Source organism: Saccostrea echinata, unplaced genomic scaffold, assembly GCF_033153115.1.
Source record: "Saccostrea echinata isolate AGI-Se365-2 ecotype Australia unplaced genomic scaffold, CSIRO_AGI_Sech_v1 ptg000010l, whole genome shotgun sequence".
Lineage (NCBI taxonomy): Eukaryota > Metazoa > Mollusca > Bivalvia > Ostreida > Ostreidae > Saccostrea > Saccostrea echinata.
In genome coordinates, this window is record NW_026889759.1 from 8,572,501 (window position 1) to 8,711,212 (window position 138,712).

The 138,712-nt window shown below is 34.1% G+C and overlaps 7 protein-coding genes and 6 long non-coding RNA genes across 18 annotated transcripts in view; 5 read left to right on the forward strand and 8 right to left on the reverse strand.

Moving 5' to 3' along the window:
• The first annotated feature begins 4,844 nt into the window (after nucleotides 1–4,844).
• Nucleotides 4,845–14,144, forward strand: LOC133184307 (cytosolic endo-beta-N-acetylglucosaminidase-like). The gene is made up of 11 exons (XM_061319323.1): nucleotides 4,845–5,051; nucleotides 5,337–5,485; nucleotides 6,241–6,395; nucleotides 6,552–6,700; nucleotides 7,056–7,227; nucleotides 7,509–7,612; nucleotides 11,336–11,444; nucleotides 11,725–11,918; nucleotides 12,482–12,745; nucleotides 12,835–12,943; nucleotides 13,792–14,144. Exons 1-11 carry the CDS (start codon nucleotides 4,882–4,884, stop codon nucleotides 14,068–14,070), a joined length of 1,854 nt encoding a protein of 617 aa, XP_061175307.1. The 5' UTR covers nucleotides 4,845–4,881; the 3' UTR covers nucleotides 14,071–14,144.
• A 695-nt stretch (nucleotides 14,145–14,839) lies between these two features.
• On the reverse strand, nucleotides 14,840–35,357 carry LOC133184309 (arf-GAP with dual PH domain-containing protein 1-like). 2 transcript variants are annotated; one of them, XM_061319329.1, is made up of 10 exons: nucleotides 35,219–35,357; nucleotides 31,602–31,735; nucleotides 28,792–28,883; nucleotides 28,310–28,505; nucleotides 23,466–23,621; nucleotides 23,069–23,152; nucleotides 22,279–22,410; nucleotides 21,514–21,736; nucleotides 20,445–20,469; nucleotides 14,840–16,701 (listed from the first exon to the last, which is right to left on the reverse strand). In XM_061319329.1, the coding sequence occupies exons 1-9, from the start codon at nucleotides 35,295–35,297 to the stop codon at nucleotides 20,447–20,449; spliced, it is 1,119 nt and encodes a 372-aa protein (XP_061175313.1). In that variant the 5' UTR covers nucleotides 35,298–35,357; the 3' UTR covers nucleotides 14,840–16,701; nucleotides 20,445–20,446. The 2 variants fall into 2 exon arrangements, with proteins under 2 accessions (XP_061175313.1, XP_061175312.1); XM_061319328.1 differs by lacking the exon at nucleotides 20,445–20,469.
• Nucleotides 35,358–55,027: 19,670 nt separating this feature from the next.
• LOC133184687 (uncharacterized) lies at nucleotides 55,028–58,455 on the forward strand. The gene is made up of 3 exons (XM_061319764.1): nucleotides 55,028–55,200; nucleotides 56,777–56,984; nucleotides 57,120–58,455. The coding sequence occupies exons 1-3, from the start codon at nucleotides 55,117–55,119 to the stop codon at nucleotides 58,193–58,195; spliced, it is 1,368 nt and encodes a 455-aa protein (XP_061175748.1). The 5' UTR covers nucleotides 55,028–55,116; the 3' UTR covers nucleotides 58,196–58,455.
• A 3,413-nt stretch (nucleotides 58,456–61,868) lies between these two features.
• LOC133184312 (putative RNA-binding protein Luc7-like 1) lies at nucleotides 61,869–68,610 on the reverse strand. Of its 3 annotated transcripts, none has more exons than XM_061319333.1 (11): nucleotides 68,481–68,608; nucleotides 65,023–65,079; nucleotides 64,426–64,520; nucleotides 63,910–64,008; nucleotides 63,694–63,804; nucleotides 63,312–63,455; nucleotides 63,047–63,223; nucleotides 62,773–62,960; nucleotides 62,576–62,680; nucleotides 62,204–62,397; nucleotides 61,869–62,025 (listed from the first exon to the last, which is right to left on the reverse strand). In XM_061319333.1, the coding sequence occupies exons 4-10, from the start codon at nucleotides 64,003–64,005 to the stop codon at nucleotides 62,208–62,210; spliced, it is 1,011 nt and encodes a 336-aa protein (XP_061175317.1). In that variant the 5' UTR covers nucleotides 64,006–64,008; nucleotides 64,426–64,520; nucleotides 65,023–65,079; nucleotides 68,481–68,608; the 3' UTR covers nucleotides 61,869–62,025; nucleotides 62,204–62,207. The 3 variants fall into 3 exon arrangements, with proteins under 3 accessions (XP_061175317.1, XP_061175315.1, XP_061175316.1); XM_061319331.1 differs by having other exon boundaries at nucleotides 65,040–65,079; nucleotides 68,481–68,606; XM_061319332.1 differs by lacking the exon at nucleotides 65,023–65,079 and having other exon boundaries at nucleotides 68,481–68,610.
• A 1,581-nt stretch (nucleotides 68,611–70,191) lies between these two features.
• LOC133184310 (fatty acid synthase-like) lies at nucleotides 70,192–87,322 on the forward strand. The gene is made up of 28 exons (XM_061319330.1): nucleotides 70,192–70,213; nucleotides 70,690–70,918; nucleotides 72,869–73,021; nucleotides 73,870–74,043; nucleotides 74,920–75,120; nucleotides 75,244–75,597; nucleotides 76,540–76,979; nucleotides 77,074–77,304; nucleotides 77,445–77,634; nucleotides 77,818–78,047; nucleotides 78,333–78,634; nucleotides 78,714–79,099; nucleotides 79,205–79,444; nucleotides 79,827–80,006; nucleotides 80,099–81,290; nucleotides 81,570–81,712; nucleotides 81,828–82,117; nucleotides 82,313–82,670; nucleotides 83,005–83,127; nucleotides 83,458–83,681; nucleotides 83,815–84,153; nucleotides 84,275–84,521; nucleotides 84,627–84,869; nucleotides 85,123–85,437; nucleotides 85,565–85,683; nucleotides 85,835–86,098; nucleotides 86,199–86,444; nucleotides 86,969–87,322. The coding sequence occupies exons 2-28, from the start codon at nucleotides 70,693–70,695 to the stop codon at nucleotides 87,068–87,070; spliced, it is 7,512 nt and encodes a 2,503-aa protein (XP_061175314.1). The 5' UTR covers nucleotides 70,192–70,213; nucleotides 70,690–70,692; the 3' UTR covers nucleotides 87,071–87,322.
• An 8,366-nt stretch (nucleotides 87,323–95,688) lies between these two features.
• LOC133184529 (probable cytochrome P450 49a1) lies at nucleotides 95,689–107,495 on the forward strand. Its single transcript, XM_061319618.1, has 10 exons — nucleotides 95,689–95,753; nucleotides 98,229–98,294; nucleotides 99,038–99,195; nucleotides 100,152–100,377; nucleotides 100,684–100,862; nucleotides 102,771–102,960; nucleotides 103,084–103,264; nucleotides 103,925–104,088; nucleotides 105,107–105,185; nucleotides 107,454–107,495. Exons 2-10 carry the CDS (start codon nucleotides 98,257–98,259, stop codon nucleotides 107,493–107,495), a joined length of 1,257 nt encoding a protein of 418 aa, XP_061175602.1. The 5' UTR covers nucleotides 95,689–95,753; nucleotides 98,229–98,256.
• Nucleotides 107,496–109,908: 2,413 nt separating this feature from the next.
• LOC133184688 (sterol 26-hydroxylase, mitochondrial-like) lies at nucleotides 109,909–110,889 on the forward strand. Its single transcript, XM_061319765.1, has 2 exons — nucleotides 109,909–110,219; nucleotides 110,540–110,889. Exons 1-2 carry the CDS (start codon nucleotides 110,028–110,030, stop codon nucleotides 110,657–110,659), a joined length of 312 nt encoding a protein of 103 aa, XP_061175749.1. The 5' UTR covers nucleotides 109,909–110,027; the 3' UTR covers nucleotides 110,660–110,889.
• A 12,546-nt stretch (nucleotides 110,890–123,435) lies between these two features.
• Nucleotides 123,436–128,034, reverse strand: LOC133184689 (uncharacterized). Its single transcript, XR_009720842.1, has 5 exons — nucleotides 127,943–128,034; nucleotides 127,315–127,834; nucleotides 127,076–127,174; nucleotides 126,882–126,959; nucleotides 123,436–124,835 (listed from the first exon to the last, which is right to left on the reverse strand). It is a non-coding gene; the product is annotated as an uncharacterized LOC133184689 (long non-coding RNA).
• Nucleotides 128,035–128,151: 117 nt separating this feature from the next.
• Nucleotides 128,152–130,682, reverse strand: LOC133184690 (uncharacterized). Of its 2 annotated transcripts, none has more exons than XR_009720844.1 (9): nucleotides 130,568–130,682; nucleotides 130,310–130,390; nucleotides 129,785–130,215; nucleotides 129,526–129,609; nucleotides 128,985–129,431; nucleotides 128,791–128,894; nucleotides 128,571–128,674; nucleotides 128,358–128,468; nucleotides 128,152–128,213 (listed from the first exon to the last, which is right to left on the reverse strand). It is a non-coding gene; the product is annotated as an uncharacterized LOC133184690 (long non-coding RNA). The 2 variants fall into 2 exon arrangements; XR_009720843.1 differs by having other exon boundaries at nucleotides 130,310–130,393.
• A 67-nt stretch (nucleotides 130,683–130,749) lies between these two features.
• Nucleotides 130,750–131,560, reverse strand: LOC133184691 (uncharacterized). The gene is made up of 3 exons (XR_009720845.1): nucleotides 131,351–131,560; nucleotides 131,093–131,176; nucleotides 130,750–130,998 (listed from the first exon to the last, which is right to left on the reverse strand). It is a non-coding gene; the product is annotated as an uncharacterized LOC133184691 (long non-coding RNA).
• A 59-nt stretch (nucleotides 131,561–131,619) lies between these two features.
• On the reverse strand, nucleotides 131,620–132,363 carry LOC133184692 (uncharacterized). Its single transcript, XR_009720846.1, has 3 exons — nucleotides 132,124–132,363; nucleotides 131,866–131,949; nucleotides 131,620–131,771 (listed from the first exon to the last, which is right to left on the reverse strand). It is a non-coding gene; the product is annotated as an uncharacterized LOC133184692 (long non-coding RNA).
• A 32-nt stretch (nucleotides 132,364–132,395) lies between these two features.
• Nucleotides 132,396–133,142, reverse strand: LOC133184694 (uncharacterized). Its single transcript, XR_009720847.1, has 3 exons — nucleotides 132,901–133,142; nucleotides 132,642–132,725; nucleotides 132,396–132,547 (listed from the first exon to the last, which is right to left on the reverse strand). It is a non-coding gene; the product is annotated as an uncharacterized LOC133184694 (long non-coding RNA).
• Nucleotides 133,143–136,226: 3,084 nt separating this feature from the next.
• LOC133184314 (uncharacterized) overlaps nucleotides 136,227–138,712 on the reverse strand; it is an 11,091-nt gene continuing 8,605 nt past the window's right edge. The window contains exons 2-4 of one of the 2 annotated variants that reach the window (XR_009720810.1): nucleotides 136,786–136,937; nucleotides 136,527–136,607; nucleotides 136,227–136,432 (exon numbers count right to left, since the gene is read on the reverse strand). This is a non-coding gene — a long non-coding RNA (uncharacterized LOC133184314). Of the gene's footprint in view, nucleotides 136,433–136,526; nucleotides 136,611–136,785; nucleotides 136,938–138,712 lie in introns of both variants that reach the window. The other variant, XR_009720809.1, reaches the window with a different exon arrangement.

The following is a 138,712-nucleotide window of genomic DNA, read 5'->3' on the forward strand; positions in this document are numbered from 1 at the left end:
TCATGGCTGTGACATCTCGCTTCAGCTTTGTCCAGTATCTCTACTAAATTCCATTGTTCCTGCTTTTAGTGGTTTTTTTCAATGACCCAGTAAATAAGAGAAAGGGCTACACTAGATAATCTTGTCGCAATTTAGACAAAACCTTAAAATTGTCTGTCAGCTGTCCTGCATGGGCTATTTTACATGCCATATCTTTGCAGATGCACTGCATGGATATGATCCTCTTGGGTAATCCCTAATGAGCCAGCATTTTCCAAAGTGTCTCTATATAAGTTGATGCAGAGAGGTGAGTTCCATTCTATTATTGATTGTTCTACTACAAGATGCACAAGGTGGTAAATTTAATATGTTCAGCACTTTTAGCTCTGGAAGCCTATCTAATGGTTCCAAAACTTAATATCAACTTCTTCGCTTATTCTCTCCATCCAATGAAGGACCTTGCTTGGTACTGATAGGAGCATGATTTCCCCGGTGGCTACTACGTTCACTGATGTCATCTTTTCTTTGGTACTTTTATAAGGACACCACATTCCATTCACTTGGGTCCTGTTCCTCTTCCTTTATCTTGTTTAAGAGGCTGTATAACATGTCATTTTCTATCCCTGTGTCAACCTTAAAAAGTGTATCTCGTATCTCATCAGACTCTGATGCTTTCCCATTCTAGGACTAACTCAGTAACACATTGGTTTCTCTGCTTTTGATGGTTTATCAGAGATGTTTGGCATATCTGCCTCTGCTTTATGGATATTTGGTTTGCTTCATGACCTGGAATATTCAGAACTTTCGTAAAATGTTCTTGCCATCTCTCCAGATATTCCTCAGTTGTTGTGAGTAGGTTTTCATCTTCATCCTTTTACAAGTGTCTCAGTCACATGGAACTTGCCTGGCAGGTTTTTAGTCCCTCATATCCTTTTCGATGCTGATCTCCACTTCTTGTGCAGTGTATTCCTCCTGTGAATTTGCCTTCTCTGCTCTTGCTTGGCAAATGTTATGCTTGGCTTTTTTGATTCTCACTTCCAGCTTTTGCAGGTCGGCAGTGGAGATACATTCCTTTACTCCTGCTCAGAACTTCCGAACAAGTGTCCAGCCAGATCTTCTTGGTTTGCTGACACTATGTTCTATGTCCAAATTTCCCTTCTGCAGCTCTCGCAGTGGCTGTAACTTATTTGACAGGCTGAGATTAAAGAAAGTCCGTATACCCCTGTACTTAAGCAGACCTATATTGAACCGTGTGAGAGCATTAGTAGTGATAGAGAACTCTTGCTGAAATCACTACAAGATGGTGACTGAATGCCACGTCAGCACCACTCATCACACGTACATCAAGACGTGATCACCTTTACTTTTGACATGCAGATATGGTCGATCTGGTTCTCTGTGAGATGTTCTGGGGATATCCATATGGCTTTCTGTATCCTCTTATGGGAGAAAATGTTGTTTCCTATTATTATCAGGTTCAGGGTGCACAAGTCTACAAAACACTTATGCATTCATCTCTCCCAGACCTGTGTTCTCATTACCCCCTTGATGCCGGTTGTCTCGGAACCTATCTTGGCGTCAAAATCACCCATGAATATCGTGATGTTCTTTGTTTCTCTTTTTTTTTTAGCACCATTTGGAGTTGGCTGTACAAAGTCTTACCTTTTTTCTTTGTCTGCTTCGTTTGAGGCATAGCAGTGCGTGGCATTCAGCTTGATATTCTGTCCCTGGTGGCAACTTGGTTGTGATGATACATGCGTGACAGATTCCAAGCTTCTGATGACATGGTTTGTCTCTGGGGAAATTATAAAGGCACTCTGTCCATATGGTCGGCACCCTCTTTAATATGACCAGAGTACAATAGTGTTTCCTCTTATGGTAAATTCCAGTGGTTTCTCTGCAGTTTCTCTGCAGCCATTTTGTTTCGATTAGTCGAAGCATAGAGATATTATAACTTTGAACTCGTCTGCTAGTTGCGGCTTGGGTTGTTTCCCCATTTTCGTATATTGTTCTGATATTCCAATCACTGGTTTTCCTGGGTGTCTAAGGGAGCTCGACCTTTCACAGTTACTAGTACCTTTTCGACTTTCACCTTACGCCGTCATTTGCCTCCTGTATGAAGGCCGTTTAATTCCCAAAACAGGTTGTTTTCTGTAACTTGTCTGTTTTACAGGCAAGGGGGTTAAACCCTACACAAATTGTTCTTCTATACCCCGGCTTGGGACAGACTTTGGGCTGAAAGCCACTAGCCACTTATAGACAAACTCAGAGGCAGTGTTAGTGCTTAGCTCTAACACATGAAATTGATTTTGATTATCTAGCATACATGTACGGTTGGCCATTGAAAGTTGATAGAACATTTCCGAATAACTTATAAAGATATACATGTAGTTATTTTTCATCAAATTTTATTTAACAAATCCGAGCCCAAGTAATTTGCTTGACACTGTATAAAATACAGTAACAGATAGACTAAAAAGAAAAATAAAGACGTTCATATAGCTATTCATCTGCATTTCTTTGGAACAAACTATCACAAAAATGTTCGAAACTCTAGTTCAGTGGGTATTTTTAAATCTGTGTATCTTACTGAGTATTTTAACAGAGTCAATACTTAAACTAGTTTTCCTTTCCAATTCATTGAGTGTGTCAATTTATGTGTGTATTGTTACAAATTTGATTCTACATGTATATATCAGTCATGTGATTGTACTTTTATATCTTATGTTTAGATTTAATTAATAGCTAATTTTATATGCCTATATATGATTGTAAATATGTGTTGATGCGGGACCACAATGAAAACTAGTTTTATACTAATTGTGTAATCCTGGATAAATAAAGGTTATTATTATTACTGTATTATCATTATTATTACCAACGTGTGCAATTAAAAGTGATACTAAGCGTCAATTGAATATTTTTATTCATTGTATAATGTTAAAACAATCGTTAAAATGCAAATAGTACGTGCTACTACAATAGCAAAGTGATTTTCACTGAAGAAAATACATTTCTATCGTACGATGGTAATTCTTGCTTACCAGACGGTAATGCAAATGATAATTATGCATAGACCTTGGATGTAAACTCTTTTAGAAAAAAAATACGCATACATATGCATGTACGTATATCGCAATTTGGGATGTCTAATAAAAAATGTGTTTTTTTTTTTAATTTTAAAAATGCTTCAAATATTGAACAAGTTTGTGACCTTCCAGTTTGGTGTCACATTACATTAATTATCTTTTTGAAACAAGCATAAATACAGGTGTAACCCCTCTTCCAAGAAAGAGGCCTTCACATGCTTTGACCTTTAAACTAGTTAGTAAAATTTCCTGCATTACTTAAATCATACTCTACAAGCGCGGATCCAGGAATTTTTTCCAGGGGGTGGAGGGGAGGGAGGGGGTCCACTTCAGTCAAAAAAAAAATTCCAATCCAAAAATTTCTTGACAAACAAATAAAAAAATTCCCAAAAGTGAAAAAGACCTATTTTGTGGTGACGATGATGGGGTCCACATTTTCCGGGGGGGGGGGGGGGTCAAAGTCATTTTTTATTTGCTTCAGTACATACTTTTGATAACTCTGCAAATTCCGGGGGGGGAGGGGGGGTCCGGACCCCCGACCCCCCTCTAGATCCGTGCATGCTCTCTTAAGGTCAAGATCTGGTAAATGAAAGGTGCCTACAGATTTCTTAAACTTGAGAAATAAATTCCTTTAATAATGCTTTATTACTTTAGCTTAGTCAAATAAGGTGTTTCGGGGCATAATTTGTAGGTAAACAAGACTAAAAATTGTATTTTAAACTGTTATTTTCAATGAGATATTGAGAAAATCAGTTATGAATATGGGAGTATTTTCCATATCAGACAAAGGAAATGTATCCAGATTGCCTACAGTCTGTCAGAAAACGGTAATGTATATGTTCTTAGCCTCTTCTTTGAAATAATGTTAAATTAAATATAGGTATCGGGATTACTTTTTACATAATTTCAAATTGAATTCCATGAAAATACTTCATTTTCTACACAATTCTATTGGAGACGTAAAATACGGGAAAAAGAGAGTTTAAAATGATTATGACGTCATAATGGACCTAGCACCAAAAAGACAGTCTAAAGTCATTTACTAGATCTTGACCTTAACAATTATTTTATACTTAAATTAACTGAAAGTAAAAATCTGTCTGGACCAATTCCCCCCTTGGGAAAAGAAATTTTGTTATCTCTTAAAAGTTAAATTACATTATATTTAATCATTTAATTGAAATAGGGAAGAATATATTCCCAGTACCCTATTTAATATTTAGGCCCCATAAACATTGCTTTGTAAATTCTCATTCAAAAATTGAAAGGGAAAAAACAAAATAAAACAAACAAACAAAAAAAAAACCCCAAAAACATTAGAATTCTTAAAAATATCTAGATCACATTCATTTTATACAATGGAGATGAAAATCTAAAAGTACTTTGTGTGGCCTAAAGGGCATTCATTATTTTAAAGGATGCCGGAAAAAAACCATATCATTTTTTTTTTATTTCTGTCGCAAGCTTTTGTATTTTATAAAAACTGCACACCACTTGTAAACTTTTATATCTTGCCTGAACCTACATAAATAAAAAAAATCCTTCATTTTTTATTAATTGATAAAATTTTAAATAATTAAAATGATTTTCCTCTCAAATTAGTCTGGTTTCAGGTCTCACGAATAATAGATATACAAATTGTCTAAAGTAACCACGTTAACAAAATAATCCTGAGTCTCAAGTGCGCTTTGTAAAACGACACTGCAAGTACTGTTTCGGAAGAGGTAAATATACATTGATTAGAAAATAAACAAAGTATTTGCAGATTTTCACATTGCAAAATTCATGCAAGGTGCTATCTTCATAGGTGAATATGGAGTGCTTGCCAATAAAAACAATCGAAGAGCTGGACGCATGGACACCAGGTGACCAGATAGACTGTAAAGTTTGCAGCGTTCCATTAGCAGAGAGGAGAGAGAGGTCTAGAACTACTCCCAAAACTTTACTCTGTCATGACATGTGTGGAGGGTACCTCACGGATAGGTTGTCAATACATGCTTTAATAACACATGATCTTATCTGTTATTTGCATTTATCATCATCGAGCGAAATTTGATGTTGCTTTTTTCTTTCTGAATTCACACACATAAGTTTACACTAATTTACTCAATTTATTTAATTGTGAAATAAAGGATTAAATCAATAAGTCATTAATCTCTGTTTATGCTAACCTGAAAAGCTACAATGTATTCATTTTCAGGATGTGATTTAACATTAGTTGAACTTCTCATTACAGTTATTTTGTGTTCTCTTATTATCAATTTTCAGATTTGTGCAAGGGACTGAAGATCCACAACCATACCGCTTTTATCACTGGCAATACATTGACACTTTTATATACTTTAGTCATCACTTTGTCACTGTTCCACCTGTAACATGGATTAATGCAGCTCACAAGCATGGGGTTAAAGTTCTTGGTACATGACTCTTATTAATTATTTTAATTAAACATACTGTCTACATTTTAATTAAACATACATTAACATTCGTACATGTACAGTAACTCTATTATGAAGAACTCACTTATAAGGAAATCTCGGTTATCAGGAACTTTTTATGAATCCCATAAAATACATTTCACTATGTTTCTTACATGGATATAAAGAATCTCAGTTAAAAGAAAGTTATTTTAAGACCCAAGTGACTTCCTTATATCTGAGTTTTACTGTATATGCAAATACATGCATTTTTTGTTAAGGTCTGTCCACTTAAAAATGAAAAGACATTCTGGCTATTTGAGAAAAAAATAACTCACTTTATTGAAAGTTCAGTGCTTTAATGAATATCACATCAGCTGTTTCTGCCAACAATTTGGACATATAAAAACACTCTGTATACAGTCTTGTATAAATGTCATAGGACCTTGTATTGATTGGCAACACCCCCCCCCCCCCCCACACACACACACACACACAAAACAAATAAACAAAACAAAAACAAAAATTCCTTAATTTCAGATTATAAAACTTTTTTTCTCCATAAATAAAATACACAATGGGTGTACAACATTGAAAATCCTAGATATTGTTAGTAAAAATGTTATGAATATTTAAAAAACAAATTGTGAATATGCCAGTTTAAATGTCAGGGTAAAATAGGCTATGCCTGCTGCCCAATCTCTTTCACTTTATGTGAATAAAATTATGTATGCCAGTTTATATGTTCATTTTAGGAACATTCATAACTGAGTGGGATGAGGGTAAGCTCAGAACTCAAAAGCTGTTAGAATCTGAAGATTCCTTTAGAAGGGTTGCCAACAAATTAGTTGAGATTACAAAATACTACAAATTTGATGGATGGCTTATCAACATAGAAAATCCTATTGAGGTATGTACATTATATGATTCTTACATGCAATAAAAGTCTCTGCTTTGTCTGTCTTTTTCCCTGAAACTCTCTCTCTCTCAAAACCTCTCTCTCTCTCTCTCTCTCTCTCTCTCTCTCTCTCTCTCAATGTTTTATACATGTTTAATCTTGTTACAGTCAGACAAGACAGAGAATCTCTGTAATTTTGTGGGCTATTTGACCAGCCAGCTCCACAAAGCAGTGCCATGGTCCCAGGTCATCTGGTATGACAGTGTACTAAATACAGGAAAACTTCTGTGGCAGAATGAACTCAACTGCCAAAACTGGTATTTATATACATGGTTACAAGTAAAATAGTTATATTCCATATTCTTGGACAAATACATCAGAATGTTAATTATTTTATCATCAGCAACAATACTTAACATTTCTCTTTTTAGTTTTTGTTTGAACTTTTTTTGGTAAACCTTTATAAAATAATACCTGGTACACATTTAGTCTCAGCTTCTACATGAGAAACCAGCAACTGTAGATTTCAATTCATGTTAATTACTATTTGAAATTTGTTATTATGAGAAAGAAAATGTAAAAATGAAGACAACAAATTCATTAATATCTAAAAAAGTTTGGGTTTTTTTAATAAATATGCATCACAGTTACTATGGAACTTCATATTTTCAGTATGTATTTTGATGCATGTGATGGAATATTCCTGAACTACAACTGGAAAGATGAGACTCTCCATAACTCTCTGACAATGGCCAGGGGCAAGGGGAGGGATATGGATGTGTATGTGGGGATCGACGTCTTTGGTAGAGGGTGTTTAGGGGGAGGAGGATACAACACTGTGGAGGTAAAACTCATGTTTACTATACCGGATGAATTTGTTTTCAATAAAGGGTGCAACTTTATTTATTTAAAAAAATTGATGAGCAAAAATGTATTTTTGTCCTTTGAATTTGAATTTTATATTCTCCTAATTTAGTGAAAGTTTTCAAAATACAAATGAAATATACACGTGTAAACTGAGCAACTATCAATTTGTATAAAAACTCAATAACATATTCATTTGAAATTCAAGATTTTATGATACAGCTATTTTTGTGTGTGATAATGATTTTTCATATTTTGTAGGCCCTGGCTGCCATTAGGAGATTCAACATGTCTGCTGCAATATTTGCTCAAGGATGGGTTATGGAAACGCAGGAAAAAGAGAAGTTCACAGAAAATGAAAATAGGTTAGTTGTTTAGTGGTTGAATATTTTAATAGAATTCTAGTTTTTCACACATTCCCAAGGCTCGACATTACGCAGCTCTGTTAAGGCTGCATAAAGTGGGCGGAGCCTAATTTATACGGGAAATGTCTACAGTGACATCACACAAATATAGCAATTCCTCAAAACAACAGAAAATGAAATAATTTGCAGTTTTAAACTGCATAAGAGTGATGAACTACATCAAAACTTACCACTGCATTCATTTTTGTCGCTAGTTAAATCCCACACAGCAAGATATAAACAAGTTACTGATCGCAATGCACTTGTCGACATGACGTCATCATGGTAAAATTTGACGCATTATATGTGCAGTGAGAGGCGGATCAAGCTATTTTTCCACAGTGAAAAACGCATTTTATTATTAAACAGAATATAATTTGCAAATCTTAGGTAGACCATTTTTACAAACCTGAAACCTTTGTTTAATGCCATTATTTAAAAACTATCGAGAGAATGTATTGAATTAATTCTACCGTGTTTTTATACAGGGTGTGCATATTTCACTCCGAGGTGCCTCATTAAATCGCCTTTTCGCAAGGGCATACACTTAATAGATCTTGACCATTTTTTGAATATGCATAACGGAAACATTCCTTAACTTGAAAAGTGCTGCTGCTTTCCTGAAATCGAGAGCATTACTAAATAAATAAATAAAATACATGGTAAAGGTCACACATATTTCAACTATAGCCAAATAACTTGAAATTTAAACTAATAAAATGCGGATTCTATTTAAAGCAGCAGCACTTTTCATAAAGTCAAGTTATGTATATACAATTTATTACTGAAATTTTTAATCATAACTAGGGTATGCCCTTGCGATATTGAAATTTGTTTATGACCTACAAACAGTACACATTACATGCATTTATCACGTGACTGTCAAATAACGTGACCAAACCAAATTCCGTACCGAGCGGGGTATACATGTACAATGTTATTTCAATTAAAATTAAAGTCATGTGATAATATAGTAGCTTTACAAAAATTAATTCAGTTTAAAATGGTATGTATTCATGCACGTTTATATTCCGTTGATTTATTCGTAGTACGCCTTAACAGTACTGCGTAACGTTTGTCCACTTGTCCGGTACCAGTGAAAAAAAAAATACGGACAAGTGAATATTACTGGGCACTTGTCCGATTGGACAAGTGCATTTTTATGTAAAGAAGTCTCTAAATATTTAAAAGAACAACTGTTGAAAGTTTACCGGTACTTTAAGACGGAAACAGTACATAAAAACAGAACTTCGATCCCGATATAGATTGCAATGGAGTACACTCGATCGGGATCGAAGTTCACTAATTGCATACTACTGCAAAGGCATGGAACTGACAAAGTCTGAATTCTGTATTATGTGGACAGCATTTATGTAGTCAGGACAGAAAGTCTAGATAAAATTTTGTTTTATGTGTTTGTTGTATTTATAAATAACATCATGCACATGTAATGGACTTTATTTTTAGTTTTCCAGTTGACAGTATTAGATCTTTAATGAAAATTTTTCGGACAAGTGAAGTTGAAGTTCGGACAAGTAAATGTCTTGGTCACTAGTAGGGAAACAAGAGGTCCAAGGGCCTTAACGGTCACCTGAGTATAATACAACAATTTAGAGGATCCATAGAGTATAAAATGAACTGAAAGGTGAAGCTTTGTTGCCCAAGTGTGATCAGGATCAACAAAATAATTAGTCTAGTGTTCATTAACAGTACATAGATTTGGTTCTAATCTGTTCCCCATTTATCACTCTCACCAGACAGTATATAAACAAACTTATAATCAGTGCTTCTCTGCTCTTTTAATTTCTTGTTGAAATCTCTTACATTGGCCTCTCTTGGTCTTTGATGAACATTTAGTAAGACAAGTTATTTTTGTCTCATTTTTATTTATCTGTTACTTACAAGTCTACCTGATCATTAAAACTATATGAAAGTACTTTTTGTATTATACAATAAAAATTCTTGCATAATTTTCTTATTCTATTAACCTTTCAAGTACATTATTTACAGTGATTAATTATCACAAGTAAGTGGCAAAGGGGAATAACTCCTCTCAGTAGAATACAAATTAATAGAGCCCTGACCTGGACCAGAACACTTGATCAAATGGTTCTGATGTTCAAAAATCTGGTAAAAATACCCTTCCTTATTAAAACTTTTACTCTTTTGCCTCAGATATGCCCAGGTGCAGAGAAGATTTTTAAAGCATTAATGCATTTTCACTATATAATAAATAGAGCCCTGCCCTAATATCAGAACCTCTGATCCAGGGGTCATGAAATTCACAATTTTGGAAGAGGCATCCTTGCTTATCATAACCATGTATTTGTTTCAATAATACCCAGGAGTAGAAAAGAAGATTTTCAAAGAAATAAAGCACTTTCACTATATGATCTATATAGCCCCACCCTAGCATCAGAACCCCTGACCCTGGGGCCATGATTTTCACAATTTTGGTAGAGTCACTCTTGCTTATCATAGCTATGTATTTAATTTGTTTCAATAATACCCAGGAGTAGAGAAGAAGATTTTCAAAGAAATAATGCACTTTCACTATATGATCTATATAGCCCCGTCCTAGCATCAGAACCCCGACCCTGGGGCCATGAATTTCACAATTTTGGTAGAGTCACTCTTGCTTATCATAACTTTGTATTCAATTTGTTTCAATAATACTCAGGAGTAGAGAAGAAGATTTTCAAAGAAATAATGCAATTTCACTATATGATCTATATAGTCCCACCATAGCACCAGAACCCCTGACCCTGGGGTCATGAATTTCACAATTTTGGTAGAGTCACCCTTGCTTATCATAACTATGTATTCAATTTGTTTCAATAATACCCAGGAGTAGAGAAGATTTTTTAAGAAATAATGCACTTTCACTATATGATCTATATAGCCCCATCCTAGCACCAGAACCCCTGACCCTGGGGCCATGAATTTCACAATTTTGGTAGAGTCACCCTTGCTTATCATAACTATGTATTCAATTTGTTTCAATAATACCCAGGAGTAGAAAAGAAGATTTTCAAAGAAATAATGCACTTTCACTATATGATCTATATAGCCCCGCCCTAGCACCAGAACCCCTGACCCTGGGGCCATGAATTTCACAATTTTGGTAGAGGGCTCAATGCTTATTACAATCATGCCAACAGTTTGACTGCTTGATGTCCAGGAGTAAAGAAGAAGATTTTTAAAGATTGCATTAATTTTGATGGTTTTGGCCCCACCCCTCAGGCCCCAGGGGGGCAAGGGCCACGAATTTCACAATTTTTGTTCCCCTTCACCCATAGATGCTATATGCCAATATTGGTTGAAATTGGTTTGCTGGTTCCAGAGAAGAAGCTGAAAATGTTCAAAAGTTACGAACAACGAACAACGTACGACGTACGATGACGGACAAAAACGGATAGCAATAGGCCACCTGAGTTTACTCAGGTGACCTAAAAAGTTAATGTGGAGCCCTGATTCCTATCCATGCAAACAATGGATCTGTTACTTTTTTAAGCATTTAAGTAGAAACAAGTTCATAATTCTCCCAATTTTTGTGACACATAAAAAAAAGAAATAAGTGAACTGACTTTGATCTGAATTAACATCCCCTTGATGATGCTTTGGTATATTTAAAGATATTTTATATGAATGATAAAGTTTACAATAACTTCATATCTAATGCAGATTTTGGAGTATGCTGGATTGTCTGCTGCCCGCTAATGAATTTACTAATTTCCCTTTCACTACCTCATTTTGCCAAGGGTTTGGAAAGAAGTACAGTTTACTTGGTGAGGTAAGAAAATATATACGGTATCACATAGTGGAACAGGACATTAGAATGTAAAACACATACTTATTAACTTGCAGACTCAAAGAGTATTTTTTGTAGCAAGTTCATCTGCAAATTAGCTTGAAACCTATGTTTTAAGCTTATTTAATAAGCTTAGATATATTACGGAAAACTTGTATGATGCTGATTTCACTTGTCTGAAGAATTTGTTGCTTTTGTATAAAAAGTTCATAGACAACATATACCTGAAAGAAAATATTTATGGTTGATTTTGAATTGACAGGTCATTCATGAGAAACCTTGGTATAACCTGTCTCTCCAGGAAATTCAGCCTACTTGTACAAACTCCCAGTTTCTCAGGCATCATCTGCAATACCAGCCAGCTATAGACATCTGTACAGATGACCCATTGACAGGGGGAGCCTGTCTAAATCTCAGTGGAAAATTGTCCATTGATGGGCAGCCACTTTTGTTCAGGTATAGATAAAGCTGTAGAGGCATTTAGGGACATACAATTGTAATATGCTTTGACTCTCAAATAGTCAACCCTTTGTGATTAAGAAGCGACTAATTGTCACATTATTTTTAGTAGTAGTATTTTGTTATTTGTTTTATTTTTCGAAAGAAAGTGTAATCTTGAAAATATTTTTTTTTTCCAAAAAACATTCTTATCAGAATGAAAAGTCATTTATTTTCCAGTTTTGGCAAGTAACTTCCTATAATCATCACCAGAACAAATCACCTTAATATCAAATTTTCAAATAAATATGGATCAGTCTTGTAGATTATGTTGCAGTTTTGGCAAGTAACTTCCTATAATCATCACCAGAACAAATCACCTTAATATCAAATTTTCAAATAAACATGGATCAGTCTTGTAGATTATGTTGCAAAGGGAGATAAATGTTGATATTAAAAAAAGGGATAAAGAAATTTTTTAGAAATATATTCATGCATAATTTCTTCCAAGTCATTCTAATGACAGATTGAGACCAGCTTCTTTATGAAATTGTATATATTACCTTCCACTGGATTTTCAGATTATTTGATACATCTATCACTCTGCCTCAAGAAGATGTCATTGTGTCTTACACCTACAAAATGAGTAGCACCACAACCTGTGATTTGTTCCTACAACTGGAGGTCCAGGAAAATAATGGATCTAGTCAGCTGTGGATATTGCGAGAAGAGAAAACATCTCAGGTCCCACAGAATATGACAGTATATAATTGCCTGTCTGATGCTGAAGTTTTGGAATTGCTCCCTAATATAAAAGCATCACCAAGCAATGGCTGGATTACAAGGTATTTGAAATTTTCAAGATAAAATTCAATGCATCAAAATTCCAGTTCATAAATAACATAGCTTAAGAGTAGATATTATTTGATTTTAGGTATTATAGTATCAAATCAAAGGGGGGTTCAGCAATCAAATCCATCAGCTTTGGGTTGCAGTCCACAGGATCCCTTGACAAACAGTCAGTTCAAATAGGCCATTTACAGGTAAAACTTTTGCTTATCTACATACTGGTACATGTATATTAAAATGAGAGCAATGCTTATATAATCTTATTACATCCCCATAACAAAACTGGAGGGGGAAGGGATTTGAATAAAAGTTTCTGTCCATCAGACTAGCTGTCTAATATGTATAAGCAAGATTAAGCTCCAGGTTTAGGTCACTTTCAGACTACTCTCAAGAGGTATCCAAATCAAACTTGCAGACTGGTACAGCTGTCATGGTTACCCAAAATAACCGAAAAATGGCTGTCCAAGTTGTTTGGTTTGGTTTAGGTTCTAATTTTCCAGATTTCGGTTCGGGCCTGGTTTATTCTAATAAGAATCTGTTCAATACAAAAAATGGCATTGAAATCAAAGGAATGATGACGATAACAATGATATTAAACATCACAAATAAAATCTACTTCATTCTATGACAAAACACTTGTCATGAAAGGATTAGATACATGTAATTATCAAAACGAGCAGGAATTGTCAGGTTGTGGCTAATAGTAGGCCAAGTAGTTCTACACACCGATATCTAAACGTTAACATGGTTAAAACTTGTTTTCAATGTAAATTTAATGTAACAAAAAATTTTCAAGTCAAATTCATGAAATTCAGGTTTAAAATAGATGTAAATAACCTAACCAAAAAACCTGAAACAACCAAAAATTTACAGAACTGCCCGACCCGAAAAATGTTGGAACCATGACAGCCCTACAGACAGGTGTATCTGTGGATACTTAATGAGCTGCATACATTACTTGTATCATTGCATGGGTTTCATTTCATTTTGACATCTCTAAGTTAACACTGCTTTTCAAGTTGACATGTACTTCTTTCCACAGATTGTTGCACTGAAAGATCTTCAGTCACTTCCAACAAATAAGGACATAGAGCAAGTTCAATGGGAGACCTTGGAGGAAGGAAAATGTCAGATTTCCTGGCAATTTCCACAAGACAATGCTGTTACTTATTATGATGTGTACTCAACTTCAGAGGGCAGCAAAAGTTTACTAGGACAGAGCAAAGTGAAATGTTTTTATACTGACTTGAAGAACAAAGGACATTTGTCTCTACAGCCAATTTTCTTTTCTTCAATCCCAGGAAAGACAACATCCTGTTAGCTGGCTAGCCCAGTTACATTGTCATGACTAGCTAAATTAGCTACATTTTTGTGTGATCCTTATTACAATATATCTGATTTTCCACTAAAACTGACTGAATAAAAAAAAAATAAAAAGTATTGAAAATAATTTATTTTCTTTTTGTACATAAAATGAAAATTATGTACACAATTAAAATATGTTTTCATGTAAAATTTACATAGTTTTCACATGTCTATTATTAACATGATTCTTGTTTCTGCAACTTCCAAATTAATGAAGTCAAAATTAAAAATGCAGAGATTATTCATCTTGAATTTCTGTATTTGCATTCTGTATGAGTCATTCCCTTTGAATTTCATTGATGAAAATGTGTATCAATCAGCAAAAATTCAGCAATTTTGAAAATTTCTCATTTCAAATATTGACTTAAATTAATAAAATGCAACAGAAGTAAAAAAGCACTATAACTTTCAAGTTTTCACTCAAGGCAATAACATGTACATAGCAGTACATTCAATTATGGAATGAATATATGATTTGATACATGTAATTAAAATAACATATACCTGTACTTCTTTTTAAAAATGATAAAGCTTCTCTCATGATACAATCAATATAATACCGAAGACTGATAAAAAAAAAACCCTGAACTCTGCATGCTTCCTCTATGCCTTGAATAAGATGTTCCCAGTAAAAGTTTTTGTTTTGCAGGTAACACAAAAATAAAGCTACATATACATGTATAATGTATAAAAACTTTTTCTTAATTTTTTTTGGGGGGGGGGGGGGGCAATAGTGGTGTGTTTTATGGACCAACTGTAAGCTAAATATGCAATAATTTTTGCAGAGTGTGTACACATATAATTTTTGCAAATTGTGTACACTAAGTTTGCGTACATGTGTGCTTGGGGGGGGGGGGGTTGCTTAATACATCTTTATAGGTTTACTAGAGTTAGAATATTTCAAGTCTAAATAATGCTTTCAATATATTATATATACAATACACGAATGAATTCAAACAGGGCTAGCAATGTTACCAAATAACCATTATTGCAATCTGATTCAGCATTATAAATAAGCAATACTAGGCATAAAATACATATACACTGTACTACATGATAACAAAATATGGAATGCACAACAATGGAATACTTAGTAACATGAACAATAACGTATATTGGTCTAAAAATAGATATTAGCATTTGCAACAAGTGTGGAAAGGGCTGAAAATTGGGGGAAGGAAGGATGAAACATATGCACTGTTTTGCACAGCTTTGATTCATTTATTTTTACACTAGAATACACATATATTTGTTTAAGAAGTTCAGTGATTTTTTTAGTTTAATCTACATAAATATTCCAGAAAAAAAAATCAAAATCCAGAATATTTGGTGATTTTTCCTAAAAATAAATTGTGAAGCTTTCAGCTTTGACAGATACTTGAAATATAGCAAGGACTCTGATCCAGGAAGTCCCTATATCATGTAAATTGTCAGTTTTTACTGCATGCACAGAGTACTTAAAATCTGCACTTAAACACTTCTGCATCTTCAAAAATCATCTCAGACATTTTACAAATACATGCATCTTTAACAACATAAGATCAAATGCATCATTATGCCATTTTTTTTAACTTATTTTTTTCTTCATTGTTTAATATATGCTGCCTGTGTATATATACAATTAATACCTGCAGACCAAGCAGAGGTTAATTTTCTTTCCATACTGGAGTCCATTTTCACTGTCTTAATTGTACATAAAAAATAAATGAAGTAAAGCTCAAATACAGTCAGAAAAATCAATATAGGCTTTACACCTGTACAGTGTTCAATAGTTACTAGGAAATCATTAATCTTTGTAGGGGTTTCATTTTTGCTGTTTTCATGGTATAAAGAGAACCCGAATTCATGTGCCCCATGAAATGTTAAATTTCAAATAAGCCTACACACTACCTCAGCATTTCCTCAACCATGAAATCAAATCTCCATAACCAATATTTTTTCCTCAAGCCACAAAAATTTGACCCCTCGAAAACATGTCATTTTACAGTATAAACATTAATGGTCAACCCTTAAGAATTGTAACAAAACATTAGTTTACTCATTTCTGAAACCCTGTTCCCATGATGGCATATTTATATTTGACCATAGAATTTGAGTTTTATCATTAAAGATGCATTTTTAGTAAAAAAAAAAAAAATGTAATTTCTAAAAAAATCTTTATATACCTGTTTCTCTCATACTTGTTCAAAAGGTTGTGTACAGAAAAACAGAAAGACCAAAAAAAAAAAAAACAGGCATAAAGAACTTTGAATGTTTCAGATATTCTAAATATGCAACACTTTTCTTCTTTCATTGAACAACCCTTATGTCATTGCACTAACATACATTCTCTGAATTAGTACATGTAATGTGTATTAATAACAAAAAAAATCATAACATTATCCTTGCGTCATTCCAAACAAAGTTGAAAAAAAAAATCCGGAGAAATATTACAACGGTCACTACACACACACACACCAACCAGAATTGCACCATTGGTTATCACTCAATGTCACATAGACAAATCATCCCAGCATCAAGAGCTGTCACGTCCTTAGTACAGACAATCTAAAGGACTCTGACCTCTTTGGCACCAAAAGACTGGCCACTGAAAAATAAAATTGAATTGATTATCAGCATCGTTTCCATATTTGGAGAGATGCAAAACGTGGAGAATCAGACTGCAGTAATAGATTTTATTGAAATGAAAGCAAAAAAAATTTAATATATTCAATCAATGCAAAAAACATAAGGGAAGTATTTTTTCTGTCAAGCTATATTATTTACTTTTTCTTTATTTCCGTTACTCCTGTTCCAGGTTTTCACTAATTAAAAGCTTAAATTTACACAAATCCCGTAAGATGCATGTGTATATACCCATGAATAAGGGAGAGGAGCTCGTATGTCAAAACAACTTTTTCAACAATCCATTGTATAATATGTGTAAAATTTACTTTTAAGTAAAACACTTATAATGAACTGTCACGGACTAAAGATTTTGATTTGTTTATAATTCTTTATATCCAGTAACTTCATAATATGCTTATTAACTACAGTGAAAGAAAGACACTTTGCTGGCGTGAATTTATTATAAGCATTTTTCTTGTAACAAAGTCTCCAACTAAATGAATGTTCCGGTAATGTGTATCCCTAGGTGCACATCCATGCAAGTTTGGTTTGGTTGGACTTTATTTCTTGGGAATGGATCGTATAAAAACTTTGTTTCTTTCACCTGGAAAATGTAGGTCAGATCACACAGGTTGGTAAGATGCTGTGTACAAAGAATGGCTGGTAAATGTGAATCTCTAGATGCATCATCAAAGCAAGTTTGGTCCACATAGGATTTATAGTTACTTCTGAATAGACCTGATCTGAAAACTTTAATTTGGTCACTCATCTGGAAATGTAGTCAGACACAACACCTATTAAATGCAATTTAAGCAAATCTGGTAGGATGCATCCCTAGGGGCATCACTGCAAGTTGGTCAGCATAGGGCTTATTGTTACTAGGAAATGAACGTGCTCCAAATACATGTACTTTAACCTGGTCACTCATCCAGAAAATGGAGGTCAGATCAAGCATCCAAAGAAAGTCAAGTAGATGCATCATTCATGCAAGTTTAGATCACAAAAGGGCTTTAGTTACTTGAAGGATGTTTGTTACTATGCATCAAGAGATGCATTATCCATGCAAGTTTGGTCTCCAAAGGAATTACAGTTACTTGAGAATGGACCTACTCCAAAAACTTGAACACAGTCAATCATCTAGAAAATGGAGGGCAGATACAGATCAGAAGCATGACTAATAATTTGTGAGTGTATCCCTAGATACTTCATCCATACTAGTTTGGTCCAGATAGGGCTTATAGTTATTAAGGAATGGACCTGCTCAGATCCAGCATCCAAAGGAAGTCTGGATAAGCTCATCTCAGCCTTGTTGAGCTGAACTAAAAATGAATTCTACCGCAGATGCAGTTTGCATACCTACATGCTTGTTTGCTGCAAGACTAAGATAACATTAGTTTTTTTAGAACTGCATGAAATATGGAGATAATGAACAGTATTCAGGCTCAAAGTCCATTTAAACAATACAATTCGGGAGCAGAGCAAATTATGGACCTCCAAAAACATCAGAGGTGGGATCAGGTGCCATGGAGCAGTGAGTATCCCCTGCCCACCGGTCACACCTGCTGTGTGCTCCATGTCATGATCGGGAAAAAGAGAAAAACATGTTGACAATTCAGTATGTAAATAATGGCCTAACAATTAGTATGAAAATTGTAATTCAGTATTTGAGTTAATGATAGGTTGTATTTGCTAACAAGGTTATTGTATTCACCATAAAACTTGCGAAATGATGACTTCAAACAAGACTGTTTATATCCTTGTTTCATCAACTTGTTTGTCAATAGCTTGCCTCATTCTAGAAATTGTACATACATAGAGCATGCTCTTGTGTATCAAATCAACTGAGAGAAAAAAAACCCATATGCAGGTGATAAGGGTATATTGCAAGATAAGGGAAGCTGACGACTGAAAAATTGAAGTCATCATGTTTATCATAAAGCCTTGTTGTTAGGCTACCATTAAAGTCTTTTTCTGGTAAAATATTCAAAAATGAAACATATGTGTTAGATTCTGTGGTATTTTTTATTTCAAGCTCACTGGGATATATCAAGTTGACATATGAATGGAAGTAACTATTGTTAATTGATAAGATGTCGTTGATATATCTAAATGTCGAGTTGAAGACCACTGCAAGTGTTTTCTTCTTCTCATGTTGAAGTTTTTGAATTAATTCTGCTTCATATAAATACAAAAATAGGTCTGCTAATAAGGGGGGGGGGGTGCAATTGGTATCCATGGGAATTCAAACAGATTGTTGGATGACCTGATCTCCAAAAACTACACAGATATTGTCAATCAGAAACTCAAGCATCTTTTTAATATCAACTTCAGAGTACTTGTGTGTACAATAAAAAAGTTTTTTGAAAAATAGTTTTGCAAATGACCAATAACAAGGTAAATATATTTACGAGTTCCATTTTTATTGAAAAAGCAGCTGTCTATGATGTCAAAAAAGCATTAAGTTTTAATGGTTTTGGACCCATCTAGATACCCAAGTGACTCAGGTGACCTAAAAATGAATGAAATTCTGCCAAATAAATGAAGGGCTGGATAAACAGTATACTAATTCACTATCAAAATTCCCTTGTTCATAAAAACTAGTGACATAACCCTGATAATGATAAAGATCATTATACATAATTTGATTTGCCTCGATCTAGTTCCCCTATATCTGAAATATAGCAGACATTCAGTACAAATTTCATGTACATTCTGGGTCAATATATATGTATAAAAATACTTCATGCATAATTTCATGGTAAAAATGTAATTTTTGATCATAATTGTCTTTAATACCAGTATAAGATGAACTCACTTCAATAATGCATTGATACTTCTCAGAAGTTTAGTGTAACTTAATAAACAAAGTACATTAACCTCATAATGGTGAGAATATATATATGCAAGTACACAAATAAGCTTTATATGTGATTGCGGTGGTGTAAGAGACAGAAGCAAGAATTAGCAACATACTACAAATGGTATATGTATTACCACATATATTTTAACTTTGTTCAAAATGATAAGTGCGCATAGAGGCATACCGTTGTGTAAAATTACCTCACAATACTGGCACTGTTACATTTTTTATGCATTTAAAACAATAGTATTCAAATAAAGAGGTTATAGAAACAGTGGTTGCTTTGCACAGAGAAAAACAAGGATAAATATGATGAATCTATTGGAGTGACTGTGGAATATTGTTATTCATTGTTTTCAAAAACTGGTGCATTTGAATGTTTTAAAACGTTATTTCCATCCATTGAAACAAACTTTTAGTCATACTTTGCATAAACTAAGATACGAAATTTCCATGTTAGTTTTTCTTTTCAGTCTGTGCTTTGTGATTTGAAAGCTAGCTAAAACTAAAAAACAACTTGCCATATGATTGACTTAAGGATGTCCATGCATGAGGTTACATCATGGCACATGGGAAATTATTATTCTTTATTTAACATATACTCAACAAAGTATAGTTTATGACAAGAAGTATGATGCAAAATGATTTTGCCTTTTTGAAGTTCCTTAGAATATTTTCAAGATGTGACAGAAAAATATGTTAAAGTAACAATGTATTGTCAGTACTGAAACTTTGGTTATTTACCCATACAATTTCACAGCGAGAATGAATGATATTGCATATGCTGCATTAAGCAATTACGACTTATTGTGATTTAGTTATATAGTAACATAAGGGAGATGTTATTATACAAGAGGTCATACCTTTATTTACGATAGATCTGAGTGTCTGAAAAATTAGGTCTTGTTCTATTACTTTGTTGATAGTCCGTAACACTAAGCCATGCTTCTGTACATTAGAGTATGTACCAAGGAAATAAAATTAATATTTTGGATAATCTAAATATTTACAATAATATTGCTCTATGTAATAATAAAACAAATAAGTATGTAAATATAAGTCTGAAAGACAGGTTAAATTCTGATTGAATGTACTATATTAAAAATAAATGTAACACATATGAAATTGATATATTTAGATATTATAATAATATGTCTGCATATACATATAAAATTGTGTCTCTCACAATTTTTTCCTGAAATGAACTAAAAATCCTAACCATCACAGAGAATAAAACTTTAAATCAAGGTATATTCTTCATTTTAATCTTAAAAGTTTTAGACTTCAGATTTACTGAATGGCACTAAATCGTTGTTTTGATAATTTATAACATATTTATTTATCTCAACCAATCTGAATAAAATCAGATCCTCGTTGCTCCTTTTTAACGATATGTTGAAAGCAACATATTGTTAAAAAAGGAGCAATAAGATTCTCATTTTAATCACACTGTTATCTTATTAACATGTTTTAAAGAAAAACACTGTATACTTTTCAAGTGATAATTCATACACTAGCATGACTTGGAGTCCCAAAAATCCATGTAATGTGTACGCAATGTAAGGCGCAGCAAATTACGGCAATTCATGTAAGTACATGTAATTGTGCTTTAAAATAGAGCTAAATGGAAGAAAAACATGTAAATAAAAAAAAAAATTAGTAAATGATCAGCAATTCATTGAAAATATTACTGATTAATGTAGAGTCATTAGTAGTCCCGGCAAAATGGAATAATGCATTTTTTTTTAAATTAAGCATTTTCTTATCTGTCAGATAGCAAAAAAGAGTCTCAATTAAGCTTCGGGAACTAAACTTGCTTGAAATCATACAATACTACTAAATACTATAAAATCTGAAAAACTACCACACACTGAAAAAAAAAAAACTTTTCTACACTAAAGCCTTACATCTGCAGTAATTAAATATACATACATCGATTGTCCTGTGGTGTCATGGGCAGCTCTGTAACTCGTTGTAATGCACAAATCCATTGATTCATATCCTCGCGAGTCTCAGCACTGAGAATAAAGTCTCGTTCTGGAGTGTGGAGGGTAAACACGTAGCCCTGGGTATTACAGTTATCACTGCAGCCCATGCTCACTGAAAAATCCCCATCTCGATGCCCAATAAACACTTCTCCTTTTGGATAAGGATGCTGGAAAGAAATGTATTGAATAATAGATTTGTTCCTTATAGTGCCACTACTCGCAAAATTTAAGCTCTTTCTCTTTTTAAGTTAGGATTGTTATCAAGAAAAAATGCAAAATTAAGGAACTGCACCTTTTTAAGTGATCCTATTTTACTTATAGCATACATGCAATACTAGATATTTATACATATGGTCCATAACTTCATGATCAGATACTTCATTGTTTTCTTTCTTCCCTGCATTCATTTAATGTACATAGACATACTTTTTTCCCCATGGAACTAGTTTATGCTATGTAGACGGTCACAATTTTTTGCGGAAATTTGTCACTGTGTACTTAAAATGCATTAAGGACATGTAATAACAATCCAAGAAATCGGCATAATTTTCTACCCATGGATTGTACAGAAATTGTGATTCTGCAGAAATATGACTCTGTGGAAAAAAGTAAGTGTACAATATGTACTTCAGATTTAACTGCAGTTTGACTAATGATCAATTTCTAAAAAAAATAATTCCTTCTGCTTCTTTGTTGATGAATATATTACCAGAGGTTCTTCTAGATACATCAGTTTCCTTTTATCCAGTGTAAAAAATCTTTTTTTGAAAGGTTCATTTCTGGGACCCATTTTCTTTAACCAGCCCTCTAGAATAAAATCTCTAGTGAGTTCTTCTGCTAACTGAAAAATAAAGTAAGATATTAAATCTATTTTCAAAAGCCAATACACCGTTATGTAAGAGTGATATTCAAAGTCATGTAGATGGATGCATTAACTTTAAACTGTGTAAGAAAGAAATTAAAATCTACAATATATTTTTTCTGTCTAGAAATGTAAATATTTGTTTGGCAAGCAGGGTTTCATATACATGTACATGTACATGTACATGTAACTTTGGAACCATGCAGCTGGTTACTGCATCCATGGTTAACACTTTTGTAGGGTATTTACCCCTCGATCAGAAAACAACTCAACATTTTCAAAATGTAATAGTTCAGTGTAACAATTAAAACACATTTAATGCGACATTTTTCATCTGTTAATACTTGTATAAAAAATCCATAAAAATGAACCAATTTTAAAAATCTTCATTCGAATCTCACTCATGTCAGTTCCATATGCATAAGTTTTAGTTATCTATTCTTGAGTTTTTACACATGCAGTATTATTTTTATTTTTGTACAAACTGTATACCTGAAATTATAAAATTTCCAAAAATGTTAATTGCTTAAATGCATTCCTGTGCTAGAAACCCACTTTTCATGAAATATTCTAAGAGTTCTTTACCCCTCAGGAGCCCCTTCTCTCAAAATAAGTAGTTATTTATAAAGATACTTACATCTGCCTCCTCCCTGTCAGGGAAAGCCACTTTCTTCCTCTCTAGTTTGGCGGATCGGATAGCATTATACCAATCAACAGCATCCTGTTAACATATGGTAATATTATAAAAGGTACCAACAACATTCAAAAATACCTTTCCTATAAAAAAAACTAAATCTTTAATCCTTATACAGTCAAGAGAAAGTGGATTTTTTGGAGGGCTATCCCCCCCCCCCCCCCCCCCCCCCCGGTTTTGAAACCATTGCTCAAAGATAGTGACATTTTCAGCAACATCCTAAACAAGATAAGTCATCCAGATTCTTATTCTATCAAATACCAGTAACAAAGTTCAAATGCATAGACCTACAAAAATCTGGAATAACAAAGATTTCTTGTACAAAGTCAAAATCAGTTACCTTAGGGTCATCTGTATATACAAACAAGTTCCTTGTAGACCCTTTGGCAAAATAAGTGATCTGCATGCCATTAGGGTTACCAATTTTATCTGGGACAAAAACTATATTAATGTCATCTAGATTGATCTCTGCTTTTGGTTTCTCATCCTTTTTACTCTGAAAAAAAAAAGATCGAATAAAAATTTGTAAATTAATTAAATTCTTATCTCATATCAACTCATGTTAAGAATTTCAAATTACTGTGTACAATGAATAATTATACATATCTTGGAACTGAAAAGCAAGGTAACGTCATCGATAATGACTCACCCTTAATTTTTTGTTTTTTTATTTCTCCTTACTTTTTTTTTTTTTTGAACAATTTCTGGTTAGTAAAGTAATACATGTAAATTTTACTACTGTAACATTACTCCAACAATCTTAGGAAGCTGTCAGGAAGATATTATTTTAATTTAATCTACATGGGAAAATGAAACCCTCAAGAAGGATGTCCTTGATTGTTATGATAATTTTAGTATCAAAGCCATGTGCCTGACATGAATAATGTGATGTAATCTTTTAATTATTTAATAAGGAAGCTATTGGTCTTTTTCAACAGTGTACTTAATGTCTTAAAAAAAAAACAGTATTATATCATTGCAAAATCAGTAGTAACTTGAAGACTGCAATTTCCTTGGACAAAAATGAACAGAATAAAAAAGATAAATTACATGTCTATTTAAAATGCACAGTGTTATTTCTTTACTAGAAAAGAAAATAATACATGAGAAAAGTCAACTTTCTTGAAACTTTTTTTCATAAATGAAATGAAATGACAATGTATAAATGTACTAGACTGCTGCGTTTTTCTTATCCCTGATCCGCTGCATTCTGAGAAAGTTTCACTTCCTTATGATCAAATTTATAATATTTCCTTATATTCTGCGCTAAGAGCGCTAGAAATCAGTCTATAATGTGACAACCAAGTAAATGTCAAAAGTAACATCAAGATTTCTTTCTGTGTTTTTGGACTGGATGCAGGGTCTTTAAGATTAGGGAAATGACCACCAAAACTAAAAAACTGACCAGTCAGCGAGGGCCCTTCTACGGGATGTGCATCTATGATGGTGAAAATGGAGGAATATATAACTTATCAATAAAGAAGAATTAAAAAGAAAATTTAAAAATATATAAGAATTAAAACAAGTACTGTACTATGAAAATGTAAAGAGTAAAGATATCTGCTGTATAACAGAATAATTTTATTATCCAACTAATGTTAAAAAAAATTTAATAGTCCATAAATGATGTATTTACATAAGGCAATTATGAAAAGATAGTTTTGATTAAATGTGTATTTGAACCAGAATAAAGAATGCATTATATTAAATGCCACCTTCATCAAAACCAAAAATTACTTGCAGACAGAGGTGTTCATTCATAATCTTAATGTAACAGATAAAGATTAGGCTCTAGATCTTCTGCAGCAGACATTATTTTTAATCCTCAGGTACTCAAAGGTAAAATGTATGAGAAAGTGTAACTTGATACAGGTAAAATTAAAAATATTGATGAAGAGTGTGAAACAACTACTGTAATTATGAAATTTAAAGACATTTCCTAAAAAAACAGAATGATATTTTTATCCAACTGCCTGTAATAAATAAACAGTATCCCCGCAGTGCATTCGCAAAAAGCAGTCAAAATCATCACTTTAGTTATACATATTTTTTACAATTCCTTAAAAATAACATTTATAAAAATGTATTTGAACCAGAATGAAGTGAGCATTTTATAAAATGCCAGCCTTTCATGAATGCAAACATTGTCCAGGTCTGACCTTTCAAACCAAAAATCACTAGCAGAGAGATGCTTCTTAATGTGACAGATAAAAATTAGGCTTTTGATTTTCCACAGCAGGCAAAATAAATAATTTATCCCTGCATGGGGATTTACTGCAGCTTTTGAAAGTTGATGGTAGGAAAAATTATTTCTCTTTACCAATTCATTCTTACATAAAGAATGGCATTTATCCCTCTACTCCAGCTCTTAATTGGATGACATACAGAAATCAAACTTGATATCAAAATATGCCATGCCCATAGTAAAAACATACCAAATCTGAACTGAATAATCTTTAAAAAAGTTATTAGGAAAAAGCAGAAAAATTGAGGATGAACAGAATGAAAAAGGGACAGACAGACAGAGTGATCACTATAAGGCACCTGCAATTTCTTGCAAGGCACAACTAGAAATACATTGTATGTCCATAGGACATGAATGCCCTGTCTAGGATTCAATAGTAATGCAACATGAAGATTCGTATTAGTGTTAAAGTTGAATGAAAATATCTTGAATTTTCTTTAAAACTGAGATTTGTCACAATAAATCGCATCTATCTTTCAATAATTTTGAAGTAAAGAGGTGAATTTATCCATTTGAAGAGCCTGCTTAGAATTATTTCCAATAGTTAATTTGCCAATTATAAAATTTGAAGAGGCAATTTCTGATCATTGAAATGAGAGTAAATCACCTCCTTATTGAAAACACTGAATAATAAAGTCAAAGGTCACTCAGAAGGTCAAGTTGAAAAATTTGGACACAGATGATAAATTCTCATCATATTATATCATTCTCATCATATCATCCATATGTATCAGTATATGTGTTTAGATAAAGTTATCCTGAATAGTTTCTTTGAAACTGAGCTAAATGCAAATTTAGGAAAGGTAAGGTCAAGGTCAAAGGGAAGGTTAAGATAAAAAAAATCTTGATGCAGTTCAGTAGCACTCACCAAAATTTATCACCATATGAAGTTTGATAAAAAAAAAAACTCTATTTGTTTCTTCAAATGAGCTAAACACGAATTAGAAAAAAGTGAGGTAATGGTCAAAAGGAAAGTCAAATTCAATTTTTTCAAGCAGTTGAATAGCTCTCACTAATATATATCAGCATATGAAGTTTGATAAAAATATCTTGAATAGTTTCTTTGAAACTGGGCTAAACACAAATTTAAGAGAGTGATGTCAAGGTCAAGGGAAAGGTCAAAGTCAATAAATGTTGATGCAGTTGAATAGCTCTCATCAATTTGTATCAGCGTATGAAGTTTGATAAAAAAAAATCTCTGTTTGTTAATTTCTTCAAAAGTGAGCTAAAAACAAACTAAAGAAAAGTGAGGTCAAGGTCAAAAGGAAAGTCAAATTCAATTTTTCTCAAGCAGTTGAAAAGCTCTCACTAATATGTATCAGCATATGAAGTTTGATAAAAATATCTTGAGTAGCTTCTTTGAAATTGAGCTAAATACAAAGAATGAGGGTGCTTTTGATTGGCATTCGGCAGGAATCTGGGCGCACTTGAAAAGTGAAAATTTCATTGATCTGTCACATGAAATTTTAGCATTCTTTTGATATATTTGGTTCCTGTGAAATAGGAAAGGGAAATATTTTCCCGATATTGTATTCTGATTTCCTAAAAAAGAACTCGAAAATTGGCTAGATGGGTCATTTGGTACAAAATGTTAGATTTTGAAACACGTTTTTCTAAAAATTTGCTATCTCTGGGTTATCTCTCCATGATTTTATAAGCTATTTGTGTGCATTTTAATTCAAAGAAACTAACAAACATTTGTCAAAAATGGAGAGAAGACCCAGAGACAATAAAAAATGTACTTTTTCTAAAAAAAATTCCAATGTGTAAATGCGGTGCTTCATTGTCGCTTTAAAAACCACAAAGTGTGTGGAGCGGTGATAGCTTAGTAGTATGCGTTACCCGTCTAGTGCACTAATAAAGAAATATTTTTGGTTCGATCCTCGCATGGAGCGTTAACATTTTTTTAGTACAAACAATCAATTCTTTTGTCAGTTTAATTTTATGTACTGATTTATTTTCAAATAGATAAATTCTGGTTCTGTTGCACTGAAAGCTAAAGCAATTCTTCCAACCTACTTATACTTTAATATATACATGTAATTGCATTTAACTTATATACCCGATAGGTGTTTCTTGTTTATGTGAAGCGTTACTAAATTTTACATGTAGTATTTATTAAGATAAGCAGACTGATATATTAAATTCGACAAAGTATTTCAAACATGTAAAATGTAACATTTTTCCCATGTGCGTAACTTTGTAAAGTGTGCCCAGCTGTGGTCAGTCGACCAAATCGTAGACATTTAAACTATAAATGTTTCGTACGCCTTATTCCTGCAGATCACACGCCAAACACTCCCATCTTCTTTAAGAAAAGTGAGGTCAAGGTCAAAAGAAAGGTAAAAAAAAAATGTTGATGCAGTTGAATAGCTCTTACCAATATGTATCAGGATACAAGGTATGATAAAAATATCTTGAATATTGAAACTGAGCTAAAAGCAAAGTTTGATGGATGGACAGAAAGATAGAAGACAGACATGACAAACACCATATAAAAATCCTTAAATCAGATAATATAGGAAAAATATTTTAAATTGTTGCTTCACTTTCAATGCAACAAAGTAAAGGTATTTAATGCATGTACATGTATTTTTAAAGAAGTTGAAGTTACAATAATTTTTAAGATCCCTGTGTTTAATGAATCGATAAACTATAAATGTATTATATCTAGCGTGTGCAATATTTGGTGGATATAGATTCTTGAACACATTAGCGTAAGTTTTAATTTAGTGCATTTTTAACTTCTTATTAATGTGAATATGTGCAAGACATTTGGCCTTGTACTTGAATTAGCAGAAGTTGCTTTCTGCTAAAGGCACTAAAAAGAATAAACAGACTAATGTAATACATATACAGTAAAAATATTAAAATAGATAGACAAAACATTCAATTTTTACTTACTACTAGATGACGTATACACCCTAAAACACACTTACATTTTCCTTTGCAAAGTAAGACAATGTATTGTTTTCCCTGGATAGAATAAATTTCCTCTTCTGAAATTTCCGATCATCTCTTCCTTTTTTCCACATGATGCCCTCTTTCAATGGACAGTTGTATCCAGTGGGAACATCTGGTGTTTTGAATTCTAACCTACTGTATTTGGCTTTGATGAATTCTGATTTTAATACTCTACAAATAAGAAAATATGTTATAACAGCATTCATCATGCTCACTTTTTTTTTATGTAACACTGACTGTGTTTTAAATACAACCACCTCAAATATACTGAGAATCTTTAAATTTTCTTTTAAATTTACACTCATTTTTCACACTTCTGAAACTTGTATTATTTAGAACCATGATATTTTTTTCCCTCTGACTCAGTGCAAGTCAGCATACTAGTAACTACTGATACGGTATGAATCAATTCCTTAGTCCTTACAACCCAGATACAAAAGGATGTTAAAATACTCACTCCACATCGTTATGATGTGGCTTTCTGTAATAGGGAGGAATGAACTTTTCATACTCTTCATTCACTATTGTATTTCCCTTCTCTGACATCACCTGCAAATCCAATCAAAGTACTAAAAGTACTCCATGATGGAGGTTCTACATATTTTAACTAAATTTAACACATTGAATATAACTATAATGTGATATACATTATTTGTGATATTAAATGATCTTTTACCTAACACTGTGAATGTTAAACTAGCATACCAAACATTGAAGAAATCAAAGGTATAAAATATTCTGCAGTCTTCTTCTAGTGTGTAAAATACAGGAACAAATTAATGATATCTAAAAAGCTACAATTTTAAAAGCTATTCCTTTGATTAAAATGGGCACATAATCAATATCAATGCATCAAAATTTCAAAATTAATCTGTCTATAAAAGCAATTTTACTCTGTATATACTTTTATGAATAAAGCATATTCAGCAAATATTCACCTAAAAGAAAAATCTTGATACAAATGTTCTGTTTAAGTTTTATAGATATCCTTATGTTTAAAAGATGTGCACAAATCTGCTTAAATAAATACGGTTATCTGCTCTAATATTATTCTGTATGAATACAGCTGGCATTATTTATATTTCTCTACATACCCGGAGTTTAGCACTATCTAGTATCTGTAACCAGAAGTATCTGACAAGACTTTAGCTCTACTGGTTTGTACTTATAACAAAGGAAGAGAAAGGCAGTGCTTCAACTTAAAACTATGACAACACCAAAAAACAGAATAATGATCTTTGGTTGAGTCTCTTTGTGTAGCAAGTTTATTGAATTTGATTAGATTTGTAGGAGGAGTAGCCTTTTGAAAGAATTTCACAGAAATTTCTGGTTTTAATAATCACTGCATCATCAATATCAAAAATCAATGGACAGAATTATGTATCTCTGAGTGTTGTCTTCTTGTGTACAAAGTTTTAATGAAATCAGTTCAAACCTGTATGAAGAGAAGTGTTTTGAAAGAATTTCATAAATATTCTATTTTTAGTAACCATGGCGATACTGTTCATTGAAATCAAAGCACAATAATCATTAGAATTATGTTTCTTAGTCTACATATGTACAACAAATTTATTGAAATCAGACAAAAATTGTAGTAGGAGTAGCATTTCAGCAGAATATTCAATTTTTAGTAACCATGGCAATACTGTTCATTAAAATCAAAAAGTTATTCATAGAATTATGTATCTTAATGTAGTCTACCTATGTAGAAAGCTGAAGGAGGAGTAGTGTTTTCAAAGAATTTCACAGGAAATTTCTATTTTAGTCTACTTGTATATAGACAATTTTATTTAAATCAGACTAAAACTATAGGAGGGGTACCCTTTCGAAAGAATTTCATAGGCAATACATCCATGGAAATTAAAAAACCAATATAAAGAATTATCTTGGTGAAGTCTTCTTGTGTACCAAGTTATATTGAAATCAGACTAAACTGTAGGAGGAGTAGCATTTTTGAAGAAAAAAAATTACAGACAGACAATGTACACCTTACCATCGCATTAGCTGTTCTAATCTCTGACTAGTAGAACTAAAAATCAACAATTATAAACAAATATGCCACTAGTTGATGTCCATTATATATACTGGTGAGCTTCAGGGTAGCAACAGTAAAAAGTCACCAGGCCTACTGACCTCATTCTTGAATTACTTGTATTATTGTCATTCACTTGTCATTAAATTAGGCATAAAAGTTCGTTACATTTCTAAATGTTACAATTGCTTGACACAATAATCTTTTATGTTGGCACATAATTAAGCCCCTACCAGTCTGAGAGCTAGAAAATTCAATATTTTAATAGTGAAGAAAAACTTCTCTCACAATGTTACACATTATTCAACCAAACTAAAAATCTGTGGGTGCATGAATGATTAGATGGATGTTCACGCATTAATAACTTTATAAATAACCAAATTTCTTTCTATACAGGAAGTTTTCAGTCAAAATATGAATGATCTACAAGTACACCACTGTACATTGTATTCTGAAGTGTCCAGTTCATATTTCAAACAATGAGGCTTATTTAAGCAGTTTTTTTGTTAATTACCTTTGGCTTAACTTATGCAAATGAAAAAAAAAATGGTTTATTGTTGCTTAAAGCTTAAATATACTGACAATTCATTGCTAACATATGCTGAAGATTATAGCTTAACATACCGGTATTCTGAAGTTTTGTAGCTTACTCAGAGCTAGACATTAACGCTTGTTTCCTTGGCTAGTAAAAGTGAAAAAAATCACAGACAAGTGAATATTGCTTGGCATTTGTCTGACAAGTGCTTTTTTCATGAAGTCTCCAATTCATAATAAGAATGACTGGTGAAAAGTTTATCTGTAATTTAGTTCATAAAAACCGAACTTCGATCCCGATATCAATTGCTATGTAATTGAGTTCACACTACATCAGGATCAAAGTTCACTAACTGCACACTGCAAAGACATGGATCTTACAGAGTTTGGATTCTGTTTGATGTTGACAGTTTCACTTGCAAAAATTTATGTTGTTGTCAGAACAGATAAAATTTTGTTTTATGTGTTTGTTGTATTTATCAACAACATCACAAATCGATCAAGCACTTATATAATGGACTTTATTCTAATTAATAGTTTTCAAGTTGACAGTATTAGATCTTTATTGAAAAAAATTTCAGACAAGCGAAGTTGAAGTTCGGACAAGTAAATGTCTTGGTCACTTGTCCGAATGGACAAGTACTGGTAGGTAAAAAAGTTAATGAGGAGCCCTGTTACTTAAGGTGAATTTTATAACTTACCTGAACTTGGTCTCCATCCCAGATATCCAGTCTGATAGATTTCACTCGACTCACATCTGTACCAAATCCTCGATGTACCCCAGAACAATCCAAACAAATAAATACTCCTATGTTACAAGATGCCCACTCTGGATCTGCAAAATAACAATGTTTTAGAAATCAATTAAGACATTCTCCTAGAACTAAGCAATGAACAAGAAAATAACTCTCTTCCTCTGATGAACATTCATCAATGTCAAACTTACTCATGTTACTAGGAACTGCTTAAGGCTACCTAATCTCTGTCCACAAGAAAACAGCTTTAGATTTAAGCAAAGCATCTGAGAATAAAAGCCATACTTTATCCTCATTTCCAGTATCTCCTGATACATGTAAAAGGTCCCACCTTAGACTGTCAATCCATCAACACATGCACCTCAGATTGTAAATCCATTGACACATGCACCTCAGATTGTCAATCAGTTGACACATTCACCTCAGACTGTCAATCCATCAACACATGCACCTCAGATTGTCAATCCATTAACAAATACACCTCAGATTGTCAATCAGTTGACATGTGCACCTCAGACTATTAATCTATCAACACATGCACCTCAAATTGTCAATTCATTGACACATGCACCTCAGATTGTCAATCGGTTGATACATGCACCACAGAATGTCAATCTATCAATACATGCACCTCAAATTGTCAATTCATTGACACTTGCACCTCAGATTGTCAATCGATTGACACATGCACCTCAGAATGTCAATCAAGTGACACATGCACCTCAGATTGTCAATCCATTGACACATGCACCTCAGATTATCAATCTGTTGACACATACATCTCAGATTGTCAATCGGTTGAAACTTAAAGTGGGAAAGTCCAGAACATATAATCCCATACCCCATATCTTTCCCATTTCAATTGAAGGGCATAAAATATATTTCTCATAAATTTTAATAGGGTAATTTTTTTTTAAATGTTAGAATTTGGTTCCATTTACCATGTTTCCCAATGAAAATTTAACAGAAATATTAAAGCTTTATTTGTAGGTCCTACTTTTTTCAGAATTGATCTTAAAAAATAACATTTTTACATGCAATTAATGTTATTCTGCATAAATACATATTCTTATTATTATTTGTTGAAATTTTGCATAGGTAAAAATATATTATATGCAGAACAGTTTGTTATATTATCTTGCTTTGAATCAAAGAACTAGTCTTAGTAATTGGTGTGAAGATTGTAGGGCTGCGTATTTAACAAAAAATTTCGATACGATACAATATTTTATAAGGCGATATGCGATATATTGGATTCTTTAACAAGTCCATCAAAAAGTCATATATATATCACTTAATGCATAAATTTTATAAAAACTAAATGCTTTATAATCCATTTGGTAGTTTTTGTCTCATGGGCATTAAAAATATACCCTTCAAATTCAAACATTAACAACTATAAACCAACATGTTGAAATACAGTTATCTATGTATTACTAATTATTTAAGATGTGCTATCTCCTTAATGTTTATATGATTATTGATCAGTTTTAATTAAAAAACAGTTAAATATAGTCTTCAGTGATTGAAATTCCCAATTTTTCCTAAAATTGTATGAAAAACCACTACACTGATACGTATTGAAGTAAAATTTTTGCTACGATACATTCCTGAATATCGATATGTATCGTTATATCGATACCTAGCCCTAGCAGATTTTCTTAAAATGATAGATGACCTCAAGAAAAGATAGCGGGAGGAGGACTCAAAGAGACTCTCCAACATGTCCAATGGACCTAGCCTGCAGCCTGATCAATTTAATGTATTGTATTTAATATATAAAAGGAATATACTTTGTTTAAATTAGAATATTCACTCGATAAGAATAACCTTTTCTTTTTAAGTTAATAGGTGTGTATTAGCATATCTTTATTGTTAGAATAAATAGTAAATTTGATCATTGATAAATGTTATTTAATGTGCACGAGGAAGGGGGAAGCCTGGTTACCTACTTGTCACGAAACAGCTGTTAGCACTCTATTTCTGAACTTTTTTTTTCTAGAATACATGTTAACATATTATTGTCATAACCAGTCATCTCTAGTCAGATTGCATCTTTTTTTTTTAAATTGGTATGAATTAAATGATTTGAATGCAATAAATACAACCTATGGTTCACTATTGTGAGCTTGTAAGACCTTTTCTTGCCTTTTGAAGAAAATTGAAGGGCATAAAAATATATTGTCATTTGTGTTGAACTTAACATGAAATATACAAAAACAAAACAAAAATAACTCTTTTTTTTCTTTATCTGCTTAAAATATGAATTTAAGGGCCTTATCTACATTTGTAGGTGTTGTGTACTAGAGAACACTTGTACATACTTCAGTTGGAGTATTTAAGCTCTGTTTTCGTTATAGAACAAAATTAATTTTCCTTGTTAGCCTTTTCTGTCAAATAAACACTATAAATAATTTGAAATATACATGATAAATATATCCAAATATAACATCAATGTTTGAGTCAAGTTTCAGTTTATATATTCTGTATGTAAGCTAAAATCATGTTAATAGATGATTAAAAATATCTGGCAGGAACCTTTTTTTTTTAATTTCAACAGAACTGGCTCTTAAATATACCTGTACACAGATAAATTAAAGTTTACTTACTTTAAAAAAAAATATTATGTTGCCTTGAAGGAAGTTGGGTGCCAATATATTTGTTATTGGTATACCTATAATTTTGTCAGATGTACACTTTTTTATTCAACATATCAAATCAATTTATGATAGTGTACACTCAGTCTGTTACGTGTAGGACAGAGCTTCTACTTTTTACTCCGAGTCAAATGCATTATATTTCTGCGTCTTAATTGAAATGTATGGCTGGACAGGGACTTTAACCCAGGACCTCTGAATCATTGGTCAGATGTTCTACCAACTGAGTTACCCAAGCCAATATCCACAGCCAAAACCATTACATTCTTTCCTCCTTAAATTGTCTTTGCCCTCGAAAAAACACAACCCAACTTCTTATTGCCCCTGGCAGGACTTTTACCTGCAAGTCAAGGGGTGGTCAACGGCACCAAATTATGTAATAGGAAAGGAAAATATGTATGGCTGGACCTGGAATTGAACCAGGGACACCTGCATCACTAGTCAGGTGCTCTACCAATTAAAATGAATTTAAACCATTAGTGAATTTAATTTAAAAAAAACAATTGCACTAATAGATTTGTAACCCATAGTATTTAACAGGAAGGGAGAAAATGCACCAGACCCAACCACGAATGGCACAAAATCTTTCATTAAGACATTATTATTATTATTTATATTTTTTCATTGAACATGTTTAATATTTTTTAAATACAAATAAATAAAATCCCACAAGAAAATGTGACATTTCAATACTGACGTTGTTCCACTTTCAAAACTGTGCCATGCAATGGACAATACCTTATTTATGTTTAATAATTAACTAATTAATAATACATTTAAAAGACTAACGTTACTTTTCAACAAACGGAATACTATGATACACCAAGTATGTGATGATACGAAAATTACATGAAGTCTGTCAGATCTGTTATATAGTGTACGAAAACAAAATTCCATGCTACATACTTTCTTTTCCACAGTCTGCACATACGCCGTTTCCTGGTCTTCGAAGCAATTCCTCAAGAAACTTCTTGTGTTCCGCCATCTTGTAGAGCTACCTTCCGTAGCTACTATTTTTAATTTGGAGATTCACCTTGTGACATCATAGATGCTAAATTTAGAAAATTATTTATTTGTTGAGTAATTTGAACAAAAGGATATTCGTATGGCAAGCCCTTTTACTATTTAGGCCTATTGCGGAAGAACTCTAAGTAATTTTTTATGTAAAACTCAATAATTAAAAAAAAAATAGAGCAATATTTATTTATTTATTTATTTATTTATTTATTTATTTATTTATTTATTTATTCATTTATTTGTCTATTGAACATCAAGATTAGAAATGGTATATGGTGTATTAAATTTCATGACGGATTAGCTTTGAAATTTTAAAGAATTTCACTTAAAATCACTTAATAGAAGAACAATTATTACTATGTGTAATTCACTATTTAGATGTATATATATGTATGGAATAATTATACCTATTTATAGAATCTCAACTCTCATTCATTGTTTAAATATTCAAACTATTAATTGTATGTTTTTTGAAAGGAGTAATTTGAGAATTTTATAGATGTAATCAAACAACGTTTTATTGCCTGTAATTTTAATTCCTAAAAAGGCATATTTATGTTCTGCGATTACTTAAGATTATATGATGAATAAAAAAGTTTCCAGAGAAATGAATATTTATTATTTCTTTTTTTAATGTCAATTTTTTCACAAGGTATTTTGTAAGGAGGATAAAATGTATTTTGTAAGGAGGATAAAATGTCTGAAAAGTCTTAGTGTGAAAAATTGTGAAACTTTGAATTTATTGTTGTAAGACAGCATCAGTTTAACAAAAATATTTAAAATAAGACAAAATGCTTTAGAAAATTTAAATCAATATCTATTAAAATCAGTAGACTTATACTGTAGAGTTAAATTTATCCATTTGTGACACGGGTATTTCCGTACTTTGTATCTGGCTACTATGCAAGGAGAGGGTATCGTCTCATGGTACTGCAGAGATTGTACCCAACAAACTTTTGTACCAGAGGAGAGCTCCATTGCTCCACCTCCTCTTGAGTCCATTAGGCTAGAGTTATCTTTTCTTAATATATGTGTAGATTATTCTCACAATAAAGGGATTATAATTCTAAGTAGATATTAAAAAACTATTATAATATTATAAATAAAAAAAAAAGAAAAGAAAACAATGCATTTGAAAAATGCAACTTATCAATTAGAGGATCGTCTGCTAAATGTTGTGTGATGTGTCTAGTGTGTTGGTGTCTGTGTGCTTGTCACCTCTCGCTTTCAGTCCTCACCGCTGGCTAGCAGCAATGCGAAAAGGGAAGTTATTTGTAAATCTTCCCCTGTCAGTACATAGCCTCTCCACAACAAGTCCTATGCGATGCCTCCAAGTGGAAGCAGACGGATACTGGACACTTTTCGGCACCAGGCTAACTTTGCAATGGCACACGGGAGGATGAGGCTCGAAAGCCTTGGCCAGCAACTCATCTACGAGAGAAAACCCTGATCACAACCCGGATTTAGTAGGAGACCGTTATCAATTACTATCTCAGCCCTCCAGACATGAATTAGAGGTTGGACTTGAAGCTAATCACCTCCCTCCATAAAAATCAGATGATTACGGAAACCGTTTCAACAATTAGTACCACTGAAGGAAGGGCAGGCGCGACATGCGAGATTCCAGATGAGGATTATCATCATTGGGAATTCGAGAGTATGACGGCAGTTAGAAAAAGCTGAATGGACCCCAGTGGCCTGAAAGGAACGCAGATGCCATCCATAACAACACCTAAAAACATCACCTAGATCGGATGTTTTAACGTAAGAACAATTTTCCAAATTGGAAAAACAGCTAACACCGTAAGGGAGTTTTACAGATACAAGTTGGACATAATGGGACTGAGCGAAGTAAGATGGACAGACTTTGGTGAATTAAAGACAACCTCTGGAGAGACCATCTGGTACTCCGGAGCTGAGGAACATCAAAGAGGAGTAGGGCTTGGCAAAGCTTGATGGAATGGAATCCTGTTAATGACAGAATCATCAGCACACGCTTTTCTCCCGCTTTGCTTATATAACAGTAATACAAATATACAGCCCAAAAAACGAAACAGATGAAGCGGATAAGGACACCTTCTACGAACAATTACAGTGAGAGATTGTAAAGGTGCAAAAGCATCATATCTGATGGTAATGGGCGATGCGAATGCACAAGTTGGAAAATCAAGTGAAGGATGGGAAAGAGTCATGGGACAAGAGGGCACTAGGACTATGAACGAAAACGGCAGAAGGTTAGCTGAAATGTGCGCTCTAAATAACTTAGTCATCTGCGGAACCCTCTTTAAACACCTTGACATATACAAACTTACAAGGGAATCTCCTGATGGAAGAGATAGGAACCAAATTGATCATGTAATGGTGAATGGCAGATACAGGAAGTCTGTATGCAATGTAAGGGTTATGCATGGTGCAGATGCCAATTCAGATCACCACTTTAGCACTGGCTAAAGTAAAGGTGAAGCTCTGCAGGAACTTAAAGCCCCAAAATGCAGCAGGAAGATGTATGATGTCAGCAAGTTGAAAGATCCAAGAATATGCAAAGGATTCCAACCTGAAAGAAGAAATAGGTTTCAGCAACTGTCTGAGGAGGAAAACACGGTCAATGAAAAATGGACCCTTGTGAAAGAGGTATATAATGAAACAACAGAAAAGATCTTGGGCCAGAAGAAAAGGAAACACAAAGACTGGTTTACTGCAGAAACTTACAGCGCCATAGAAGAAAGAAGAAAACTACAAGAAGAAATAGGTAGATAAAATTTGGCGAGAGAATAAGAGAAATTAAGAGAGAAGAATATAAGACGAAGGACAAGATGTTTAAAGAAGAGCAAGAGCCGATAAGATGAAAACTCTGGAGGATATTGCAAACCAAGCAGAGAACGCATCAAACACAAACCACGTGAGTGAAAGATGGAAGGAGCATTTTGAAGAGGTCCTTAATGTTTCAACAGAAGCAACAGAATTACCTGTGGGATGCACCATCCAAGAGAACATAATTGTTGAAAGTGACACAACACCAATAAGAGAGGAGGAGGTTAAAAAGGCAATCCAAAACTAATACTAAGGCAGTATGGGATTCCTGAAATATATGTGGACATCATCAGGAAATTATATGACAGAAAATCTAGTTGTGTCATAAAGAATGAAAGAACAACAGACTTGTTGAAGGTACAGAGAGGTGTTAGGCCTGGGTTCCTGTTCATCATTGTGGTAGACTGGATAATGAGGAATACGAACAATAGGAAGAGAGGTATACGTTGGAGATTTATGTCCACCTTAGAAGACCTGAATTGTGCAGACGACCTCGCACTTACATGTATTTCTTGCAAACACAGCGAAATGCAAGAAAAGACCAGGAGATTACATGACGTCGCTGAATATACAGGCTTGAAAATCAATGTCCACAATACAAAAAGCATGAGAATAAACGGAAAAATAACAAGGAAGTAGAAGATGAAACATTCCTCTACCTGGGTGCCACAATGGACAAGACGGGAGGTACTGAGACAGACATAGGGAGAAGGCTAGGCTTAGCCAGGACTGCTTTCGCATCCCTCACCAAAGTATGGAAGTCAGCACAGTACAACACAGACACCAAACTTAAAATTTTTATCTGTGTTGCTGTATTGTTCTGAAGTATGGAGAACCACCAAGAAAGACGATGAAAAGCTGGACACATTCCATCTGAGATGCCTTAGGAGGATCCTAAAAATACACTGGCCTGAAAAGATATTCAACCAACGATTGTATGAGAGAGCAAGATCCATAACTTTATCAAGGACAATCAAAGGAAGAAGACGGAAATGGATAGGCCACAATCTCCAAAAGGAAGCCAGATCACACATAAGAACAGCTCTCACATGGACCCCTGAGGGAAAGCGAAGAAGAGGACGGCCGAAGAACACCTGGCGACACTCTGTTGAGAGAGAAAGAGAAGAATTTGGTTGGAGAGCTGGAAGGAGGGGCAGGTTGTTCCCATGGACGTTCTTTGTTGAACGTATGGTGTCAAGGTATATATGATGCTCTACCAGTAACAAATTTCTGTACAGTAGATTTACTTCATATTTTATTTTTTATTACTTGCTACAAATTATCCATTCTATATATTTCATATCTTTTTGTATTACTTTATATAAATATTCATTCTATATACTTCATATCTTAATTGTTATTACTTGCTATAAATATTATTCATTCTATATATTTCATATCTTAATTGTTATTACTTGCTACAAATTATTCATTCTATATATTTCATATCTTAAATTTTATTACTTGCTACAAACTATTCATTCTAAATATTTAAAAGAGAGAACAAGTCTTCCACCATGTGGATCTGCAGTGTTCACTCTAAGAAGATGCATTGTCCAGCCACTGTGCTGCAGACCAAGGGTGATTTCCAGATGGGACAAGCCCGGTATATCCACCCTTCTAATCCAAAGCTTCCTTTCCGCGTGAAGGTGTCCTCAGAGGTAAACTTTTACATTTATAAACTACAATACCAATTTTGAACAATTTAAACTATTCTGTGAGAGTAATGTAAAGGTGTAAGCAAAGGTAAACATGTATAATTATTAAAGATTAAGAAATAAATAATTACCATGATATCTAATATTTATCATATGTTTACCCCTTTATCCAGTGGATATCACTCGTTAGGATATTTTTTCATATCCCACTGCTGTGACGTCACAATGGGTTTGGCGTGAAAATGATGAAGTAAGTAGTGTGCATTCAGTGTAAAACATTAATAGTGATGTATAAAACATGTGATAAAAAGAATTTCCCATGATTTGTGGTTGGATATGATTTTTATCCAACGCATTGTGTGTTTTCATCCCCTCGCCAAGGCTCCGGGATAAAAAAAAAAAACCCACACGACTCCTTGGATAAAAATCATATCCAACCACAAATCATGGGAGATCCTATAAATATATATTATTTACATCCACAGGCAAAGTCTCAGGCTGCATCTGATGTTTTCAGATCAGCTATGGCCATCGTTGAGGATGTTGTAATGAGGATTACCCCTGAGGAAGAGATGTTTCTCGCCCCCAAGATGGACCGCTGAAGAGATCAACAAACCTCCAACAGAGTCCAGAGATATCAACATTGAGGTAAGCTATATCTTCATATCTTTTGCTAAATTTTCATCTTTTGAGAATGGATAATACTCTTCAGGAATAATTTTCAAATATTATTATAAATTCTGATTACTTCAAATACTATAATATACAGCATCATATGTATGAAAAAGTAACATGTATTAATTATGATGTTTTTGCAGCTGGATCGTGGATTCATCTCTTCAGATGAATTCTTGGTGAAGAACATCCATGGAGAGGGGTTTCGCCATATTGTGTTTGCCACCAGGTATCAACTTGATCTCCTGTCAGAAACCATGCAGGGTTTGGTACATGGATGGAACTTTTAAGATAATGAAGAAATGAATTATAAAATTTATAAAATAAAAATATGATTTTATTATATAATATTAATATCCATAAACACCTTTTCTTACCGTGTGCTAAAAATATTATAAAATATTTCATATATTCATATTATATTGCAGATTGTACCTGACTTTCTGAAGCCAAGAGGACAATTGTTATCACTCCATGGGTTTGTCAGGAGAGATGGTTCCACTGGCATTTGCACAGATGTCATCAAGGCAGGAAGCAGATTATGTTAAGGTAATTTTTTTTCTTTTCATCTTATGATACATTTAAAGTATATTTTCTTATAAAATCAGACAGCTAGTACCTATGTTGTTTAATTAGTCATTATTATTTTATTTTCTTGTAGGTCTTCAATGCCATTCGTGAAGCTGTTCCAACAAGGCCCGTTGTTGAGATGTTCATAGTGGACTTCGAGCTTGGTAAGAGACTTACAAAATACGTTAAATATAGAGGCTTACAGATTATCTTAAATACATGTAGGTACATTGACAGAAACATCAAAACAAAACATTCACCTGTAGTATATATGGTACTCATGCAGTTATTTTTATTTCAGGTGCCTGGAATGCCATTTCTACGTTATTCTTAGAGAGCTATCTTTCTAAGCTAGAGAGCTATTTTTTTAAGTGAGTGAGATATCTCTTAAAGATAGAGAGATATCTCTTTAAAACGTTAAAAGAGATATCTTTCTAAGTTAGAGAGATATCTCCTTAGATTTTCAAAAAGAGATATCTTTCTAAGTTAAAGAGATATCTCTTTTAATGAAAGAGATATCTCTTTTCCAGTTATCCTTAAAATAAAATAATTATTTCTCCCATATCATACGAAAGCGAGGCTAGACGCAACATGGCAGGAAGTACATGTATATCATGTAGGAGGTTGCCATAGCTCTCTGAATAGTTTTGAGAAAAAGACTCAGCATGTCCAACCTCAGAATGAAGTATGTAGGGAAAAAATGCTAAATCCCTTGTTTGAAACAACAAAAGGATAATGATAACTTTGTTGAAAAACGTGCTAAAGGCTTTATATTCAGGAAAACAAAAAATAAGGAATAATCTCAACTGCAGTGGACCGCATTTTCTCAGCTTATGAAATTATCAACTGTTTCTACCTTTAAATCTAGACAACACTGAATTATTTGTCATATTTATTTATTAAAGTTATAATGTAGAATAGGTCGAATTATTTTTCATGATTTATTTTTTAAGCATAAAAATTCACAATTTTTTGCATCAATTGTTAATTTTTATAGTGCATTATACTCAACATAAACTATAAAAGAAAAAAAACGTGAAGCCCTAAATTTACGGGGAGGGTGAGTTCCTGTACCCAAGCACCTGTTAAATGTACATTTTGTCTCTTGTCTTTTATACAAATATGCTTAACTCTGATTGTTTGCAAAGATCAACAATATGTACTGGTCATTATCCTTCAATAAATCACAAACAAAATTAACAAATTTCAGCAAATTGAGCCTATCTAAAATTAGATCTAAAAATTAGATAGATTACATGATCAGTACGTACTGGTCCCTGCTGACAAAACAGGTAACAACATTGTCTTTATTTGTAAGGCTCATTATATTAAATGTATTTTAAAAAAAACTTAGGTTTAATTCTACAAGTGGTAATCCAACTTATACTCATAGTTCCCTTTCTAAGGAAGAAATTCTTCAAAATCATATGTCAGTTTTAAATATTTTTAATATTCCTAACAACCAAAATGAATTTGAATTACCATATCTATATTGGATTCCGAAACTTCATAAAAATCCTTACGAACATAGATACATAGCGGGTTCCAGTAAATGTTCAACCAAGCCTCTTTCTTTACTCCTCACTAAGATATTTACCGTAGTGAAGGAGAAACTTCAAGAGCACTGTGCAACAATACATTCGAGAAGTGGTGTAAATCAGATGTGGATACTTCAAAATTCCAAGGAACTTTTGGAAAATTTGAAATCACAAGATTTTACCAAAATTAACAGCTTAAAAACTTGCGACTTTTCAACTTTATACACAACCACTACCCACGATAAATTAAAGTCCAGGCTTTTTGATATCATTGACAGCTGTTTTTTTTTTTTTTTTTAAAATGGAACTCGTAAATTTACTTGCCTTGTCATTCGTCATTTGCAAAATTATTTTGTTAAAAAACATTCTGATTGTACACACAAGTACTCTGAAGCTGACATTAAAAAGATGCTTGAGTTTCTGATTGACAATATCTAAGTGGTTTTTGGAGACCAGGTCTTCCAACAATCTATTGGAATTTCCATGGGTACCAATTGCGCCCCGTTATTAGCAGACCTTTTTTTGTATTCATATGAAGCAGATTTTGTCCAAAATCTTATACGTGAAAAGAAGAAAACACTTGCTGTGGCCTTCAACTCGACATTTAGATATATCGACGACGTATTGTCTATTAACAATGGTTATTTCCATTCTTATGTCGATACGATATATCCTGGTGAGCTTGAGATAAAAGATACCACAGAGTCTGACACATTTGTTTCATATTAGGATATTTTACTTGAAAAGGACGTTAATGGTAATTTAACAACCAAGCTTTATGAAAAACGTGATGACATTAACTTTTCAATCGTCAACTTCCCTTACTTATGCACCATATACCTTCATCACCTGCACGCGGAGTGATTCGATACGCAAGAGCATGCTCTAGGTATGTACAATTTCTAAAACGAGGTAAATTATTAACAAACAAGTTGATGAAGCAAGAATATCAGCAGTCTCGTTTAAAGTCATCATTTCGTAAGTTCTATGGTCGATACAATGACCTTGCCAGCAAATACAATTTATCATTGAGTCAAATGCTGACTGACGTTTTTCATACTAATTGTTAGACCATTATTTACACACTGAATTGTCGACGGATTTTTTCCGTTATTTCCCGATCATGACAAGACGCAGCACAGTTAAGGTGTCAAATGGAAATATCGGCGAATATTTTAGATAGAAAATACATTCTTTACAAGGATGCGCATTTCTTTTTAGGACTTTACTATTATCGGACAAATGCAATGTTGTTGAAAACTAAATGTTGAGGACGATTAGATTTCTTATTAAAACTTGTCACGCGATGTGGCAGTCACGTGATTTTAGCAAATATACCTGAAGTATTGAGGTCATCTATAAATTCTAATATTGCAAGGGCATAACCAAGTTAAAAATCTAAGTTTAACATATAATTATTTTCTGCACTCTTTGTAGTTTGTGAAAAGTGCTGCGAACCTATATAGATTCTACTATCTAACTGCTAAAATTACATTTGTTAGACCGTATGTTGAATATTTTGCTGGTCAAGTACATTAAATATAGATATATTTAATTCATTTACAAGATTTCAACAGGTTCGCAGCACTTTTCAAATATCTTCATACTTCTTGAGTTTATGTGTAAAAGCTTGTCATAATTCATTGAGGGTATGCCCTTGCAATATATCGATTTATTAGGACCCTTCTATTACCCTTCAATGAATCTGCATACAAATATACGACAGTATCGCTTGTCTAGGGAATGTACGGGAAGTATATGAATAAAATCATAAAACAGACATCGCATCCAAGTTAACGGCCTCTTATATATCTACAATTTATATTTTATTTAATTACAAAATACATTTTCATTGTATAAATATAACTTGATCCGCCTCTCACTGCATACAAACTGCGTCAAATTTTCCGATATGACGTCACATTGACAAGTGCATTACGATCAGTGAATTGTTTATATATTACGTGTGGGATTTAACCAACGACAATAATGCATGCACTAGTTAGTATTGATGTAGTTTAAAGCTATTCTTAAATTTATAATAGCAAATCATTTCATTTTGTGGTAATTTGAAGAACTTATATTTTTGTGTGATGTCATAGTAAGCATTTCCCGTATAAATTAGGCCCCGCCTCCTTACTGCAGCCTTAACTGTGCTGCGGAAGCACACAGCGGGTGTGACCGGTCGGCAGGGGATGCTCACTCCTCCATGGCACCTGATCCCACCTCTGATGTTTTGGAGGTCCGTGTTTGCTCTGTTCCTATTTTGTATTGTTTAATGGACTTTTGAGCTTAAATACTGTTCGTTATCTCCATATATTTCATCTTTATTCCGCTCCAACAAGATTGCTACATATTGCGATCTAGTTGGATCTAATGTTTATTTTTACTGCTCTCACTAAGGGAAAGGAATCAAGACATTCTTTGATTTTGATGCAAATTCTGCTGTGTGAAATGGAAACAAAAATTATGGTAAAAGTAATTAATGGATTGCCAAGTCATAATTGCAACACTTCTTTGATGGAAATCTATAGCTTGAACTTGTTTCTTTTTTTCGAAGTTTAAATATTTCCTTAGCAGAATAGAAATACTTTCCTTATCATCTCAAATGTAGGAGAATATAGGCACCCTTTAATCTCCAGATTTTTTTGTAAAATAAAATCCTTGCCCTTTGGTCTTTGTTTTTTTCCCAACAAAAGCTATCATAGTACATGTACATTCTCTGACAATTCCTCCAGTTTTTTATTTTTGAAGTCAAACTACTAAATTAAACTATTTCTGATTAATCACCGCTTACGGCTCAGTACAGTCATTTAGGGTACATATATTCCAAATCACTTTTCACAATTTGACTGCAAAAGGTGTAAATAATTTTATACCACTAATTTGCTGTTTGGTATTGACAGAAAGCAGTTTCTATGAATATGGCACATTTCATGGAGTATACTTTCCATAAAGTAATCATGACTGGGAGTTTTTTTTTCTCTGTTATAGTGTGATACAGGTCACTTCCAATAATTTGTTAAGTTTTTGGAAAAGATTTCTTTTCATGTACTTCTATCCCCTATATTAATCAGAGATGCATGGAAGATGCTTCTAGTATGTTTCATTGTACCAGTCAAGGTTTCAGATGCTGCAATTTTAGCTGAAGAATGACCAGGTTAATGTTTTTGAAGCAGGTTAAAGTTTTTGGAGCATGTCTCATTTCGAAGTAAATATAAGCCCTATATTGACAAAACTTGCATGGATGATACATCTAAGGATGGACATTACTGGACTTGCTTCGGATACTGGATCTGACCTACATTTCCAGATGTGTGAACAGTTTAAAGTTTTTGGAGTAGGCCTCATTTCCTAGTAAATATAAGCCCTATGTGGACCAAACTTGCATGGATAATACATCTAAGGATACACACTACTTGGCTTGCTTAGGATGCTGGATTTGACCTACATTTTCCTGTTGAGTGTCCAGGTTAAAGTTTTTGGAGAATGTCTCATTTCCACTTAACTATAAGCCCTATATTGACCAAACTTGCGTGGATGATACATCCAAAGATACACCCTACCAGGCTTGCTTGGGATTCTGGATCTGACCTACATTTTCTGGATGAGTGATCAGGTTAAGTTTTAGGAGCAGGTCTCATTTCCAAGTAAGTATAAGCCCTATATTGACTAAACTTGCTTGGATGATACATCTAAGGATGCACACTACCAGGCTTGCTTTAAATGCTTGATCTGATCTACATTTTCCAGATGAGTGACCAGGTTAAAGTTTTTGGGGCAGGTCCATTATCAAGAAACTATAATAGATATCTGAACCAAACTTGCACAGATGATGCATCACGGGATGAACACTCTCAAACTTGCTTCAAATGCTGGATTTAACTTACAATTTCTGGATGAGTAACTAGTTTAAAGTTTTTAGGTACGTCCATTCCATAGTAACTGCAAGCCCTACCAGACCAACATTGCATAAATGTTTCATCTAGGGATGAACACCACTAGAATATTAGTTTGGGAGTTCGCCTTACTTAAAGACAACATTCGTTGAGGTGACCTCTGTAATCTCTGTTTGCCTAGTATGCGTGTTTATAAGATTGCAGGACTAATTTTTTTTTTAAATATTAATTATATCTTAATGAATTCCATCTGTCCACCAACCATTGATTTACTCTATATTTCAAAAAGTTGTTATTGTAACAGAGGAATTGTCCATTTAAGAAAGACTGCTATAGTTGTAAGGGTCCAATTTTATGCATCGATATCATTGAACATTTATGTGGGAATTGGATATAACTCGGTCAACAATATTAGTTTTCTTTGTAATTTCCTTAGCTTTCAAATTTGATACATGTTTGGCCACAGAAGGGAACACAAGTAGTTTATGAGATCATAAAAAATAAGTTTGTCTGTTAGTAGACCATTCATTACATTTATGATGATGCGTTAAATGCATATAAATAAATACACATATAACTTTGACTCTGTCTTATAAATTAAAACCCTTCAACATTATATACAGAAGTAATTCATGAAAGAAGGCTGACACCTACTTACGCAGATTTTAAAGAAACTTAAAATTTAAGACGTACCGGGTACATGTTCTAAGATTGCATTGTGTGTCTTTCAAGCTTGTTTACGTCCATTATGAATTAAAAATTAAACTCTTAGTTAGGCCTTCCCTGACTATTTTTTTTTCATATTTTTACATTCATATTGTCTATTCCTTTATTTGCTTAGCTGTTTACTTGACATTTGAATAATCATACTTACATTACTACGTTTTGTTATATTTATTCTTAAAATAATAATTTCACAGGTGAATCACAAGAAGCAACTGCCTAAGAAAAAAAAGTTGAGAATTTGAGTGTGTCCTACCAATCCTATCCTGTCCTGTTTAAAGAATTCCAGGCCATGAAAAGTGATGCACAGACTTTTACACTTTCTGCACATTTACTTATTTTTAAAAGTACAAAAAAACTTTGAAAGTTTAATTACTTACTGGTACAGTGTGTATGCATGTACCCACTTTTTAACAACGACAAAGTAATTTATACATATGTTTTTTTTTTTTTTTTTTTTTTTTTTTTTTTGTACCGGTACTTGTTCTTAAACTGTGAATTGTAATACATGCTATGAAAATTGTAATATGATAAAGCATAGTTGCCTTAATGCTTATACTTATGTGACTTTTTTTATTTAAGAGGTCTTCACAAGTTCAGTAGTAAAATCTTAATCTACAAAAATTTTATCATTAAGGATTCAAAGATACCTTCCAGTTATGGCTGAATTATCATGGATGCTACCTGTATACTATAATTGAACCATGCCTATATAATTCAATTAATGTGAACAAGATCCAAAGTTATACCCCCTTTACAATTTTTTTCTTAAAATGCCAATATCAATTTTCTAAATGTGATCTTTAACTTGCCAAAATGATACTGTTTAAAAAAGAAAAGATGCATCCTCTTTTCATAACTGGTTAAAAAAGAAAAGATCCTCTATTCATAAGAAATTTTTAAATAAAAGGTGGATATTTACTTTTTCTCCATAAGGAAAAATGGTTCTGACAAACATTTTTTCTGCGAGTGACCTTGAATTTGGCAATATATCATGGGTCATAAAATATAATTTTATATTTATTACAAAGAAAACTAATAGTGTTGATCGAGTTATATCCAATTCCCACATAGATGTTCAATGACATCAATGCATAGTGATTGGACCCTTACAACTATAGTTCTTTAATATATTTCTTTAATGGGCAAATTCCCCTGTGTAACAATAATAACTTTTTTAATATATGTATAATAGTAAATCAAAGGTTGATGGACAGATGGAATTCATTAGATAAGATTATATATATATATTAAATATTTAGTCATGCAATCTCATTTAACAAAAATTATGAATAAATACCTTTCTAAACTATGTACATATGTTGGCTCTCTATTCCCTCAGGAATGCACCAGGTCTAGAGCAAAGGTGGTATACTGTCCAAGTGGCACAGTTCTAAGTTAGCTCAGAGTACATTGATCATTTTCAGCTTTACATTCGCATTATGACATAGGAGGGGACACAACTCAGATGTCTCAACCTGCAACGCACAAAAACACATTATTTGAAGTGACCTGTATTACACTATAACAGAGATTTTTTTTTTAAAAAAAAACCCAGTCATGATTACTTTATGGAAGGTATACTCCATGATTTGTGCCATAGTCACAGAGACTGCTTTCTTTCAATACCAAACAGCCAATTACTGGTATAAAATTATTTACACCTTTTGCAGTCAAATTGTGAAAAATGATTTGGAATACATGTGTATGTGCCCTTAATGACTGCATTGAACCGTAAACAATGATTAATTTCAGAAATAATTTAAATTAATAATTTGATTTCAAAAATTAAAAAAAAGTTCTGAGGAATTTTCAGAGATTGTACATGTACCCTGATAGATTATTTTGGGAAGTAAAAAGACCAAAGGGCAAGGATTTTATTTTACCAAAAAAATCTAGAGATTAAGGGGTACCTATATTCTCCTACTTTTCAGATGACCAGGAAAGTATTTCTATTCTGCTAAGGCAAATTTTTAAACTTCTAAAAAAAGAAACAAGTTCAAGCTATACATTTCCATCAAAAGAAGTGCTGCAATTATGACTTTGCAATCCATTAATTACTTTTACTATATTTTTATTTCCATGTCACACAATAGAATTTGCATCAAAATAAAAGAATGCATTGATCCCTTTCCTTTTGGTGAGAGCAGTAAAAATTAAAATTAGATTCAACTATATCACTATGTGTAGCAATCTTGGAGCGGAATGAAGGTCTAATTTTATATAGAATGCATTTACTGAAATTCGTTAATTTTGTTTGTGATTTATTGAAGGATAATGACCAGCGCATATTATTGATCTTTGCAATCAATCAGAGTTAAGCACATTTGTATAACAGACAAGAGACAAAATGTACATTAAACAGGTGCTTGGGTCGGGACTTCCCCCCAATCCATCTAGGGTTTCCAGAGTTATTTTTTATTATTTATTTTTTAAGCATATGTTGATGTATAATGCACAATAAAAATTCACAATTAATGTAAATAAGCTATGTATAAAAAATATACCAATGGTATAAATAGAGAAGTTTTTTAATACATACACTGTATATAGCTTTGTGCATTAATTGTGAATTTCTTGTGATTGTCTAGAATTAAATTAGAAAGAGTTGATAATTTCATAAGCTGAGAAAATTCGGTCCATTATAGATGTGATTATTGCTTATTTTCATTTTACTAAATATAAAGCCTTTAGCTTGTTTATCAACGAAGATGTCATTCTCCTATTGGGATTTAGCATTTTTTCTACATACTTCATTCAAAGGTTGGACATGCCAAGTCTTTTTCTCAAAAAACTTTCAGAGAGCTATATTATATACATGTATTTCCTGCTATGTCGCCTCTAGCCTCGCTTTCATAAGATAAGGGAGAAATAATTATTCTATTTTAAGGATAACTGGAAAAGAAATTCATCTTTCATTAAAAAAAGGATATCTCTTTAACTTAGAAAGATATCTCTTTTTGAAAATCTAAAGAGATATCTTTCTAACTTAGAACTCTTTTAACGTTTTTAAAAAGAGATATCTCTCTTACTTTAAGAGACATCTCTCTCGCTTAGAGAGATATCTCTCTGGCTTAAAAAGATATCTCTCCAAGTGAAAGAGATATCTCTCTTGCGAAAAAAGATATCTCTTGTTTTAAGTGAGATCTCTTTTGTTTCAAGGGATGTCTATCTAGGTTATAGATCTCTCTTAGTCAAAGGGAAATCTCTTTTAGTTAAAGAGAAATCTCGAAAAGCTAAAGAGATATCTCAATAAGCTAAGGAGATATCTCTTTTATTGAAAAAAAAAAATTTATGAAAATGTTTATTTTACGAATAAATAGTAAAAGGGCTTGTCATAGATATTTTATTTGCCGAATAAATAGCAAAAGGGCTTGCCATATCAACGAAGTTGTCATTATCCTTTTGTTGTTTCAAACAAGCTCAAAAAAATTCAGACTTAGATTTTTTTTTTTTTTTTTTGACAATCAAGGGAAAAAAACTTCTCCAATCCTGATAAACCTTTTCTTGTGTGTTTGGGGAGGGTGTTTGTGCTGGTCGGGGATAAGTCCCTTGTCTTTACAAATACACAGAACATGTTCATTTATATGACTTTCCTTGCCATTTTTACCAGGGGTCCATGTTTTGTAGAGGGTTAGTTAATTACTTGATACTTTTAATAACTCCAAAAAATCCCAGGGGACCGAACCCAATACTCACCCACCCACCCACCCTTACGTCCGCTTATGTACTGTAAACGTGGTTATTTTGACGAGTTGAAAAATTGACGATTTTTTCTTTACGAAAATTGACGAGTGTTAATTTTAACGAAATATTGAATCAAGAGTTATGTATCTTTGATTTCACAAGATTAAAACAAAAATGAATACAAAAACACCTCAAAAAACGAGTTTCAAAACTGGTGCTCAGAGTAAGTTCGCCAGAAACTAGAGGACCAAAAACTTGATGGAAACATTGGCTTAGTTGACTTGAGAACGTCTACAATTAAGCCGTTCCATGCGAAATTGGTCCTGAAATTAAGTTCACAAAGGGTTTTCTCGGGAACTCATTTACAAGCGTTCTCATCAATAAAATTTAATTTTGCTTGTAAAAAACATCTACAGTGTATAAGATTTGATTGAATTAATTGCTCTTTTTGTATTTTGTTTTCATTATACGGGACAGATTGCCTGAGGTGACAAAGTAGGTCAAACACGGCGTGACAATTATGCAAAGTTAGAATGTTTTGACCGTGGGTAATAATAGTATATGACATACTCAATGGATTTTAAAACTGTAATTACAGTGTATATGTTTTCATAACTATTTACCAAAAAATTAAACAGCAACTTTGATCTAGTTTTAGTGGGGGAAGGCGAGAAAAATTAAGCGGTGAAGTTGTACAACGGTCAATGTCTGTTGTGACGCTATATATATGAAGTGAAGTTTGACGAGTGGAAATTTTGACGAGAAAAGAAAAAATCGTCAATATAGTCAAAATTAGCACGTCGTCAAAATTTCCACGTTTACAGTATATGATGGCATATGGACGTAGGAACAATGTTTAATATTTGTTTTACAAAAATTAAAAAAGAAAAAAGAGAGAAAACTGCTTGGAATGGACTTTATGACATCTTAACTTTAGATATTCCTAAGATACTTTCGTTTTACACCCTAAGACGTATCTTAGGATAGTCCTAATTTATGCCCTAAGTTATATCCTAAGACACTTCTTAAGACACATTTTAGGAAATTTTCATAAGCATGGCTGCTGGTTAAAACGTTCTGAAATTAGTTTATTTAAACTTTTTTGAAATGAATATAAACATACCGGTTATTGATTTTTTTTTCTACTGGGGGGGGGGGGATGCAGTCCCATGCTAATAGCTCTCTCTCTCTCTCTCTCTCTCTCTCTCTCTCTCTCTGAATTTACTGATTAATTCACTGGCAAATCTGGCATTTCCTTTGATAGTTTTTTTTATCGGTTTCGACAGTAGGAAAATTATCACTTTGTTAGTAGTTATGTCCTTATTTAATTTTTAAAGTACAAGTTCAGCATTTAATATACTTCTATTGTACCAACCTGTTACATGTGTTGTAGACGTAGCCGGTACTTGTTAAAGAATGATAAAGAAAGCACATAATAGGAAATATTTAAACAAAATTCGTATGCGGCACTACTCCTCCTTTTCCCTGAGAGAGAGAGAGAGAGAGAGAGAGAGAACATTCGAAAATACGGACAAGATAAAGGTAGGCGCCCTGTCTAACAAACTATTATGTTTTCCCATTGCCCTAAAGCTTATATGGATCAATGGTTCAAACATATAATTTGGGGTCCTATATTAGCCCGATTATCCAAACAGATTTTGAGTAAAAAGAATATTATTTAAAATTTTGGTGTCATTGAAAGTCGCCTTGTATGAGCAACCCCAATCCCCAGTACACAGATTTCTTTTACAAGATTTATTATCACGTGAAAGATATGTATGCTCGTACATCTATGTTATTCCTTAAAAAAATATCTTTTGATTAGTATACACTTTTTATTAAAAAGCTGAATAATCAAAAGCTGGAAATGTGAATTGAACGATTTAATCTATCAAAATTATTATCTTAACAGTGGAAAAAATCATTTATTTTATTCTCTAACAGTAAAATATAGTTGAGTTTTTCAATGCCCCCCCCCCTCCCCTATCCCTCCTACAACAAATTGTTTTAATCAAATGAAATAAAATCTGTCGGAATCTCCTTTACGAACCAGAAATTACAGTCGTGAAACATTCATACTCTATTCATAATTTCAGAACAGAACTTCCTTGCCTGTAACGAACTACCTTTTACAAAACTCTTATTCACTCAGACATCATTAAGAAGAATCTTTGCAAATTTTTGAAGTTTTTTTAATTGCATAATTAATACCCTGTTACTAACATTCGTTACAGGCCCGTAGGAAGCAATTTCTATTTGGGGGGCACAGCCATACATTTTTCAGTTGAGAGTTGAGGGGGCACTACCAAAAATTTCCTGACAAGCAAAAAAAAAAATTGACAGTTGAGGGCGCACTACCAAAAATTTCCTGACAAGCAAAAAAAAAAGGGGGTCATCATACGTTTTTATTGAGGGGGCACAAGCATATAGTATCTATGTTTACTATAGTAATCTGTTTATCGGCAAAATTATTGGGGGCACCCCCCCCCCCGTGTCCTCCCCCCCCCCCCCCCCGTTCCTACGGCCATGCGTCAACGGCTTTCTCCTATTACTTTTTATTGCGTTCCATTCAATAGTTTTTATGCCTCCAGATCGAAAGATCCCGGGGGTATATTGTTTTTGTCCTGTCTGTCTGTCTGTCTGTTTATCTGTTTGACTGTCTGTCTGTTGTCAACTTTAACCTTGCCCATAACTTTTGATTGGTTGGAGCTATGACTTTCATATTTCATATGTTTATTCCTTGTGACAAGATCTTCCTTTGGGTCTCATCACATTTGACCTTGACCTTGGAGTTTGACCCACTTTAATAAAATTTTATGAGACTTTAACCTTGGCCATAACTTCTGAACAGTTGGTGCTTGGGGTTTCAAACTTCACATGTGTATTCCTTATGACAAGACCTTCCTCTGGATATCAACCTCTTTGACCTTGACCTAGGAGTTTCACCTACTTTTGAAAAACTTTAACCTTGGCCATAACTTTTGAATGCTTGGAGCTAGGGCTTCATACTTCACATATGTAATTCTTGTGACATCGCCTTCCTTTGGATACAAACCACTTTTACCCTTTGACCTTGACATTGGAGTTTGACCTACTTTTGAAAACTTTAACCTTCGCCATAACTTTTAAACAGTTGATGCTAGGGCTTTCATACTTCACATATGTAATCCTTGCGACAAGACCTTCCTTTGGATATCAACAACTTTGACCTTGACCTTGACATTTTACTTACTTTTAAAAAACTTTAACCTTCGCCATAACTTTTGAACAGTTGCAGCTAGGGCTTTCAAATTTCACAGGTATATTCCTCGAAACAAGACCTTTCTTTGGGCACCAACATTTTTCATCTTTTGGCCTGGATTTTGATTTGCTTTTGAGAAACTTTACTTTAACCTTCGCCATAAGCTGCCATACGTGGGCATCAGTGTTTCACAAACACATCTTGTTCGAAATATTTTAATTAGTTAATATAAAATCCCTTTCTAATTTCCTGTTCATTGTACCTTAGATTAATTAGTCATTAATCTACTAAATACTGTCCTTCCTGATATACTTTATTTAAGCAAATTATAAAACATGACTATTTTTATATCTTATTTGCTAAAATAGAGTATATCAGGAAGGACAATACTCTCTCTCTCTCTCTCTCTCTCTCTCTCTCTCTCTGGCATTGGAAGTTCATGAAAATAAGAGTATGTGCATTTATACAAGCATAAACTATACACGATATCTATATTAACTTCCAGTACGCGTTATCTCCGCTCTCTCTGGTTAGAACTCGAAAATGAAGTTAATGAGAAGATGCCCAAACTGGCTCCGTCTTCAATTCTTGGTTAAGCGAAGATCGAAATGCGAAAAGAATGTCAGAACAGGCGTCCATACTTCTAAGTTATAGTTGACCGAGATTAAAAAAAGGTAAATCTACCAACATATTTAAGCCGATTGAATAAAGACAACTACTGTGAAAAATGTCATTTATCGTACTCTGCAATTGATTGAACCAATTTACATCTGCTTACACTGGAAACTTAATGGATTATAGAAGAATAAGCGGAAGTTGTCCTTAAAAAAACAATTGAAACAAGTGGAATTTATAAACAATGTCACATGGCGAAATTCTCAACTTCCTTGTCTCCTTTCGTGGAGTCGTTGATTGATTGTTCAAAAAGTTTTTATTTATATTATTGTATACCAAAACAACTGTTCACTAACTTTATAGATACAACATGGAGGACAAAGAAATTCAGACAGAAAGAGATCCGTCTGCGGAGAGCAGTCTGACAACAAGTCTTCTGATCTTAGATCTCGAAGTATGTATACTGGTATTTTAAACAGAAAATTACAAGGGTCAGCTTATTTCATTAATTTCCTTTCTAATTTTCGTATACTGACTGCCTCTACTTTGGTAGAATATTATTTTGCATCTGAACAGAGAGGCCACAAATGGGCTTTAACTGACCAGGTGTTGCTGCTCTTTACAAATGCCGTACTTGTAAACAATCATTCAATGCAACTGGTCAGTATTATCAGTGCACTGCTAGTTTCTCTGTTTCATATGCATAGTAGTATTCATTTCATAAAAATCAAACATCCAGTCGATGAGAAATTTGAAACTTCAGCACGCTCCATCAAACAAAGTGACACGCTGTTTTTAGAATGTTCACGCAGGTACCCGTGACAAGAAAGCAGTCGAATGTAACGAATGCTGGGTACACCGCAGTGCTGATATAGGAGATAGGAAAAGTAATATGACGTATGTCGGGACGTGTTCAGCTTGCTTGATCAGATTCTGAATTCGAAATTCTATAAAACAGAGGTTGTGAGATTTGGACGGTATAAGTGTGTAAATCAGGAATTCCATGTATAATTGAGTTGAAATGTACTTTCAAATTCTGTATCTTTAATATGGCCGTAGGAAACGGAGGGGGGGGGCGTGCCCCCCCCCCCCCAATAATTTTGCCGATATATAGATTACTATACAAAACATAGATACTATATGCCTGGGCACTCTCAATAAAAACGGCTGATGACCTTCTTTTTTTTTTTTTTTTTTTTTTTTTTTGCTTGTCAAGAAATTTTTGGTAGTAGATAGTGCCCCCTCAACTGAAAATGTATGGCTGTGCCCCCCCTCCCCAACTGAAATTGCTTCCTACGGGCCTGTTTAAAAAATCTTAACTCTTTAGGTCCGTAGCAGCGGTTTTAAAATTGGAAAGGGGAGAGGGGGCAACATCCCAACCAAAAAGAAATTTGACAAGCAAAAAAAAAAAAAAATAAAAATAACCATGCACTTAACTTCTCCGAATTCGAAAATCCTATTTCGTATGTCTGTGTGTGTTGGGGAATGGGGGGGGGGGGGGGGGGCAAGATGAAGGGGGGTGTTGAACCTTTCTCTTACTTTTTGGTACTTTTTTTTTAAATCCTGGAATTTGTCAGTGCTCGACCTTACTGCAACAAAAAGTGGGCCGGGAAGATCATCATCTAAATGTCAATTTCCTATAGCAAAATACTATACTAAGAAAAAGTGCCCCCTGTCCCAACCCCGGCGTTCTATGGGCCTGTTCGTGGACCGTTACAAGATCGAAAAGCCCACTCCCTTCCCGTTTTAATTGAATTAATGATTTATTTTCGATGAATCGGAATTTAGTGAAATTCATGAAAATTGGACGGCATCTTTACAAAAAGCTTGCGATTTCACTTGTAAATATTATGAATAAATTTAAAATCTAGATATTTGACTTGATTCGACTCGAAGCAAAGCCAAGTAAAGATTCTGAGATGCCGAGACGACCTTTCTTTAAAATATATCTGACAGACGGAGGCAACACCTCCATCTTGTCTTAGAATGGTAGTTTTCCTAATACTATTACCAAATTGGTATATTTTCAGCAAAAACTGACAAATCTGACACACTTTATGCACCAGTCCACTCTAGAGCACAGGCAAAATTATGCAGCGATCAATGCCCAGCTTCACCTTATCAACGAGAGACTGCGATCTTCTGACCCTATCATTGCCAGTAGAGGAAATGTCTCCAACATCAATTTACAAAGAGAATTGTTAAGATGTATAAGCAGAGACAAATCCAAAGCCACCGGTAAAAATAGCACATTTTAAAATGTTATTAAAAAAACGTGATCTCTATTTCAAGGTAAAGAACGTATCGCTCTCTTTTAGTATGTACATTTTGTATTATGTTTTTAAGCTGCTGATCACCCTTTATTTTTCTCAGATGAGCTCGAGAAGAATGACTTAAGTGGAAGCGAGACTCTTCACAGAGAGTGTCTGATGGAAAATCTAGAAGAGATGGTAAGAGATATGGATTTGAATAGCACACATCTTATGGACGAATTACTTGACAACGAATGTTTAACACAAGACGAAGCTTCCGATATCTCACACATCAGCACAAGGAAAGATCAAATACGCAAGCTTATTGTGCTCTTTGCCAAAAGAGGACGAGGAAATTTTGTCAAATTCCTAGAAGTGATTGGAAGAAAGCATCAATATCCTCATATTGCTAAAGAATTAAGAAGAATTTATGACCTGAAAACATCAGAGGGTAGAAGTTCTGAATGTCTGTTGTGTGTCATCAAACGTGATGTAGATATACGTGACGTTGTAGATCACCTTTGTCGCCATCAAATCATTGACATAGAATTCTTGGACCTAGTGATTTCAGGACAATCTGGGAACCAAAACAGTCTGTGGGAAATAGTGTTTTCTAATGTGGATAAATCATCTAACAGAAAACAGAAAATTCAATACCTCCAGGAAGCTCTATCCAAAAAATATGACAAGTTGGCATCGAAGTTAGGTTTTCTTGTCCCAGCTCAACTTGGGAACCACATTTGTTCTAAACCTATCACAAATTTTTCGCAATCATGGCGAAGTACAGGTAGTATGAGCAGTATTGGTGACAGGAGCACAACCTCAGAACCTCCAAGAAAATCAGATTCAGGAAAACCTGGGAAGATTTCTTCATACGAACAGCTTCAAGTTGAGATAAGTACCAACATTCCTAAGTGTATAGATTGGTTAAATACGCACACATCGCCGACTGCAAGTTCTGATGATGACACCAAATTACTTTCTGTTACCCCTGAAAGTACTGACAGTGGGATAGAGTCTACTGTAAATGGTAATAGTTTACATACTGAACCGGAAGCGCAGAAAGTAACCATTAATAACATGGAGGAAAGTCCAGATCATCGATTGTCACATGAGACTATGGCTATTTCCATTACTAGTATATCCACCGTAAGTGAGGAAACGGATAGACTTGATCAGACGAACAAAGACTTTTAGCGACAAGAAAGCTATCCTCTGATGGATACGGCATATTCAGTGTGTGTGACGAAGGTTATGTCAAAAAGGAGGTAAAGACTGAACATGAAATAACTAAGCAAAATCAAAATTAATTAATGAAGTAGATTATGTAGAAAAATTCTTAGAGAGACCTGGATAAAAGAGAAAGACCGAAAACTGTCCATTCTGTGAGAGAAAGAACTGGTCGAGAGCCACCTGTCCAAGCTCTGGCTTGAAAAGAATGGAAAAGGAAAACTGTAAAAGGGCTGGAATAAATGCGAATTAAAAAAAAAAAAAAATTATCAACTTTGCTACAAAGGAAAAATAAACTATATATAGTAAACATATTGTATGTATATTATACTATATATATAAAACCAACAACACTGTATATCCTAAGTGTCGGATCTACTAAGTAGATACAAGGTCACGTATGGAAATTTATATAAAGCACTAAAAAAAAGCCAACGACACGAACAATAAAAATTGTCAAATTTTCGGGACGGGACAGGTCGTCCCGAAAATTTGACAATATACACCCATTGTGGCCCTTAAGTTTTGGATGGCTTCAATGATCGTTTTCATTGAACATTGTTTAAGTATGGTCTATTATCTTCAAATCATTTTTAAATTATTTAGTTAATATACAGCAGCCAAGTCAGACATGCATAGAAATGCCGCTACCCCGAAGTATTTAGAAATAACTGAAGATTCAAAAAAATGTTGAAAGTCAGATTGCGTAGTAAGTTAAGTGTATACGGGGGACACAACCAACATATGAAATAATAATTAGACTAGCGATCCAAACAACGTCCATTCCTTCCCGTTCGCTAGTCTAATCATCACAAACCTGCGTAGCAGATTGTCCTCTTTTTGCGTTGATGGAATAGATTCTAAACAAGAACTGTAAAAAAAAAATTGTAATTTTTGACGTATTGTGTCTTTTGTGTTTATTTGATGAATAAATTTACTACCAAAAATAATTTCCCTTAATTAGACTCGATTGTTTAAATATATTTATGAACGTGATAAAAACAGCTTCGGGGTTTAACAGAGCTTAACGGGGCTCAATAAAATTAACACACTTGTAATTAATTTCATTTCTACCGAGTACCCTACTCGATCGGAAAAACGTCCGAGTAACCGATTATCAAAAATTGACCGATTTGACATTACTAAGGGGTACCCATCACTTATCCGCAACTCATCTTATACCGCTGAATAAAATTTTATGGGATATTCACAGAATCTTTGTTACATAGTGCCATTATTCAGTTCTTATTTCACTTATTTTGGATCTCCCATAGCAAAACATAGACACTGCCATTCTTTCTATAGTATTGAGAGGTACCCATCTCTAATCCGCAACTCCTCCTATACCACAGAATAAAATTTAATGAGACTTTCACAGAATCTTTTTTACATAGTGCCATTGTGCACCTCCTAATTTACATTTTGATCGGGCACTTATTTCTTGTCTCCCATTGCAAAACATGAACTTTGCCATAATAAACATATGGGAGGCGGGGGTATCATTTTGTAGCTAAGAATTCACAGTACTTCTAGCTTATATTTGTAATCTTGTGATTTGTTTTTGAAAAATTGATGATATTCATATTCGAAAACTTGTTATTTACATATAATCATATTCGAAAATCTTGTGATGTATAGGCGATTATCTTGTGATTTATATGCGAAAAGCTGATAATCATTTTCGAAAACTTTCCTGTATGCAAAAAATTGTGATTGATGTTTGATAATTTTGAGATTTATATGCGATATCTTGTAATTCAAATACAAAATATTCGTAAACTTCATAATTATATGCAACAACTTTTGATTCTTATTCGATAATCTTGAGATTTTTATTGCTTATAAACAATAATATTTCGCATATTAATCATAAATCTATTGCATATAAATCAAACGATTATCGAATGAAATGTGAAGATGACCAACAGTGATCATTCTCATAAGTCCATTTAAGTAAATAAATACAAATTATGAGCAGAGCCAACTCGGACCTCTGAAAACAGAGGTGGGATCAGGTGCCATGGAGGAGTAAGCCTCATCTATCGACCGGTCACACCCGCCGTGTACGCCTTGTTATAATCGGGAAAACGAAAATATCTGTTGACAATTAATTCAGTGTGAAAGTAATGGCCCAAAAATAATTTATAGAAATTGTGAAATGTTGTTGATATTTTTGTATCATCAACTTATTTGTCAATAGAGTGACTGCAGCAAATTTAGTCTGTAAGGACAATTCTCTACGAACTGTGACCAAAAAGTTAAAAACTTAGTTTTAGACCATAAATTTTGATCCTCAAAGAAAAGGTGTCTGAACCTATTTCATCTTTAACAAGTGCAAACTGGAAGGTCAAATAGAACTCAACAGTATTCACAACACAGTTAAGGACTCGCAGTATCTTTGACCTTGGCTTTTGACTACTAGTATTTAATGCAAAAATTAATAGGATGTTCCTCCAGCTATCCACCACCTCTGCAGCTACTCTGAGATATAAACTTGATCAAATGATACTTTATATACTGTAAACATATTACATTTGGCGGTGTCTTCAATTCAGCAGCTTTTGAGGAAATCCCACTAAATCAAGTATAATGCTAAATGTCATGTTTATTTCATTTGTACATTTAGTAAAACTTTGTGAAAAGTAATATTTTTTATTACACATCATGTTTCTCAGATTATTTCATGTTTGTTTCACATAAAAAATTGCGTTTATATAGCGTGTATATCTTTAAAATGCACTAACCACTGCACAAGTTTACTGAAATATGTCAGTGGTCACAAAAATTGAGGTTGCCTGCACTCAAACAGGCCATTTTATCACCTTGCAATTGTAGCACAAAATAATTATGTCGATTCAATCCTTGTATAAATTCTTCATGCTATGAAAATTCTCAGTCAGCAGAACACTTACAAAGAACTTTATACAGTAAAGCCCTATCCTTGCCCCCCTACAAGTCAAATTTTGAAAATCTCGAGAAATGTGCACAAAATTATATATTTTATAAAATGAAGCTGAGTTTACAAAATGCATTGCACAGAGAGAGAAAAAAAATGACATTTTTATCTCTGTGACATCACAAACTATGGAGATTTCCCATTATTTAAAAAAAAAGAGAGAGAAAAATGAAGGAATTTTGTTCAATTTTGACTTTTCATAGAACACAAACTTGCTGAGGATTTTTTTTCCCCACACATTTCTTCATATTATCATTCGGCACATTATTTCAAAAGATGGAGTCTAAGCAGGCCTGCTCTTGATACTTTTGAGTCAAAATTATTGACGTAAAATACACTTTTTTCTTTTGAAATGATTGAAATGTTGAATTAATATTTGTCTGACAACATATTTAACTTCAGTCACAACCAATAAAAACGTTTCATGCTTCAAAGTTTGCATGCATCCTTAGAATATACTTTCAGATTTCCCTATCAAAGTTTGAATTGGGGGGGGGGGGGGGGGCAAATACTGGCCATTACCAAACATAGTCCTTTTAAGTACTGAGCTTCCACATATTAATACCATAATTAAGGTAAAAACATGTCATCCTATGAAGACCATGTCATTCTGCTGAATGAAAATTTTAATACTAAACATCATTTCAATACCATATTCTATGATCATCATGCACAACAAATCAATTTTTCACTAACTTTCCATTTTATTATGTAGGTAAAAGATTTAAACATGGCATCAGAATCTGATTCATTATACCAGAAACTAGATGTAATAAAATCACGTCTATATTTTTGGTGGTTTGACATGGTTATCCAAATGAAATATGGCTCCTGTCTCAACCTGCAAAGCAAGAAATGGACAATCTAAGTTGAACAAACCTACGTAAAGTTTAATGTTTGAACATAGCTTATACTGCATGACGTAATAACTTGAGTGATAACATGACTGAAAATCTGTTAAAATGTTGACTGAACTAAAAAATTTTGCAAATACTAACCGTTACATTCATGATTTATACCTGATTATGGTGATTTTTCTGCTGAGGAGCGGCTTTCTTTTTCTTTTGATGAGGACCTGGAGGAACCATTTTTCTTCCTTTCTCTGCTTTGGCTTCTCTTGCTGTGTGATCTGGACCTTGAACGGCGGCGACGTTTATGACGGGAACGACTTCTTGACTTTCTAGACCTGCTCCTTGACCTACTTCTGGAACGCCTAAAGTAATAAAGCATCTTTCATGTTAATATTGTTTAATAAATACCACAGTAATTAAATTATCAGAATAGCTCATTAAGCCTTCGGCTCAGGTGAGCCTTCAGCTCAGGTGAGTTAATAAGATATAGACTAAATTGGTCTATGTATTAAAAAAAAAATAATAAGTTTCAGTATATACCTGGATCTTCTTCTTGACCTTGACCTGGATCTCCTGCTTCGTGATCTGGATCTTGATCTTTTGGATCTTTTTCTTGAATGGCGACTTCTGGATCGAGATCTGGATCTACAGAAATATAAAAATGAAACTTATTCAATTCTCAAAAACAGTACTTATTTTTTTTTTAAAATGATACACAGTAGTAAATCATTCTGTACCTCCGACTTCTGCTGCGTGACCTTCGTTTCCTGTCTCTACTGCGACTTCTAGTTCTTTTACGACTGCGGCTCCTGCTGCGTGCTTGGTTCATTCTGGCCTCCTCTTCTGCTTTTTCTCTCTCAGCACGCTTCAGCTTCTGTTCCTCTCTCTCCTTTTCCCTTTGCATTCGCCTATCAGCAATGCTTTTCTGTAGATTAAAAGAAAGACTATAATGCTGAAATTTTTTTTAAAGTTGTCAAATCAAACTTTAAAAAAAAGTTCTAATGAACAAACCTTTAATTCTTCTAGCTTTTCTCTAATTGTAATGAAGCCAAGGTGAAGTTTTCCACCAAAGTGATCAGCTAGACGTCGATCATTATCATGGATTCCAAGATATGCTGAGCACACTTCACAAACTCGCAATTTTTGCTGCTGGTAACTGGATGCTGGCATAGAATTTCTGTATTCTTGCTGAAAATCAAATAATTTACATATATTATCAGGAAATAGGGAAAAACAAATATTTCTTTTCCTTATAAATATTTATCTTGATAAATACCTCTGCAGCAGCCTTTTGCTTCTTTAAATTTTCAACTTCTTCCATCAATTGCAATGACTCCACCACCAATCCTTGTGCACCAAGATCCTCTGCTTTGGCAAGTTTTGTCCCCATTTCTTCCCCTAACTTGTGAATCATCTCAGCCTGTAAAATATAAATATTCCATCATTTAACTTCCACACATTAACATACTAGATTATTCATTTTTTGTTTATGGATTTCCTACATTTAATATGTGGGTGAAGCACATTATTTTGCATATAAATCTCTTCTATTTTGATTACACTGACTGTACAATAATTCTAATATGCTTATTTCCATACACTCAGCTAAACAAATATTTTTTGTTTATAAGTTAAATAAATAAAGAATTCTAAATTACTTTTCCATTAGCCTCCTCGCTTAGTTCTTCCTGTGTTTCTTTAAGGCGACGTTTCGCCAACTCGGTTTTCCTGTCACAATCAGCTATAAAACTAGACAGATGCTCCATTGCCTAAAATTGCATATACAAAGTAAAATTCGTTATAAAATGTATGAATACCTAAATCAATAATATTTTATTTAATGAAAATGTCATCTACATTTAAATAAAACTTACATCAATGTCATAGTAGTAATCCTTCCTTCTGGAAGCCTGTTCATAGTCTGCACGCAGTGCCAAGTCATGGATTTTGGGACATTCTCCAAGGTCCATCCGCTGCAAGAACAGGGCATCTTGCAATAAAATCTTCATATTTGATACAATCACATCAACATATATAATACAATTCCTACAAGGGTGGAGCATGTTTATGCTCATGGATACATTTACATCAATCCTGTGCAGATGACAACTTACATGATCTTGGACTCGCGCATGCTCATCAAGTCACTTTTACTTACCTTAGAACAAATGTAACAAAATTTTAAATTCTCATTTCAACAAATAAATATAGAAAAAAAAATTTTTTTTTCATTGAATGGTTTTTAAAAATTTTTCTCATGAATTTTTTTTTCTCTCTCTCTTCAATTCAATCTTCTTGTATTCACATTGATTTAATTTACAGCAATACATACCGAAAAAAGGTCTGACAGAATTTTGGGGGAGAGGCAGAGTGAGTTATTATGTACGTACCGTGCTAGAAAGAATATCATGTGGACAGCATCCCAGCAGGAAACTCTTACATACCCGAGCGTCATCAAACTTCACTTTGTATTTGCTGTTCTCGCCTAAAATTGTTAGTCACATAGAGTCAACAAGAGATCAAAATACTCACAAGCCCGCACCTGTAAAATCTTAATACACACAGTTTTAAGAGTCCCTTTCTCCACCAGCTGCCTTCATTTCTAGAACAAAATTGGACATTTTGACGAAAACAAAGAGAAAAGGGCTATCTTAGGAAGAAAGAAAAGAATGGGCCATTAAGAATCACAGATTTCATTACATACACACTGCGCAAGCTGTCAGATGTATCCTGCTTATGCCCAGCCCCCATATCTTCTATAATATGTACCTGTAAAGTAAACTAGTCTCATGGCTTCTACAGTTCATTTACTATAACCAAAGACTCCTTACCATCCAATGCTTTTCTAACCAACTTTTTGTCAAGTCTAACTTTAATTGTATCTTGTTCCTCTTGAGTCATGAAATAATTTTACCTTCATATGTATTTAAATATGAATTAACCTACAGTAATAAACATGAATGAAATAAGATCTATTGCAAACTCACGAATTGGCCTTCATCACCTTTCAAATTTGACTGGATTACAGCACAAGAAAAAGCTCCCTTAAAAATAGGGATAAAATCATAAGTATGGAAAATGTCTTCACAGGAATCATACATAAAACTTAAACTATTCAATATAACAATAAGAATCAAATTTTAATACACAAACATATTTTTTATTCTGAAATATGACTGTAAATTATTTTTCTTCCTTTTCATATGTGCTTCTTATACCATGTTACAACAATGTCCAATTCTTCCAACGCATTCTAGGCAGAAGTGAAAAATCAAAGTTCTAAATAAAAGCTTAAACCTCCTAAAGAAAAAGATAAACTAGAGTCCCTTTTAATGTGTACTGTTTAAGTTCAAATAAATAAAGTATCTAGCACTGAAAAGGGACCTTGTAAGATAAAGTAATGGGGTATTGTCCTTCATTGACCAGAAGTTCTACAGTTACATGTGATGATGTTCTCTAAATCATTATGATATTTATAAAAAAAAATCATTGACAAGGACATTTTTTCACCTTCAATGTAATGCTGAGTCAACTTTTTATCTATAGTCCATGCTTAAACCATGTCCACTTACTGAACCTTATCTAAGCAGTCAAGGCTACAATTTTGACAATCTGGATTTACTTTAGTTAATTTACCTGTTCCAATTTAATTTTCATTCTCCAAAATTTAAAGTTATAAACCTTTTTTTTAAAATTACACCTCCATGCATAAATGATACATATTGAATTTTTAATTAATATGCATGTTAGCAGCATGTAATGATGTACATGTATTGATCACACATCTGCTGCAAAATGTCTCTGAAAAAGTACAAGAATGTTAATGTTTTAATGTATTTTGCATTCTTCAATAGTTATCTAGTAGTAATGCATTATTCTATCTAAACTGGATACTCATATTCAATTAAATACAGTATCTCATATACCTTTCAATATTCTTCCTTGCTAAAGTGTTTCACAAGCAATCTAAGTCATTAGGAATTATTTCAGACGATTTTCAGTGTAATTGTTTCATCTGCACATTTCAAGCCCTAATTTTGATTTAATGGTTAATGCTACTTTAAATAATTACTGTTTCTCTAAATATTGTTTCTTGGAAGGTAAACCTGTTCCTATCAAAAATGTGCATTATTGACCATTTAAAGATTCAATTGGTGGTTATACATATATATTAGGAAATTTATTATAAATTTAAAACATTAAAATAAATAAAAAGATAAAGTTTAAATTCGTGGGGATAACGTCACACTGGCACTTTTTTAAAAATACATTGACCAAACTTTGTGCATCAAGTGTCTCAAAAATTTTGAAAAGCTAATTTAACTAATGATTTCAGTGAAGTATATGTGTTTTTGCATAATAAAAATAAGCACTTTGGTAATCAAAAATGTTCTTTTAATGCTCTAATCAAAAGCAATTGAAAAAGATAGACTTTTCAATTACATCGTGTAGTCAACAGATTGGGATCAATTGCCCAACTGGGATAAAATAGCCTGTTTGGGATATAATATCCCAAATGGGATATAAATTTTCAGTGCAAAATATGAAAAATTTTATTTTGGCTATAAATATCATAAATCTGAATCAAAATACTTATAAAGGAATAACTTTTGGTTTTTCTGTATGCTTACTGTTTAGGGTATTATTTTTTTTTATTGACTTTAGACATAAACAAACATACACATACACACCACGGCTGGACAGATTACATACAGATTTTTAGGAATAAACATGAAATGCCAAAAAAAATATGAATACTCAAAATACACTAATACTATCTAGATGACATAAATTTATCTGTATGTTTATGTTTTCAAACAATTTGAAAACTGTTCAGGATACTGATCCCTCGGAAGTTCCTAAACTTCTTGGGGATCAATCTAACAAACTGTAGGGTTGCAGAAAAACTTGCTTGCCAAAAGTTATTTCTTTTTAAGAACTTTGATGCAGATTTTTGATATTTATTATTATAGCAGAAATAAAAATTTTCATTTTTTGCACTCTAAATTTATATCCCATTTGGGATATTATATCCCAGATGTGTTTTTACATCCCACATGGGCGATTGGTCCCAACCTGGTCAATATTGCAAATAGCATTTCTACTAGCTTGGACAAGGATAGTCAAGGTCAGGGACACATTGTATTTGTTTGTTTGCTTGTTACTTCAACATCCCTGTGTTAATTTTTCACTCATATTGAGACACCACCACTTGCCGATTTAGGGCTGCAAATTTACGTAACGGGATGTTTCGCACCCATGCATGGTTCGCCCCACGATGTTTCGCGCCAATTCTGTTTCGCGCTGAGATGGTTCGCCCCACAATGTTTCATTCCAAGTACATAAATGTGCTACTGAGTTTAGTTCATTTAACAAAATTTTAGATTGTAGAACTATATGTAAATATAGATATTTTTGGAACATATTTTTTTAAATTTAAGAAGATTATATTTGAAGCAGATACGTAAATTATTTATGTCTGTGTTTGAAGTATACATACATAGCATAATTATGAATTATTATAACACCGTGCTAATTACGTATAAGTAGATAATTATAATACCGCCATCTAATTAAGTAATTATTGCTGGCTTGGACAACCCACACATCAACTTAAATTCTCACCTTTTGATCTCCAACTTATTACAATTAAATCGTCATTGAAACACTGTTGAATTGTTGAACAGACACCCTGAGCAAAAGGGCACGGTACGATCCGTTAACTATAGCAGTGCATGTTATTAAGTCATGAATTTGAGCACACAAAATATTTATATCATATTTGATAAATAATTTAAAACGGATGAAAATGAGATGTTTCGCGCCCAAATCGGCGCGAATCATCCTGGCGCGAACCATCTCAGTGCGAAACAGAATGGGCGCGAAACATCCCGGATTCCAAATTTAGACCTGTACTTGGCACTCATGGCCTTTGAGCAGTAAGGGATCTTTTTCAAGACAGCACCTACTGCAACATGGGACCTCAGTTTATACGGTCTCATCTGAAGAACCGATCTCCACATCCCGCAGTGTGATTCGAACCCATGACATAAGGATAAACTCCTTACACCGCTACTCTAGAGCAAACACTCTCACTGCATTACGCAGGCGACCATTGTAGAAATAGTTTTTCTTGGGGATGGTATTGCAACAACAATTTCCTGTAAAATTTTATAAGGGGGCGCTTTGACCAAAATCAGGGGGCTTTTTGACCGAAATTGTGGGGCGCTTTGACCGGTACGATTTTGTTAGGGGGCGCTTCGACTCCCTTTTTGACAGACTGTCCACTAAAATGACCGTGAAGCATGTTATTAGGTACTTTTAAATGGTGAACAAAATATGAAACTTTGTAAATAATATATATAATCAACAAGGGCACTAAGAAAATGGAAGTGTATCAAAGCACTCGATCTATTTCCAAAGAACGAATGGTAGATTTCCTTACCATCCCTGGCAGTCCCCATAAGCTCATCTAACATCGCTCTCATCTGCTCTTGAGCTGACATCTTTGTATTATTTTGTTGTTTGCTTTGTAAATATTACATAAAATTGGGTTTTAATGAATACCTATTAAACAAAAGTTATCAAATCTCTGAATCGTTTACATGATTTCTTTATTCCAACATGGCGGAAACGTAAAATTTGCGTATGCTAGAAGCGACCTCTATCGTGAAACAAATTAAATAACTCGTTCAAAGTTGAATATTCTTTTCCCTTTATAAGCCCGCGTATGAAAAAGATTAAAACGATATTTAAAAAAAAATATCGACAATCACTCTGTTTTAAATTACTTAACTGCTGATTTTCGGATCAATGTACAAAAATGTACTGAACCCTCGGTGGTGGTAGTGGGGGGGGGGGGTGTTAAGTTGAAAGAATTTGTTAAAAGAATCCTATCAAATCAGTATTTGTCAATAAAGTGAAATCAAAACAACAATATGAAAGGATTTGAAATAATAACTAACATAAGTTATATCTAATCTAGGCTAACATATTTTAACGGATGTAAAATTTTTATCTTTAAGGGAATAACCTACAACGTATAATTTACTTCTAAATTTTCTCAAAGTGATCCTTTAAAATCAGACTTTTCATGATGAAGCGGTAATATATAAGATGATATAACTGTATAATGTATTGTCGTCGAAACACCTCAACACGTCCGCCACTCTGCAAGCGGTATATACCACTGAGATAGTCTCAACCTTTACAACACTTGCAATTTTTGAATTTTCAGTGAAAAATTCATAAACAGTTGATTAAGTTTATGCAATTCAAACTTGATTCAATTTGTCGAACAATTAAAATTATGGTAGAATGGATAAAAAATTTTCCTGCTCGGAATTCATCAACATGATCAAAGGGGACCAAAATCTTATTCATTCAAATGCAGATTTCACAAGAAAATCAGTAGAAATAATTTAATCAATATACCCGATATAGGTTTTTAAAAATGTTTTAAATAATCTATCTGCTTTTAATTCAAATATTTATTGGTAAATCAAAATTTTCCACAACACACACTAAAAATTTAACATCCACATGATATTAAATCTGAAAACTATATATATAATTCTTGAGCTTGATAAACATCATAGTTTAGAGAGAGAGAGCAACTTTTTTGTATTAGTTACTACATTTATAGTCCCAAGTCATTCGTTACCATTGTTATAATAGTATTTTCATTTAACAGGCTATAATGTTATCCATGTACACAAAATACGGACTCATAAATACTAGAATTGGAGAATTGGGGGGGGGGGGGGTTCTAATTCAGCACACTTGTAACAGTGTTTACAAGTACTCTTACATAATTATGTATACATGTGCGCTGAGATATCCATTAATATAGTGTAAATAAGAAACTTGTCAAGGTCAAACTAAACCATGTGAAGTATATTTTTTAAAAAAAAATTAAAAAAAAAAAATGGGTCTATCGATCGTTTCTTCATGAGTAACACGGAAGCGGCACCTTGTCTTATTGGTAAACATAACACGCGATGTAAACATGTAAGAACCATTCCGATTGGTTGAGGCAAAATGGGGCCATATCAGGCGCTCGTGTCAAGCGAGGTGAATACCGCGAAGTTTTGTATAAAAACATTTTTTTTTTCATCAGACGAGGAGAGATTTGCATTGGTGAGGATTCTACAGCTGTAGTATTCGAAAATAAAGTAAGTTCGCTAGATCATGCATGTTTATAATCAATGTAAAATTGAAAAAAATAATTATAATAGTTTATGAATCATATTTCTAAATTATATTTATTAATAATTAAAGTCCTTAAATCTTGAATATTTATTTATTAAATTAATTCATTTGAGAGGTTTTAAAATTTGATAATTTTTTCCCTAGGAAAAACTCGATACCAATTTTTGATTTCATTAATTCTGAATAAAATTTTGCGGTTTAATTGAGACTGATCTGGTCATCACGTCATACTACTTTTGCGCAGATGCACCATATCGTATTAATTAGAGTAATTGACTTTTTCTCATTTTGAAAATATTATTTAGATCAAAGTCATGATAATTCCGTGATTTTTTTTAATGCATATTTAGAAATTTATACAGTAATTCAATTCAATGAAGGTCTGATATTAACATTTGAAATGTAAATTAAACAACCAATATTTTTTTTAAATCCAGCCTTAGAAGATGCCAGCAAGGATACTAGATGACCCGATTCCAGCAACTGATTTCCCCGTGGAACTCTTAGATGAGGTGGAGTTGGATCCGCCTGTCGTTGAGAGGCGGGCATGTGAACTTGTCATCAGCGGAATATCGTGTCGGCTACCGGAGTCTGAGAATGTGAAGGAATTTGAAGAACATCTTATGAATGGTGATGACATGGTGACAGAGGATGACAGAAGATGGCCACCTGGTACGGTGTTATTAACTTATTTATTATTAGGCCTATACATTCAGTTTCCGTTAAAAAAGAGGAAAGGAGGTTAATACATGTAGTTAGATTTTACGAAAGCGTATATATTAAGATCAATCTATGGAGAAAAAAAATTGAAAGGCATTATAACGCCTTTCGAAAAGGCGTTATTACGCCTTTCTAAGAGGCGTTATTATGCCTTTTCAAAAGGCGTTATTGCGCCTTTCTATAAGCGTTATCACGCCTTTCAAAAAGGCATTATTACGCCTTATCAAAATGCGTTATTACGCTTTTCCAAAAGGCGTTACTACGCCTTTCCAAAAGGCGTTATTACGCCTTTTAAAAAGGCGTTATTACGTCTTTTATTTTCAATACATGACTAACTTAGCCCACCCCGGGGGCTGCTGAAATCTTACCTTCGGGACACAGTTAAAAATATAGGGCTAATTTCTCAAGAAAACAATTTAAACATTGTAATTAGATTTCCAGGGGAAAAAAAAGATTTTTAAATGTGTAAGATATTTTTAATGTTAATCCAACTTAGTCCTTCTCTTATGCCAGACAACTCTACCAAGGGTCATGGATTTCACAAATTTGGTTGAAGGTTATTTGCTTATTATACCCATGCAAATAATTTGCCTGCTTTTTTTTCCAAGAGGAAAATTTGACATGATTTTTTAATACATGGCCAGCAAAGCCCCAAGCTGCATCTGCCTATATCCTGGATTTTCACAAGTAGAGTGTTGACTTTTCGTAATACGCATGCAAACACTTGTCTACGACATGTGCAGGAATATAAAAAATACTTTTAAATATTGCATAAATAAAGATGGCTTTGATTCAATCTTTCATATATTTATCAATATAAAATAACGCTTTCCATCATTGGATATAACGCCTTTTCATACAGGGCGGTAGTACGAATGCGAGGGGGGGGGGGGGGATAATAGTCATGCTATAGTTTAAATAATTCATTTATTGACTGCTTGGTCCCAGAACATTTTGTTGCAGTATGGTTAAACTCTGGAAAATTACTGCATTTAAAAAAGTTTTACCGAAAAGTTAGAAAAACATCCCCCTCGAGTTTAGTTTTTTTTTCGGGGGGGGGGGTTCTTGTTTTTTGTTTGCTTGTCAATTTTTGGGAGGCTACCTCCCCCCTCCCCACCTTCAAAAGCACGGGCCTGTCAAAGGCATAATAAAGGCTCTTCAGAAGGCATAAGAACTCCTTTTGGAAAGGCGTAATAAAGCCTTTTGAAAAGGCGTAACGCCTTTTGGAAAGGTGTAATAACGCCTTTTGGAAAGGCGAAATAATGCCTTTTGAAAGGCGTAATAACTCCTTTTCGAATGGCGTTATAACGCCTTTAAAAAAAAAATTCTCCATAGATTGATCCTAATAGGCTTTCGTACGATTTACCATACTAGTATACAGCAGCAGATATAGAAATTTTTGATTAAGGGAAGGGGGGGGGGGTGATGAGAAAATTTTTCTTCGGCACAATGTATCGTAAAATTTGCTATGAAAGCCCACTTGGCTATTTTCATAAGTTAAAAGAAAATAATTTAAACGCATAACTTTGCGTTATAATTATAACTCGAAAATTGTGTGATATAGCGCAAAAACTTTTCCGTTTTAACGCATAACATTTGCTCGTAATAAGGAAACTTTCACTTGTACCCCTTTTTGTCTTTATTAAATATGATCAGATATCATTTATATAATTAAGCCGCCTCATCTACTTTAAAAAAAAAAAAATTGAATTGGGGCGGGTGGTTGCAACTCCCGCAATCTTCCTCTAGAAATCCCTAGAAATGCCACTGCACCATTAGACAAATGTACATGGTCGATTTGGTTAAAATAAATTCAAGGCAATCATTATACCGTTTACGGACAGGGTTTTTTTAATATCAATTTTTACAAAATTGAGAAGATCTATAAATTTTCATTAATAGGTTTGTATGGATTACCGAAGAGATGTGGAAAACTGAAGACACTAGACAAATTCGATGCAACTTTCTTTGGGGTTCATCCGAAACAAGCTAACAGCATGGACCCCCAATTACGCATGCTGCTGGAGGTGACTTATGAAGCCATCGTTGATTCTGGTAATGAAATGAATAAATGACAGGTGTTTCAATTTATTGATCGAAATTTTTATATATTTTTCGTGGCAAAATTTGTTGAAATATATATAATTCTGCTTACTCTCACATTGCACAGCGTTATATTGACTTAAATTGCATAAAATATGACAATGAGGATGCAAAAATAAAAAAAAATGAATATGTTTAAAATGATAGGTCTATCAGTTTGTCACCGAGTGACAGATGGCGGGATAACAGCGCAGGTATATATATTGATTAGTGATATACTACGCCGAGAGGAGTCGAGAAGGGGGTGGGTGGGGTTCCGGAAATATTGAAAACATATTAAGAATATATCAATGTTTAATTGTTATATATTGTTATCATTTATATATTTTCTTGCTCATAAGACAGCATTGGGACTTTTCATTAAACTTTGCTTACTAGGAATTCGCGGTTGAAATTACCAGTTACACCAGAGACATTTTATTTATGTCTCTGGTTACACTAATTAATTATTGAACCTGGTGTCTGTTAATTATTATCGTTTATTTAAAGAATATACGTCATATGATCATACGTCAGCATGTATCCAAAATAAAGCTAGATAGATCAAAAATAAAGTGCGTATTTAAATGAAAGAGCGTCTATATAAAGTTGATCATTATTGATAATGAAATAGATAGTTATTTGGTTTAAAACCTATAAAGGATCTGTCCCACACAGTTTCATTACATCATATCTACTCTTATTTGATTATCCAAATAATACTAAATAGACTGTTATAAAATATTCTTTTCACGACTGAAAAAGACACAATACGTGAAAATTTTAAATTGCATTTTAAAAAATTTCTCGTAATTTTAAAGGTACGAACCCTTCCAGTATCAGAGGATCTAAGACAGGCGTGTTTATTGGGGCCAGTGCGTCGGAGGCTCACGAGGCATGGGCGACGGACCCCCAGAAAACCGTTGGATACAGCATGACAGGGTGCACACGATCCATGTTCGCAAACAGATTATCTTATTTTTTTGACTTTAAAGGTAAAATCACCAGTTTGTTGTTGTTGTTTTAAAGGAAATGCTTTTCATTCAAATATTTAACAGAAAAAATGCAAATATTTTTTCCTAGTTCCTCGAGTCCATTGGTGAGTTTATATGTGGTTAGGTGGAGAGGGGGAGGGGACCCTAAAATAGATTCAAAAGTAGGGTAATCTCGTGCTATCTGGAAAGGAGGTTGACCATCAACTATAAGAGGAAAGTTGCTTGAATTTAGCAAGATTATTTATACATTATTCTAGGAATACGTATACAGCTAGTAACATGGAAGATTGAAGTGAAAACCTTTACCACATTTTGTAACGTATATAGAAAAAAATGATGTATCGTATAATATCATGTCTGTAAAGATATATTTTGTTTCATTGTTTTGAAGAAGGTTTATGTGAAGTATTTCAATTGGCATAGAAAAAATGGGGGTAAACAGGCATATAGCATCATTTTTCAGGGGTTGAGGAATAATTGACAAAATATCTGTAAAAACTTTGACAAGCAAAAAAAAGAAAAGGGGGGGGGATAGGGATAAGCAAACTAAAACCTTTTCTTGGGGTGGTGTGAGGATGTAATTTACCATACTACAACAAAATGGGAGGGGGAGCTGCCCTTTTAATGACAATTTCCATGCTAATTTGATATAGCAAAACATTATTCTCGTAAAAAAGGTATGATAGACTGGTAGAGATTACCTCAAAGCCTCAAACACACGCTGCATCATTTTGCTATAGTGATCTCATATTGCTATACTTCTCACTAAATAAAGAACAAACACTCATATGATATTATTTTATTCTCGCAAATTTTTTAGTTCCACGTAAATATTCATATTTCCATTCCTAATGGATGTTTAACTTGAAATTTCAGGTCCTAGTTTTGCCCTTGATACCGCTTGTTCCTCCAGCCTTTTGGCCCTCGACCAAGCAGTGAACAGCATTCGACAGGGGCACTGTGATGCCGCCATTGTGGGAGGGTGTAGTGCCTGTCTGAAGCCTCTCACTGCCCTACAATTTCTGAAGCTGGGGATGCTTTCTCCTGATGGAACTTGTAAATCATTTGATGCTAGTGGTAAGAATCAAAATGCCTTTTATTACAATGTTTTAAATATTTAAGGTTGTAATTGAATTTTTTAAGATATTAGGAAAGAATAATTGGTGTAAAGTTTGATATGATACTAAAATGTTATTGCAGGAAATGGGTATTGTCGAAGTGAAGGAATTGTAGCTGTGTACCTTCAAATGAAGCCTGAAGCAAAGAGGATTTACAGCACTGTAGTCCACACAAAGACAAACTCAGACGGTCACAAAGAACAGGGAATCACCTTCCCATCAGGAAAAATCCAGAAAAGGCTGCTTTATGACGTGTATGAGGAGGCTGGGGTGGCTCCCAATAAAGTGGTGTACGTGGAGGCTCATGGGACAGGGACCAAGGCAGGTGACCCCCAAGAGGTCAACTCTATTGTGGATGTGTTCTGCAAGGACAGAGAAGGACCACTACCCATAGGGTCTGTAAAGTCCAACATGGGTCATGCTGAACCTGCCTCTGGTAGGTGTATTAACTGTTGGTTATATATTTCTTCTCTGTCAGTCCTGAACAGTGATAAAGGACTATATGCAGTATTGGAATTAATTTTATATATGTAAATCAATTGCACACATCAGTCATAAACACTGTAGCATAAAGTAGCATCTTTAATGACTTGTGTAAAATGACTTACCATTTTTTGTCTAAATAGCATTGTAAACTTGAGTGCTCAGAGGGACATTTTTAAAGTGTAAAATCAAATCTGACTCCAGGGTTAGAAACTCCCTAAAATTACAACTCGCAAATAATTGCGAGTACCAAGAAAGTGAACTCGCAATTTTATAAGACTACTCGCAATTTTCATATAAAGTTAAATTTATATAAATTAAATACATGTAACTTAAGGAAAAAGTAACTACTGTACAATACACAAAATACAACTAGTGTGACTTTTATTTAAATTACTGATTTAAATCAAAGGCATTGTGTTCTGTCATATTATATAATTTTGCTACAGTTTCAATGCAAAAAAAATCAACTCGCAAGTTTTTGCGAGTTACCTAATTTTTAACTCGCAATTGGGGAATTCTAACTCGCGTTTTGCGAGTTCTATATAGTGAATTTCGAACCCTGGACTCCAGACCTCATTTTCATATATTTCGTAGCATTCTAAACATTATGGTGAAGGCTGGAAAAACTGTGCTTGATATTTCCCAATCAGAAACCATCAATCACACAAAAAGATTTTTTCATTGAAATCTGCAACTAACATCATTTTATTGACATTATATCTTACAAACTAGTTATAATTTTTAATGATTAAAGCTTGAGATACAGTATATTCTTTCAGTTAATAATATAATTATAGAATTCTCTATCAAAGTTTGATTTTGGGGACAGAAAATAGTCATTGTTGCATATACATTTATTTCTTTAATATATTATCTCATTAATATTCTGTAGGTCTTGCAGCTGTTGCTAAAGTGATTATTGGGATGGAAAATGGTATCATTCCTGGTAATTTACACTACAGTGAGCCTAATCCAGATATTCCAGGCCTGATAGATGGTAGACTAGAAGTTGTCAAAGGAAATATGCCCATGAAGGAGGGGTTTGTTGGAGTAAATTCTTTTGGATTTGGAGGCTCAAATGTTCATGCAATTTTGAAGTCATCAGAACTCCCAAGGGAAAACACTCATGAAGCCAGCACAGCAAAAAGATTATTTGTCTATTCCAGCAGAACATCAGATGGTGTACAAAATATTCTCCAAATGGCTCAAGACAATAAACACAATGTAGAAATGCATGCTCTGCTGAATGAAAGTGCCAACTTGGATGTCTCTACTGAAATGTACAGAGGATTCACCATTCTCAATGGGTCTGATAACTCCATGCATATGCAGGTACACAAATTCCATTCCTTTGAAGGAACGGTCATCACTTAATTGGATGTTAATGCTCTGAAACACATTTTCACATTCTTAACTTTTATTTTAGTCATACAATGGAGAGAAGAGACCAACTTGGTTTGTTTTCTCTGGTATGGGGACCCAGTGGTATGGTATGGGAAGAGATATGATGGTAATTGATGTCTTCAGAAACTCTATCCTAAAGTCTGATGTTGTTTTGTCTGTGTATGGTGTGAAGCTCTATGATCTGATGATGAATGCTGAAGAATCAGCTTTTGAAGACACAGTTAATTCCTTCATTTGCATTGCTGCTATTCAGGTATGAGAAGTTAATTTGAATTCTTGGTCTATGTATTGGAATTTCTTGAAAGAAAAATTTAATGCTTAGTGTAAATGTCAAACAATGTTTGGCCAACTAAAGTTACCACCTGATGAAATTCATCTTTCAATATAACTTAGGTAGCATTGGTGGACACCTTGAGGGTGATGGGAATCAAACCAGATGGAATTGTAGGACATTCTGTTGGAGAGCTTGGATGTGGCTATGCTGATGGATCTCTGACAGCTGAGGAGACAGTTCTTGCTGCTTACTGGAGAGGAAGGTGCATCAGAGAGTCCAATCTACCCCCAGGAGGAATGGCTGCTGTTGGTAGGTAGATCTGGTCAATGATGGAATAAAAGTTATTATTCAAACTAGAATTCACATTATTTTGCGGAAGTTAGTTCTATTTGAGACTTTGTCAATAATCACTGAGATAAATTAGGTAAGTAATTAAAAAAGAATCCACACATGAAGGAGAATGACTAGAATAATTTTAGAATTACACCATAGGTCTCACATGGGAGGAAGCCTGTGCTCAGTGTCCACCTGGTGTAGTTCCTGCCTGTCACAATTCTGAGGATACAGTTACCATTTCGGGACCCAAAGAGGCTGTGGCTACATTTGTGAGGCAGCTGAAGGAGAGGCAGGTCTTTGCTAAAGAGGTCAACAGTTCAGGAGTTGCTTTTCATTCTTATTATATGGCAAAAATTGCCCCTGTGCTCAAGGCAGCTCTTGACAAGGTAATCCAATATACTGTATACAGGGTTAATTTTGCCCATTTATTTTAGCCCTTTTACTCTAACAAACAATTTTACCCTGCTTTAAATTCACCCAGACACAGTTGCACAGTTGTGTTAATTTGTTTATGCTATTTTTTGAATTTGCCCCATTTGAAATTTGCTCACTTAACAGAAAAGGGGGGGGGGGGGGCAATTTCTCTGTATATACAATTTACAGTATTTAACTCATATCTTAGATTTATTGAAAAATACAAATATGAATAACTCTGATATGCTTTGTAACAGGTAATCAAACCAAAACCAAGAAGCAAAAAGTGGATCAGTTCTTCAATTCCAGAGAAAAGCTGGGACAGCGATATGGCACAGTATTCTTCAGCAGAGTATCATGTCAATAATCTGGTCAGTCCTGTCTTATTCCAGGAAGCTCTGAAACATGTTCCAGACAATGCTAATGTGATTGAAATTGCTCCCCATTGCCTGCTGCAGGCAATCCTGAAGAGATCTCTCAAATCCAACTGCTGTAATGTTGGACTAATGAAGAGAGGTCATACAGACAATGTTGAGCACTTCCTTATGGCACTTGGAAAGTATGTGTCCAACTTAAAAATATTCAGTGTTTTATATAAAAAATTCAACACCTCTTTTAATTAAAATCCATCTTTCCAGGTGCTACACTTTTGGTATGAAGATGAATCCTCTGAAGTTGTACCCCGCAGTTAGTTTTCCAGTTCCAAGAGGTACACCAATGATTTCTCCAGCGATACAAGCCCAGTGGGATCACTCTGTGAACTGGGATGTACCCACAATGGAAGAAATGATGGCTGGAGGTGGTGGAGATTCTGGTTTTGTAAAAGAGTTTACCATTGGACCAGATTCTTCTGACAACTACCTGACTGGACACTGCATCGATGGAAGGGTGCTGTTTCCTGCCACTGGGTACCTGGTGTTAGCATGGCAAGCATTAGCCAAAGTAAAGAATCAAAACTGGGAGGAAATGCCTGTAAAATTTGATGATGTTATGATTCACAGGGCTACCATCCTACCTTCTGAAGGTACATTATGAATCTAAATATTCCCTAAAAGATAGATATATCAATGTGCTATTCATATGCTTGAACATTATTAATGTTTTTATGAATGATTCTTTTTTCCACCAGGAAAAGTAAAATTCCAGGTCGTAATAATGTCAACAACAGGGGACTTTGAGATCAGTGAGAGTGGGTCATTGTCTGTCAGTGGAAAAATCAAGGAGATAGAATCATCAGAAGCAGAGATTTTACCCAGTACAGAGAGACCAGCCATGCAACTCGGTGGTGCTGATGTCTACAAAGAGCTCAGACTTAGGGGATATGATTATGGACCAGACTTCAGAGGAATCTCAGCTGCTGAAATTAATGGTAAATATATCATTTTTATAAATATTTTAGCAAAAAATATGTCATTTACCAAGTTTACAGATACTGCAAACCCCATTGTCTTCACAGTCTGTCATAAAAAAGAAAACAATGTGATTTTCATGTGTGTTAGAAGGGTTTTCTTTGTGACTGTCAATAAATTCACAAGCTGAGCAATCAACCCAACCTCAACCACTGTATTCTTCCTAGAGCCTTCCTAATTGCAAAATTCACAGAGACATTGCCGTCTTGGGTAAAATTTTCGGAAAGATCCACACTGCCTTCCCTGTAATTTTGATAACAAATAATTAAAGGCAAAAGATAAAATTTATTAACAAAAGTAATAAAATGGGATATGACAAGTTTGTGATGTATATATTTACAGGAAAGTGTGGAGAATTGATTTGGAAGAACAACTGGGTTTCCTTTTTGGACACTATGTTGCAGATATCAATTTTACATATGTCTGGAAATGGATTATGTCTTCCAACCAGAATCAAGTCGATCACAGTTAATCCATCCCTACATGGAAAGAATGCCTATACCAATGATGATGACCAATCAGGTAAAAAGCATGTCAAATAAGCATCTTTTATTTTCAGTGCCATAATTAAAGTTGGGTATATGTCTGACGAACTGCGATTTTGTTATTTTCAGTGTTATTTGTGGAAGTGGATGAGTACACAGACAGATGTAGATCAGGAGGAGTCACAATTCATGGACTTCATGCCTCCACAGCTCCACGGCGACAGCAGCAACACAAACCTCCCACTCTGGAGAGATTTGAGTTTGTTCCCTACATTACTAATAACTATGTCAATCAATCCCCTTCTCTAAAAAGTTATGCTGCAATGTGTAGACACTATGCACTGCAGAGCTTGAAGAATCTCCAACAAAGCACCAACAGTATCATCAACCAAGATACACTCCAAAGCATTCTCTCACATCTTTCTGAGGATTGTCAATTGTCAGTTGAAGATGTCTTCCCATATGAGGCAAGCACTTCATTACTGGAACTCCTTAAACAGCAGATAAACACCATAGATATTCAGAAAGACAGGCTGTTGAGAAGTCTTTCACAGTCAGATGTTTTAAAACCTGCTTTGGATATTGTCATTGAAAACTGTACAAGTTCATGTCTGAATGTATTGGAGGTGGAAGCAGAAGACAGTTGCTTCTACAGAAGTGTTTATCCTATGATGATGTCACACCCAATGATGAACATCTGCTACAGAGTCACAGGATGTACAGAAGATATTTCTCAGGAGGAAAAGGATCTCTACAACCTATTACCAGAACAATGGAACATCTCAAATGCACCCCCTAACATTAAACCTTGCAATCTTATAATCCTTCAAAATGTGCTTCACAAACAATCAAATCTCAAACAAACACTACAAAACACTGCCCAAGCTCTTGATGAAGATGGCTTTCTTTTAATACAAGAAGTGACTGAAAATTTCCCTATAATGCTTGCAGTGCTATGTTTGCAAGAAAAGCTTCCAAAAATTGAGGATTCTGACAAGAGATCTGATTACTGTTTTTGCAATGAAGACAAATGGAACCAAATATTTAAAGAAATGGGTCTGAGTCTCATATATAAAAGATCTGATGGCATCATGTCATCCCTGTTTTTACTCCGTAAGATGAAGCCCATAGTCCCTACAACCATAATAGATGTAAGCTGTTACAGTTGTACATGGTTTGAGGATATGAAATCAAAAATATTGGAATTAGCAGATGGAACATCAAGCAGAATGTTATGGTTGTCTTCCGAAACTGGCAGTCCTAATGGAGTAGTTGGCATGGTGAACTGCCTTAGGAGAGAAGGGGGAGGTCCTAATATCAGGTAGACGTTTGAAAACAAGTTAGAAACATGGAAAAGTTGATATGGAAACACTGGCAAAATATAAATTATCTTTTTTTTTTAAACTTTACAATTTTTTTATCGTTAGAGAAAAATAGCAATTAGATTGTCAGTTTCCATTCAACAACTTATGGAAATTGTCAAACTTTCAAAACCAAATACATTTTGTATACAATTGTTTACTAAATTTGAAATATTGTAGGTTGGAAAAAAATTAAATTTTGAAGATATGCAACATTTTTTATGTTATCTCCTCAACAGATGTATCCTTAATAATACTGTGGGTAAGAGCAGCCTGAATCTAACTGAGGAAGTATTCACAATTCTTCAAGAGAAAAACTTACTTATGAACATTTATAGAGATGGAGTTTGGGGATCATTTAGACATCTCCCTATTCAAGAAGGTAGTTGAAAATATTATTTCGAAATGAAATTGTATTTATACAAATCCTATTTAAATGACTTTTGTTAGATCGATGAATTCACGCCAATGTAGAATTTATTTATTTGTATTCACAGATAAATTCATAGAGAAGAAACCTAGTAGCCATGCTTATGTTAATGTACTGACACGAGGTGACCTATCTAGTCTTCACTGGATTGAGTCTCCACTTAGATTTTCTACCTCCATGACCATGTGTTCCGTGAATTACGCTGCTCTCAACTTCCGAGATATAATGTTAGCCACGGGTAGACTGCCCCCTGATGCCATTCCAGGAGATCTTGCTCAGCAAGACTGCATTCTTGGAATGGAGTTCTCGGGGTATAATAGTGATGGAAAGAAAGTAATGGGACTGGTCCCAGCAAAGGTTAGTTTAAAAATAGCAGAGAATCAATACCTTTTTCTACGATTGTTGAGTCTGGAAAAGTATTTTGCTCCCTCTGAAAAATTTTACATTTTACAGTTGTTTCCATGCTTACAAATACCTTTTAAACTACTTAAAACACAAATCAATCCTAAATGTGATATACAAGCCATGTAATTTATATTTTTCATGTTCCAGGGACTAGCCACACACATTGATGTATCTCCAAAATTCCTCTGGTCAGTTCCGATGGACTGGACATTGGAACAAGCAGCTACTGTCCCTGTGGTCTATACCACTGTTTATTATGCCTTAGTCATCAGAGGCAGAATAAAGGCAGGTGATAAGGTCCTGATTCACTCGGGAAGCGGTGGGGTGGGACAGGCAGCTATTTCGGTGGCTCTTCATCATGGATGTGAAGTTTTTACCACCATAGGCTCAAAGGAAAAGAGAGAGTTCCTAAAGTTAAGATTTCCTCAAATTCAGGATGATCACTTCTGTAATTCCAGGGATGTGTCATTTGAAAAGGATATATTAACTGTAACAAAAGGGAAAGGTATGACATCCAAATGCGCTTTATGAAGTGAATATAATTATCATATTACATTGGAGAACTTAATGCATTTTCCAGTATATGAATTTATTCCATTCTTTGTGCAAAATAAAATTAGTATTAATAATTACAGAAAATTACTAAACATGTAGTTACTGGTCATTTGAATCTAGATGATACATGTACTGTAAATTAAAAAATGTGAAGCACAGATAGACGCAAAGCCATTGTCTAGCAAAAAAATAAGGTAACAATTACAGTACTTCATTAATTTTGACACTGCATCTCAGTTAAAAAGTGCTATACTAAGTGGTACATGATTTTTTATATATTACAGGAGTTGATGTTGTCTTGAACTCCCTCTCTGAAGAAAAATTACAGGCCAGCTTACAGGTGTTAGCACAACATGGAAGGTTTCTGGAAATAGGAAAATATGATCTCTCAAATAACACTTCTCTAGGTATACAGCTTTTCACTTTCATGTGCAATCTAAAGATTCCTTATTTTATACATTCATATATCATAAAATCAAAAAAAATGTTATATTGATTCACAGCATACATTCAATACAATGTAGGAATCTCCATACTCCATTCAATGTGTAATTTACAAATTGGGATTATTTCTGTAATGCAACTACATGTATGTTTCACTTACATAAATAATAGAGAAGTTGCAGTAATGCATGAATATAGATTTCTATGGGAAGATCTTTGCTTCATAGTTTGTGTAAATAAGTCCCAAATAAATTTTCATGATATATTTTAATTGATGACTAATTTCTGTCCAGGGATGTCCATCTTTCTGAAAAACATAAGTTTCCATGGTATTCTGTTGGATGCTCTGTTTGATGAGAACAATGCTGACTGGCAGGAAGTGTCCTCTCTGCTGGATGATGGGATACATTCTGGTGCAGTGCAACCTCTGAGTAGCTGTGTGTTTGAAAAGAATCAGTTGGAGGAAGCTTTCAGATTCATGGCTCAAGGGAAACATATTGGAAAAGTGCTTATAAAGGTAAATTTAGAACTCCTGTATTCTGCCATTCCACTTTTCCCTTCTCAGTCTCATTGCTCTCAATGCCAATTAACATGTTTTTGTCCCCGGAGTTGATACACAATTTTAACCATGGATTCTATAATTTTCCTAGTTTTCAGATGAAGTTGCTAACATTTCTTCTGAAAAGTTATCAGTCATTCCAAGGTCAGCATGCAATCCAAACAAAGCATACATAATCACTGGAGGCCTGGGAGGCTTCGGACTAGAGCTTTCTGAATGGCTGATAGAAAGAGGAGCTCGTTTTCTAGTCCTCACATCCAGATCAGGAGTGAAATCTGGATACCAGAAGAGGAAACTCATGAAATGGCAGAGAAAAGGAGTCCAGGTCATCATATCTAACAGGGATCTTCAAAGTGAAGAGGACACAAAACAACTAATACAGGAAACCTGCCAAATAATGCCTGTGGGAGGAATATTCCATCTAGCCATGGTAAGTTTTCAATTTTTGGGGGATGAAAAACTGTTACCAAGTACAAGTGTGTGGAGTCAGGAGTGAGGCATTATTCTTTTACCATATGAATTACCATAAAAAACTTGTGATTTATTTCAAGGTCTTGAAAGATGGGCTGATAGAGAACCAGACTGTTGATCATTTCCAAAGTGTCTGCAAACCGAAAGTCTTTGGAACTATGTACCTTGATAAAGTTACCAGAGAGGTATGCAGGGAGAGTATGGATTGGTTTGTTGTTTTCTCATCAGTCAGTTGTGGAAGAGGAAATGCTGGACAAGCTAACTATGGTCTGGCCAATTCATTCATGGAAAGAATTTGTGAAAAAAGAAAGAAGGATGGATTTCCAGGTAAGATTAAATGCTTAAATCAAAAAGATTTGTTTGGAAGAAGGTATCAGATCTTTATACACACTTCTTTCTTTGTATGATATTCAGCAATCATTGTAATTTTAGGACTTGCAATCCAGTGGGGAGCAATTGGTGACGTCGGTGTCGTCTTGGAAACTATGGGAAATAATGACACAGTGATTGGAGGAACACTTCCTCAGAGAATTATGTCATGCTTATCCACTCTAGACAAGTTTTTGAACAGACCAGAACCAGTTTTGTCCAGCTTTGTTCAGGCTGAGTCCAAGACTGAAAATAAGAGTGGTGGAAGTGGACAGAATCTTGTTCAAGCTGTCTTTAACATACTTGGTGAGTATGACCATATACATGTAGAATAATCATAATTTTAAGTGTGAATTTTCTGAAAAAAGCACAAACATATTGCATATCAAATCACAAAAATGAGTAAACCACGGTTTTGCATTTAATAAACTAGGCTTAAACTTTAGTTAATTAATCTACCAGTATGTAAAGAATACACTTCACATGGACTTGAGAATTATGTGATAACTTTGACATCTTGTAACCAGTAAAAGAACTCATATACATACTATTTTTGCAGGTGTAAAAGATGCAAGCTCTGTCAGTGTGGATACAACTTTTGCAGACCTTGGTTTGGACTCTCTGATGGGTGTAGAGATCAAACAGACTCTAGAGAGAGATTATGATTTGGTGTTATCTACAACAGAAATCAGACAACTCACAATGAATAAGCTGCAGGAATTGTGCAGCAGTAAAGGACTGCAGAAGGAGTCCCATCAGACATTAGGTCTCTCTGACAGATATCAGCTGGACAAAATGATGCCAGATCAAGCCATCATCTGCCTTCAAGAAAAACATAGTGACAAGAGACTCTTCTTGGTGCATCCACTGGAAGGTAAGAATGATTATTTTGGAACCCAATTACATAATGAATGTAATTTTCTTGGCTCACAAACATTCTTCAAATAACAATTAGTACATTAAAGGCAGCCTTTATCTACATAAATTTTGCAACATTTCAGGTGATTGCACAAGTCTGAAGGAGCTGGTCGAAAAATTGCCATATACAGTATATGGACTTCAGTGTTCATCAGATGTGCCATTAAATTCCATTTCCTCTATGGCTTTACATTATATTCAGGTCATTACTTTTTTGCTTTTTCATTTTTCACTGATTAAAAAAAAAGATATTTCCATTCAAAACAAACCATGTAGGAAAATTAAGTTCCAATTGTATATGTTGTGTTGTGTAAGAAATAAATGATCTGATAACCATGGGCATTATTTTTCAGTGTATTAAATCCATACAAAAGAGTGGTCCTTACTTTCTGTCGGGGTACTCATTTGGTGCATGTATTACTATGGAGATAGCAGCTCAGTTGGAGGATGCAGGAGAGGTCATCAGTCAGCTGATCTTGTTGGATGGCTCCCACAACTTTGTCTCAGTATACACTGAAATGTACAGGGACAGAAAAACTATTGAAAGTGAAGCCATGGCTGAAACAGAGGCATTGTGTAGCTTTGTTCAGCAGTTCCTTCCTGGAAACTCTACTCAGGTAGAATTTAAAGACTTGATCATATACATGTATTCATGCTCGAAAATTTAAAGTATTTGAATGAAAGTGTAAACTTATATAATTTTTTGCACTGTTGCAGTTGATGGAACAACTTTCTGGGGCAGAGGATTTTGAGACCAGGGTCAAAATTGCGTCAGATGCCTTGATGACCACTGGGTTGTTCCCCGATGTTAAGGATTTACAGAGAGCTGCCAGCTCTTTCTATAGACGACTCCAGATTGCAGAGAAATTCTCTTTGAGTCGTAAAATTCAGTGTCCCATCCATTTGCTGAAGGCAGCTGACAGCAAGCTCCAATCCAAGGATTCAGATTATGGGCTCTCCGAGGTGAATTTATTAATTTATTCTATGGAAATTCATGCTTCAAGGTGCATTATTATAACTGAAATATGAGAAAATTATTCATGGATGTCTGTTTCAATAAGAGGATACTTAAATATTTGAAGTTTGAAATATAGATGTATTAAAATTCAGCCAAAGATGAATCATTTTTAATGTAAAACTGCTCTTTCCTTCATGTTTTATAAGTAGAATTCTACATTCCCTTTAAATTAAGATCTATGTACTTATATATCTAAAATATTATCACTTCACTAGTGTAAATTTCACAGAGACAAATAATTAAACTGCAGTGAAAAAAGAATTGTTAACAGAACAATTTAAGTATTTTCTAGCACCTGAAGAATGGTAAAAAAGAAAACAATTGTGCATGTAGATTTGTATTTTATTTCAGTATTAATAGGACAAAAAATTTACCTGCATAAAATTACACGTCTTCCAACTTTTCAGTGAATAAAATATCTTTTTATTAATGCTGCCTTTCATTGAATACCATGATCTTTGACTTTCAGGTGTGTTCCGGGGAACTCAAAGTTGAAACAGTCCCAGGCAACCATGAAACCTTCATAAAGGGAGATAATGCTGTGATTACTGCCATACATTTTATAAAATGATGTCAAGTAACAGCCAGTAATACTTGAAACATTCAGTTAAATAATTATCACGTTCCAACAAGATAAGGATCGACTTTTATACCAATGATTATAATATATAGATAATATGTGTGTGTGGATACATAATCTGGTTTCATTTTGATGATCTCAATTTTTACTAGTATTTATTTTTCCCGTGTGTATTTTCTGTGTATCTGAACCAAATCATCCCTGAATTGTAAAATTCATTGGAATAAATCAAGAACATATCCATTACGTGCTTAGCATTGTTATTTATTTTCGATATTGTGATTTACATTTTATTCATGTTTCACATTTATTTCTGTTTTTTTTTTAAGAATTTATATCTGTTAAAAAAGAATCTTCTGAAAGATTTTTATGATTTTTATTTTGGAATTGGATAGTTAGATATGCAAATTTAGACACAAATGGAGTGTTTCATCTTCGTAGTCCCTGTGTTCAAAGGGTCACTACAATCCAAAAAGATTGCCGCATCAAATCACATCATCTACAGATTCAAAACTGCTGAATCTATAACTTGAGAAACCCCCAATCCGAGGATCTGTTTGCTAGGCAATCAAAGGTCTTATTTTAACACAGCGCCATCTATGGCACGCCGATTGCTTCAAAATTATTTTCTGCACAACGATCACGATTTTATACACTAGCTTGATGAAAAATATACACGAGTAAAATAAAAATGCACGTATCGGTAAAAATTACACATAGTTTGAAAGATTTTAACACAAACATAACGAAAAATACACGAATCCGAAATTTTTTACACGATTAAGGGGTATAAAATGCACAAACGTAAAATCAAAAACTGCACGAGCAGAGGAAACTAAAAATTACACAAACAATTTTACTGCGCATACAGCTGCGCATATCATTATTATGCATATAGAATATTCATTGTGTTCATGGTTTTCTGTACTCTTTATCTCTTCTTGAATGCTGGGTGTAATCGAGAGAAAATGGCGTTGACGATGATATGCATGTTTGTTTGCTTCTTTATTTCTTTGCTAAAACTCGATCCGATTTCTAGCTAATGCCAATCGAACGAATGAAATGTTTTCTTGTGAACTGTGTAAAAAAATTTAAAAGTTGTTCGGAGATATTATATTTTTCTTATATTGACCGAGATCCTAGCCAAAATATGGAGGTATTATATGATGCCGGACATAAATTGTGACAAGAAAGGAATTGCATGTTTGTGTTATAATGCGGGGAAAAAAGTGACCGAAAAAAGTACCATTGCATATGATGCACTCGACTCCGAACTAAAAGTAATACGCTCTATGGTCTTTTAAAATTCTCTAACTTATAGATACAACTTTAACGGAAAGTACTTGTATAAAATAAAATTAACACATGCGTAATAAAACAATTAATAACGTGGATTCTTCATGAAAATGATGGCAGAATTATTGCTGATTATAATCATTAAATTGTAGAATTCATTTTGGTACTTCTCATTTGTATTCATTTGGGCAGATTTTTTTTCATAGATTAAAAAGTGGGAATTACCTGACCTTAGATATATACAGTATGTTTTTAAAGTCAAACATAGATTTTTTTTTTCTAATTATACATGTATCTTTACTTATAAAATATGAGAATATCAATTTTGGTTGGATATCTGTAGCCTACACTGTTATGAATTCCTTCCATGATATCGCATATTTTCAGTCATAAACTACTCAATAAAAAAACAAGACATTCCTAAGGGTAAGCGTTACCCTCATTCGTAATGGCGATTACTTGATAAATGTTTTCACTTTTAATAAATAGGACCAGATAAAGGGAAAATATATATACTCTGTGTGCTTTAGTACATGCGGTTTTGTGTTTTGTTACTTAAAATTTGTCCAAATGAAATAACAAAACTCTACTCAAATGATCCGGTAAAACATATCATCAGTGGCGGATCTGGTTCGTGGATTGATAGAGTAGCAACATCTGAATCTATGTATTTATTAAAGTTTCAAATCGTTGGACCATAATGACACATCAGAAATTTTAAAACATAGTGAATTACTAAATACATCTACGTACAATGTTACAAATAAGAAAATGGGAATGGATATTATAATAAATAGAAAGAACAAAGAATGTGTTGTATCACTCTTAAATAATGCAAATAAATCATGTTCTTTATGGAGCTCGAGGTTTCACAAATATTTTCCAAGACAACAATTTCTCTTTACATTTCGAATTCGTATGCATAAAATTTTAATTATTTTCCGAACACTAAGTTTTTGTAATAGGCTAACACTTTTTTACCCAAATCTATAGTCATTATAAAAAGAACATGACTGTATAATTATGAAATGAAAATAATCTTCAATAACATTCAAGGAACATATTTGATACAAGATTCACTTTTTAAAAGACTATTCATGTGCATATCTAACGTTTTTGAAAAATCAGATTATAAGTTAAAAAGCCTAATCTATGCAATTTGTATTTTGTACGAATACATGTACAAATAATTAAAAAGTTTGCTTTATAGCAATATTGTACATGTGTATCAATGGCATCAACCAGGTCTTGTTTTACTTCGAGCATGACTACGAATAAATATAAGAAAACATATGATGACCTCAAGAAATCTTTGTTTTATTACCGTGTGTTTATTATTGTCAAAATCTGCACATTGCAAATAAATGTGCATGTGTAGCCAAGTCCCAGCTAATTAAGTTCATCTTGTATGTCTTCTTGAATTTGGTCTTACAATATCGTTACAGTTCAGTTGAATTGCAATCCTGATTTCGATAGACTATTTTATGTACCCTTAAATTCTTAGAAAATATTTCAGGCACGTAGCATCAGGAGGGGTCTGCCCTCCCCCACTTTTTTTCCAAATATAACCTACTTCTATTGTAAATTTCCACTGAAAAGCTGGTTGCCCCCTCCCTTTGTTGTAGGATAGTTTAAATCAAAGTAATTTGGTATTATAATGTGTTTCGAAAATACTTGTTTTGTTTTTTCAGGTAGGTTGTCAAAAAAAAAAAAATCTGACTCCCCCCCCCCCCTCCCCCGCTTTCAAAAACGATACTACTTGCCTGTATTTTATAATTTTAAATTTTCTTAACTCCTTTATATGCATTTTAACTATTCAAAATAGTCTACCGCCGATACATCAAAAACAACATAAATTAAACTTTAATTTACATAAGTAAAACGACTGTATATTTTTTCTACATTTTCTTGGAGTTTTTATGAGATCACCACACGTTGCACAAAAGTTAAGACTACATGTACTACATGTACTTTGTTACATACATATACCAAAAAGTGAGATATGCGTTTCAATATTAAAATTTAAGTTGCACAATTAATATTTGCTCGATTTTCTTTACTGTTGACTTCCAAAAAGTTTTCGGTCAAATTCCACAACCCAGATGATCGCAACATTGCTTCAAAAAAAAAAATTATGAATTGCTAGTAATATAATCTTTAATCAAAAGGTATTATTGGTGTGTCAAATAGCTATAAATCGATTAGCGTACATGTGTCTTTCGTTCCAGAACCAGCAGGGAAGGATCTCTGTATGAAAATTAAGGTCACGCTTGCACATCCTTGATTATTACCAAAAGTACACACAGTAGGTGGTGGAGGAGAAGAGTTTGATTTGTTGTTAACTCTCCTGTATTATATCACATGTTTTTATTTATTTTTATTTAGGCCTAGCCCTATATGTCATTGTTTTAAACTTTCAAAAGAAATTGCTATATAGAGGAATGACATACTTTTAAAAATCCAACAATTAAACACACAACTGGTTATATGCATCCCCCTTTTTTACGTTATCTATACAAGTATTCTGTGAAGAATGTTTTTTTATTCGGGGTTGTTCATATACTACAAGTTTAAGATTGTGTGCCTGTCAATTTATCTACATGTATAATATACGTTGTACATATATTCTTGAGAGTCTAGCGGAATTTTAAAAGAATCTTTTTTAAAAAGATTACCAACACGTTACTCCTCCTTTTGTAAAAATTTTATAGTATGTTTCAAGCATCCAAACCACATTGAACTGTTCTCTAATGAATATTAATGAAATGTGCGCAATGAGGATGCGTAGCATATTATGTCGATGTTGTATTCTCACTCGTGCAGTTTTCGTTTTTACGTTTGTGTAATTTCCTCACTATAGCGTGTAAATATTTTGTTGATTGTGCAGTTTTTCTATAGTTTGTGTAAAGAAGATGGGTGAACAAGGCGTGCAGAATGCCTATATCTTCAGATATTAATAAAATCATGTTCAATTTGTGAATTAAGTATTTAAAATAAAGTTCTCATTATTGAAATTTATGAAATTATGATTAACAAAACTTTTCTGAGAAAAAAGATCTCGGAAAAAATTATACTTTTATTAAAAAAATAAAATGGTATTCGTGGGATGCGAACCCCTATCAATAAAAATCCGGAGTATCATATTGTTTTGAGACTAACACGCTAACCACTACGCCACGCAGCTCCTGACGAATAGTGGCATTTAAATCATGTTTGTGATATGACCCTTGACTTAATGGACTTCAAGTATTTCTCGGAAAGATGCGAATGCTTTGTCATAAAAGTGTACTTTTAAGGTATAGTGGGTCTTTGCTCCATGTTTTTGTAAACCAAAAAATGTATATTTTTATGCAAACTTTTAGGATCAACTTTCAAAAAAATGGAGCGAAGACCCACTCATATCGAAAAATTTTGTTAAAGTGTGAGAAAATGATCCTTTTTGTCCTCTTTAGTGTGTGTATGCTATTTCGTAGGCAAATAATTTCAGTCTTTGTGAGATTTTTGTAAACTGTAGAGATTTAGCATAAAATATACTTTAATGTTAGATGAAATATCAAAGAAATTTTTTATATAATTGAGATTTTATTTTTCAATTCATGTTTGTCGCACTATAGGCACTTCGCCCGCTTTGTCCACCCATCTTCTTTCAATAGCTTCGTGTATATTTTCCTCACTTTGTGTAAGTTTTTACTTACTCGTGTAATTTTTGTTTTAGGTCGTGCAGAAAATAATTTTGAAGCAATCGGCGTGCCATAGCCATCACCAGCAACGCTTATAGCATGGGTTATGACCTTTAAAATAAACTGATTCTCGAAAATAAATCAAACTTTTTTTTAGCTCTTCCAAGTCTTTTTTATTTAAATATTTTGGATTTCCAACATTTCGGCTTGAGCATCACTGAATAGACATAATCTGTCGAAATGCTCATCTGGTGCATCAAAATTGGTACCGTATATGATTTACATTATGACTCCTGGGTCGAGGCCTCTGCTGGTGGACTGTTAGTCCCCCAGGGTCTCAACAGCCCAGTAACCTAGTACTTAGATACTACATAGTTTGAAAATACGGATATATATTTAATTTCTGTGGTAAAATTTAGAAATTTATTTCAAAATTAAGGATTATCTTCCTTATGCATAGCTCTGATCCTTCGACGTATTTGGCTCCAGTTTTTGGCACCTTTTTTCAGCTCTTCCAAGTCTTTTTATTTAAATATTAAATATTAATCGGAAAAGGAGATATTTTCATACGCCGCAGTTGCGCCAAAAATATAGTCCCAGCTGGATTTCAAACTCAGTTTACCATTTCTATTTAAAATTGTACAATTGTGATGAGTAAAGAAAAAAATGATCTTTTAAATACATTGCAGCTAAGTATTTAAGACATACAAGCAAATATACTTGGAATATTTCGTCTAGTCAGAAACCAGACAAGAATCCCTCCTTAAATATTTTTGATTTCTAATGTCACGGTTTCGGCTTGAACATCACTGAAGAGGCATAATTTGTTGAAATGCGCATCTGGTGCATCAAAATTGGTACCGTATGTGATTTACTGTTATTGTTTATTTATGCTTGGATATTCTCTTATTACTTCTATATATGAAATCATTGAACTAATTCGATGGTGCGTTTTTATGATGATCAGTCTAGAATAGAACAATAAAAACAGATTTCATGAAAGCCTTATGTATAAAGCATACACGATCAGTACCTTCCGAAATCAATGAAAATTTGATTCTTAAGGACAGATGATACAACCTTGTTTCAAAAACCATGAAAAAACAACTTTAGTCATGTTTATTTAAGTAAAAGGAAAGCGTTTAACGAAAATGTTTTTAATTTTTCATTCAAAATTTCACAATTATGTCCTATATAGTGATAAAAATTGTATAGTTTTATAATGGTGATTGCAGAAAGGTAGAATTTAGAACATCATAGAAGGTTTACAATTTCTTAATATATATACACCAATCCAGGCATCCATTTTTTTGTTTGTATCATCTGTCCTCAAGGAAGTTATTTCTTTTTTTCTTTTAACAACATGACATTAACAAAATATGCAAAATTAAGGAAGCTCTAAACACTACACACAGAAGAGTTCTACTTGTAGGGTAGTTTTATGCAATTAGAGTGATCTGCCCTTAAAAGTAAGATAGAAAAATAGTTATTTTCAGTTAATTACACAATTTGTAATAGATTTAAATATTCTTAACATTATATTAGACCAAAAATAAGTTATTGAATTCATTATTTCCATTAATTTTCCCAATGTAAGTAAACAACAGTGATTTCTGTTCTCGAATAGTCCATTGTCTTTGAACATTTTTCCTGCAGAAATAAGGCAGGTACCTTATGCTGAAAATGAATTAATTAATCTCAATATGCACACCTTTTATGTGATATATATTTCTCCAAGTCCAAAAAGCACATTTTGTTAGTGTTTAGAGCTTCCTTAAGTACACGTATACATATTTTGATAATCTAACTTAAATGAACAAGAAGTTTAATAGATTCTATTGTTCAAACTAACTATTATGTTCAAATCAACTACATGTATCTTTCTACTATCTGCAAACACATAAAATCTTAAATTAAACAACTGTTAAAGAATATTATATTTTAACAGCTCACAGATATTAAAGTGGCCTGGACACAGTTTTATTTACAATTTTAAAATTCTATTTTTATTAACAAAATAACTCCAGTTCAATGAATTGACCTTACATGAAAATTCTTAAAATTCAATGACGACATTCTTCATAACATCACGTCAAACATCTGTGTTTGTAAACATGGGCACGAGCTCTGTTATTGTTCATGTTTACGTCATCGGTATGTTCGATTCGTTAACTCAGAATACATCATTGAGCACGAACTGACAATAGCAAGTGGTGAGTCAGATTTATTTTCTAAAATTTTTATAAATTATTTGGATTATAGTTTTAATATTTTTCATTGATACACAACGAATTTTTTATATTACCAGAAGACAGCAATTTGTTTGTTTGTTTGTTTTTTTTTGTTTAGCGTCCCTTTTGAGAATTTTTCACTCATATTGAGACGTCTCCACTTACCGGTGGAGGGCTGCAAATTTTAGACCTATACTCGGCACTCAGGGCCATTGAACAGTGAGGGATCTTTTTTGTGCCAGCACCTATTGCGACACGGGACCTCCCCGAAGAAAAAAATCGAACTGTTAGTTAATTCATTCGTTGTGTGAAAAGTTTGTCCAACCGTTTTCATTGCAATGGTTGTCATCTTAAAGATTTTTAATGTAAATGACACAACTAGTATCTGTGAAACTTATTTTCATGATATTTCATAAAGATTGCCCAAGCCATCTGTGAGAACATTCGTGGACAAAATTTGCCATTTTTTTAACATGTTTCCATGCCAACGGTGAATATTTTGAAAAATGAAAATGTTTAATGGATGTCTAGAGTTTCTGATCTTCATTTCTGAAAACCGATCATGGTAGCTTAGTGGTAGGGTGTTCGCTTCGTGATCAGGATACCGGGTGAACATAGGTAGTGACTGTTCCTTCGCCAAGCGCCCGGCATCAGAAGTGAAAATTTCTGCATGGTCTTTCGGATGAGACCTTAAAAATCGAGGTCCCTTGTCACGGTGGGCGTTGGCACGGTAAAAGACCCTCACTCCTCAATGGTCCTGAGTGCCGAGCATAAACACTATATATGCCTCACCTGCATATAGTGTTTATGTCTCCCAACTGTTTGGGAACACAAGAGCATGTTCGGAGTGATCATTTTTTTAAAATCTAGACATGCTATTTGAGAAAAAAGTGGTGTTACAGGACTTTTAAAATCTCGTTTAAAGTCAGCATACTGCAAATCCTTTGGTAGTTATAATGACCTTGTTTGCAAACACAGCCTATCGTTAGGTCATATTTTGACTGGTCATACTGGTCAATTGTTAAGGCCTTTCTTTTTTCTTTTTTTATAATTTCGACCACCCATTACTCAGTTACATGTACCTACTCTAAACAGAGGGCTCACGGATGTTGTGACCGAATAACAGGGGATACTTACTCCTCCTAGGCACATGATTCCAGCTATGAGGTTTTCATGGGCCCGTGCCCTATTTACGATTCGTATATCGTTTACGGGATCACTGTTCGTTATCTTCACCTATTTCATTACTGGGTTAATTAGTCAAGGTATTCCTATTGATAGCTTAAACTAGAGACAATTCTGATTTTTGAGAGTCGTGACTCGTGAATTTCTGTGATTGTAAATGGTAAATTACGACACTTTCCCCCCGCCATACTTCATATATATTGTATTCATATTTTGATGTTTTGGGTTTTTTGAAGAGGTCACAAAAATTAGGACAGCCTGAATATGACAACAACGATCTGGGTAAAACTAATTCATTTGATTGTTAATCTGTAAGCGTATTCAAACTTATCTATGATGATGATAGATTTATGCTTTTGTAGATCCCTTCAGTTTAAGGGAAAATGTGTGATTAATTTGATTAATGTATTCAGTATCTAATCGGATACGTTTGTGATAAATGGGGAAAACTATGATTAGCCTGTTTGGCACATATACAGTATATGAATTATTCTCTTTAATAGAGAAGTGGACAGGCATCAACCTTCTAAGAAAAACTGCCGGTGTAAAGACGAATTGTGATCCCGGTAGAAAAATGACGGGAGATCCCGGTCATTATTCAACGTCGAAAAATTACTTCCGGTCATTATTTGATGCTTTACTTTCGCCTGTAGAAAAAGTGTCATCACCCTCTGCATACCTTACGCGAGGAAAAATAACTCCTTGTATTTTTTTTGGGATGTATTTTTAATTTTTTGTTTTAATCAAAATTAAGTCCTGTGGGCCAAAATTCTCACCTTAATTAAGAATAGAACGATGATATGTTGGTCTCATTAAATCTTTGTATGGACATACCCTTCCGGGCAATTAATGTATCGATTAAAATAATCTGTCTGTATAGGATAAATTGACAACATTCATCTACTTTAATCTGCACTATGTGGAAATGCTTCCATATTGATTTGACAAATGTAAATGTACATGAATCATTGTTTTAAGAAGCGTTTTTTTTTTAATTTCCCCTGTGGATTTGTTTTCCATTTTTACTTACTTTTGATACACTTAACAATGTCGTTTTAGCAAACTTTAAGGTTTAATATAGATTCTCAAGACCAGACATCGTCCAATTGTGGATGTAAAGTCCCTATGATCAGACGTTTTCGTATATTAAAGAAAGCAGAAATGAGAATTTTACAGGAAAATATAGATTAAATTTTAACATTTTTTTTAAAGATGTATAAGCTAGTTTTATTTAAAAAGGTAAAATTTAAAAAAAAAATTAAAATACTACTGAATACGTCAACTTTAAAAAAAATGTTTGTTTGCCCTCTCCCGACTCAGGATGAAAAAAATGGGACGGCAGGTAGGTGGGAAATATTTTTTGAGTCGGGCTATTTTTAGACAGTCGGTCAGGAGAGAGCAACTAAACATTTTTTTTAAATATGGCCTGACTTAATTAAAATGGAAATAGTTTTTATGGAAGGAAATGAATTGTCAAGTAAAATGACACTAATTAAACTAGTATCTAAAAAGTTTTTTTCTATGGGTATTAAGGATTATACCCATGAATCAAATTTTTTTAAGACTAGGGATCATTTTCTACGGGGTTTATTCGTCTTTACACCGGAACCGGTAACAGCCTACGTTCGACCGATGTTTTAACTCGAATATACCTTGATTTACGTTATTGGCAAGTTAATGAATTATAAATACGATGACTTCAACTTTTCTATCGTCAACTTCCCTTATTTATGTAGCAATATACCACAATCACCTGTTTATGTTGTTTACGTTTCCAAGTTGATTAAATATGCAAGAGCATGTTCTACGTACGAACAATTTCTAAAACGAGACAAGCTATTGACAAATAAGTTGATGATACAAGGATATCAACAGTCTCTTTTGAACTCAACATTTTGCAAATTCTATGCTTGATACAATGACCTTGCTAGCAAATAAAATCCATCATTAAGTCGAATGTTGACTGAAGTTATTCATAAAAATTGTTGGAGCATAATTTTGACACTGAATTCTCTACGGAATTTTCTGTTTATCTGAACATGACAAGGAGCACACGACAGGTGTGACCAGTCGACAGGAGATGCTTACTCCTCCGTGACACATTATCCCACCTCTGATGTTTTTAGAGGTTCGTGTTTGTCTGCTCCCAGTTTGTATTATTTTTGTGAGAGGGGGTGTATAATTTGCGGGATCTGACCTACATTTTCAGTATGTATGACCAAAATAATGTCTTTAGGACAGGTTCATTTCCAAGTAACTATAAGTCCTATGATGAATTAACTTGCATGGATGATGCATCTAGGGATGTACACTATCAGCCTTGCTTCGGATGCTGGATCTGACCGACACTTTCGGAAGAAGTAAACAGGTTAAAATTTTGGAGAAGATTCATTCCAAACTAACTATAAGCTCTACCTGGACAAAAATTGCAAGGATGCTGCATCAAAGATGTACGCTACCAGATTTGCTTCGGATGCTGTATTCTACATATTTTAGATGAACTAACAGTTAAGGTTTTCGGAGCAGGTTTATTCCCAAGTATTTATGTGTATATTAATCTTGCATAGATGTTGCAACTAGGAATACTACCAGAATATTTGTTCGGTGTTTGCTTTACTTATAGATACATTCATCATGTTGAGCTTTGTAATCATTTGATAACCAATATGCATGTTTCTACTGCCTCTATGTATGTATACTAGTATTTAAAAAAATCAGATTCATCAAAAGATATACTTGTAACTTCTTTTTTTGCAGTGAAATAAACGCCTTAACATTAATCAAGATGTTTACATGGCACAACATGGCTAAGGTGAGATCAGGGTGAGTTCTCCAACTTATGAAAATATGTTCACGTATACATGTATCTTATATTCATGTACATATTCGGACTCTCGTGACAGAGTAATTAAAGTACTGTATATAACGTGATTTTCGCGACACCTTATTTTCGCCAGGTTATTATTTGATATTTACGAGCGAGAAAAAAATTTCACGAATTATTATACCCGCACTTTCTAATTGTTACTGTTGTATTTAATCTGTAATGATAAATTTTCGCTTGATTACGCGAATAAAAAAGTAATTAACAGTACTTCAGAATGCTAGTATTAGTAGCCCAAAGCAGGATTTCCATGTAAGGAAAACAGTGATGGCCTCATCTGTTTAAAGTAGCTTAAACTCTTAAAAATTTTGAGAAAAAAATCTAAATAACTTATACAGGTCAAGGTCAGTTGTAAATGGCTAATCGTTATTTTGAAATAAAATTATGCAAATGCTAAAAAAAATGTAAATGTGTTTATTTTGTCTTTCATGGCATGATATGAATCTAAATAATAATAAGGTTAAGCTTGTGAAAGTGCCTAACAGTAACAACAAAATGAAAACTATGATGATCTTATTGTTTAAAGGACATCTGTATCAAAAACTTGAATTAGAACGATGTCACTAATATTGGACTACTTTCATTTGTAACTAATTTATCACTTCCTTTTGTAATAATATTTCTGATACACAGAAGATGAATATAGTGACGATTCATTTTCACGTGGTTTTGTTGTTGGCAGACTGTTCCGTGCTTTACGACACCGACATTATTCTGTCCAATCCACGGCGTCCATTTCTCCAGAATCCATTAATGTTAAACCATTTCATGAGATTCCAGGGCCTAAAGGCAAATATACAATTCCTTGGATCGGAACAGTCCTGATGACAAGATCTATGGGTACTTCTTTCTTTTCAGTTTTCCATGTCTTTGTGAAATAATTGTATTAGATACTGTATGTGTACTTAGAAAAGCGGGCTTCACATTTTAGCGGCTTTGGCGGAGACAACGATGCGCTAATTCATGAATACAGCTAAGAAATCATTTATAAACAAAATATACGGCACAGACATGTATAGCGCTAATTCATGATTTCGCCAACTCCAAACCCCAATGATTGCGCTAAATTTTGAATACGCCAAATTATGTACACGTACAGTATATCCTGTGGGATTAATTTTTAGATTGTTTTTGGGTACCTCTTACAAAAACCCCAACGATGATTGATGTTGAAAATATACGCTGTTTCTTTTATAACAAGATGTACACCCACGAAATTACTTCCTCTCAAACCCGCAAAACCTAACACTGGTCCCATGCCACTAATATTGAATGATTCCAAGGTGGTTTGAAAATTTGAAAAAAAATATTACCAATTTTTCTACATGTAATTGATGCTGGAGGACAAATACGGATTTCTTTTTCAAGATCTAGCCTTTGTTTTTTATCAAGCATAAGGGTTATAGATTATCTAGACCAGATACCGTCCCACTGTGGATGTAAAGTCCGTATGTATGATAAGACGTTTTCGTATTTTAAAGAACAAAATATGACAAATGAATCTGCAAAAAAGTATCTTGCATATTAAAAACTCTCTCACAAAAAATAGACATTAAACTTTTTATAAAGATGAACGCTAGTCTTATTAATAAAAAAAAATAAGATTTTGTTAAAATCAGAATATTGTTGTTTATTCAAAATATAATTGGTATTTATGGAAGGAGATAAATTGTCGTTTAATCTACTTCATTTTGTGTGTATATATATATATATATATATATATATATATATATATATATATATATATATATATATATATATATATATATAAAATATTATATCATATTATATTTTAGGATTATACCCAAAATTCAAGTTCGCAGATTTTGCTACAAAACTACAAGAAACCTTTGGCGACCTCGTGAAGACAAGACTCAAGGACAAATGGACGGTATTCGTTTTCCACCCTGATATAGCAAAGGAGGTAATGGACATACGAATGCCCCATCCATACAGACCACCGATTGATATCTTAGCTGCGTATAGCAGTAGAAAAAATCACTGCCAGAGTTTGGCAACCAGGTTATTTACATGCATCACATTTTTTAAATGCAGCAAGATAATTATACCCTTCCTTTACTGCATCCTTCTGCTGTACAGCGTATAAGATAGGTATTTGATATTTTTAAAAGTAATTTCTGATTTGATCAAACACAATTACACTTACAACTATATATCTGAAAATAGTTGGTGTTGCAAAATTGATTACTTTAACTAAAGTTGCGTCATATAACTTCAATTGAAAATGATAACTTTGTTCAAAGTTAAAATCTGAACAGGAAGGAGGGAGATACAGGATAAAAAAAGACTTGTTTCCATTTTCAACAGGAATGGCGAGGAATGGGCAGCGCTGCGAAAACCCACTCAAGAACTTATAACAAAACCAGCAGTTGTCGCGGATTATGTACACATTCTATCAGATGTCGCAGAGGACTTTGTCGGAAAATACAAAAATGGCGGCAAAGTGGCAGACCTGAGATCAACACTTGTAAATTATGCAACCGAGAGTAAGTAAACTGGTAGAGATTCAAAGAAAATACTGTATTTTAAGAGAACGTAACTCGTAAAGTTCATCAGTTGCAAGCTATCTTTATCTATGACAGATCATGCAAGAGGGATAGGTTAATTTGATGTCCAGACTGGTCTGTACATAGACCAAACCCAAGAGCACGCGAGAAAAAAATGTTTAAAAAGAAGTATGTAATTTATATTGTTGATATTCTGATCAAATGATCTAATCTAAGATTGATAGTATTTCAAATGATGCATACACAAAACCATCTATAAATCCAAGTGATTAAATTGCACTGCATGTCATTTAAGGGTCAACTCAACGAAGTTGAGGGAACTTTTGTAAAACTCTTGGTGTCGGCTTCCAAGGTTAAAGTTTTTGGAGCGATATCTTTACTAGTACCTACATATATGCCCTATATTGATCAGAAATGCATAGATGATGTATCTAGTATGTGTCACTGTACCAATCAGATTTTCAGATGCTGCATTTTCAGCCAAGATATTCCATAAAAATGACAAGATTGAAGTCTTTGTAGCAGGTCCATTCTGAAGTAAGTATAAGCCCTATGTAAACCAAACTTGCATGATTTATTCATCTAGAGATGCACACTACCAAACTTGCTTCGAATGCTCGATCTGACCTACATTTTCAGAATGAGTGACCAGGTTAACGGTTTTGGAGCAGGTTCATTTCAGTGACGTTAAGCCCTATATAGACCAAACTTGCATGGACGATTCATCAAGGGATGCACCTTACCAGACATGTTTAAGATGTTGGATCTGACATAAGTTTTCCAGATGAGTGACCAGGTTAAAGTTTTTGAGCAGGTTTAATCACAAGTAACTATAATCCTTTTGGTGACTAAACTTGCATGGATGATTTATCAAGAAATGAACACTACCAGACTTGCTTCAGATGCTAGATCTTATCTACATTTTTTAGGACAAGTAACCAGGTTAAAGTTTTAGGAGTAGGTCCATTCTTAAGAAATTATAAGCCCGATGATGGCCAAACTTGCATGAATCATTCATCTAGATCGACACACTACTACTCTTGCTTCGGATGCTGGATTTGAGCTACATTTTGTGGATAAGTGACCTTGTTAAAGTTTTTAGAGTAGGGTCATTCAATATGAATTCTCTCAGACTTACTTCAGATACTGGATTTGATCTTCATTTTCCAGATGAGTGACCATTTGAAAGTTCGTTCCGGTGTAACTTTAAGCCTTGCCCTGACTAAACTTGCATGGATAATGCATCTACCAGTCTTGCTTTGGATGCTGGTTTTTAGGAATGACAGATTCATGCTTTGCTTAGTATTTTTGATCTGATGTTCATTTTCTGGATGAATGATCAGATTAAAGTTTTTGAAGAGGTTCATTTCCAGCTCACTACAAGCCCTACATCGGAAAACTTACTTGGAGGGTACATCTAGATATGCACACTACCGGCCTTGGTTTGGATCCTGAAACTTGCTTACAAATTTCCAGGTGATTGAACAGAAAAAAGGTTTTGGAGTAAGTCCATTCCTAAGTAACTAAAAATCCTACTAAGACCAAACTTTCAGTCAGGGGTTCACACTACCAGAATATTTGTTTAGCGTGGGACTTTGCCTTATTTTAATATAACATTTGTTAAGGTGAGCTGTGTACCCTTTGATTACCTTTGCTTGACAAGAAGGAACGAGTTATAAATCTTGTCTTTCACCTGAATCACTAAATGAAAAATATAAGTCAGGTGCAGCATTCAAAGAAAAATATTTAAAAAAAAACGTTGTGTAACAGGTAAAGTTTGTATATCATGTGACATGGTCAAAATTTGTGCCAACCAACTTAGACCATGTAAGAATATTTTTCGTGGCTTTTAGTTCTAATGACAACTTTTCCATTCGTGTTTTCCAGGTGTCGGTATGCTATGTTTCAACAGAAGATTGGGCTGTTTGTGTGATGTTCCCATTATCGACATCAATCTTTTGGAGGATATGTTTGAAGCTATCTTCATAGATTATAATTATCAAGGAGTGAAACTATATAAATATTTTGAAACACCTTTTTACAAAAAATTTGAGAGAGCAGCTGACCATTTGTATGGGTACGATTAATCTTGTAGATTGTTTGATTTCTTTCAGAAAAAAATTAGATGTCTAATTTAACTTTCCTTTGATATCTAGATTGTGTATGACAAGACTCTATGAAAAGTAATTTTATAAATTAGAATTTGCCATGCAGAGATCAGGATTGCGATGGAGAAGCTAGAAGCTGCTAAAAGAGAGGGCAAAATTGAAGAGTATGTTGATGGTCCGAATTTACTTTACTCGATGTTAACCCACCCAAGCATGACACTAGAATACACCGAGAGGTCTCTGATGGATCTTTTTGTGGCTGGAGTAGAGTCGGTAACAAATAGAGTGAAATACTGAAGGGCTGATTATTTCTTTTTGCTAACTTTTGAACAGCACCATACAAAAACCTTGCTCTCGAAACTTTGCATGACCAATATCGGGAAAGAGAGGCTAAGAAACCACCTACAAAAGGGATTATAGTCAAATCTAGTTTGAACCGTCAATATTGAGACCTGGAAAAAAGTATACGTATGGTTTTCTTTTTTTTTTAATTTACAAGCAATGGTAAGCGACAACCTTTCAGACTTGAATGTATTCAACGTCTTTACAAAAGTCTACTTTTAGTGCCTTCATTCCCAGCCAGTTACTCGTTATCATTATTTGTGAATATGCATATTCGCATATATCATAGGCTTACATAGACGTAGTTTATTACATTTTCAATTGCAAGAAAGATGCGATGCACACCTAATTGTCTCGAGACCCCCATTCAATTGTAATCTATTAAAAAAAAGATTCCCTCATTAGATGACTTATCACATGTTCGACAATACTACTCATGAGATGGATAAAATGCATGATTCAGCCTCCTTTGATAAAGTCATACCGATATTCTCTGAAAACACGATTACATAATGAATTAGTTTTTCTGTTTTATATTCGTATTACTTTTGTTGCACATTTGCTTTGTAAATATCAAACCTTTCATTATAGACTGCAAATACTTTAACATTTCTGTGGTTTGAACTGGCAAAAAATCCTGAAAAGCAGGAGAGACTTTATGAGGAAATTATATCTGTTTGTGGAGATTCTGATGTCACAAAGGAAGCTTTGACAAGAATGTCGTACCTAAAAGCATGTGTCCGAGAAATAATGAGGTATACATTTTGTTATTATTTGATATCAAGCTGTAGTAAATATCGGGTTATTTTTTTTTATCAGCATGAATTATTGCTGATATGGTATGCCGGAGAATTGTCCATGCACCATAGATTAAGTGAAAGAGTTTTGTTTCCAAAAAGTTAAAATGATTTGGCTCTCAGATGCTTAAGTCTGTGGTCACAGTCAAGTTTGTCCATACCGTGTTGCAGCAGACCTAAATGGTAATAAATAGAAACCTTGGAAATCTCTTTAAAATGTGTCTTCTCAAAGAGTAAAAGTGGATAAATTGGCAAATAGATCCTCCCTATGTACTCAAGATATTTTGTTCAAATCAGGCCTCATTTGGGGCCCACTTTTGGAAGACGATCTTTATTAACCTTCTCAAGAGCAGGAAGACTACAATTTGTCAAATATGCATGCATCGTCATTCTGTAGTTGTGAGTTAGTTCAAAGCATGACGTCAGAGGAACACAGCCTGATAAACAAAGTATAGAAAAAAACAGAAGATACCCTTTAGATAAAGTACTTCGGTGACTATAAAGGTTCACAGGCCTTCTTAAATGACAAATTTTGTATCCGTAATTATCTCATTTTTTCTGTACTGTCAGAAACTAGGTTTCTTTTTTAGTTGGCCCACTATCTCAAATATTTCTAAGCAATCCTTAAATGTTGCATTGACCTATATTCACCCAATTTTTCCCTTGTTTATGAAAACTGCCACAGATAAACTGATCCAAAAATAAAGCATTTGCACTTTTTCAAAAGATGATATTTTATAAGTTTTTAAAAATATTTTTTCCTTGATATTTCTAAAGCAGTTAAAATCGTATTTTCTTCCCTGGTACTTATACACAATATTTTCTAAAGCGATTACTTTGAGGTTAAGCCTAGCTATTACTGAAATGTATGCGCAATTATAATTTGTAGGGAAAGCCAATTTAATTGTGAAAAAAATATTTACCTTTGATATTTGTAATTAATTTTATTTTTGGTAGCTATTATTTCTTTTTCAAGGTTGTACAGGCCCACAAACTTGCACTTTCGCTATTTGAAAAATGAAGCTGTAATTGGAGGATACCGCATTCCACCAGGGGTAAAGTACTCAATTTTTTTTAATCCTTCAAAATTGTTGATTTTTTACACAAGAGGAATATGCCCATAGTTATAAAAACGTGAAAAATCAAATTTCAATCATAACAAAATTTTCTTTGATACTTCAGTTAACATTAATTACATTTCATATAAAATCTCCACTATTTGCTGCATTTCAAAAGTGTTGAAATTATTCAGCTATAAAATAGCATGTACACACCAAAGAGGGCAAAATGAACACAAATTTTCCATATGAGGTCTTCTCTTCATATTTTTGAAAGTATTTCTTCAGTGTAATTAGAAATATAGAATGTTTGGTTAACAAAAACGTGGAGTAAGGACCCACTATTACTTAAAATAGATTTTTATGACACAAAATTTTTATCATTATGAGAAATATTTGAGATCCAGCTATTCAAGGGTCATGTCACAAACTAACTTTAAATATCATTACCTGTCATGAGTTGTGTAATGTAGTTGTAAATTTCTCAGTCTCAATGAAAAAAAATCAGAATGTTTATGGTTTGTTTTCAAATCCAACGGAAACTGCAATTTTTTTACCATTGGATAAGTTTTGCTAAGGGAATTTTCCACAGAAAAAGATTGCTTGTCTTCAATATTCCAAAGTGAAAAATATCGATTCTACGATCAATATGTACCGGTCCTAACTGACAAAGCAGGTTACAACATAGTCTTTCTTTGTAAAGCTCATTATTTTAGAGGAACTTGGATTTAATTCTAGAAGTAGTAATCCAACTTTAACTCATAGTTCCCTTTCTAGGGAGGAAATTTTTCAAAATCATAGATCAGTTTTAATTTTTCTTAATACTTCCAATCAAACTGAATTTGAAATACCCATACCTTTACTGAATTCGTAAACTTCATAAAATCCTTACAAACAAAGATACAAGGCGGGTTCTAGTAAATGTTCTACTAAGTCTCTTTCTTTACTCCTCACGTAAATATTAACAGTCGTGAATTAGAAACTTCAGGAGTACTGTACAGCAAATGTGTGAGAAGTGGTGTTAATCAGATGTGGATTCTTAAAAACTCGGAAGGAACTTAAGAAAATTTGAAATCAAATTTTTTTTACCAAAATCAATTGCATCAACAGGTACGACCTCTCTACACTTTATACAACCATTCTCCACGATAAATTAAAGACTAGACTCTTTGACATCATAGACAACTGATTCCTCAATAAAAAAAAATTGAACTCGTAAATTTGTATACCTTGTCATTGGTCATCTGTAAACTTATTTTGTTAAGAAACATTCTGATGCTACACACAAGTACTCCGAGGTTAAAATTAAAAAGATATCTGAATTTCTCATTGTTTATATATGGGTTTTCCGAGAACAGGTCTTTCAGTCTGTTGGAATTTCCATGGGTACTAACTGTGCCCCATTATTAGCAGACCTGTTTCTGTATTCATATAAAGGAGAATTTATTCAAAACTTCATGAAAAGAAGAATTCTCTTGCTGTGTCCTTCAATTCGACATTTAGATATATCGACGACGTTTCATGAATTAATAACATTCAGTTTCATTCCTACGTTGATTCGAAATATTCCTTCGAACTCAAAATAAAAGACGCCATAGAGTCTGACACATGTTTAGCTTTGGATGTTTTACTAGAAAATGACAATGATGGCAAAAATGAGACTTTGATAAACGTAATCTTTTACATCCTTTACAATATACCATAATCACCTGCATAAGGAGTTTATATCTCCCGATTGATTCGATAACCAAGAGCATGTTCTAGGTACGAACAATTTCTAAAACGAGGCAGGCTATTGAAAAATAAGTTGATAATACAAGGACACCAACAATCTCATTTAAAGTCAACATTTCAGTGAACTTTGACTGTCGATACAGTGAACTTGTTTGCAAATACATATATAATCTGTCGGATGTAGACTGACGTCATTCATACAAATAGTTAGATCATTATTTTCACACTGTATTGACTACAGATTTTTTTCTTACACTCAATCATGACAATAAGCATACGGCGAGTGTAACCACTCAGCAGGGGATGCTTACTTCTTCATGGCACCTGATCCCACTTCTGTTTTCCAAGCTCCGTGTTGGCTGTGCTCATGTTGGCTGTGCTCATAGTCTATATTGTCTGAATGGAATTTTGAGAATGATCACTGTTCGTTATCTTCACATTTCATTTTTGTCATAATTTCTTGCCTAATATTAATAATTACCTTGTCCCATATACTAAAGTTCACAGTGTGAATGTGCTTTTTATATACAGGAAGCTGTGTATTTCCAACCCTTATTCGCCCATGTTCTTTGAATTTTATCACCTTTAAAAATTTATCAGTGTCAGAAAAACTTTGTTTAAGATTATCAGCATGCCCCAGTAACCTGTAAATTTTTTGGTCCTATGAACTATTGGCCATCAGACTGATTAGTCATTTAGTTTGTGCACTAAACATGTAATGCAGTATGTACAGAATATGAAATTTGAAGTTTATAAAAAAAAACACACTATTGAGATATTATTTTTGTAGCTAACATAACCTTGACCTTGGAGTTTGACCCAGTTTTGCAAAATTTTACCAAACTTTAACCTTGGCCACAACTTTTGAACAATTGGTGCTTGGGCTTTCATACTTCACATGTATAATTCTTGTGACGAAACCTTCCTTTGGATACCAACAAATTTGACGTATTGACTTTGACCTTGGAGTTTGACCTACTTTTGAAAAACTTTAACCTTGGCCATAACTTTTGAACGGTTGGTGCTAGGGCTTATTCTTCACATGTGTAATCCATGTGAGAAAACCTTTCTTTGGATACCAACAACTTTGACCCTCTGACCTTGACCTTGGAGTTTGACCCACTTTTGGAAAACTTTAACCTTGGTCATAACTTTTTAACATATGGTGCTAGGGCTTTCATACTTCACATGTGTAATTCTTGTGACAAGACCTTCCTTTGGATACCAACAGCTTTGACATTTTGACCTTGACCTTGGAGTTTGACCTACTTTTGGAAAACTTTAATCTTGGCCATAACTTTTGAACGGTTGGTGCTAGGACTTTCATACTTTACATATGTAATCCTTGTGAGAAGACCTTTCTTTAGATACCAACTACTTTTACCTTGACCTTGGAGTTTGACCCAGTTTTGCAACATTTTATCAACCTTTAACCTTGACTACAACTTTTAAACAATTGGTGCTGGGGCTTTCATACTTCACATGTGTAATCCTTCTGACAAGACCTTCCTTTGGATACCAACGAATTTGACGTTTTGACCTTGACCTTGGAGTTTGACCTACTTTTGGAAAACTTTAACCTTGGTCATAACTTTATTGGCGCTTTGGCTTTCATATTTCACCTGTGTGTTTCTTGGGAGAAGATCTTTCCTTGGGCACCAATAATTTTGACCATTTGACCTTGACTTTGATGTTTTTGACATACTCTGAAAAAAAACTTTTTTCATATCTATTCAATGGTTGCTGCTAGGGCTTTCATATTTCACAGGTTTATTCCTCGAGACAAGACCTTACTTTTGGTATCAATATATTTGATTTGCATGTGAGAAAGTTTAACCTTTGCTATAAGTTGCCATAAGGGGGCATCGGTGTTTCACAAACACATCTTGTTTTGTATTAGTTTTTATATTAAACTACTAAAAGACACTATATAATTAGGTAAATATCCTCTATGTATAGCTAGTGATAAATATGACAGCGGCAATGTCTCTGTAAATCTTCTGTTAGAGAACATGGACAGATGTTCAAACTATGATGGCAAGATTAATGCTACTAAGGGGTCACATCTACCCCTCAATATCGTATTATTGATATTTTTATTTTTATTTCAGAGGGTTGTCAACGGGTAACCGGTTACTCGATTACTCGTCGAAAGGTCCGAGTATCGCTTATCAAAATCGATATTCGAGTACTTGGAAAAATAAAACCATGAGATATTTCTTATTTTCATCATACTTTGTCAAGCACATTCTACTTTAAGAGTTTATCGTACCGTTATCTCAATTACAAAGCTTGGATTTTAGACTCTCGTCATGTTTTGACAACAATTTTAGTCATTAGCACCTTGGTCATGTAGCGGTTTATGGCCAGCTACACACCATTAATGGAATTTACACTTCAAATTAGTTCAATAAAAAATAGCATGGATATCTTATATTACTATATGTTACTTAGAAGGAAAAATGCTTCCTTCTTCCAATAATATAAATCTGGAAATGTTTTAAACGAATCTTTAAAATGTTAATTATTTAAAGCTGAATTTACTTCCATGAGAGGGACAAACAATATGTTAAATCATTTACGTACCAAGCATAGTGATATCAAAATAACACCGAAAAAAAAAACAGCAAAAATTTGACATGCACAATCTGATGATATAACACGAGCAACATAGTTGAGATGCTAGATCTATTTGGATTATACGCAGTTGTGAATGATCGAGAACATTATTGAAGATTGAAATTCATGAAATATATTTGGGTCATTTGATACTGATAATCATTCCAAACTTCCCTTACGACAAAATTGAATGTTAATCATGATTTATATCTTCATATTTATTAAAATTTATTTGGCTTTTATTATTTTTTTTTCTCCATACTTAATTTACGTCGGCATTTAGATCATGAAATTATGTTCAGTGGCAATGAACAATATACGAAAGTGAAGATACATATGTTTAAATTTTGATCTTTTTTTCTTGAATAATAATCGAGTACTCGAAAACTCGCGATCGGAAAGACAGGCGAGTAACCGGTTACCAAAACTTGTCGATTTAATTTGTCAACACTCTTTCGGACTAATGTCCTTGTTTGTTCGAAAATAATGGGTAAAGATCCTCGATTTTTCAAAAGTCCGGAGGTTTTCCTTCCAGAGCGATTTGTTCGTGGTGATGGAAGCTTAAGTGACGAATACAAAAATACTCATCCATATGCTACACTCCCTTTTGGATTTGGTTTAAGGAGTTGTGTCGGACAACGGTTTGCAGAAACAGAAATGCTTGTTATAACGGCAAAGGCAAGTTTAAAAAAATAAAGAAAAACTTTCTTCAGCTTTCTTCATTTACGATTTTCATCCATCAAAAGCCTATAAAGTTTCATTACGATACGTAAAAATTAAAAAATGTAATGAAACATTAATTAAGATAAATATAAGAAGACGTGTTAAGTTTCATATTGTTTAAATCAATACTTAGAGAGCAGGTAATATTTCCTGAGTCAGAATATTAATATAAATACATTTAATTACTGTAATGAAAATTGGGGGGTGGGGGGGGTGTATCATTGTACATAAAATGATGTTTTTGTTTTTTGTAACAAATTTCTTTCTACTTACAGTTTTTCCGCTGCTTTGAAGCTGTTCTGTCCCAGGAGACAAATCAAACAATGGAATTCGTTGATCGAATATTTACAGCTCCGAAGAATGAAGTGTCATTGTTAATCAAACCAAGAAAATGACATCTTGAAATCAGTTTAAGATATTATCTCTAAATACAGTAGTATTTTTATTTTACAGTAATATTATCCATTTGCATATTATAGTTTTTAATAAAAAAAAGAATGACTTTTAAAATAGAGAGAATGTAATATCAAAGAATTGAAATTTTGTGCAGTTTACAAAAGCTCAAAATGATAGTGTATACATAAGGCCTTACACAATACAAATATGACGTAACGTTGGACTTGGATCGTTGTATAAACCAAATCGTTACAGACAAACTTCTAATTTTTATTCATTGGTTCCGTCTTGGTTATCAAACAATTTAAAATTAACATAGTCTTTAAATGAGTTAACAACAGTAACAACCTCTCTATAGACTACATATAAATCAGGAATGGGGTATTTGAAATAAAGTAATTGTAATGATTATCGAGTGTAATTACAAGTAATTACATTTTTCATAATAATTGGAAGTAATTATACCCACACTTTCTAAAGAAAGCCCGGGTATACTGTTGTTACCCTGATCCGTCTGTAAGTCCGTTTGTCACACTTTATTCTTCCTCAAACTCGTCGTTTATTTTAAGCAGTACCCAATTAATTTTTTGGAATATAATGTTAGTTTTTTTTTTTTTTTTTTTTTTTTTCCAAATTTATTTCCCAGATCCTACTTATTAACAATTTTTGATATATATATATATATATATATATACTAATAAGTTGGCAGCTGCCAGGGATGGGGCCCTGACTAAGCTCCATTACAAGTATAACATTGTAATTACATGTACATGTTGAATTTTCTTGATTTGAAATTAGCATTTCGTAGAATGCTTAGATAATATATGCAAACAAAATAATAAATATAATTATACAATTTTAAACGAACAAATACTGTATAGCTGTCAGGAAAATCATCGGTATTTTACATTACATATGTAAACAATATATATTTACGATATATAGAAGGGAGGTAAATCTATCACCATCTCAGAGTCTCTAATTTTACCTTCCTTCTTGTGTACGTCCCGAGGGCCTGGTCCCCCTCAAAGACAAAAACATCTACATTTTTCTTAATAATTTTTTGAAAAATATGGAATAATTTGTATTTCCCACAGCATGTAAAATTTCAGAATACTTTAAAATACAAGATTTTAAATTAAGTAATATTCTTTCAGCTGTTTCATCAACATTTTCTAATCGACAATACATTTTATATTTATATATCTTAAAAGCCACAAAAGACAACAGTAAATTATATATGACAGTGGTTTCATTTCTAACATTGTAAAAACCAAAAATTATGTGTTTCCATTTTACATCAAAACCTAGAAAATCGCTCACTCTATTCCATAAAAGCTGCACATTTGCACACTCAAAAATTAGGTGCTTTGAATTTTCTACAACTTCGCTACATATTTTACATATGTAATTAGAGTTTTTGTTTATCTTGCTTACAAAATAATTATTTGATAGTATATTATTTATTAGCTTATAGTTAAATTCCGCGATTTGTTTATCTTTCATTAACTCTATCTTATTTATATAGATTTTTTCCCAGTCGCTTTTATGTATATTAAACTCTTTATTATATTTTGCTTGCACAACTGGAACTTGAAATTTGCTCTTTAAAAATTCATTATAAAAGAATTTTGTTGAATATTTATTAAAGCATGGGGTATTTAATGACATTTCCTTATAATGTTGACACACATTGAAATCATATTTTTCTTCATATTTCTTGAAAATTGATTTTATTATTTTATATTCACATAACCAATTACTCTTATTGATTAATATCCCTGCCATTTCATCTGGTGGTTTTAAAGTCCCATTTTCGGAAAATATGTCTTTGACAAACAATATACTGCTCTTAAGCCAATTCTTAAAGAAAATTGTTTTTCCTTTATATGAATATCTTAGATTTGACCATATCGGTTGTTTAAGAAAATTTTCAATATTGAGGTTGTCTTGTATATGTTTACATGCGTTGAAGCAGGTGAATACTTGTTTATAGAATAAAGGCATATTTTGTATTATTTCGTAATTTTCTATATTATTTTCCGTTGTATTTATCACATAATCGATATCTATATTTATTGGAATACAGTAACTATTTACGTAATTCTTTATGCAGTGACCTGTTTCTTTCAATCTACGAACCCATGTGGCTTTTAGTGCTCTAAACTTAGATTCAATATCAGTTATCCCTAAACCACCATCCTTAACATGGCCAACCATTGTGTTCCTTTTGATCCGATCAATTTTATTCCATATAAAATTGAATATTAGTCTATTAATGTTTTTAATATAACTTCCATTGGGTGTTTCCAAAACACTTGCTATGTAAATGAGTTTTGCTAGTGCTAGAGAGTTTATTATAGTACATTTCCCAAATATTGTTAATTTTCTTCTCTTCCAAGATTCAAATAGAGTCTCTATTTCATGATAGACTTTCATCCAGTTCTTATTATAACATTCAATTTTATCGTGACCTATATAAATACCTAGACACTTTACTGCCTCGTTTGTTACTGTAATGCCCTCTATTTCTCTAAAAAGATTTTTTAGAGGACCAAGAAGAATGCATTCAGTTTTGTTAATGTTTATTTTAGAACCTGCATGGATGCAGAAATTGTTTATAGTTTCCAAAGCTTGTTTCAGAGATTCAATATTTTTTAATGTCAGTGTCATATCGTCAGCATGCTGTAAATTTTTTACTTCTTTTTCCATGTAATCAGCTTGAAAACCTTCTATACTTTCATTCTCTTTAATCTTAATAGACAAAATTTCCGCAACAAAAAGATACAAAATGGCTGATATTGGACAGCCTTGTCTGATTCCTCTTTTCATTTTACATGTTTTTGAAATCCATCCATTATTCTTTAATCTAAAGATAGGGCTGTAATACAGGGTTTTTATCCACTTTAAGAAATTCGGACCGAAATTAAATTTTTCTAAAGTTTTGAATAAAAAATTCCATTCGACTGAGTCGAAGGCTTTTTCAAAGTCTAAAAATAATAAAATTCCTTCTTTGTTATAGCTTTCACAATAATCAAAAAAATCTAGTATAAAGCGGGCATTCAATCCTATAAATCGGCCTTTTATATACGCTGTTTGTTCATATCCTATTTGCTTGTAAATAATCTTCTGTAATCTACGTGCACGTAGAATATAATGTTAGTTGGTGTCCTGTAGATATGCAATGGGGTTTTTGGAATTTTCAAATTTTGTCCAAAGGGCAAAATGGGGGCCAAAAATGACTTTTTTCCTCCAAAAACCTGGTTCCAAGAACTCCCTCTACATTTTACACCGTAGCCTCATCATTTTTGGAAGATGATTGGTGGTCTTCAATTGATGTGCAATAAGGAATTTTCATTTCAGCCTGGGGGTCAAATGAGGCTCGAAAAATAACTTTTTATACGAAAAACCCCTAGTTCCCAGAACTCCTCTTACATTTAACGCAGTAGCCTAATTATCTTTTGGAGGATGATTGGTGGTGTCCTATAGATGTGCAATAAGGTTTCGGAATTTTCATTTTCACCCTGGGGGTAAAAAAATGACGTTTTTTTATACAAAAAGCCCCTGGTTCCCAGAACTCCTCTTACATTTTACATAGTAGCCTAATCATCTTTAGGAAGATAATTGGTAGTGTTCTGTAGATGTGCTATAAGGTTTCCCCATATGTTCCTATGTAAAACTTTGATCGCCTCTTGTGGCCCCACCCTATTCCTGGGGGTCATGATTTGGACAAAATGAATCTACACTATGTAATGAAGCATTCACATATAAGTTTAAACTTTTCTGACTCAGTGATTCTTGAGGAGAAATTTTTTAAATTTTCAGTCATTTTTATCTCTTCTTAAAGAGGGTTTGACCCTTCCTTTGAACAAACTTTAATCTCCTGTATCCAAGGATACTTCAAGGAATTTTTATTGAAATAGAATTGCCTATGACCCGAGGGTGTGTCATAATATTCACCCAAGGTCATTTGGGCAAATTCAAGATCACTGGCTGAAAAAAGTATAACAATATTATCCTGTCTATAACTTTGTAATGGAGAACCACTGGAACCACATACTTGTTAACGAGTTTGCCTCTGATTTGTCTAATCTTGACCCAAGATTATTCCTTTAAGTTCAAGGTCCATGGTAGAGAAAAGTATTAAATTCTTGTTTAGGCAATAACTTTTAATGGAGAATTGCTGGAAACTCATTCTTGGTGCAGATTTTGCATGTAACCCCAAGGTGAGTCTTGATCTTGACCCAGAGTCATTCTGGCAAGTTCAAGGTCACTGGTAGAAAATGTATAAAATTCTTTGTCTGACTACATGGAAAATCACTGGAAGCTCATAAATGGTACAGGGATTGCTTATGACCAACAGGTACAGAAAACTCGATTATAACGAAGTCACTGGGTCCTGTGAAATTACTTCGCTGTATCCGTAATTCGTTATATCCATATAAGGAATTCGTTAAATTTATATAGCTGGGGATCTAAGAAAACTTCGTTATAACCGTGAATTCGCAATATCCGTGTTCGCACTAAACGAGTCTTACTGTATATCATGACCTTGACCAAGGTCATTCTTTCAAGGTCACTGGCAGAAAAGTATGAAATTCTTGTCTTGGTTTTAGCTATGTAATTGAGAATCATTGGAAAATTTTTTTTATTCTTGTAATAGGATTTTGAATTTCAATATTCAAAAGTTGCCCGCGTGGTGCAGTAGTTAGAGCGTCTGCTCTAGAGTTGCGGAGTAAGGGACTGATCCTTACGTCGAGTGTTCGAATCCACTGCAAGATGTGGAGACCGGTCCTTCGGATGAGACCGTATAAACTGTCGCAGTAAGTGTTGGCACAAAAAAAGATCCCTCAATGCTCAATGGCCCTAAATGCCGAGTATAGGTATAAATTTGCCGGCCTCCACCGGCAAGTGGTGGCGTCTCCATACGAGTGAAAAATTCTCGAGAGAAACCTTAAACAACAAACAAGCAAAAACAATATTCAAAAAAGGGCTTCTATCAGAATCAGTACTGACATGCAAAATTACATATCATTTTATACCCCTTTATGGAAGCATCAAAGATTCAAATGAAGGAAAGTCTGCTGTTAGAGAACGGCAGGGCCAGACTTGTTTCAGTAATAGGAATCATCTATGGTAGAGCCACAATGAGCATCCAAAGTTTTTATAGGAATACATATATATATATATATATATATATATATATATATATATATATATATATATATATATATATATATATATATATATATATATAATGTTAAAGAAAACTCATGAACAGCAAAAGCATAAAAAGTCATATTGATATGGGAGAACTCTCAGGTTGTGTACATTCAAATCATGACCCTTAGGGGAGGAGTGGAACACAATAGTCAATCAAAGTTATTAGACCCTGCCTCCTTTTTGTAGCCTTAAATGTGCTGCGGATTGGAAAAGTTGAGAGGGGGAAGTGGAAAGTGAGAAGGAAAGGAGTGGGACTGTACAGGGAAGTTAGGGAAGGGTATTGTAAGGAAGGAGAGAAGAGATAAGATTGGAAAGGAGTATGAGATTGAAAGGAAGGGATAGGTGGGAAAGAGTGGAATAGGAAGAAAGGGATAAAGATGGGTTGGAATTGGGAAGGGAAAGATTGTATTGTTAGGGAGGGTAAGGGAGTTATGGTTAGGAAAGGAATTGGGACGTGAGAAGGAATGGGAGGGAAGAGTATGGGATGAGAGGGAAGGGTTATTGGTTGGACGGGAAGGGTTTGAGGTGGGATGGGAAGGGAATGGGTGAAATGGGCAGGTAATGGGTAGAGGGGTGGTATGGGATCGGTCGGGAGGGGAATGAATGGTTGGAGAGGGTTTGGTTAGGAAGGGAATAGGAGAAGGGTAGAATGGGAAGAGAAAGGGAAAGGGTGGGATGGGGAAGGGATGGGAGGGTTGGGCTGCAATTTGTAAAATGGTGAAGAATCCTATGTGTAGAATCGTGAAATGGTGGTGGGGAATCCGATATGTAAAATGACGGAGAATCCTATGATGTGTAAAATGGTGAAGAATCCGATTTGCGAAATGGTGGAGAATGTGATATGTAGAACGATTGAGAATCTTATATGAAAATTATGTTGAATCTGATATGTAAAATAGTAGAGAATGCAATGTGAAATATGATGAAGAAAATAGTTTGAAAACGAGATAATTCAATGAAAAATGATAGAGGCTCAGATTTTATGTAAAACATAGAATCAAAATGAAAAAATGTCCACTACCCTACGAAATATAGGGGTTAATTGAAAGAAGGAAAAGTGGTTGGGGTGTGGAAACAATGACAGTAATATCAGAAATTATTATTGAATTGATTGATTCTCTAGTTCATAAATAATTCAATGAAATTATGTATCCATCATTTCTTAGCATTACAGTAAAAGATATAGTGAATCTTGGGGACATAGTGAATTTACTTCACTATATATATAAATTGTTATAAAAAATCGTTTTGACATATATTTAAGAAATGAACAACAGTTTCAGTGAAGATTTTGCTGTGAACAACATTATCTCTGCAGCAATATACCTTGATCTCCTAATCATTGAAATAGGCAATTTTTTTTAAATTAAAAACGTGTTTTTACAAAAAATAATGCCAATATTTCAAAATTAAACTAAATAAAGATCTCAAAAATTCCCTAAAAAAATGTTAATTATGTTATTTTTTAACTTTTATTGGTTACACAATCAATTTGCTCTATCCACAAATTCGTTAAATCAGAGTTTGATATACATGTAACAGTAAAATTTTGCAAAAAAAATTGGTCAAATTTCCACCAGTGATGCCAAAAATCTTTACTATATCTGCAAATTCGCTTTATGCATGTTCATACTAAAGAAACTTTACTGTGCCTCCTAAGAGCTTACATAATGCTCCTTATTGAAAACATCTGATAACATAAGTATGGATCCGGAGAAATGTGAGTGGATTTTTCAGCAAAAAAAATTTACAAAATTGATTTTATAAAATATTTTTATTTTTGCATTATTTTTGTGCACGATTAAGCAATTCATGCATGTTGTACAATTAGTAAGATTTAGATTACTTATTGAAAACATCTGATAACATAAGTATGGATCCGGAGAAATGTGAGTGGATTTTTCAAAAAAAAAAATTACAAAATTGATTTTATAAAATATTTTTATTTTTGCATTATTTTTGTGCACGATTAAGCAATTCATGCATGCAGTACAATTAGCAAGATTTAGATGAGAATTGGATATATAGAAAAAGCCATCTTTAAAAACATGTTAGTTTGCCTTCTCCCAACTCAGTAATTAAAAAAATGGGTAGGTAGGAAGGGGGGAAATTAAAAAGATTTTTGAATATAAAGTTAAAATAGTAATTAATTGGGTAAGAAAATTACAGAATGGGTTATATATAAACAATAAATAATTGTTTCCTAAAGATTGAAACAGTCAAAGTTTCAAGTTGGGTCTTTTTTAGTCGGTCGGGGGAGGGCAAACAAACATTTTTTAAAGATGGCTTAGTAGCGATAATTGTTTTATTCTAGTCAAACTCCATTTAAATGTTAACATTAATAAAGGGGGCATGAAAATGTTTTGTGAAATGATAAATACCTTGATCGTTTTCTCTGGTTGTTATATATAAGATGGAGATTAAGATTATCAGTATATAGCTTTATTTGTCAAAGACAGAGTGCTTAAACATTGATTTATCATCCATCTGCAATATTGTCGTCGTCATAGTTAACTTTTCACAATTTCATCTTCTCCTACAGAACAACTTGGCTAATTTTGACCAAACTAGCTACAAAGCATTCTTGGGCAAAAGGTATTCAAGTTTGTTCAAATGAAGGACCACGCCCTCTTTCAAGGGGAAATAATTAAGAAATAGTGAAAATTTGGTGGCATGTTTTAAAATTTTCTTCTCAAGAACAAATGGGCAAGGAAAAAAAACTTATATGGAAACATCCTCAGGTAGTGTTGATTTCAATTTGTTCAAATCATGACCCTGGGGGTAAGGCGGGGCCACAATATAGATGATCAAAGTTTTACATAGAAATACATTGAAAATATCTTTAATTTAGTTCATTTTTGCATACTCAAAATCCAATTCAAACAGTTCTGGATGAAATTAATTCTGAAAACAAAATGAAATACCATTACGGAAAGTTGATTTAAACAATATTTATTCAAAATAATGAATAGATTGGGCAACAGGCAATGCCTATAAATACTCTCTCTATACAAAAATCAAAGTTACAAAATACAATGGACTGAGTGAATATATATTATAATGCGGGTAAACACACACAGACACACATACAGAAACACACACACAGACACGCACAGATCCACATGAATTAAACATAACACATAGTATTAATAAAATATAGTAAAAAATATATATATCAAAAGGAAATGTATTTAAAACGTTTTGTTGACCTAATATATTCTTGTACATAATTTGTAATGTTGATGTTAGTTTGATACGATAACTTCGAACACCCAGGTAAAAGAATCTTTAGTTCATACGGTATACCTAGCTCTTGTAAATTCTTTCTTAGTTCATTTCTTTGTATGCTATATGCTGGACAATTCATAAAATAGTGCTCATTATGGAAAGTTCATTGGTGTTTTAAAAAAGTGATACTCAAAACAATGCATTGAGTAACATGGAAAGCAAATACATATATATATTTGTAACTCTACTGTTTTTATTATCAAAACTTGCTAGGAATATGTATGGTTTATAGCTAATATGGAGCATACCTTTTTATTTTATTGATGCAAACACTTGCTGTCTGAATGAATTGTTCAAATTGTTTGGGAGTAGCTACAACACAATATATATGTAATGAGTGAAATACATAATTATTAATATTGTAGAATGAAATGACATTGCATTGTGCAAAACAAACCATGCTATACTATATTTTCTGAAATTCATAAAATAGATGGAAACAAACTTTTGATACAAAACTTTTCTGGGAAAATTGAAACCTATGACATTTGCAAAAGTAGAATTAGTGGCTATGCTTAATTCAAGTAAAAAAAAAAATCAATATACTAGAGATAACTTTTCTTTCACCTATACAAAATTAAAAAAATAAATAAACACTGGCATAGTATAAAATTAATGTGAAATGCTTTGATGTGATCATACCCAGTGGAGAAATTGATGCATCTACATGTATTTTATAGTTCTGGCTGATGTAAATGCTTTAAAATACATGTATATACATATAAGACTGACTTAATGTACATGTAGTCAGACAAATGAAAATTCAAATATTTTATCTTCATTAATGTAGAAATTCTACAAATTTACAGCCTAGTGATACAGATAGATAAAAGTTCTACGGATGAATTTAAAATATAAAATATAAACATATAAAATATATATAAAATAATATAAAATATATCAAATAAACATATAAAATATAAAATATGAAGCACTGGTAAAAACTGAAATCTTAAAATTCACATATTTTTTATTGCCAGAGGTATAAATTAAAATTTATAGGGTCTTATACTCTTGTATGTACAGTGCACATACATTGTACACTGTGCAGTTTGACTTCACAAATACATTGCAAGTGTGACTGCATCAAAATAATAAATTGATATCATGACATGCTGTGCTTATATTATGTAACATGTTTGTACTGTATGCCAAAGGACAACATCATTGCATGTTTAAAAGTGTGCAACTTTCATAATGTGTGTGTTTGTGTGCACCGCATTACAGTTTGTGACGGATTGTAATAATACATCTTATTGTGCATGTTCACGGTTATTTTACATCAATGTAAAGAATAGTATGTCTACATGTTAATACCTATGCGCATACACACCTTAATGAACAGAAAGGACCGAGGGAGGTAATCCGGATCGTTTCATTTTTCCATGATTTCCCGAAATACTAGTAAGTCATCATCTTCTCATCAAAAAGATAAACAAGGCCTAGGTCTCTTATTTTATCCCTATTCTCTTTAACGATTGACTGATTGTTGCATTTATCCACTGCATATCTCAGCTGCTGTCGCCATGTTTTTCGATGTAAACAACATTCCGTGTCACCGAGTGCAAGCGCTTGACAGAAGCCGAATGCAGCCAAACGACACAATAAAAAGAGAATTATTTCGAAGACGTGTTATTTATATATAAGAGAAAATCACTAATGTTTATTTATTTAAACATGAAAATATAGCCATTCATAACAAATTCTCGCAATCATCATTAAATAGCTTTTTTTGAGCTCTATTTTAGGAATGACTCTAATTCTTGGCCAAATTATTCGAGTATAACCTGGTTTGGGTCAGTTTACGCTTTATAATCCGCGAAGCGGATTATAAAACAGCGTAAACTGACCCAAACCAGGTTATACTCGAATAATTTGGCCAAGAATTAGAGTCATTCCTTATAATTTAATTTTAAAATCATTAAATAACTATGGGTGTAAAATTTCGTTGCTTTTTATTAGTTCAAATTTGCCGCTCAATAATACAACCTTAGTAACGGAAGTGATGGGAAGCGAGGGGAGGTAAAAACTGATACAGAGGCCTAGCAGCCTTGCTGTTTGTTTACATGTGGTAAGATCGAATTATTGTTTGAAGTTAAAGGTACATTTATCAAATCTGGAATTTTCCATGAATCCCGAGGACTGGAAAGGATACAGATGATTCAGCTCGTTGTCAGGGGGGTGTGTCCCCATACCAAACCATGTTATACAGAAATAATTTGCGTAGCTTTTTGGATATTAACCAATCAGAGGTTAGAATACAAACAAAATTAAATTATTTCCTTATATAGATCTATCAAGGCGGAGCAACTGTCATGACGTCAAACCTCATTATGACCTCATTACCATATTATCTTCATGTGAAGCCTTACCTGTACTGCGCACATGCAAATCAAAAAAGCATGGTAAAACTAGTACCGCTGCTGTTATTCGGGAAGGGTGCTTGTAACTTTGTGAGGTTGCAAAAACGTCATCTAGAAATTTTCCAAAGCGGGTGGTCGAGACAAATATGATGGGAAAACAAAAAACAAATGAATTTAGAATGTGTATTTGGGCGAAGTCAATTGGGGTCACCCAGGTTGATTTAGAAAGTATCCCCCCCCCCCCATTATATGCCAATTGGTTTTTTTTTTCAAAAATGTATTGGCATCTAAAGTTTCAATTTTATCAAAATTGACATATTCTTAAATTTCATTTTCTGTTCTGCAACAACATGAACATATTCAACAACTTCCAAACATAAATTTTCTTTACAGAAAAACATTCCCAAAAAACTTTCTTAAAGATAACTCTTAAACAGACTGGTAAATTTAACGAATTTATTATTGAACAACAGCGTGCTAACACAAAAGGCGTTTTGGCCACATGCTCACCTGTGATTTTTTCCTCAATGCATTAATATACCGGGAATTTTATGTAGGTACTGTAGATCACCAAATATTCGCGACACCTTATTTTCGCGAGATATGTAGTTGGTATTTATAAGCGAGAAAAAAAAATTCACGAATTCTGGGTAAAGTTGTATATAACCTTTACTAACAAAAATATGAAATTTTGAACGAATGAAAAATAAGAATGAAATTTTCGCGAGCAGACTGTCTCGCGTAATTACGCAAAAATTAAGTTCTCGCGAATATAAAGTGATTTACAGAAGAAAAAATATGGAATAACTATTGTGTATTCTTCATTACTCAGGTAGAGGTGAGAGTTTAGAGGCAAACACTTATATGCGGGTATTACTGTCTTTTGACAGCATCTAGTTTGTAATTCTTTTTCTTTTTTATTTATTTGTAATTTAATGAATTACATTGGAAAAATACCACGGAATTTCAGTTACTTTTCGATTACATTTAAATTACTCTGCTCACTTCATATTCATAATACATGTATAACAGGAAAACCCTCTTTCTTGATGCCACTAAGCAAGCCACCTGTATAGATTTTTTGAGCAGTGGCTCTTCCGTCAATGAAACATACAATGGTGTACGTAGCAATAGAGCAATATTTAATATACTTGGTCCTATTTTATATGATTATTGAATTAGACATAAAAACAAACAATGTCTTGCAGCTATTGAAGAAAAGAATTACATAACCCGTTCATGCGAATTATGTATTTTTTCTGCACCATTAATTCTCATACTACCAACCAAAGAAAGCATTTTATTGTTTAAATAATCAACATTTGCAATTTACGATGTTGAGCTTACCAACAAATGAAATAATTTAAGGGTGGTTAGTTGTGGCTCATTTACTCTAATGTCTGCTTTTAATCAAATTTTATAAGGTAAGCAATTGGTGTATGTGCACATACAATAGGTTTTGCGTGGAGGATGTTTGTTTGTATGTTGTTTAACGTCCCTCTTGAGAATTTTTCCCTCATATGGAGACGCCACCACTTGCCGATGGAGAGCTGCGAATTTTGTCCTATACTCGGCACTTACGGCCATTGAGCAGTCATGCCAGCACCTACTGCGACACGGGACCTCTGTTTATACGGTCTCATCCGAAGGACCGGTCTCCACGTCCCACAGTGGGATTCGAACCCGCGACGTAAGGATCAACTCCTTACTTCGCGACTCTAGAGCAGACGCTCTAACCACTGCGCCACGCGGGCGACTTTGCGTGGAGGAAACACACCCACATTAAAAATTTAAAAGCTGTCAAATTGATCCCAGATAATGGTATTTTAATTGAAGAAAAAGACAAAGTAATAATAATTTAGTAATTATTTTTTTAATGTTAGTTCCAGAATTTGGTAACATTGAATCTATAAATTGTATTAATTATAATCCATAAATTGATTCATTCCTTCATGTCATACATGCAAAATATGGCAAGGAAGTATATTTACAGATGATATTAAATTTGCAAGGAAATCCCGGCATCCTATCCATGTCTGACTTAAGTCTGCCACACACTCTTCCTGATTACAACCTTGGTTCAAATTATGACTAGAAAACTAGTATTTAAAAAAAGCTACAAGTATATATAACCCAGAAAAGCTCTAAGAAGCATATATTATTTATTCATACATGTATGAATGAAAATAGTTGTTAAAACAAACTGAATACACAGTATCCATCAAAGGCAGAGTATAATTTTCCATTCACTGTTGTTTAAAACTTCCATAAAAAATGTACATAAAATGTTAAAATAATGAAAAATTGCTTCCAATACAAAATGTTATTTGAGTCTGAGTATGAATGTTTGATATGCATTCAATTACTTGAAATTTAGACTGGCTGATTTTCGATTTCAACTGGTGTAACAAGGAAACTAACTGGCTTAGGTAATAGCATAAAAAAGAGGAAAGATAGGAAGGACCACAAATTGAAACTGCAATTCATCGGATGAAAATTCCAGATTCTACTGAAAAGGTCACAGATCCTTAACACAAGGTCACAGATCAATCACTTAAGTTCCCAGATTCTTAACACAAGTTCCGAGATCCTTCACACAAGGTCACAAATCCATGAAACAAGTTCACAGATCCTTCACACAAGGTTACAGACGCTTAAGGTCAGATGAGATGTTCCTCGATAATAAATAATTTTTCCTTATAACTTGTGATTGATATATTGCTACTTTCATAAGCTTGCTCACAAAAAATGATTGAGGTTCATTACCAGACATTTGTGTTGGATACCAGAGGATATTATTACCTATATAATCCTATTGGATATTACTTGAAATCCTGATATCAAATGTTTGTCGTGTTTTATTTTTAAAGACATTCTGATGACAGTCTAGAAATCATAAGATAATAATAATTATAAGTACTTATATATATGACAAGGAAATACAAAATCAGATATTCGAGAAAGGTCTCGTCAGATCTTAACACAAGGTCACTGATCCTTACGCAAGGTCACTGATCCTTTACACAAGTTCACAGATCCTTTATACAAGTTCACAAATCTTGTACACAAGGTTGCAGATCCTTTACACAAGGTCACAAATCCTTTACACAAGGTCACAGATCCTTCATAAAAGATCACAGAAACCTTCAAACAAAGTCAGAATAGAGTTCAACATCTTCAGTAACAAATGTCTCTCCCTACATTTCTATTGCTCCATGACATGAACTTATTCTGATGTGTTGCACATCCTTCTATGCTCCACAAATATCAAGACAGATCAGATGGTTCATTTTGATGTGTTCTATCAAAAAAGAAGCAAAATTGTCAGTCAAATTATAAAATAGGATTTCAAATATACTTTAGCATACAAAAACCAAGCAAGGTTTGTTGAGTTTAAAAAATATATAAAAACCAGCAAGTACATTTAAATATTGAAACGCGAGGAATATAGGACTTTACAGTCAAAGTTTCATTCAGAGTTTCTGAGCCACAATATGTGATCTTTTTTTTTTACGAATATGTAAATCGCTAATTAGTATCCCTTTGTTGCTCTAAAGGGCAATGTTTTAGTCTTTGGATTTATGCTACATAATGATATTTTTGAAATTATCAAATTGATGTCGTATATTAGAGAAGATTTAAATAATATTATTTAATAAGAAGATATAAGTATACTGATTTCCCTCCCTTCCTCTCTCTGATTTGATTATGAAGTATGATATTGACTGCATATGAATTTGACAATTTCTTGAGAGAACAAAATTTTGATTTTTTTTCCTCTTTCATGTTCTTAGGAGAATAAGTTTGAGTTTATTTGATTTTTTACCCCATGAATATTCAATGGCATTGTAGCCTTTGAAAAGAAAAGTTTTAAAGAATCATATACATGTACATCCTTTATATCACTCTACTGATTCTAAGCTACATAAAAAGGTTTGCATGTACACATACATATTTATAGATATTTGACAATTTAGTGTCTTTCTCCTACATATCTATGTAAAACTTTGGAGTCCCTCTCTAGCCTCATCTTTATCCTAGGAGCTAAGGTGTAAACAAACTTGAATTATACTGAATTATACAAAACCATGCCTGCATAAACATTAGGCAATTTGTGACCCCAATGATAGGTTATATTTTCTAACAAGGTCATTATAACGACCAAATAACATATCTTTAGTTCTGTAAGAGGCATGGCTGTGATATTTTAGTTATGTATTGCTTTGCACTATGGAGTTTGTAAAGTATTGTGGATATCGACCTCGTGACCTTTCAACCTGACCTTTGACCTACTTTTCAAAAATAATTCATTATGCCGATATGCAGCATATTTTTGGACATTTAAGAGGTAACTTTGTGCTTTTTATAATGTGCACTGTGTGTTATAAGACAAGAAAAATACAAGCGTTACAGTCCACTTGACCTTGACAATTTCATTATTCATTTTAGCATTGAGGATTGGGGAAGTATATTTCTATTTGATTGTCACACTTTATGATAAATGCTATTCTGATTCTATTGCAGTCTTAATACACGTGGATATCTTTTCTTTGCAGGCAAATGCATGAACTATAATACAAGTATGCAGATAAATAGCTGATCGCTGTTAGATTTATTTATATCTTGATCCTAAAACAGGCGACACGTGCGTTCTTTGAAAGAGTAGTTAAATTTTTCTTCCCTTCAAAGTTATGCCAATGCAAGACATATTTCCACAACTTTGACCTTTCCAAAATTATCATAATTAAAAGTCTAAGTACATCCCTCAAGTAGTCTTATAAAAAATGAGACTGACTCATATTCACATATTCAAATAGTACATATTAATTCTATTAAAAAAAATTGGAGAAAAAATTATTGGTTATAATCGACGAAAAATAAATACTGAGGTTAACAGATCGTTCAACAATGGGATATGAGTCAAATACTACTAGTATATATTAATTCTACCGAAAGTGTAAAAAAAAAAAATTATTGGATACACTTGACAAAAAATATTACAGACAGACAGATCATTAAACATGGGATTTCAGTGTAATTCCTAACATTGTTTTTTTTTTGGGGGGGGGGGGGCATGGGGGTGAAGGGTAATAGAAATTGAGAGTATGCAGGGTGTAAGCATAGAACCTTATGAATTATCATCATTGATTGGCTTGTCTAGTAGTTCCATGAACTCTTCTCGCTTTTACATCTGATCTTGGTCTCATCTTAACCTTGGGATTAAAGACAGTCTTAACATCTGCTTGTTTACAAAGAATATCGAGAATCTAAAGAGTACTTTTATTCTAACAAGATATGAAAAAATACTGCCTTAGAGGGTTGCAGATTTTGAGTGATTCTTTCTTACCCTTACACTTCACAAATTGGCAGCTGTTGACTCCTTCTTAAGATTCAATTCCTAGAAGGTGATCGTCTCCTCTTCACCCTGGAATAAAGGGTTCCGTTCCTTTACTTTGCTTTTATAAGTAAGAAAAAAGATTTTTTTAAAAATGTTGCAATCCTTATTGAAATGAGTCATAAAAAAGAAGAAATGAATCTTACCATTTCTTCCATGGTTGATTAAAGTTGATCCCTGCTCTCGACACTTCTGCTGACAGTGGAGTTATACCTCTCTGTAGGGCCGACGCTTGCCTAACCATTCTGCAATCAACACAGAAAGTCAGGATGTAAATGAAGTACTCTAACTGCTTTTATCCAGCTATTCATAGAATAAAAGCCAGGGAACCAAAAGTGCAACAATGCAGCTCTTTTTACTTATCACTTTTGCAAATGTTACCCACTGGTTATAGCTAGGAATTAGACTCCATTTCTTCTGTTATCCGGTCTTTGTCCTCATCTTTATGTGTCTGCTGCTCCTCTTCTTCTGTTTGTCGACCTTCGTCCTCTTCTTCGTGCGTCCTGCTGCTCCTCTTCTTCTGTTGATCAGCTTTGGTCCTTCTTTTGTTAATGGGTCCTACTGCTCTTCTTCTGTTGTCAGCCTTAGTCATCTCCAGGGATTCTGCTGATCCTCTTCTTCAGCTGGCTGGCCTTGATAGTCCTCCTACACATGGGTCCTCCTGTTCCTCCTCTTCCGTTGGTTGGCCTTAGTCCTCATCTTCATAGGTCCTGTTGCTCTGCATCCTTTCAATTAGAAGTCAGCAAGTCAAATCCTGTCTCAGACAATTTCAATTGAAAAGAAGTTTAGGGAACGCATGCAGGAAGGAGAGCCCAAATCTTCCCATTTCTTTCATTGGTGGCTGCAGTTGAATGGGAGACAAACTCCTCCTCAAGTATGGGATCCAGGTCAGCCTCAATCTCCTTCTGCTAACAAAGCAAATCAAGTAAACAACAAATATAAATACTTTGTATCATGTGAGAAAGAGACACTAAAATGCAAAATGCAAAGAGTAAGTCGAGTTCAAATCTTACCCTCACTTTGGGAATTGGGAGCAGTCGATCCATCCGTTTGCGAATTTTTCTTTTGTATGACGGTTTCCTTTTTTACCTCTTAAGCCATGACAGCCTAATCCTCCTGTTGACAGAAGCAGTCAAATGGTCAATAAATTGCAAAGATTTCCTTAAAACAGAGTACGGAAAGTGGACAGAGTGGAAGGTATGTGGATGGCGTCTTACTTCACGTCTTTTATAGGCGGCAGCCCATCGCTGAACTTTTGCTGGAAGGTGACCGTCTGCTCTTTTACTACAAAACAACACAATACTGATGATGTACCTGTTCAAAAAGATGTCTACAGGTAAAAGCAAATGTAAAGGTTCGCAACACAGAGAGACAGAGTAGGGAAGTCGAAAGAGTGTAAGAAGTACAAATTGCATAGGTTACCGGTACCTGCCTTAATTAGGTTGCCCACAATCCATTCATGAACTCATTAAACATTTTTTGGTCTAGCAGACCACAGACCGATCTTCGTCTTGGGATAGAAAGTATCCTAATCCTGACCTGTTAACATAGAATGTCAAGAAGTCAAAGAAGTGTGTATGGACATGTGAAGTAATATGAAATTATGTTAACAGAGTGCAGGGTGTACACATTGTCTCTTACCGTGGGTTGGCCGCAGTTCATCCCTGAACTCTCAGCAATCTTGCTTTTCAAGTGAAAGTCCTCTCTCTCTAGAGCTGAAGACAGAGAACTGCCTTACAATGCATCTTCAATGTAGGAAGACAACAGTTCAAAAGAGTTCAAAATCTTCATGAAGTGAGAATGACCAGAATCAGCACAATGCATGTCATAACTTAAATTTTACCTTTATTTAAAGGGTTACCTGTGATTGATCCCTAATTCAAAGACACCTGCTAAAAAAAATTGAGTTGTACGTAACAGTAGTAATGATGCTTCCCTAATCATTCCACTGATAACACTGAAAATCTGTAAGTAAAAGGAGCAATAAAAGAGCATTCATCAAAATAAAATGGAATCACAAGTTCAAAAGTGCAATAAAATAAGCTTCTTACTTACCTCTTTCATCAATATTGAGTACTGGGCATAACTGGACAATAGACTTTTCTTCTTCAACATACAATCAATCATTCAATCTTCCGTTGGACGGCATTGGTCCTCCTCCGTCGTCCATCGTCCGAGGCCCTGAAAATATACAACTGACAGAAGATTAGTAAAAAATCAGAATACTGAAGAAGAAAGACACAAATTCGCGTACGCGTAATCATTACATGAAAATTAGAGGAAAAATAAGTTAGCAAATGAAGACAGTTAGGTCAGGAAAGGGTAAAGGGGAGGAAGGGAAGGGGGGGGGGAAGTTAGTTATGTTAGAGATTGAAGGAAATTGGAGAAGACGGAAAATAGACAAAAAGGAAAAAAGAAACAAAAATCCTTCTCTATGAGGCTTCCTGGCTGCGGAATCGGCTCCTAGCGCTCTTCTTCTGACGGGCCCCGTCGGTCTGCATCCTGTCAATTAGAAATCAAGAGGTCAAGGCCTGATAGGGTCAACATCAAATGACATGGTCATGAAAGGATGCAAAAAGTAAAGTTTGAATCTTACCGCATCTTACAGGGGTGGCTGCAGTTGAATGGGAGACAAACTTCGTCTCAAAACGGCATCCGGGTCAGCCTAAACCGTCTTCTGCTAACATATAAAAAAGCAAGATATAAAAGAAAAGCGGAGACTTCATATCAAGTGAGATAGAGTCATGAAATGCACAGAGTGCTAAGAGCAAGTCGAGTTGAAGTCTAACCTTCACTTGGGAGTTAAAATGGAAATGAGGAATTCGAAAGTGCAACAAAAGCAGCTTCTTGCTTACCTCTTTCATCAATATTGGGCACTGGACATAACTGAGCAATGGACTCTTCTTCTTCCGTTGGGCGCCATTGGTCCTCCTCCGTCCTCCATCGTCCGAGGCCCTGAAAATATACAACTGACAGAAGATTAGTAAAAAAATTCAGAATACTGAAGAAGAAAGACACAAATTCGCGTACGCGTAATCATTACATGAAAATTAGAGGAAAAATAAGTTAGCAAATGAAGACAGTTAGGTCAGGAAAGGGTAAATGGGAGGAAGGGAAGGGGGGGGGGGGAGGAAGTTAGTTATGTTAGAGATTGAAGGAAATTGGAGAAGACGGAAAAGAGACAAAAAGGAAAAAAAAAGAAACAAAAATCCTTCTCTATTAGGCTTCCTGGCTGCGGAATCGGCTCCTAGCGCTCTTCTTCTGACGGGCCCCGTCGGTCTGCATCCTGTCAATTAGAAATCAAGAGGTCAAGGCCTGATAGGGTCAACATCAAATGACATGGTCATGAAAGGATGCAAAAAGTAAAGTTTGAATCTTACCGCATCTTACAGGGGTGGCTGCAGTTAAATGGGAGACAAACTTCGTCTCAAGACGGCATCCGGGTCAGCCTAAACCGTCTTCTGCTAACATACAAAAAAGCAAGATATAAAAGAAAAGCGGAGACTCATATCAAGTGAGATAGAGTCATGAAATGCACAGAGTACTAAGAGCAAGTCGAGTTGAAGTCTAACCTTCACTTGGGAGTTAAAATGGAAATGAGGAAGTCGAAAGTGCAACAAAAGCAGCTTCTTGCTTACCTCTTTCATCAATATTGGGCACTGGACATAACTGAGCAATGGACTCTTCTTCTTCCGTTGGGCGCCATTGGTCCTCCTCCGTCCTCCATCGTCCGAGGCCCTGAAAATATACAACTGACAGAAGATTAGTAAAAAAATTCAGAATACTGAAGAAGAAAGACACAAATTCGCTTACGCGTAATCATTACATGAAAATTAGAGGAAAAATAAGTTAGCAAATGAAGACAGTTAGGTCAGGAAAGGGTAAATGGGAGGAAGGGAAGGGGGGGGGGGGAGGAAGTTAGTTATGTTAGAGATTGAAGGAAATTGGAGAAGACGGAAAAGAGACAAAAAGGAAAAAAAAAGAAACAAAAATCCTTCTCTATTAGGCTTCCTGGCTGCGGAATCGGCTCCTAGCGCTCTTCTTCTGACGGGCCCCGTCGGTCTGCATCCTGTCAATTAGAAATCAAGAGGTCAAGGCCTGATAGGGTCAACATCAAATGACATGGTCATGAAAGGATGCAAAAAGTAAAGTTTGAATCTTACCGCATCTTACAGGGGTGGCTGCAGTTAAATGGGAGACAAACTTCGTCTCAAGACGGCATCCGGGTCAGCCTAAACCGTCTTCTGCTAACATACAAAAAAGCAAGATATAAAAGAAAAGCGGAGACTCATATCAAGTGAGATAGAGTCATGAAATGCACAGAGTACTAAGAGCAAGTCGAGTTGAAGTCTAACCTTCACTTGGGAGTTAAAATGGAAATGAGGAAGTCGAAAGTGCAACAAAAGCAGCTTCTTGCTTACCTCTTTCATCAATATTGGGCACTGGACATAACTGAGCAATGGACTCTTCTTCTTCCGTTGGGCGCCATTGGTCCTCCTCCGTCCTCCATCGTCCGAGGCCCTGAAAATATACAACTGACAGAAGATTAGTAAAAAATCAGAATACTGAAGAAGAAAGACACAAATTCGCGTACGCGTAATCATTACATGAAAATTAGAGGAAAAATAAGTTAGCAAATGAAGATTAGGTCAGGAAAGGGTAAATGGGAGGAAGGGAAGGGGGGGGAGGAAGTTAGTTATGTTAGAGATTGAAGGAAATTGGAGAAGACGGAAAAGAGACAAAAAGGAAAAAAAAGAAACAAAAATCCTTCTCTATTAGGCTTCCTGGCTGCGGAATCGGCTCCTAGCGCTCTTCTTCTGACGGGCCCCGTCGGTCTGCATCCTGTCAATTAGAAATCAAGAGGTCAAGGCCTGATAGGGTCAACATCAAATGACATGGTCATGAAAGGATGCAAAAAGTAAAGTTTGAATCTTACCGCATCTTACAGGGGTGGCTGCAGTTAAATGGGAGACAAACTTCGTCTCAAGACGGCATCCGGGTCAGCCTAAACCGTCTTCTGCTAACATACAAAAAAGCAAGATATAAAAGAAAAGCGGAGACTCATATCAAGTGAGATAGAGTCATGAAATGCACAGAGTACTAAGAGCAAGTCGAGTTGAAGTCTAACCTTCACTTGGGAGTTAAAATGGAAATGAGGAAGTCGAAAGTGCAACAAAAGCAGCTTCTTGCTTACCTCTTTCATCAATATTGGGCACTGGACATAACTGAGCAATGGACTCTTCTTCTTCCGTTGGGCGCCATTGGTCCTCCTCCGTCCTCCATCGTCCGAGGCCCTGAAAATATACAACTGACAGAAGATTAGTAAAAAATCAGAATACTGAAGAAGAAAGACACAAATTCGCGTACGCGTAATCATTACATGAAAATTAGAGGAAAAATAAGTTAGCAAATGAAGACAGTTAGGTCAGGAAAGGGTAAATGGGAGGAAGGGAAGGGGGGGGAGGAAGTTAGTTATGTTAGAGATTGAAGGAAATTGGAGAAGACGGAAAAGAGACAAAAAGGAAAAAAAAGAAACAAAAATCCTTCTCTATTAGGCTTCCTGGCTGCGGAATCGGCTCCTAGCGCTCTTCTTCTGACGGGCCCCGTCGGTCTGCATCCTGTCAATTAGAAATCAAGAGGTCAAGGCCTGATAGGGTCAACATCAAATGACATGGTCATGAAAGGATGCAAAAAGTAAAGTTTGAATCTTACCGCATCTTACAGGGGTGGCTGCAGTTAAATGGGAGACAAACTTCGTCTCAAGACGGCATCCGGGTCAGCCTAAACCGTCTTCTGCTAACATACAAAAAAGCAAGATATAAAAGAAAAGCGGAGACTTCATATCAAGTGAGATAGAGTCATGAAATGCACAGAGTACTAAGAGCAAGTCGAGTTGAAGTCTAACCTTCACTTGGGAGTTAAAATGGAAATGAGGAATTCGAAAGTGCAACAAAAGCAGCTTCTTGCTTACCTCTTTCATCAATATTGGGCACTGGACATAACTGAGCAATGGACTCTTCTTCTTCCGTTGGGCGCCATTGGTCCTCCTCCGTCCTCCATCGTCCGAGGCCCTGAAAATATACAACTGACAGAAGATTAGTAAAAAAATTCAGAATACTGAAGAAGAAAGACACAAATTCGCGTACGCGTAATCATTACATGAAAATTAGAGGAAAAATAAGTTAGCAAATGAAGACAGTTAGGTCAGGAAAGGGTAAATGGGAGGAAGGGAAGGGGGGGGAGGAAGTTAGTTATGTTAGAGATTGAAGGAAATTGGAGAAGACGGAAAAGAGACAAAAAGGAAAAAAAAAGAAACAAAAATCCTTCTCTATTAGGCTTCCTGGCTGCGGAATCGGCTCCTAGCGCTCTTCTTCTGACGGGCCCCGTCGGTCTGCATCCTGTCAATTAGAAATCAAGAGGTCAAGGCCTGATAGGGTCAACATCAAATGACATGGTCATGAAAGGATGCAAAAAGTAAAGTTTGAATCTTACCGCATCTTACAGGGGTGGCTGCAGTTGAATGGGAGACAAACTTTGTCTCAAGACGGCATCCGGGTCAGCCTAAACCGTCTTCTGCTAACATACATAAAAGCAAGATATAAAAGAAAAGTGGAGACTTCATATCCAGTGAGATAGAGTCATGAAATGCACAGAGTGCTAAGAGCAAGTCGAGTTGAAGTCTAACCTTCACTTGGGAGTTAAAATGGAAATGAGGAATTCGAAAGTGCAACAAAAGCAGCTTCTTGCTTACCTCTTTCATCAATATTGGGCACTGGACATAACTGAGCAATGGACTCTTCTTCTTCCGTTGGGCGCCATTGGTCCTCCTCCGTCCTCCATCGTCCGAGGCCCTGAAAATATACAACTGACAGAAGATTAGTAAAAAATCAGAATACTGAAGAAGAAAGACACAAATTCGCGTACGCGTAATCATTACATGAAAATTAGAGGAAAAATAAGTTAGCAAATGAAGACAGTTAGGTCAGGAAAGGGTAAAGGGGAGGAAGGGAAGGGGGGGGAGGAAGTTAGTTATGTTAGAGATTGAAGGAAATTGGAGAAGACGGAAAAGAGACAAAAAGGAAAAAAAGAAACAAAAATCCTTCTCTATTAGGCTTCCTGGCTGCGGAATCGGCTCCTAGCGCTCTTCTTCTGACGGGCCCCGTCGGTCTGCATCCTGTCAATTAGAAATCAAGAGGTCAAGGCCTGATAGGGTCAACATCAAATGACATGGTCATGAAAGGATGCAAAAAGTAAAGTTTGAATCTTATCGCATCTTACAGGGGTGGCTGCAGTTGAATGGGAGACAAACTTCGTCTCAAGACGGCATCCGGGTCAGCCTAAACCGTCTTCTGCTAACATACAAAAAAGCAAGATATAAAAGAAAAGCGGAGACTTCATATCAAGTGAGATAGAGTCATGAAATGCACAGAGTGCTAAGAGCAAGTCGAGTTGAAGTCTAACCTTCACTTGGGAGTTAAAATGGAAATGAGGAATTCGAAAGTGCAACAAAAGCAGCTTCTTGCTTACCTCTTTCATCAATATTGGGCACTGGACATAACTGAGCAATGGACTCTTCTTCTTCCGTTGGGCGCCATTGGTCCTCCTCCGTCCTCCATCGTCCGAGGCCCTGAAAATATACAACTGACAGAAGATTAGTAAAAAAATTCAGAATACTGAAGAAGAAAGACACAAATTCGCGTACGCGTAATCATTACATGAAAATTAGAGGAAAAATAAGTTAGCAAATGAAGACAGTTAGGTCAGGAAAGGGTAAAGGGGAGGAAGGGAAGGAGGGGGGAGGAAGTTAGTTATGTTAGAGATTGAAGGAAATTGGAGAAGACGGAAAAGAGACAAAAAGGAAAAAAAAGAAACAAAAATCCTTCTCTATTAGGCTTCCTGGCTGCGGAATCGGCTCCTAGCGCTCTTCTTCTGACGGGCCCCGTCGGTCTGCATCCTGTCAATTAGAAATCAAGAGGTCAAGGCCTGATAGGGTCAACATCAAATGACATGGTCATGAAAGGATGCAAAAAGTAAATTTGAATCTTATGGCATCTTACAGGGGTGGCTGCAGTTGAATGGGAGACAAACTTCGTCTCAAGACGGCATCCGGGTCAGCCTAAACCGTCTTCTGCTAACATACAAAAAAGCAAGATATAAAAGAAAAGCGGAGACTTCATATCAAGTGAGATAGAGTCATGAAATGCACAGAGTGCTAAGAGCAAGTCGAGTTGAAGTCTAACCTTCACTTGGGAGTTAAAATGGAAATGAGGAATTCGAAAGTGCAACAAAAGCAGCTTCTTGCTTACCTCTTTCATCAATATTGGGCACTGGACATAACTGAGCAATGGACTCTTCTTCTTCCGTTGGGCGCCATTGGTCCTCCTCCGTCCTCCATCGTCCGAGGCCCTGAAAATATACAACTGACAGAAGATTAGTAAAAAATCAGAATACTGAAGAAGAAAGACACAAATTCGCGTACGCGTAATCATTACATGAAAATTAGAGGAAAAATAAGTTAGCAAATGAAGACAGTTAGGTCAGGAAAGGGTAAAGGGGAGGAAGGGAAGGGGGGGGAGGAAGTTAGTTATGTTAGAGATTGAAGGAAATTGGAGAAGACGGAAAAGAGACAAAAAGGAAAAAAAGAAACAAAAATCCTTCTCTATTAGGCTTCCTGGCTGCGGAATCGGCTCCTAGCGCTCTTCTTCTGACGGGCCCCGTCGGTCTGCATCCTGTCAATTAGAAATCAAGAGGTCAAGGCCTGATAGGGTCAACATCAAATGACATGGTCATGAAAGGATGCAAAAAGTAAAGTTTGAATCTTATCGCATCTTACAGGGGTGGCTGCAGTTGAATGGGAGACAAACTTCGTCTCAAGACGGCATCCGGGTCAGCCTAAACCGTCTTCTGCTAACATACAAAAAAGCAAGATATAAAAGAAAAGCGGAGACTTCATATCAAGTGAGATAGAGTCATGAAATGCACAGAGTGCTAAGAGCAAGTCGAGTTGAAGTCTAACCTTCACTTGGGAGTTAAAATGGAAATGAGGAATTCGAAAGTGCAACAAAAGCAGCTTCTTGCTTACCTCTTTCATCAATATTGGGCACTGGACATAACTGAGCAATGGACTCTTCTTCTTCCGTTGGGCGCCATTGGTCCTCCTTCGTCCTCCATCGTCCGAGGCCCTGAAAATATACAACTGACAGAAGATTAGTAAAAAATCAGAATACTGAAGAAGAAAGACACAAATTCGCGTACGCTAATCATTACATGAAAATTAGAGGAAAAATAAGTTAGCAAATGAAGACAGTTAGGTCAGGAAAGGGTAAAGGGGAGGAAGGGAAGGGGGGGAGGAAGTTAGTTATGTTAGAGATTGAAGGAAATTGGAGAAGACGGAAAAGAGACAAAAAGGAAAAAAAGAAACAAAAATCCTTCTCTATTAGGCTTCCTGGCTGCGGAATCGGCTCCTAGCGCTCTTCTTCTGACGGGCCCCGTCGGTCTGCATCCTGTCAATTAGAAATCAAGAGGTCAAGGCCTGATAGGGTCAACATCAAATGACATGGTCATGAAAGGATGCAAAAAGTAAAGTTTGAATCTTACCGCATCTTACAGGGGTGGCTGCAGTTGAATGGGAGACAAACTTCGTCTCAAGACGGCATCCGGGTCAGCCTAAACCGTCTTCTGCTAACATACAAAAAAGCAAGATATAAAAGAAAAGCGGAGACTTCATATCAAGTGAGAAAGAGTCATGAAATGCACAGAGTGCTAAGAGCAAGTCGAGTTGAAGTCTAACCTTCACTTGGGAGTTAAAATGGAAATGAGGAGTTCGAAAGTGCAACAAAAACAGCTTCTTGCTTACCTCTTTCATCAATATTGGGCACTGGACATAACTGGGCAATGGACTCCTCTTCTTCTGTTCTGCGACGGACTTCTCTTCTGTCGTTGGGCGACCGACTCCTCTTCCTCCGTTTGCGACCTTGGTCCTCCTCCCATCGTCCATCATCCGAGGCTCTGAAATATACAAGTGACAGAAGATTAGTTAAAAATCAGAACAATGCAGAAAAATGACAAAAATTCGCGTACACGTAATCATTACATGAAAATTAGAAATCAAGAGGTCAAGGCCTGGTAGGGTCTACATAAATTGACTTGGTCATATGGGAGATTAAGGTAAAAATATTGACGCGGTTGATAAATTCTCATCAAATAATGTATAAGTACGTTAGGTTTCATAAAAATATCTTAGAATAGTTTCTTTGAAACTGATCTGAACACAAATTTAAGAAATGTGAATCTAAATTAAAGGAAAGGTCAACGTAAAAAATGTTGATGAAGTTGAATAGGTGTATCAACAAATGAAGTTTGATAGAAAATATGTTGATTTGTTTCTTTGCAACTTAGCAAAACAAATACTTGAAATCCAGATGAAAGGAAAGGTCAAGATCAATAATGTTGACTGAGTTGTGTAGATATCACCAATATGAATCAACATATTAGTTTTGATTAAAACATCTTGAATAGTTTCTTTGAAACTGAGCTTAACACCAATTTAAGAAGTGATCTCTAGGTCAAAGAAAAGGTCATGTCAAAAGATGTTGATGAAGTGAAATAGTTCTGACCAGTGTGTATCAGCAAATAAGGTTTGATAAAAATATCTTGAAAAGTTTCATTGAAACTGAGCGAAATACTTAATTTTAAAACCTGATGTCAAGGTCAAGGGAAAGGTCAAGGTAGAAAATCTTGATGCAGTTGAATACTTCTCAAGCAAGATAGTGTACTAGTTATTGTACATTTCGCAAGCAAATTCAATATAACATTAAAATGCATATTTTTCCTCCTTTTGAATTATTTTTTTTCTTGAAATCTTCAAAGTTAGTGATGTAACTGTCTAAGGCCTGTCCGCCATTTTACCCAGACTTGTTTCACGGTAAGTACGAGTGCTCTTTTTTGCAGCGATTTTGGAGGGTGGGTGGGGGCTGTTGAAGCGGTATCAATTGCTACTCAAAATGAAAAAAAAATATAATTTTATTTTACTTTCTTGAACGAATATACATGTATTCTTAACGTAATGCAATTATTTACCCGCCTACGTATTCTGAGTAAAATTTTATGTTTTTACTTATTTTTTGGCAATTGCAAAATACACTGAAATTAACTCAGATTTACCTGTATAAAGCAACGCAACTCACGAGTGATCTCTTGGCTTACATTCAACATATCGAGACCACTGGATTTTCTGCTGTCAACATAATTTTGCATGTTAAATTAGCTGTTTTCTCAACTGACCAATCAATTCAATGAGTTGTATGAGGCGCAGTTTTGGTATTTATTGCCATTTAGTGATATAAACTATTCGAATAGGTAATATTATTTATTAGAATTGAATAAGTGATATCACCTACTTAGTATTTGAATGGGTGATATCACCTATTCGTTTTGAATTTGTAATATCACTTATACGAATGGGTGATATCACCTATTCGCGTTTCTTACAACATTATAAATCATGAATGGTCCCTTCTTCAAGACAATCTAGCTTCAATCCAAAGTAAAGGAATGACATTTTAAAAAATCATTCGAAGAACAACTTTAGCACTGATTCAAAAAGGAAATTGATTTCTTTACTGTACAAACTTTTTATAAAGCTTATAAAAGATTCTCTAGACTTGTTGAACTTAATTTGAGCCATATTCTCTACTATTTCAACATGGATTGACCAAATAAACTAAAGATTTGGCCATTGGACCCCTGACAAATTTCATTTGATATTTTACGGGCTTACGTCT

What these genes read in the sequence shown, in the direction of transcription:
- LOC133184688 (XM_061319765.1), top strand. Translation starts at nt 110,028, where the DNA reads ATGGGTAAAGATCCTCGATTTTTCAAAAGTCCGGAGGTTTTCCTTCCA. An exon ending in TGCTTGTTATAACGGCAAAG is followed by an intron (nt 110,220 to 110,539) that starts GCAAGTTTAAAA and finishes TTCTACTTACAG; the next exon opens with TTTTTCCGCTGCTTTGAAGC.
- LOC133184687 (XM_061319764.1), top strand. Translation starts at nt 55,117, where the DNA reads ATGGAGGACAAAGAAATTCAGACAGAAAGAGATCCGTCTGCGGAGAGC. An exon ending in TTCTGATCTTAGATCTCGAA is followed by an intron (nt 55,201 to 56,776) that starts GTATGTATACTG and finishes GTATATTTTCAG; the next exon opens with CAAAAACTGACAAATCTGAC. An exon ending in AGACAAATCCAAAGCCACCG is followed by an intron (nt 56,985 to 57,119) that starts GTAAAAATAGCA and finishes TATTTTTCTCAG; the next exon opens with ATGAGCTCGAGAAGAATGAC.
- LOC133184307 (XM_061319323.1), top strand. Translation starts at nt 4,882, where the DNA reads ATGGAGTGCTTGCCAATAAAAACAATCGAAGAGCTGGACGCATGGACA. An exon ending in GCATGGGGTTAAAGTTCTTG is followed by an intron (nt 5,486 to 6,240) that starts GTACATGACTCT and finishes TGTTCATTTTAG; the next exon opens with GAACATTCATAACTGAGTGG. An exon ending in TTCACAGAAAATGAAAATAG is followed by an intron (nt 7,613 to 11,335) that starts GTTAGTTGTTTA and finishes TATCTAATGCAG; the next exon opens with ATTTTGGAGTATGCTGGATT.
- LOC133184309 (XM_061319328.1), bottom strand. Translation starts at nt 35,297, where the DNA reads ATGGCGGAACACAAGAAGTTTCTTGAGGAATTGCTTCGAAGACCAGGA. An exon ending in CTGACAGGGAGGAGGCAGAT is followed by an intron (nt 22,411 to 23,068) that starts GTAAGTATCTTT and finishes TTTATTTTTCAG; the next exon opens with TTAGCAGAAGAACTCACTAG. An exon ending in GACACCACAGGACAATCGAT is followed by an intron (nt 16,702 to 21,513) that starts GTATGTATATTT and finishes TTTATTTTTCAG; the next exon opens with TGGCCAGTCTTTTGGTGCCA.
- LOC133184310 (XM_061319330.1), top strand. Translation starts at nt 70,693, where the DNA reads ATGCCAGCAAGGATACTAGATGACCCGATTCCAGCAACTGATTTCCCC. An exon ending in TCAAGGCAGCTCTTGACAAG is followed by an intron (nt 78,048 to 78,332) that starts GTAATCCAATAT and finishes GCTTTGTAACAG; the next exon opens with GTAATCAAACCAAAACCAAG. An exon ending in AAAGAAGGATGGATTTCCAG is followed by an intron (nt 84,522 to 84,626) that starts GTAAGATTAAAT and finishes TTGTAATTTTAG; the next exon opens with GACTTGCAATCCAGTGGGGA.
- LOC133184529 (XM_061319618.1), top strand. Translation starts at nt 98,257, where the DNA reads ATGTTTACATGGCACAACATGGCTAAGGTGAGATCAGG. An exon ending in CCTGATGACAAGATCTATGG is followed by an intron (nt 99,196 to 100,151) that starts GTACTTCTTTCT and finishes ATTATATTTTAG; the next exon opens with GATTATACCCAAAATTCAAG. An exon ending in TTGTGGCTGGAGTAGAGTCG is followed by an intron (nt 103,265 to 103,924) that starts GTAACAAATAGA and finishes CTTTCATTATAG; the next exon opens with ACTGCAAATACTTTAACATT.
- LOC133184312 (XM_061319331.1), bottom strand. Translation starts at nt 68,507, where the DNA reads ATGAGCTTATGGGGACTGCCAGGGATG. An exon ending in GCGAGGAGGCTAATGGAAAA is followed by an intron (nt 63,456 to 63,693) that starts GTAATTTAGAAT and finishes TATATTTTACAG; the next exon opens with GCTGAGATGATTCACAAGTT. An exon ending in TCACGCAGCAGAAGTCGGAG is followed by an intron (nt 62,681 to 62,772) that starts GTACAGAATGAT and finishes ATATTTCTGTAG; the next exon opens with ATCCAGATCTCGATCCAGAA.